This window comes from Mytilus galloprovincialis, chromosome 6 (assembly GCF_965363235.1).
Source record: "Mytilus galloprovincialis chromosome 6, xbMytGall1.hap1.1, whole genome shotgun sequence".
NCBI classification, from domain to species: Eukaryota; Metazoa; Mollusca; class Bivalvia; order Mytilida; family Mytilidae; genus Mytilus; species Mytilus galloprovincialis.
The window spans coordinates 89,944,260-90,082,513 of NC_134843.1; the positions used below are offsets into that span (position 1 = coordinate 89,944,260).

Below are 138,254 nucleotides of genomic sequence, written 5' to 3' on the forward strand. Positions count from 1 at the left end.
ATTTCAGGAACTCATTAAATCTTATGATATTTTTGTAATTTGTGAATCAAAAACTGATGATTTAGATATCTTAAATGTTACGAAAGGGTATGAATATTTTTCCAAAAACCGTACAAAATATGACAGAAAATCTGGGGAGATAGTAGTTGTGTTTAAAAATTCATTAAAATCACACTTAAGTTTCTTGTCTAGTGATTCGGAGTTTCTTGTCTAGTGATTCGGAGTAAGTTTCTTGTCTAGTGATTTGGAGTAAGTTTCTTGTCTAGTGATTCGGAGTACTACGTTCTTTGGCTGAAATTTAACATAAGACATGGACCAAATGTTCTACTTGGTTGTGTCTATATACCTCCTGAAAACTCGAGGTATTCCTCTGTAGACGCATTTGATGAAGTAGAAAATGAGCTCATTTTTTTTCAAGAGGAAAATATTCATACTATCCTTATTGTTGACTTTAATGCCAGTTGGGCTCAGGTAGAGACTTTATATTTCCTAATGATGATTTAGCACAAATTTTGAACTTTGATGGTGCAGATGTAATAGATAACTATTTTCATAGCTTCCAAAAACTGATAATGTATGATAACCCATTAGACAGATCTAGAGCTAATGAGGATACAGGTAGCTGTAGTACATTTGGATCAAAACTATTAAGTTTTTGCAAAAATAATAACATGTTCATTTGCAATGGACGAGTGGGTTAAGATTAGGTGGTTGGTCGTGTTACGAGTGGTCAGAAGAGTCTTATTGATTATTGTATTGTATCGCCAGATCTATTTCCACTTTTGTCGGAATTCTAGGTCATTGATTTTGATTTGGTGATAAGGTATTTCGATATAGCCAGCCGAATAGGCAAAACAAAGGGTTTCAACTCTGGTTTGATAACATTTGTCATCAAAAGACATCTGAATTTCACAAGGCAAAGGGAAAACATTATCTCTCTAAAACAGACGAATCTTGATCTGATTTGTAGTATCGCTCTAAGGCTCATAAGAGGCTTTTAATGACTTTCAGTTTAAGGCAGATTTGCGCAGTGCATCTGAAGGCGAACCACGAGAATTCTGGAATATTTTAAATAATTTGAATAAATCTACGTCAAAAAGAGATGAAATTGATCTCGATAACTTGTATGAGTATTTTAAGATTTTGAACATTGATAACCATCCAGATGATGATGTTGACGAATTTATTTTGCCGAACTGTAATTATGATTTTTTAAATAATATACTCAATGGTGAAGTTTCAAACGAAGAAATTTTTAATGCTGTGAAAATTTTTAAAACCAGCAAACCCTGGGTTTGATAAGGTCATTTATGAGTATATCAAATCAACCATTAATGCTTCTTTGCCTATGTACAGAGATATTTTTAAGATGATTTTGAATACTGGTGTAGTTCCTCAAATCTTGACGGTTCGAATAATTATTGCTATATATAAAAACAAGGGCGACCCGAACAAGCCAGATTCGTATTGAGGTATTACACTAGTGTCCTCACTTGGTAAACTTTTTACAGCAATACTTTATAGTAGGTTTACAAAGTATGCTGAACTGATAGAAACTATACCAAAGACACAAGCCGGATCTAGAAAAGGATATAGTACAAATGACAATATAATTATACTGCATGTTTTGATAGAATTATATTTTTATAACAATAACAAACTTTTCTGTACTTTTGTAGATTTCAAGAAGGCTTTTGATACTGTTTGGAGGGTGGGACTTTGGAAAACAGTTATAAATAGTAATATCACGGGAAAGATATTTAAAGTTATTTATAGTATGTATGGCAATATCAAGTCTTGTATCAAAAAGGGGGTGAGCTATCAGGGTTTTTTCCTTGTGAAGTTGGTGTTCGTCAAGGGGAAAATTTATCTCCTTTCTTATTTTCTGTATTTCTCTCGGACCTTGAGATTTTTTTCAGTGAAAATGATATATCTGGACTCCAAACCGTATCACAAAAAAACTCTTGAACACCTAAATACGTTTTTGTTGTTATTTATACTATTGTATGTTGATGATACAATAATTTTAGAAAAGTCAGCAGCAGCATTGCAAAAGTGTTTACATGTATTAAATCAATATTGAAAGGCGAAAGATATATTAGTTTTTTTTTTTTTTTTATCTTCGCGAAAGATATATTAGTGGTTTGAAGAGAAATCAGAGTAACTCGACATGCACAAACATGGAATATACAAAATAATGTTAATGTTTTCTGAGAGAAGGTGTTTGCGAAAATGAAATTTTTGCAAATATCCTTCAATTCTACTCAATAAGTATCTACAAATGACACATTTATGCCGTAGAACTATGTTGGCAAATTATGAATTTGATAGATTTTTCATGTTTTGTTCCGTAACAACGTGATCACATTACAACCGAATGGAGCCACGGCGATGTACATACATGCAGAACGAAAATACAACGTATGCATAATGAAACCATGTATTTCACTTTGTCAAAACACGCTAAGCTACAGAAAATTAATGATTGGATGGAAAAACATGCTCTTAAACTAAACGCTACTTTTCCGTAAATAAACTAAAGCTGAAACGATACAGAGAAGAGAAGCGTCATGGCGCATGGCGCACGCAAAGAGATATAATCCGTAAATCATTCTCTTTATATTGGACTTGACAAAATTCTGCAACTGCCTATTTACCTCTAAGAACGAACTAGAAGCAAGTCTATACTAGTCAGTTTTTTTTTAATTTTGTTTTTACGTGTGATCTTTTTCTAGATAATGCTACGTTTGATGAAGTGCGATAGAAAATTGATAGCGAGGAAAAGGGGGGACCATGCTGCATATTTCATTTTGTTTATGTTACCCACATAAAGTGGGTGTAGAGAAATTGTCTATAGACTCATTAAGTGTTCCTCTCCACGGATATCTTTAGTAAAAGGCGAAAGATATATTCGTGGTTTGAAGAGAAACCAGAGTAACTCGACATAATTATTATATTGATATTTTGGGAAGCGACTTTCCTGATATGGAACTTGCGCCCTATTTACACTTATCGTGATTGTTTTTTGGGGAAAAAAATTAAAAAAGATCTTAGTGTTTCGTGTTTTGTTTACTACACGTGAGTTCTTAAGTTGTGAGTGGTTTTTTTTCAAAGTCTTTAATGTATTGTGGTTTTACTTTTGTAAAAAAATGTTTATTTTGTCGTTCTTGCTTTTGTTTCGTTGCATTGCTAATTACATAGTTGATTGCTTTGATATATAAGGTAGTAGTAGCTAATAAATATACACAAGTGTATAAATGAATCTTAATGTCCATCGCTGAAGATAGAGATTAGATACTGCTTCCTGATAGCCCGGTGTCAATTATTTAATGAAAAATTGCCAAAAATATGTATGCGCCAGAAAAAAAGACTGTCGCATACTTCTGTCACCTACATTGGGATTAATAAAAGAAACAAAATATTCTATATGAAATTCTCACAGATACCAAGAGACCAGTTTGAGTCATGGTCCCTTTGTTCAGTGAGGATTGTTGTGGTGTGTGTATTGACCCCGACTGCCCTCACTGACCATGAGACCACCGAATAATCAATCTGGTAATCAAATTTTGAACTGTATCCCATTATTGACACCGTGACTTCGGGAACTACTAATACCATATGTTTTGGACCCAGAGATTGGCGTCCTGATGCAAATGAGGCATATTGTGTTTAACTTTGTAGTATAATGAAAGATACATATGCGACCAGCAGTATTATTTTCATTAATCTTGCTGCATTGTATTTTTTAAAATCTAAAATAAGTTTAACAAACATTTTATCCATTAACAAGTTTTCTTGGGTTTTTTTTTGTGGGGACAGATCTCAATGAGTTCTTCCTAATGTAGGTAGACCCCTTTTATTTTATGTAAAAAAATAAAATCAAGTTATTGTACAAGTATTATAAAAGTAATACTTTTAGAGTATCATTCTATTCGTGCTTTTTACGTATGTATCAATTGGTAAAAAATTATATCCAGTTAGGATATTTTTTAATTGAAAATTTTGTATTTGTAATTTTCTTAAACTGTCAAATAAAATAGATCGTTCTGCATTATATAATTTGCAGTGTAATAAGAAATGTTCTACTGTTTCTTCAACATGACACTCCTCACACAATTGAGTGTGAGATATGCCTATTTTATGCAGATGTTTGTTCAATGGTATATAACCAGTTCTTAATTTAAAAATCAGTCTTTCTTTGTATCTGGACATTTTTGGTATTTTTATGTCAAAATTAATTTTTGGACTTATTTGATACAATGCTCTATCTTTCTCTTTATCCCATTCTTCTTGCCACATATTTTTCATTAAATTTTTGCACAATGTTTTAAAATCATCTTTGAACAACGGTACAAAGATATAAATATTTTGAAAACTTAATGCCTGTTTAGCATGGAAATCAGCCAACTCATTGCCTTGTATTCCTACATGACTCGGTATCCATTCAAAAGTTATATTTGTACCTGACTGATACAATGATCTTAGTAAAAAATGAATGTCTAGTAAGAATTGGTTTCTTATCTTGTATAAAGGTATCTTCAGTGCTTGAAGCGCTGATAGAGAGTCTACAAAAATCACAACGTTAAAAGGTAAAAAGTCTTGTAACCATGATATACATAAATAAATTGCTGTCAATTCACACATAAAAATAGAAAGGTGATTGTACAACAGTCGATTTGTGCAGATTTTTGACAAAATTGCTCAGATTGTGGTAAAAGCATGAAACTTGGCATAGTAGTAGTATATGTCATTGACAACATTTTAAGCTATGGACCCAATCTGAAAATAAAAATTGGCGGAAGAGGCGGCCATTTTAAAATGGCGGCCGTTTGATCTCAATAGATTATTAATAGAAAATCATGAAAATGATATTAGAGAAGATATTGACATGAAATCTGGTTGATAGAATAACAGTGCTGAATCCAATTGTCTTGTAGAACAAAAATTTTGGAAATATTACCCATATTGAATGGCGGCCATCTTGAATATATTTTTTTAAGCCAAAATATGTAGTCATTATTCGATATAATAATAAAAAAATGCATTGTGGAAGATATATACAAATTTATTTGTTTGAGCTATATAAACAGGACAAAAAGATAGCCTTTCCCCCTCCCCCGAGTGTTTCTTCTGTTTTGTGTACAAAAGCTAGAAAACGCGGACACGAAGAGGATGATAAAATGAGCTATTACTCTGAAAGCAATATTCGTGCACCCGCTTGTTCGACATAGAACAGGAGAATTTATTTTATACGTAGAAATAAAGCAAGAAAATATTTGTATACCTGTCGTTTATAATAGTTGGCTGATTACTGGATAATTCGTTTTGTTGATATTGTTCATTTGAAACAACTTTCAAAAACCTTGATTGCAGACATAATGAATTTTATATCATACAAGTAATGTTATAAGAACATCAACTGCTCAAATGTTCTCAATTGACGTTAAAAATATCTAACAATAAGGAAATGTACATGTACGTTTTGTCAAACCACACTCTGTTTATCATATTCTATCACATTGACCTCCACATCAACATAGAGTAGAACAACTTAATACTGCCTTTACACATTTGCATTTCCTTAGTAACCGTGTTCACTTTGACTTATAAGTTAAGCGATTGCTTCAGGAAATTATTATATAGTCATATGGTATATTCATCACAATTGACAAGGACTGTCATCGGAGGACTTCATATATATTGATTTTTTGGTAGCCATCTTGAATGATGGCCATTTTGAAAACATGAATTTCCAATATATAATTATTCGCTAGTCTTATTAATTAACTGTTTGCATTCATACTTTTTTTACTAATTTATATTGGATATTCACAGGTCAGATAAGGCATGCACATGTTTACAAAATTAAGATTAGTAAAACAGAAACTACGTATATATTATATAATTTATGACCGAAAGTTTTTTTTTTTTTTTTTGGAAAAGATCAAAATTGTAGATTTCGAAAACACTGGAACTAGATATAAGAAAAACATAATGGGCAATAAGACTGGAAGGAATGTGTGAAACGGCAAGAGAGGGCATGTAAGGGTTTGCAATGCCAATCAGTTACAAACAGAACAGTCATAGACATTTGAGCTGGCAATCACTCTTTTGATGCAAGCATACGAAGATGTTCTGACAATTCGAACCAGTTGAATGAGGGCTATGGAACTGCAGAAGCACTCCAGAATCACAAGGCAAAATGGCACAAATCATGTCAAACAAATTTTCAGACCTCAAAATTTTTCATCAGCAAAAGGGAAAACATACTTCTGATGTTGAAGATAAGTTGCCAATTGAAAGGAAACAATAAGTGACCAGACACTGTAAAGTGGAACTGGATAAAAAAGAACAATGACTGCAATGTATTTTTTCTGTGGTGATGTATCTGAAGATCTCCATGATACATCGACATTTTCAAATCAACAAAAATAGGGCATGACTGTGCACTTGTACTACAAGACATACTCCCTTAGCCAAAGAAAGAGAGCTGGAGATGTCAAATCACTAGTATTATGCTTGATTATTGATGAAACTTGACAACATAGCAAATAGGCAGAATAAAAGACACATAAAGAAAGCCAGGAATCTTTTATCCTTGGAGTTGTGCTTTCCTAAATAATGAAATACATTGATGGCACACGGTCTGAAAGAAGTATTGTACCAATCTCCAAGCTTGCAGATCACGCCTGGAAGATCTTGGAGTTATCATGGAAAGAAGAATTGATACAACGCAGTTAACAAAATTGGAATGTAGCTGCCATAGGATATCTATAAGCATACAAGCAAGATAAATAGTGCTCTTGATTTTTAACAAATGTAATCGTGAAGCTCTGAAACAGACCTAATAATAAAAGGGTAAAAATGAAGGCTTCACAATAGCCATAGCAGGCAAATATATATGCTTGATACTAAGAATAACTTTACAGTGACACTCAATAACAGCTGTTGACACGAATCAGTTCAACAGACATAAGTTTCCTTAGTAAGAATGGGCAAACATCAAGACACAGTCCAGAAATATCGTTAAGTGGCAGACAAGACTTACCATTTCTCAGCTATAATAGTTCAATTGTGCAACTCGTCGTTGATGGGATACAACTGCAACTTATCAGTCCTCAGATACAGAGTAAGATGTCTTAAAGATTGTGGAATTGATTCATTTGGAAAGCCTAGATTGAATGTCCCTTAACCCTTTTTATAGTAACAAGCTTAACTCTTAAAACTATTCTAGTTACTTTGACTATGAAGAGGCCTTCATCATCACGACCAAAAGACATGGCCTGTTTCAGAACTTTCCCAACATATTCGTTGAAAATCCGGAGAAAGACGCAACCTTTCATGTGTACTTGCATATCATCTATGGCAGCTAGTATTCAATTTTTCAGAAGTGTTGTATTAATAAATCCTTCCATGACAACTCATATTTACGAAGAACGTTTACTGTACAATTTACCAATATCATCAATTTCAAATATTAAAACAATATCTGTTCCAGAGTGTGAGCTGTCACTGTTTTCTATCAATTTGGCAGCCCCATTCCATGGATAACAGACTCTTGACTTTTTTTTCTGTGTCTCGAATTCTGTCTAATTGCCCTATCGTGCAGTTTTAACAAACATTTAGCATGATATCTGCTCCTGAAATATTAATCTCCAGCACTGAGTCTTGCTAAAAGAACAATGGTTAGTAGTTCAAGTGACAGTTATATACTCTATTGTCGATCATAATTGTCGAGGCTTAATGATGATAGTCAGATACATCATCACAATGAAAGAAAAAAATCCCTGCAGTCATATTGTTCTTGTTTATTCATCACAACCATGGCTGGTTATTTTACTGGTATTTTCAATCCGTGACTCATCTTAGACTTTTTTCCTGACAAAATATGTTATGGTCTTAAGATTTGCTTTGACATGATAAGTACCTTTTGCCTTGTGATTCTGGAGTGTTTCTCCCATTACATGGCCTTTGTCAACTTGGAACAGTTGTATGCTTACAAAAATGACTGATTACCAGCTCAAATGTCTATGTCTGCTCTTTTTGTATTTGATTGGCATTGTAAATCCTCATGTGTCCTCTCTTGGCGTTACGGAATTCTTTCCAGTCTATTTATTATTTTTTCAGCTCCATTGACTTAATAAATACGTATTATTTCTTTTCAACATACAGTGGTCATAACTTATATTGTATATACGCATTTTTTGGTGGTAAAAAAGTAACTAAGCCCTACATGCTAAACTTCAATTAAAAGAATTTACGCGTATTTTTTAAATACATTTATTTGTTAACATATGCATGCCTTATTTGAGCACTTGGTGAATATATCCTATATGAATAGCAACAGTCATATAAATAAATGATAAGAAAAACTAGTTGTAAATGCATATAAAACTTAGTATTAATTCAAAAAACAATTTAGGATGGCGAATACTGATATATTTGAAATTTACGTTTCCAAAATGGCCACCATTCAAGATGGCCACCTAATACTTCAAAAGTCATCCGTTGATATTCTTTGTCATAAGATATACGAAAGTTTATCAAAATTGGTAATGTAATATATTTTTCATATTTTTAATAATAATTTTTATTAATATTTTTGACATGATTTCAAAATGGCCGCCCAGAGCCGCCATTTTGATTTTCTGAATTGGGTCCATAGCAATAAATGTTAGTTAAGACCTCAACTAACACTCTGCAAAATTTTATGCTTTTACCACAATCTGAGCAATTGTTTCACAAATCGACTGGACTATTTTAACTCTGGAATGACAAAGGCACAACTAGCATTGCTATTTGGATCTTTTGACCCGTCAGTGAATACTTTTAAATGGTGTTTATATTGAGTTTCTATCATAATATTGGCTTCACTTTTAATTAGATGTGGTAAATCCTTTTTAGAAATGTAATCTTTTAAATACATGTTTACTATAGGTAATGTAAAAATGCCATGGGGGAATTTGACTTTCTCTATATATAACTACGTTATTTTCTGAGAAATTATTTCCTTTTAAAGTCTCTTTTGCAATTAATGTAAATGGTTTACGTTTAATATCTTTACTATAAAATTCAAAAGTAGCTGTATCTTGAATTGATTTTTAGCTGGATGGTTGTTTTCGAATGTAGAAATATTTAAATATGATTTTGCGATTAACGCTTTTCTTCTGATTTCGTAAGGAGGGTCTCCCATTTCCACCTGAAGTGATTTTAACGATGCTGACTTCATGGAGCCTGTACATAAACGTAAAGATTGTGTTTGTATTTTATCTAATATTTTCTTAATAGATGCAGAGACTGTATTGTATACCTCACAACCATAGTCTATTTTTGATCTGATTAAAGCAATATAAATTTTTCTTAGAGTATAACTTGTTGCACCCCATTTCGTTCCCGTTAAAAGTTTCATACAGTTTAAAATTGTTGTACATCTTGTATTAATATACTGAACATGACTATTCCAAGTAAGATGTCTATCAAAAAAAATTCCAAGAAATTTAACTTCTTTAACAACTTCTAAAATGTGATTTTCTATTTTTAATACAATATTATTACAATTAGATTTCCTAACAAAAATAACTGTAACTGTTTTTGCAGGTGAAAGTAAAAAGCCCCAATTTGAGCACCATTTGCTTATACTATTCAAGTCTTCTTGAATTTTTTTCTGTAAAAATTTCAATGATGGTCCAGATTTCCAAATTGCCCCATCATCTGCAAATTGTGACATTTCACAATTTTTTAAACAATCTGATATGTATTAAAAAGCGTTGGACTTATACAACTTCCCTGGCGGGTACCATTTTCTAAAACAAAAATATCTGAAAAAGTGTTGTTTATCTTAAACTGTAATACTCTATCTGAGAGAAAATTATTAATATAAGCAAGCATGTTGCCTTTAAGACCCATTTTTTTCATTTGTTTTAATAAACCATGTTTCCATAGCATGTCAAAAGCTTTTTGGAAATCAATAAATATTCCAACTGTTATGTGTTTTTTAGCAAAAGATTTCTGTATTGCATTTTCTAGACGTATACATTGCTGTATCGTACTTTTATTTTTTCTATAACCGTTTTGATTCGGGTTAAATATATTATTTTTTTCCAGAAACCACGTTAATCTGTTGTTAACCATTTTTTCCATTATCTTATTAAAATTAGAAGTTAATGCAATAGGTCTATATGATAATGGATCACTGGGATCTTTACCATGTTTAAAACTAGGAATAATTGTTGAATGTTTCCATTCCTTTGGAAGCTCTTGTAACATCCAAATTTTATTAATAAATAGTAAAAATATGCTTAAGGTTTTATTAGATAAATGGCGAAACATACTATAAGTTGTTCTATCCTTTCCCGGAGAGCATTCATTAGTATCAGCTATTGCATCTTTAAATTCTTGCAATGTAAATTTTTCATTAAAACAATCTGTATTAATTTTGTAATATTCAATAAAATCATTTATCTCTTCTTTTTCTGTTTTAGTCTTAAATTCTTTGAAGTCGTTATTGTAATTTGATGTACTACTGACTTTGCAGTAATTTTCTTTTTCTTTCGTGTCTGTAACAAATCTATTAAAATATTTCAAAATAGGAATGTTTGTCCTAGTACTTATCTTCCCTAACATCTTTTTTACATTATGCCATAGATCTGAAATGTTATTATTACAATTAAGACTAGTACAGTAATTTGACCAATGGTTGTCCTGTGTATCTTTCAATACTTCTTTACAAAATCTTTCTTTATCTTTATAAATTTTAAAATCATTCCCATTTCCAGTATGTCTTGCTCTATTTCTAGCTTTGTTTCTAGCTTTTATAGCTGAAGTACATTCCTTTGTCCACCAGGGAACACAAGGTTTGTTTGTTTTATGAAATTTCTTAATAGGAATATGGGTACATGCTATATTAATCAATTCAGTGGTTAATGTATTGTTAGATTGCTGTATATCGTCTGTAATTAAATTCTCTGTAAATTTAATGTCACATTCTTTCGTGAAGCTTTTCCAATTTGCTCTCTTAAAATTCCATTTGGGGGAGAAATCACTGTTGTAATCTCCAATATATATATTAGAGTCAATGTACACACAAAAATGATCACTTCCAAAGGTGGAATGTTGATCTACCAACCAATTAATTTTTTGTCCAATATTAGGACTACAAAAAGTTAAATCTAAACATGATGTTTCTAAATTGATCGGATTCAGTCTAGTTCCTGATCCTTTGTTTTTAAGACACATATTATTATTTTGAATATACTTAAAAAGTTCTCTACCTTTAGGATCGATTTTTCCCCCCATAATGTATGGTGAGCATTAAAGTCACCACACAATATGTATTCTGTTGTAATTTGACTTAAGAAGAGTATCATAGTCTTCATATTTAGTGTCTAATTTAGGGTCATATAAATTAAGTATCAGAAATTTCTTACTGTTATGTATAATATAAATTCCAGAAGTTTCAAATGTACTCTGAAAATCAACTGTACTATAATTAATATATTGTTTAACATAAATAGCTGTTCCACCTCTGTTAACACCTCGACTTGAGAATGTTGCGAGTGTGTAACCTGGTATTTCAGGGTAATCTTTTTCGAGAATACAAAAAGTTTCTTGAAAACATAAAATATTTGGCGTATCTTTAATATTGTTTAAGTGCCATATAAATTCCGGTATATGTGACCGAATTCCTTGACAATTCCAATGTGCAAAACTAAGTTGTCAAGCCATAAATATGATAAAAGTATACATTATAATTGACATGAATGTAGACAGTATATATTTCATTATTAAATACAAGTATAAACAAAAACTTAGTTTATTAATGTAAGTTTATCTAGTATATATTCTTGGTTAACGTGTATGTTCCAGACCGTATGAGTATTTGGACCGTACGCGTACGGTCTGGACCGTATGCGTACTTTTTCAAAATACGTATACGGTCGGACCGTACGCGTACGGTCTGACTAATATTAAGAAGTTGGTCAAGTTTATTAGATACAAATGTATATAACAGATCAACATAACTTATATCTCAAATTAATATAAAAAGTTCAATAGTAATTGAAATAAAAACTTAATATTTTAACTATTTAAAAAAATCACGCTTATTAAAATCTGTTAATCTCCTGTATTTAGCATGTCAGTAATTCATTAATTGCAGCCCAGTATGCTCATTGAAATTGAAGTTATCGGAAGTAAACATAATGTGGGAGGACAATTGTTATAGAATATTTAGGAACTTTACAAAAAAATGCATATGCAAAGGAACATGCATGAACAAAACATGTTAATGTAAAAAAAAATATGACGTTCCTTGTGGTAGCAAGACTAGTGTCACCTTGGGCCAGAGTAACAAAATAGGATTCAGATATACAATTAAACAAATATTTAATGTCAATTGTGTTCGCTTATTCACTTCATCCATCTATTTGTAATAATAACAATTTGTATAACTAAAAATAAAGATTTTGATAAATGTTTGTTTAAAGTGTAACCCATATGATCTCAAAACATGTCTGGTCAGCTGGACGGTATGCGTATACTCATACGGTCCGACCGTACGCGTATGGTCGGACCGTACGAGTATACGCATACGGTCCGGACCGTACGCGTACGGTCCAAATACTCATATGGTCTGGAACATGTACACCAAGCAATTCTAAAACCATGTTAGCTACAACACTGACGTTTTGTACATTATCAGGTAATGTTGAAACAAGCCCTTTGTTAGTGAAATCTTTTCATGCTCTTTAGGAATTTTTTCCTTTTTACCCTGTAATGGATTTTGTTTTGATTCTTTAAGAACATGTGTTCTTGCTTCTTTCACTGAGCACACCCGTTTTATTATTTGTACATTTTGTATTTTCTTTGGGCAATCTTTACTCGTAACTCGACATGCACAAACATGGAATATACAGAATAATGTAAATGTTTTCTGAGAGAAGGTGTTTGCGAAAATGAACTTTTTGCAAACATCCTTAAATTCTACACAATAAGTATCTACACATGGCACATTTATGCCGTAGAACCATGTTGGCAATTATGAATTTGATAGATTTTTCATATTTTTGTTGTGTAACAACGTGATCATATCACAACCGAATGGAGCCACGGCAATGCACATACACACATTATAAGAACGAATATACAACGTATGCGTAATGAAATCATGTATTTCACTTTGTCAAAACACACTAAGCTATAGAAAACAACTTATTGGATGGAAAAACATGCTCTTAAACTAATCGCTACTTTGCCGTGAATAAACTCAAACTGAAACGCTACAGAGAAGAGTAGCGTCATGGCGCATGGCGTACGCAAAGAAATCTCCGTAAATCACTCTCTTTATATTGGGCATGACAAACTTCTGCAACTGCTTCTTTCTAATTTCTTTGCTTCCCCTCTAAGCACGAACTAGAAATAAGTCTATAATAGTCAGTGTTTTCGATTTTTTTTTACATGTGGTCTTTTTTCTAGGTAATGCTACATTTGATGGAGAGAGATAAAAAAAAAAATTAATAGCGAGGAAAAGGGGGGACCAAACTGCATATTTCGTGTTGTTTATGTTACCCACGTAAAGTGGGTGTAGAGAAATTGTCTATAGACTCATTAATTGTTCCTCTCCACGGATATCTTTAGTAAAAGGCGAAAGATATATACGTGGTTTGAAGAGAAACCAGAGTAACTCGACTTGCACAAACATTGAATATACAGAATAATGTAAATGTTTTCTGAGAGAAGGTGTTTGCGAAAATGAACTTTTTGCAAACATCCTTAAATTCTACACAATAAGTATCTACACATGGCACATTTATGCCGTAGAACCATGTTGGCAATTTATGAATTTGATAGATTTTTCATATTTTTGTTGTGTAACAACGTGATCATATTACAACCGAATGGAGCCACGGCAATGCACATACACACAGTATAAGAACGAATATACAACGTATGCGTAATGAAATCATGTATTTCACTTTGTCAAAACACGCTAAGCTATAGAAAACAACTTATTGGATGGAAAAACATGCTCTTAAACTAATCGCTACTTTGCCGTGAATAAACTCAAACTGAAACGCTACAGAGAAGAGTAGCGTCATGGCGCATGGCGCACGCAAAGAAATCTCCGTAAATCACTCTCTTTATATTGGGCATGACAAACTTCTGCAACTGCTTCTTTCTAATTTCTTTGCTTCCCCTCTAAGCACGAACTAGAAATAAGTCTATAATAGTCAGTGTTTTCGATTTTTTTTTACATGTGGTCTTTTTTCTAGGTAATGCTACATTTGATGGAGAGAGATAAAAAAAAATTAATAGCGAGGAAAAGGGGGGACCAAGCTGCATATTTCATGTTGTTTATGTTACCCACGTAAAGTGGGTGTAGAGAAATTGTCTATAGACTCATTAATTGTTCCTCTCCACGGATATCTTTAGTAAAAGGCGAAAGATATATTCGTGGTTTGAAGAGAAACCAGAGTAACTCGACTTGCACAAACATTGAATATACAGAATAATGTAAATATTTTCTGAGAGAAGGTGTTTGCGAAAATGAACTTTTTGCAAACATCCTTAAATTCTACACAATAAGTATCTACACATGGCACATTTATGCCGTAGAACCATGTTGGCAATTATGAATTTGATAGATTTTTCATATTTTTGTTGTGTAACAACGTGATCATATTACAACCGAATGGAGCCACGGCAATGCACATACACACAGTATAAGAACGAATATACAACGTATGCGTAATGAAATCATGTATTTCACTTTGTCAAAACACGCTAAGCTATAGAAAACAACTTATTGGATGGAAAAACATGCTCTTAAACTAATCGCTACTTTGCCGTGAATAAACTCAAACTGAAACGCTACAGAGAAGAGTAGCGTCATGGCGCATGGCGCACGCAAAGAAATCTCCGTAAATCACTCTCTTTATATTGGGCATGACAAACTTCTGCAACTGCTTCTTTCTAATTTCTTTGCTTCCCCTCTAAGCACGAACTAGAAATAAGTCTATAATAGTCAGTGTTTTCGATTTTTTTTTACATGTGGTCTTTTTTCTAGGTAATGCTACATTTGATGGAGAGAGATAAAAAAAAAATTAATAGCGAGGAAAAGGGGGGACCAAGCTGCATATTTCATGTTGTTTATGTTACCCACGTAAAGTGGGTGTAGAGAAATTGTCTATAGACTCATTAATTGTTCCTCTCCACGGATATCTTTAGTAAAAGGCGAAAGATATATTCGTGGTTTGAAGAGAAACCAGAGTAACTCGACTTGCACAAACATTGAATATACAGAATAATGTAAATATTTTCTGAGAGAAGGTGTTTGCGAAAATGAACTTTTTGCAAACATCCTTAAATTCTACACAATAAGTATCTACACATGGCACATTTATGCCGTAGAACCATGTTGGCAATTTATGAATTTGATAGATTTTTCATATTTTTGTTGTGTAACAACGTGATCATATTACAACCGAATGGAGCCACGGCAATGCACATACACACAGTATAAGAACGAATATACAACGTATGCGTAATGAAATCATGTATTTCACTTTGTCAAAACACGCTAAGCTATAGAAAACAACTTATTGGATGGAAAAACATGCTCTTAAACTAATCGCTACTTTGCCGTGAATAAACTCAAACTGAAACGCTACAGAGAAGAGTAGCGTCATGGCGCATGGCGCACGCAAAGAAATCTCCGTAAATCACTCTCTTTATATTGGGCATGACAAACTTCTGCAACTGCTTCTTTCTAATTTCTTTGCTTCCCCTCTAAGCACGAACTAGAAATAAGTCTATAATAGTCAGTGTTTTCGATTTTTTTTTACATGTGGTCTTTTTTCTAGGTAATGCTACATTTGATGGAGAGAGATAAAAAAAAAAAAAAATAGCGAGGAAAAGGGGGGACCAAGCTGCATATTTCATGTTGTTTATGTTACCCACGTAAAGTGGGTGTAGAGAAATTGTCTATAGACTCATTAATTGTTCCTCTCCACGGATATCTTTAGTAAAAGGCGAAAGATATATTTGTGGTTTGAAGAGAAACCAGAGTAACTCGACTTGCACAAACATTGAATATACAGAAAATGTAAATGTTTTCTGAGAGAAGGTGTTTGCGAAAATGAACTTTTTGCAAACATCCTTAAATTCTACACAATAAGTATCTACACATGGCACATTTATGCCGTAGAACCATGTTGGCAATTTATGAATTTGATAGATTTTTCATATTTTTGTTGTGTAACAACGTGATCATATTACAACCGAATGGAGCCACGGCAATGCACATACACACAGTATAAGAACGAATATACAACGTATGCGTAATGAAATCATGTATTTCACTTTGTCAAAACACGCTAAGCTATAGAAAACAACTTATTGGATGGAAAAACATGCTCTTAAACTAATCGCTACTTTGCCGTGAATAAACTCAAACTGAAACGCTACAGAGAAGAGTAGCGTCATGGCGCATGGCGCACGCAAAGAAATCTCCGTAAATCACTCTCTTTATATTGGGCATGACAAACTTCTGCAACTGCTTCTTTCTAATTTCTTTGCTTCCCCTCTAAGCACGAACTAGAAATAAGTCTATAATAGTCAGTGTTTTTTGATTTTTTTTTTACATGTGGTCTTTTTTCTAGGTAATGCTACATTTGATGGAGAGAGATAAAAAAAAAATTAATAGCGAGGAAAAGGGGGGACCAAGCTGCATATTTCATGTTGTTTATGTTACCCACGTAAAGTGGGTGTAGAGGAATTGTCTATAGACTCATTAATTGTTCCTCTCCACGGATATCTTTAGTTTTTTTTTATTTTTAATAAAAGGTAAAGGTAACAAAATATATACAAGTAAAAATACATGGGAATAAGCCCATATAACAATAACAATATATTACACATATTACATATGATGTTAAACCTTTGAATAATTGACGTTGTCAGAAAAATATAATTACTATCAAAATATTATTGCTTTTTGTCAAAAAAGAAGAAACGGACTTTAACACGTCATATCTTTGCAGGTACATCAAAGACGAAAGTACACAAAGAAATAGACTATAGATTAATTGACCGATCAACAAGGTAGACCATGTGCTCAAAGAAACTTGGGATCTCTTCCAAAATAATCAGGGTTACTGATAGTCCAAATAATTATGACGTCTTGAAAGGCTATTATAATTTTTTTCTTTGACGCCTTACTTCAAGCGTCAAAGAAAAAAATTATAATAGCCTTTCAAGACGTCATAATTATTTGGACTAGGTTACTGATAGATTTTTCAGGAAAAACAGTTGGTAAGTTGTTTCCCTGGCAATAATAATTATTTTAGAGAAAATTTATAACTTTGTAAAACTGTTATTGTACAAAAATTCACCACATGGTAAATTCAACAAAAAAAGGGGGGGGGTGTCAACCCATGAAAGATATGATGACTCGGTCACCCACAACACGACAAAACATATTGTTGCAGGTGCACCATGTCTCTACAAACTCCAATAAAGGCATACGATGAAAATCAGCAAGAATTCTGACACGAATGCGACCTAAAAACCTCATAATCAAAGACTGACCAGAAAAAGGAACATGGTCAAACTTGACCAGGTTCCTATAACACCAAATAACATATACAAAATCACTAATAAGAAATAAAGCAATCTGCAAAGATTTTCCATGTAAAGCAGGCAAATCACGAAAGCGAATATGATCCAAAGTAAACTGACTACCCTGAGTAAGTGAAACAAACCAGGTGTTCAAAATAGTTTTCAAAGGTTTAACATGTACACAATCATAAAATAAATGTTGAATAGTTTCAACATGAAAATGTTTACAAAAGGTACATTTATCGGTTTTATATATATGTCTCTTATACATATAAAAATTAACAGGAATCACATCGTGAACAATTTTAAACATGATATCTCTAGCACATTTGTCAATAAATTTGTTACATAAATTTTGAAATACATGTGTATAATTAATATGTGGATTTTTCTCACAAATCTTAACTTTATAATCTAAATCAAAACTTAAATTATAAATATCTTTTGTTTTTAGACCATCAAGTGAAATGTCTGGATTCTTGTCAGTAAAGGACCTCAAAGACTTTAGACATGACAAGTAAAATAGTGGAACTTGATCGGTATGAGGAATAGAATTTCTGGCTAACTGCGAATTCAAATGACGCAAAGAAAGACCGATCCAATAAATAGAAAAAAAGGTAAATTTAGCATCACAGTTAGCAATGATTTTTTGAATATGTCTTATCTGGAAAGACGTCATTTTTTGGCGAATATTAACAACGTTTAATCCTCCAAAAAACTTATGTAAATATAAAGTATGCCTTGAAACAGGCTCACAGTTATACGGCCAAAGAAAGGAAAATATTTTCTTCTCAAAAAGTTTCACGTAATGATCTGGCATTAGATATATTGACCCAACGTACCATAGTTTACCACATGCTACTGAATTTATAATCATACTTTTTTCTAATAATGATAAATTTCTATTTAATAACCAAGTATTTAAAACTTTACAAAATCTTATATATATAGAATGCCATATGTCATCAGCAGTAACATTATTACCAAACATTATACCAATAATTTTTATCTTTTCAGCCCAAGATATACCAAAAGGATGATCAGACCTGGACTTCCATTTACCAAGAAATAAACCTTTCGTCTTTGATTTATTTAACTTGGCACCAGAAGCCCTACCATATAATTCGCACCAGTATAAAAGTTTACCAATGGATTTATCATCAGTGCATATACCATTAGAGTCATCAGCATATAATGATATTTTAACCTGTTCCATAGATCCTGGTAATCGGACACCAGAAATATCTTCATCAGCTCTAACTTTTCTCGCAAAAGGTTCAAGAGCTAGGACGTATAACAAGGGAGATAAACTGCACCCCTGTTTTACGCCTCGAGTCAACGGAAAAGGATCCGATATATAATTATTAACAATAACGGAAGAAGAAATATCAGTGTATAAAATTTTGATCCATTTTATAATATTAGGACCAAAATTGTACTTCTCTAAAGCTTCAAAAAGAAAATCGTACTCTTCACGGTCGTAGGCCTTCTCTTGATCAAGACCAACAAAAGCACAAGGAATGTTTTTCTGTTCGACATAATCAGAGATGTTCCTAAAAAGATGAGCATTATCAAGAATAGATCTATCACGAACCGCACATGTTTGATCGGGATGTATCAAAACATGCATGACAGCCATAAATCTGTTAGTGATAATTTTGGATATAATCTTGACGTCAACGTTCAAAAGTGATATCGGTCGATACATCTTCAATAAGTGAGATTTTTCTAGATCTTTACATATAAGTGTTATATATGATAATTTCTGATCATCAGACAATGTACCTTCTTTAAATATATTATTATACATATCAAGTAAAAAATCTGACATAATATCAAAAAATGTTACATAAAATTCTTTTGAAAGGCCATCTGGACCAGGAGATTTATTATTCTCCATACCTTTGAGAGCTTTTAAAATTTCATCTTTTGTAAAAGGTTCATCAATAATATTTTTGTCTATTTCACTTAATTTTGGTAAATCATCCAAAAAATAATCACAAAGTTTATTATCAATACCTTCTGTGGTGAATAAATTTGTATAAAAATTCCGAAACTGATCTAAAATATCGCCAGAAGTAGAAAAATGTTTTGAATTTTCCTCTTTTTTCGTAATTAATTTCTTCCGTCCTCTATTAGCTTCTAACTGAAAAAAGAATTTGGACGGTTTTTCAGAATTATCTAAAACTTTAGCTCTCGAACGAATTTTTGAACCTTGAAAACTATCTTTTTGAAACTCATATATTAAATCTTTGATGGCCTTTACCTGTTCAATATATTCGCCAGGATTAGATTGCTCATGTTTTTGTAATGTATGATATTTATGTTCATATTCATGTAAAATTCTACGTTTTATTTTGTTTTTACGTTTACAATACTCAATAACAAATAACTTAATATTATCTTTACAAATTGACCAAAAATCTTGGTCACCATCCATTTCATCTATCAAATTTAACCAGAATATCTTAAAAGAATCTCTAAATGGTTTATCTTGTAAAACAGTATTATTTATTTTCCAATAACCAGAACCAGTGGATAAATCAGTGTTATTTTCAAAAGTTAAAATAACTGCATCATGATCACTACAACCAACAGGATTAACAGTAACATTATGTATATATTGTTTACAAGTACTACTTATATATATTCTATCTAAACGACATGAAACATTTTGAGCAAAAGAAAGCCAAGTTGTTGAAATTTTACTAGGAAAAAGATATCTAAATGAATCGCATAAATTATAATCAGAAACTAATGCTCTAATCTGATCAGCCCCTTTTTGCCCTGAATTTGGATTACCTCCCCTTTTATCCAACTTGGCATTCATAATACAATTAAAATCCCCGGCGAATATTATTTTCCTATTACATACAAAATAAGGATGAATATGAATTAAAAAATCTACCCTTTCTTTTTCATCATTTGGACAATATACATTAATAAATCTAAATCCGTTTCCATTGATATCACAATCAACATACATAAATCTTCCATCAAGATCAAATTTAAAATTTTCAGGAATAATAGCTTTATTGAAAATTAATATACCAACACCTCTTGATCTATTAGTTCCATATGAAAAATATGTTTTACAGTTAAATAAAATTTCTAAATTAGCTTCCAGTTTCTTATTATAAATATGTGTTTCTTGCAAAAATAAAATGTCAATTTTGTTAGAATAAATAAAATCTTTTATCTCATATTGCTTTAACTTGTCTGTTAAAAGACCATTACAATTTAATGTTGCAACTTTATATTTATTCATTTTAATGACTTATGTTATATGAAAAAACAACTTGTAAACATAAAATTGAGAAAGGAAATGGTGAATATGTCAAAGCGACAACCACCCGACCATAGAGCAAACAACAGCCGAAGGCAACCAATGGGTCTTCAATGTAGCGAGAATTCCCGCACCCGTAGGTGTCCTTCAGCTGGCCCCTAAAATATGCATAATAGTACAGTGATAATGGACGTCATACTAAACTCCGAATTATACACAAGAAACTAAAATTTAAAATCATACAAGACTAACAAAGGCCAGAGGCTCCTGACTTGGGACAGGCGCAAAATTGCGGCGGGGTTAAACATGTTTATGAGATCTCAACCCTCCCCCTATACCTCTAGCCAATGTAGAAAAGTAAAAGAATAACAATACGCACATTAAAATTCAGTTCAAGAGAAGTCCGAGTCCGATGTCAAAAGATGTAACAAAAGAAAATAAATAAAATGACAATAATACATAAATAACAACAGACTACTAGCAGTTAACTGACATGCCAGCTCCAGACCTCAATTAAACTGATTGAAAGATTATGTCTTCATCATATGAATATCAGGTACAATCCCTCCCGTTAGGGGTTTAGTATCATACTATCATAAAATATATGAGAAGAACATAACCCGTGTCATGCCAACAACTGTTTTTTATAGAAAAAATGTGTTTAGTTCAGATGCAAAGACCCTATCAGTGAATCAATGTTAAAGCCAAAATATGCAATCTTTAATGACCTGACAACAGTATCGTAACTATATCCCCTTTTAATAAGTCTATTTAAAGGTTTTGTTAGTTTCTGAGGAGAATACTGACATTTTTGTGCTTTATAAAGAATATTTCCATAAAATTTTGGATGTGAAATACTATACATGTACAAATACAATTATTAAACAACAATATGATTTATTATTATCAAAAAATATTTGTAATATGAATTCAACAATGAAACGGAGCAAAGCTCTTGGAAATATTATGCCAGTGTTCTTATATTCAAAGTCCGTATTTCGATCCATGTTCAAACTGAATTATTTATAACACATAGAAAAAATTAAAATCTAGGTAACACTGTTACTTGTACTCTCTGTGCCACTTCTGAGTTCTTCGTGTATCTCAATGCTTGGATCGAGAACTGTTGAAGCTGGTGACAATAAGGACATCAAAGAAGGCACAGTGTTATTGTCTAAAGCTTCACGTAATCTATTTGCCTCAGCTTTAAGTTTCTTTTGTTTCAGTTTTTTCTGTTTCTTTTTAATGTCACTTGACTGTGGTGTATCTGGACTGAAAGATATACCACAATCAGATAGAAAGTTAACTTCATCATGATCATACTCATCTTCTTCATCCATTGACTCCTCCACAGCACTATCTTCAGTGGATTCCCGCCCCCTCCCGCGCTTGTCTTGCGGGGGGCCCATATTTTCTTCTTCATCCTGCCCCCTCCTGCGCTTGTCTTGCAGGGGGCCCATATTCTCTTCATCATCATGACCTCTCCCCCGCTTGTCATGCTGGGGGCCAATTACTACTTCATCCTCTTTAGAAATCGGATCCGGATCTTGAACACTCTCACCTTGACTATGAGAGTGTTCTTGATCCTCGGTACCATTCTCTTGACTGACGTCAGGGGTAACATTAATATCTCCAACATTTCCACGCTGCCCACTTTTATCGTGTGGGGGACCTGCTGGACCACTGGTTTCTGGAACAGGGACATCACCCGCTGCTGCTGATCTAAGATTCTTCAGAGCATCAGAGTAGGAGCCTGGACGATTCAGGTTTCCACCTTGACAATCTGACCTGTAATGGCCATACCCTCCACACTTCAGACATAAAGGTGGTCTTCCAGGAATCGTAATCAAACACTGTCTATTATTAATAGTCGTACGATATGAAATATCGAACTGAGTACCCTCTCTGACGTCCATCTCAACGTGACGAACACCAGTACCATACCCAGCTTTCAGAGTGGTATGGCTCTGTGTCTCCTCATAGCAACTCTGAATCGTACCATACCTCTCAAAAAAAAAAACTACGTCAGGAGTAGGAGTCCACAAAGGTAGCCAGTGGACACGTACATGCAAACGTCTTCTGTTGCATGGGGTAAAAACCAGGGAGTACTCCTCTCCAACTACACCCCTCTTTACAACCAGGGAGTCGGCCTCTTCTGGAGTCTCCACAGTGGCAAACCAAACTGGTCCTGCTTCTGTCCTCCAAAGGGAACGAAGGTGGGTCTTGTTCCCAAGTAGACCAACCAGTTTCGTAATTATCATCTCTCGGGTAACCTTGCTTCTTCCAGGACCGGAAATGGTGACTTTTACTGACCTCTTTAGAATAGCAACCTCCATCTTCTACCAAGTCCAAATCCCCGAAGGGATATTCTTCTAAGCTTCTATACGTCTTCTAGGATATATTCGTGGTTTGAAGAGAAACCAGAGTAACTCGACTTGCACAAACATTGAATATACAGAATAATGTAAATGTTTTCTGAGAGAAGGTGTTTGCGAAAATGAACTTTTTGCAAACATCCTTAAATTCTACACAATAAGTATCTACACATGGCACATTTATGCCGTAGAACCATGTTGGCAATTTATGAATTTGATAGATTTTTCATATTTTTGTTGTGTAACAACGTGATCATATTACAACCGAATGGAGCCACGGCAATGCACATACACACAGTATAAGAACGAATATACAACGTATGCGTAATGAAATCATGTATTTCACTTTGTCAAAACACGCTAAGCTATAGAAAACAACTTATTGGATGGAAAAACATGCTCTTAAACTAATCGCTACTTTGCCGTGAATAAACTCAAACTGAAACGCTACAGAGAAGAGTAGCGTCATGGCGCATGGCGCACGCAAAAAAATCTCCGTAAATCACTCTCTTTATATTGGGCATGACAAACTTCTGCAACTGCTTCTTTCTAATTTCTTTGCTTCCCCTCTAAGCACGAACTAGAAATAAGTCTATAATAGTCAGTGTTTTCGATTTTTTTTTTTACATGTGGTCTTTTTTCTAGGTAATGCTACATTTGATGGAGAGAGATAAAAAAAAAATTAATAGCGAGGAAAAGGGGGGACCAAGCTGCATATTTCATGTTGTTTATGTTTATGTAGAGAAATTGTCTATAGACTCATTAATTGTTCCTCTCCACGGATATCTTTAGTAAAAGGCGAAAGATATATTCGTGGTTTGAAGAGAAACCAGAGTAACTCGACTTGCACAAACATTGAATATACAGAATAATGTAAATGTTTTCTGAGAGAAGGTGTTTGCGAAAATGAACTTTTTGCAAACATCCTTAAATTCTACACAATAAGTATCTACACATGGCACATTTATGCCGTAGAACCATGTTGGCAATTTATGAATTTGATAGATTTTTCATATTTTTGTTGTGTAACAACGTGATCATATTACAACCGAATGGAGCCACGGCAATGCACATACACACAGTATAAGAACGAATATACAACGTATGCGTAATGAAATCATGTATTTCACTTTGTCAAAACACGCTAAGCTATAGAAAACAACTTATTGGATGGAAAAACATGCTCTTAAACTAATCGCTACTTTGCCGTGAATAAACTCAAACTGAAACGCTACAGAGAAGAGTAGCGTCATGGCGCATGGCGCACGCAAAAAAATCTCCGTAAATCACTCTCTTTATATTGGGCATGACAAACTTCTGCAACTGCTTCTTTCTAATTTCTTTGCTTCCCCTCTAAGCACGAACTAGAAATAAGTCTATAATAGTCAGTGTTTTCGATTTTTTTTTTTACATGTGGTCTTTTTTCTAGGTAATGCTACATTTGATGGAGAGAGATAAAAAAAAAATTAATAGCGAGGAAAAGGGGGGACCAAGCTGCATATTTCATGTTGTTTATGTTACCCACGTAAAGTGGGTGTAGAGAAATTGTCTATAGACTCATTAATTGTTCCTCTCCACGGATATCTTTAGTAAAAGGCGAAAGATATATTCGTGGTTTGAAGAGAAACCAGAGTAACTCGACTTGCACAAACATTGAATATACAGAATAATGTAAATGTTTTCTGAGAGAAGGTGTTTGCGAAAATGAACTTTTTGCAAACATCCTTAAATTCTACACAATAAGTATCTACACATGGCACATTTATGCCGTAGAACCATGTTGGCAATTTATGAATTTGATAGATTTTTCATATTTTTGTTGTGTAACAACGTGATCATATTACAACCGAATGGAGCCACGGCAATGCACATACACACAGTATAAGAACGAATATACAACGTATGCGTAATGAAATCATGTATTTCACTTTGTCAAAACACGCTAAGCTATAGAAAACAACTTATTGGATGGAAAAACATGCTCTTAAACTAATCGCTACTTTGCCGTGAATAAACTCAAACTGAAACGCTACAGAGAAGAGTAGCGTCATGGCGCATGGCGCATGGCGCACGCAAAGAAATCTCCGTAAATCACTCTCTTTATATTGGGCATGACAAACTTCTGCAACTGCTTCTTTCTAATTTCTTTGCTTCCCCTCTAAGCACGAACTAGAAATAAGTCTATAATAGTCAGTGTTTTCGATTTTTTTTTACATGTGGTCTTTTTTCTAGGTAATGCTACATTTGATGGAGAGAGATAAAAAAAAAAATTAATGGCGAGGAAAAGGGGGGACCAAGCTGCATATTTCATGTTGTTTATGTTTATGTAGAGAAATTGTCTATAGACTCATTAATTGTTCCTCTCCACGGATATCTTTAGTAAAAGGCGAAAGATATATTCGTGGTTTGAAGAGAAACCAGAGTAACTCGACTTGCACAAACATTGAATATACAGAATAATGTAAATGTTTTCTGAGAGAAGGTGTTTGCGAAAATGAACTTTTTGCAAACATCCTTAAATTCTACACAATAAGTATCTACACATGGCACATTTATGCCGTAGAACCATGTTGGCAATTTATGAATTTGATAGATTTTTTATATTTTTGTTGTGTAACAACGTGATCATATTACAACCGAATGGAGCCACGGCAATGCACATACACACAGTATAAGAACGAATATACAACGTATGCGTAATGAAATCATGTATTTCACTTTGTCAAAACACGCTAAGCTATAGAAAACAACTTATTGGATGGAAAAACATGCTCTTAAACTAATCGCTACTTTGCCGTGAATAAACTCAAACTGAAACGCTACAGAGAAGAGTAGCGTCATGGCGCATGGCGCACGCAAAGAAATCTCCGTAAATCACTCTCTTTATATTGGGCATGACAAACTTCTGCAACTGCTTCTTTCTAATTTCTTTGCTTCCCCTCTAAGCACGAACTAGAAATAAGTCTATAATAGTCAGTGTTTTCGATTTTTTTTTACATGTGGTCTTTTTTCTAGGTAATGCTACATTTGATGGAGAGAGATAAAAAAAAAATTAATAGCGAGGAAAAGGGGGGACCAAGCTGCATATTTCATGTTGTTTATGTTACCCACGTAAAGTGGGTGTAGAGAAATTGTCTATAGACTCATTAATTGTTCCTCTCCACGGATATCTTTAGTAAAAGGCGAAAGATATATTCGTGGTTTGAAGAGAAACCAGAGTAACTCGACTTGCACAAACATTGAATATACAGAATAATGTAAATGTTTTCTGAGAGAAGGTGTTTGCGAAAATGAACTTTTTGCAAACATCCTTAAATTCTACACAATAAGTATCTACACATGGCACATTTATGCCGTAGAACCATGTTGGCAATTTATGAATTTGATAGATTTTTCATATTTTTGTTGTGTAACAACGTGATCATATTACAACCGAATGGAGCCACGGCAATGCACATACACACAGTATAAGAACGAATATACAACGTATGCGTAATGAAATCATGTATTTCACTTTGTCAAAACACGCTAAGCTATAGAAAACAACTTATTGGATGGAAAAACATGCTCTTAAACTAATCGCTACTTTGCCGTGAATAAACTCAAACTGAAACGCTACAGAGAAGAGTAGCGTCATGGCGCATGGCGCACGCAAAGAAATCTCCGTAAATCACTCTCTTTATATTGGGCATGACAAACTTCTGCAACTGCTTCTTTCTAATTTCTTTGCTTCCCCTCTAAGCACGAACTAGAAATAAGTCTATAATAGTCAGTGTTTTCGATTTTTTTTACATGTGGTCTTTTTTCTAGGTAATGCTACATTTGATGGAGAGAGATAAAAAAAAAATTAATAGCGAGGAAAAGGGGGGACCAAGCTGCATATTTCATGTTGTTTATGTTACCCACGTAAAGTGGGTGTAGAGAAATTGTCTATAGACTCATTAATTGTTCCTCTCCACGGATATCTTTAGTAAAAGGCGAAAGATATATTCGTGGTTTGAAGAGAAACCAGAGTAACTCGACTTGCACAAACATTGAATATACAGAATAATGTAAATGTTTTCTGAGAGAAGGTGTTTGCGAAAATGAACTTTTTGCAAACATCCTTAAATTCTACACAATAAGTATCTACACATGGCACATTTATGCCGTAGAACCATGTTGGCAATTTATGAATTTGATAGATTTTTCATATTTTTGTTGTGTAACAACGTGATCATATTACAACCGAATGGAGCCACGGCAATGCACATACACACAGTATAAGAACGAATATACAACGTATGCGTAATGAAATCATGTATTTCACTTTGTCAAAACACGCTAAGCTATAGAAAACAACTTATTGGATGGAAAAACATGCTCTTAAACTAATCGCTACTTTGCCGTGAATAAACTCAAACTGAAACGCTACAGAGAAGAGTAGCGTCATGGCGCATGGCGCACGCAAAGAAATCTCCGTAAATCACTCTCTTTATATTGGGCATGACAAACTTCTGCAACTGCTTCTTTCTAATTTCTTTGCTTCCCCTCTAAGCACGAACTAGAAATAAGTCTATAATAGTCAGTGTTTTCGATTTTTTTTTACATGTGGTCTTTTTTCTAGGTAATGCTACATTTGATGGAGAGAGATAAAAAAAAAATTAATAGCGAGGAAAAGGGGGGACCAAGCTGCATATTTCATGTTGTTTATGTTACCCACGTAAAGTGGGTGTAGAGAAATTGTCTATAGACTCATTAATTGTTCCTCTCCACGGATATCTTTAGTAAAAGGCGAAAGATATATTCGTGGTTTGAAGAGAAACCAGAGTAACTCGACTTGCACAAACATTGAATATACAGAATAATGTAAATGTTTTCTGAGAGAAGGTGTTTGCGAAAATGAACTTTTTGCAAACATCCTTAAATTCTACACAATAAGTATCTACACATGGCACATTTATGCCGTAGAACCATGTTGGCAATTTATGAATTTGATAGATTTTTCATATTTTTGTTGTGTAACAACGTGATCATATTACAACCGAATGGAGCCACGGCAATGCACATACACACAGTATAAGAACGAATATACAACGTATGCGTAATGAAATCATGTATTTCACTTTGTCAAAACACGCTAAGCTATAGAAAACAACTTATTGGATGGAAAAACATGCTCTTAAACTAATCGCTACTTTGCCGTGAATAAACTCAAACTGAAACGCTACAGAGAAGAGTAGCGTCATGGCGCATGGCGCACGCAAAGAAATCTCCGTAAATCACTCTCTTTATATTGGGCATGACAAACTTCTGCAACTGCTTCTTTCTAATTTCTTTGCTTCCCCTCTAAGCACGAACTAGAAATAAGTCTATAATAGTCAGTGTTTTCGATTTTTTTTTACATGTGGTCTTTTTTCTAGGTAATGCTACATTTGATGGAGAGAGATAAAAAAAAAATTAATAGCGAGGAAAAGGGGGGACCAAGCTGCATATTTCATGTTGTTTATGTTACCCACGTAAAGTGGGTGTAGAGAAATTGTCTATAGACTCATTAATTGTTCCTCTCCACGGATATCTTTAGTAAAAGGCGAAAGATATATTCGTGGTTTGAAGAGAAATCAGAGTAACTCGACTTGCACAAACATTGAATATACAGAATAATGTAAATGTTTTCTGAGAGAAGGTGTTTGCGAAAATGAACTTTTTGCAAACATCCTTAAATTCTACACAATAAGTATCTACACATGGCACATTTATGCCGTAGAACCATGTTGGCAATTTATGAATTTGATAGATTTTTCATATTTTTGTTGTGTAACAACGTGATCATATTACAACCGAATGGAGCCACGGCAATGCACATACACACAGTATAAGAACGAATATACAACGTATGCGTAATGAAATCATGTATTTCACTTTGTCAAAACACGCTAAGCTATAGAAAACAACTTATTGGATGGAAAAACATGCTCTTAAACTAATCGCTACTTTGCCGTGAATAAACTCAAACTGAAACGCTACAGAGAAGAGTAGCGTCATGGCGCATGGCGCACGCAAAGAAATCTCCGTAAATCACTCTCTTTATATTGGGCATGACAAACTTCTGCAACTGCTTCTTTCTAATTTCTTTGCTTCCCCTCTAAGCACGAACTAGAAATAAGTCTATAATAGTCAGTGTTTTCGATTTTTTTTTACATGTGGTCTTTTTTCTAGGTAATGCTACATTTGATGGAGAGAGATAAAAAAAAAATTAATAGCGAGGAAAAGGGGGGACCAAGCTGCATATTTCATGTTGTTTATGTTACCCACGTAAAGTGGGTGTAGAGAAATTGTCTATAGACTCATTAATTGTTCCTCTCCACGGATATCTTTAGTAAAAGGCGAAAGATATATTCGTGGTTTGAAGAGAAACCAGAGTAACTCGACTTGCACAAACATTGAATATACAGAATAATGTAAATGTTTTCTGAGAGAAGGTGTTTGCGAAAATGAACTTTTTGCAAACATCCTTAAATTCTACACAATAAGTATCTACACATGGCACATTTATGCCGTAGAACCATGTTGGCAATTTATGAATTTGATAGATTTTTCATATTTTTGTTGTGTAACAACGTGATCATATTACAACCGAATGGAGCCACGGCAATGCACATACACACAGTATAAGAACGAATATACAACGTATGCGTAATGAAATCATGTATTTCACTTTGTCAAAACACGCTAAGCTATAGAAAACAACTTATTGGATGGAAAAACATGCTCTTAAACTAATCGCTACTTTGCCGTGAATAAACTCAAACTGAAACGCTACAGAGAAGAGTAGCGTCATGGCGCATGGCGCACGCAAAGAAATCTCCGTAAATCACTCTCTTTATATTGGGCATGACAAACTTCTGCAACTGCTTCTTTCTAATTTCTTTGCTTCCCCTCTAAGCACGAACTAGAAATAAGTCTATAATAGTCAGTGTTTTCGATTTTTTTTTACATGTGGTCTTTTTTCTAGGTAATGCTACATTTGATGGAGAGAGATAAAAAAAAAAATTAATAGCGAGGAAAAGGGGGGACCAAGCTGCATATTTCATGTTGTTTATGTTACCCACGTAAAGTGGGTGTAGAGAAATTGTCTATAGACTCATTAATTGTTCCTCTCCACGGATATCTTTAGTAAAAGGCGAAAGATATATTCGTGGTTTGAAGAGAAACCAGAGTAACTCGACTTGCACAAACATTGAATATACAGAATAATGTAAATGTTTTCTGAGAGAAGGTGTTTGCGAAAATGAACTTTTTGCAAACATCCTTAAATTCTACACAATAAGTATCTACACATGGCACATTTATGCCGTAGAACCATGTTGGCAATTAATGAATTTGATAGATTTTTCATATTTTTGTTGTGTAACAACGTGATCATATTACAACCGAATGGAGCCACGGCAATGCACATACACACAGTATAAGAACGAATATACAACGTATGCGTAATGAAATCATGTATTTCACTTTGTCAAAACACGCTAAGCTATAGAAAACAACTTATTGGATGGAAAAACATGCTCTTAAACTAATCGCTACTTTGCCGTGAATAAACTCAAACTGAAACGCTACAGAGAAGAGTAGCGTCATGGCGCATGGCGCACGCAAAGAAATCTCCGTAAATCACTCTCTTTATATTGGGCATGACAAACTTCTGCAAGTGCTTCTTTCTAATTTCTTTGCTTCCCCTCTAAGCACGAACTAGAAATAAGTCTATAATAGTCAGTGTTTTCGATTTTTTTTTACATGTGGTCTTTTTTCTAGGTAATGCTACATTTGATGGAGAGAGATAAAAAAAAAATTAATAGCGAGGAAAAGGGGGGACCAAGCTGCATATTTCATGTTGTTTATGTTACCCACGTAAAGTGGGTGTAGAGAAATTGTCTATAGACTCATTAATTGTTCCTCTCCACGGATATCTTTAGTAAAAGGCGAAAGATATATTTTTTTTTTATCTTTATTAAGGCGAAAGATATATTCGTGGTTTGAAGAGAAACCAGAGTAACTCGACTTGCACAAACATTGAATATACAGAATAATGTAAATGTTTTCTGAGAGAAGGTGTTTGCGAAAATGAACTTTTTGCAAACATCCTTAAATTCTACACAATAAGTATCTACACATGGCACATTTATGCCGTAGAACCATGTTGGCAATTTATGAATTTGATAGATTTTTCATATTTTTGTTGTGTAACAACGTGATCATATTACAACCGAATGGAGCCACGGCAATGCACATACACACAGTATAAGAACGAATATACAACGTATGCGTAATGAAATCATGTATTTCACTTTGTCAAAACACGCTAAGCTATAGAAAACAACTTATTGGATGGAAAAACATGCTCTTAAACTAATCGCTACTTTGCCGTGAATAAACTCAAACTGAAACGCTACAGAGAAGAGTAGCGTCATGGCGCATGGCGCACGCAAAGAAATCTCCGTAAATCACTCTCTTTATATTGGGCATGACAAACTTCTGCAAGTGCTTCTTTCTAATTTCTTTGCTTCCCCTCTAAGCACGAACTAGAAATAAGTCTATAATAGTCAGTGTTTTCGATTTTTTTTTACATGTGGTCTTTTTTCTAGGTAATGCTACATTTGATGGAGAGAGATAAAAAAAAAATTAATAGCGAGGAAAAGGGGGGACCAAGCTGCATATTTCATGTTGTTTATGTTACCCACGTAAAGTGGGTGTAGAGAAATTGTCTATAGACTCATTAATTGTTCCTCTCCACGGATATCTTTAGTAAAAGGCGAAAGATATATTCGTGGTTTGAAGAGAAACCAGAGTAACTCGACTTGCACAAACATTGAATATACAGAATAATGTAAATGTTTTCTGAGAGAAGGTGTTTGCGAAACTGAACTTTTTGCAAACATCCTTAAATTCTACACAATAAGTATCTACACATGGCACATTTATGCCGTAGAACCATGTTGGCAATTTATGAATTTGATAGATTTTTCATATTTTTGTTGTGTAACAACGTGATCATATTACAACCGAATGGAGCCACGGCAATGCACATACACACAGTATAAGAACGAATATACAACGTATGCGTAATGAAATCATGTATTTCACTTTGTCAAAACACGCTAAGCTATAGAAAACAACTTATTGGATGGAAAAACATGCTCTTAAACTAATCGCTACTTTGCCGTGAATAAACTCAAACTGAAACGCTACAGAGAAGAGTAGCGTCATGGCGCATGGCGCACGCAAAGAAATCTCCGTAAATCACTCTCTTTATATTGGGCATGACAAACTTCTGCAACTGCTTCTTTCTAATTTCTTTGCTTCCCCTCTAAGCACGAACTAGAAATAAGTCTATAATAGTCAGTGTTTTCGATTTTTTTTTACATGTGGTCTTTTTTCTAGGTAATGCTACATTTGATGGAGAGAGATAAAAAAAAAATTAATAGCGAGGAAAAGGGGGGACCAAGCTGCATATTTCATGTTGTTTATGTTACCCACGTAAAGTGGGTGTAGAGAAATTGTCTATAGACTCATTAATTGTTCCTCTCCACGGATATCTTTAGTAAAAGGCGAAAGATATATTCGTGGTTTGAAGAGAAACCAGAGTAACTCGACTTGCACACACATTGAATATACAGAATAATGTAAATGTTTTCTGAGAGAAGGTGTTTGCGAAAATGAACTTTTTGCAAACATCCTTAAATTCTACACAATAAGTATCTACACATGGCACATTTATGCCGTAGAACCATGTTGGCAATTTATGAATTTGATAGATTTTTCATATTTTTGTTGTGTAACAACGTGATCATATTACAACCGAATGGAGCCACGGCAATGCACATACACACAGTATAAGAACGAATATACAACGTATGCGTAATGAAATCATGTATTTCACTTTGTCAAAACACGCTAAGCTATAGAAAACAACTTATTGGATGGAAAAACATGCTCTTAAACTAATCGCTACTTTGCCGTGAATAAACTCAAACTGAAACGCTACAGAGAAGAGTAGCGTCATGGCGCATGGCGCACGCAAAGAAATCTCCGTAAATCACTCTCTTTATATTGGGCATGACAAACTTCTGCAAGTGCTTCTTTCTAATTTCTTTGCTTCCCCTCTAAGCACGAACTAGAAATAAGTCTATAATAGTCAGTGTTTTCGATTTTTTTTTACATGTGGTCTTTTTTCTAGGTAATGCTACATTTGATGGAGAGAGATAAAAAAAAAATTAATAGCGAGGAAAAGGGGGGACCAAGCTGCATATTTCATGTTGTTTATGTTACCCACGTAAAGTGGGTGTAGAGAAATTGTCTATAGACTCATTAATTGTTCCTCTCCACGGATATCTTTAGTAAAAGGCGAAAGATATATTCGTGGTTTGAAGAGAAACCAGAGTAACTCGACTTGCACAAACATTGAATATACAGAATAATGTAAATGTTTTCTGAGAGAAGGTGTTTGCGAAAATGAACTTTTTGCAAACATCCTTAAATTCTACACAATAAGTATCTACACATGGCACATTTATGCCGTAGAACCATGTTGGCAATTTATGAATTTGATAGATTTTTCATATTTTTGTTGTGTAACAACGTGATCATATTACAACCGAATGGAGCCACGGCAATGCACATACACACAGTATAAGAACGAATATACAACGTATGCGTAATGAAATCATGTATTTCACTTTGTCAAAACACGCTAAGCTATAGAAAACAACTTATTGGATGGAAAAACATGCTCTTAAACTAATCGCTACTTTGCCGTGAATAAACTCAAACTGAAACGCTACAGAGAAGAGTAGCGTCATGGCGCATGGCGCACGCAAAGAAATCTCCGTAAATCACTCTCTTTATATTGGGCATGACAAACTTCTGCAAGTGCTTCTTTCTAATTTCTTTGCTTCCCCTCTAAGCACGAACTAGAAATAAGTCTATAATAGTCAGTGTTTTCGATTTTTTTTTACATGTGGTCTTTTTTCTAGGTAATGCTACATTTGATGGAGAGAGATAAAAAAAAAATTAATAGCGAGGAAAAGGGGGGACCAAGCTGCATATTTCATGTTGTTTATGTTACCCACGTAAAGTGGGTGTAGAGAAATTGTCTATAGACTCATTAATTGTTCCTCTCCACGGATATCTTTAGTAAAAGGCGAAAGATATATGCGTGGTTTGAAGAGAAACCAGAGTAACTCGACTTGCACAAACATTGAATATACAGAATAATGTAAATGTTTTCTGAGAGAAGGTGTTTGCGAAAATGAACTTTTTGCAAACATCCTTAAATTCTACACAATAAGTATCTACACATGGCACATTTATGCCGTAGAACCATGTTGGCAATTTATGAATTTGATAGATTTTTCATATTTTTGTTGTGTAACAACGTGATCATATTACAACCGAATGGAGCCACGGCAATGCACATACACACAGTATAAGAACGAATATACAACGTATGCGTAATGAAATCATGTATTTCACTTTGTCAAAACACGCTAAGCTATAGAAAACAACTTATTGGATGGAAAAACATGCTCTTAAACTAATCGCTACTTTGCCGTGAATAAACTCAAACTGAAACGCTACAGAGAAGAGTAGCGTCATGGCGCATGGCGCACGCAAAGAAATCTCCGTAAATCACTCTCTTTATATTGGGCATGACAAACTTCTGCAAGTGCTTCTTTCTAATTTCTTTGCTTCCCCTCTAAGCACGAACTAGAAATAAGTCTATAATAGTCAGTGTTTTCGATTTTTTTTTACATGTGGTCTTTTTTCTAGGTAATGCTACATTTGATGGAGAGAGATAAAAAAAAAATTAATAGCGAGGAAAAGGGGGGACCAAGCTGCATATTTCATGTTGTTTATGTTACCCACGTAAAGTGGGTGTAGAGAAATTGTCTATAGACTCATTAATTGTTCCTCTCCACGGATATCTTTAGTAAAAGGCGAAAGATATATTCGTGGTTTGAAGAGAAACCAGAGTAACTCGACTTGCACAAACATTGAATATACAGAATAATGTAAATGTTTTCTGAGAGAAGGTGTTTGCGAAAATGAACTTTTTGCAAACATCCTTAAATTCTACACAATAAGTATCTACACATGGCACATTTATGCCGTAGAACCATGTTGGCAATTTATGAATTTGATAGATTTTTCATATTTTTGTTGTGTAACAACGTGATCATATTACAACCGAATGGAGCCACGGCAATGCACATTAATTGTTCCTCTCCACGGATATCTTTAGTAAAAGGCGAAAGATATATTCGTGGTTTGAAGAGAAACCAGAGTAACTCGACTTGCACAAACATTGAATATACAGAATAATGTAAATGTTTTCTGAGAGAAGGTGTTTGCGAAAATGAACTTTTTGCAAACATCCTTAAATTCTACACAATAAGTATCTACACATGGCACATTTATGCCGTAGAACCATGTTGGCAATTTATGAATTTGATAGATTTTTCATATTTTTGTTGTGTAACAACGTGATCATATTACAACCGAATGGAGCCACGGCAATGCACATACACACAGTATAAGAACGAATATACAACGTATGCGTAATGAAATCATGTATTTCACTTTGTCAAAACACGCTAAGCTATAGAAAACAACTTATTGGATGGAAAAACATGCTCTTAAACTAATCGCTACTTTGCCGTGAATAAACTCAAACTGAAACGCTACAGAGAAGAGTAGCGTCATGGCGCATGGCGCACGCAAAGAAATCTCCGTAAATCACTCTCTTTATATTGGGCATGACAAACTTCTGCAAGTGCTTCTTTCTAATTTCTTTGCTTCCCCTCTAAGCACGAACTAGAAATAAGTCTATAATAGTCAGTGTTTTCGATTTTTTTTTACATGTGGTCTTTTTTCTAGGTAATGCTACATTTGATGGAGAGAGATAAAAAAAAAATTAATAGCGAGGAAAAGGGGGGACCAAGCTGCATATTTCATGTTGTTTATGTTACCCACGTAAAGTGGGTGTAGAGAAATTGTCTATAGACTCATTAATTGTTCCTCTCCACGGATATCTTTAGTAAAAGGCGAAAGATATATTCGTGGTTTGAAGAGAAACCAGAGTAACTCGACTTGCACAAACATTGAATATACAGAATAATGTAAATGTTTTCTGAGAGAAGGTGTTTGCGAAAATGAACTTTTTGCAAACATCCTTAAATTCTACACAATAAGTATCTACACATGGCACATTTATGCCGTAGAACCATGTTGGCAATTTATGAATTTGATAGATTTTTCATATTTTTGTTGTGTAACAACGTGATCATATTACAACCGAATGGAGCCACGGCAATGCACATACACACAGTATAAGAACGAATATACAACGTATGCGTAATGAAATCATGTATTTCACTTTGTCAAAACACGCTAAGCTATAGAAAACAACTTATTGGATGGAAAAACATGCTCTTAAACTAATCGCTACTTTGCCGTGAATAAACTCAAACTGAAACGCTACAGAGAAGAGTAGCGTCATGGCGCATGGCGCACGCAAAGAAATCTCCGTAAATCACTCTCTTTATATTGGGCATGACAAACTTCTGCAAGTGCTTCTTTCTAATTTCTTTGCTTCCCCTCTAAGCACGAACTAGAAATAAGTCTATAATAGTCAGTGTTTTCGATTTTTTTTTACATGTGGTCTTTTTTCTAGGTAATGCTACATTTGATGGAGAGAGATAAAAAAAAAATTAATAGCGAGGAAAAGGGGGGACCAAGCTGCATATTTCATGTTGTTTATGTTACCCACGTAAAGTGGGTGTAGAGAAATTGTCTATAGACTCATTAATTGTTCCTCTCCACGGATATCTTTAGTAAAAGGCGAAAGATATATTCGTGGTTTGAAGAGAAACCAGAGTAACTCGACTTGCACAAACATTGAATATACAGAATAATGTAAATGTTTTCTGAGAGAAGGTGTTTGCGAAAATGAACTTTTTGCAAACATCCTTAAATTCTACACAATAAGTATCTACACATGGCACATTTATGCCGTAGAACCATGTTGGCAATTTATGAATTTGATAGATTTTTCATATTTTTGTTGTGTAACAACGTGATCATATTACAACCGAATGGAGCCACGGCAATGCACATACACACAGTATAAGAACGAATATACAACGTATGCGTAATGAAATCATGTATTTCACTTTGTCAAAACACGCTAAGCTATAGAAAACAACTTATTGGATGGAAAAACATGCTCTTAAACTAATCGCTACTTTGCCGTGAATAAACTCAAACTGAAACGCTACAGAGAAGAGTAGCGTCATGGCGCATGGCGCACGCAAAGAAATCTCCGTAAATCACTCTCTTTATATTGGGCATGACAAACTTCTGCAAGTGCTTCTTTCTAATTTCTTTGCTTCCCCTCTAAGCACGAACTAGAAATAAGTCTATAATAGTCAGTGTTTTCGATTTTTTTTTACATGTGGTCTTTTTTCTAGGTAATGCTACATTTGATGGAGAGAGATAAAAAAAAAATTAATAGCGAGGAAAAGGGGGGACCAAGCTGCATATTTCATGTTGTTTATGTTACCCACGTAAAGTGGGTGTAGAGAAATTGTCTATAGACTCATTAATTGTTCCTCTCCACGGATATCTTTAGTAAAAGGCGAAAGATATATTCGTGGTTTGAAGAGAAACCAGAGTAACTCGACTTGCACAAACATTGAATATACAGAATAATGTAAATGTTTTCTGAGAGAAGGTGTTTGCGAAAATGAACTTTTTGCAAACATCCTTAAATTCTACACAATAAGTATCTACACATGGCACATTTATGCCGTAGAACCATGTTGGCAATTTATGAATTTGATAGATTTTTCATATTTTTGTTGTGTAACAACGTGATCATATTACAACCGAATGGAGCCACGGCAATGCACATACACACAGTATAAGAACGAATATACAACGTATGCGTAATGAAATCATGTATTTCACTTTGTCAAAACACGCTAAGCTATAGAAAACAACTTATTGGATGGAAAAACATGCTCTTAAACTAATCGCTACTTTGCCGTGAATAAACTCAAACTGAAACGCTACAGAGAAGAGTAGCGTCATGGCGCATGGCGCACGCAAAGAAATCTCCGTAAATCACTCTCTTTATATTGGGCATGACAAACTTCTGCAAGTGCTTCTTTCTAATTTCTTTGCTTCCCCTCTAAGCACGAACTAGAAATAAGTCTATAATAGTCAGTGTTTTCGATTTTTTTTTACATGTGGTCTTTTTTCTAGGTAATGCTACATTTGATGGAGAGAGATAAAAAAAAAATTAATAGCGAGGAAAAGGGGGGACCAAGCTGCATATTTCATGTTGTTTATGTTACCCACGTAAAGTGGGTGTAGAGAAATTGTCTATAGACTCATTAATTGTTCCTCTCCACGGATATCTTTAGTAAAAGGCGAAAGATATATTCGTGGTTTGAAGAGAAACCAGAGTAACTCGACTTGCACAAACATTGAATATACAGAATAATGTAAATGTTTTCTGAGAGAAGGTGTTTGCGAAAATGAACTTTTTGCAAACATCCTTAAATTCTACACAATAAGTATCTACACATGGCACATTTATGCCGTAGAACCATGTTGGCAATTTATGAATTTGATAGATTTTTCATATTTTTGTTGTGTAACAACGTGATCATATTACAACCGAATGGAGCCACGGCAATGCACATACACACAGTATAAGAACGAATATACAACGTATGCGTAATGAAATCATGTATTTCACTTTGTCAAAACACGCTAAGCTATAGAAAACAACTTATTGGATGGAAAAACATGCTCTTAAACTAATCGCTACTTTGCCGTGAATAAACTCAAACTGAAACGCTACAGAGAAGAGTAGCGTCATGGCGCATGGCGCACGCAAAGAAATCTCCGTAAATCACTCTCTTTATATTGGGCATGACAAACTTCTGCAAGTGCTTCTTTCTAATTTCTTTGCTTCCCCTCTAAGCACGAACTAGAAATAAGTCTATAATAGTCAGTGTTTTCGATTTTTTTTTACATGTGGTCTTTTTTCTAGGTAATGCTACATTTGATGGAGAGAGATAAAAAAAAAATTAATAGCGAGGAAAAGGGGGGACCAAGCTGCATATTTCATGTTGTTTATGTTACCCACGTAAAGTGGGTGTAGAGAAATTGTCTATAGACTCATTAATTGTTCCTCTCCACGGATATCTTTAGTAAAAGGCGAAAGATATATTCGTGGTTTGAAGAGAAACCAGAGTAACTCGACTTGCACAAACATTGAATATACAGAATAATGTAAATGTTTTCTGAGAGAAGGTGTTTGCGAAAATGAACTTTTTGCAAACATCCTTAAATTCTACACAATAAGTATCTACACATGGCACATTTATGCCGTAGAACCATGTTGGCAATTTATGAATTTGATAGATTTTTCATATTTTTGTTGTGTAACAACGTGATCATATTACAACCGAATGGAGCCACGGCAATGCACATACACACAGTATAAGAACGAATATACAACGTATGCGTAATGAAATCATGTATTTCACTTTGTCAAAACACGCTAAGCTATAGAAAACAACTTATTGGATGGAAAAACATGCTCTTAAACTAATCGCTACTTTGCCGTGAATAAACTCAAACTGAAACGCTACAGAGAAGAGTAGCGTCATGGCGCATGGCGCACGCAAAGAAATCTCCGTAAATCACTCTCTTTATATTGGGCATGACAAACTTCTGCAAGTGCTTCTTTCTAATTTCTTTGCTTCCCCTCTAAGCACGAACTAGAAATAAGTCTATAATAGTCAGTGTTTTCGATTTTTTTTTTACATGTGGTCTTTTTTCTAGGTAATGCTACATTTGATGGAGAGAGATAAAAAAAAAATTAATAGCGAGGAAAAGGGGGGACCAAGCTGCATATTTCATGTTGTTTATGTTACCCACGTAAAGTGGGTGTAGAGAAATTGTCTATAGACTCATTAATTGTTCCTCTCCACGGATATCTTTAGTAAAAGGCGAAAGATATATTCGTGGTTTGAAGAGAAACCAGAGTAACTCGACTTGCACAAACATTGAATATACAGAATAATGTAAATGTTTTCTGAGAGAAGGTGTTTGCGAAAATGAACTTTTTGCAAACATCCTTAAATTCTACACAATAAGTATCTACACATGGCACATTTATGCCGTAGAACCATGTTGGCAATTTATGAATTTGATAGATTTTTCATATTTTTGTTGTGTAACAACGTGATCATATTACAACCGAATGGAGCCACGGCAATGCACATACACACAGTATAAGAACGAATATACAACGTATGCGTAATGAAATCATGTATTTCACTTTGTCAAAACACGCTAAGCTATAGAAAACAACTTATTGGATGGAAAAACATGCTCTTAAACTAATCGCTACTTTGCCGTGAATAAACTCAAACTGAAACGCTACAGAGAAGAGTAGCGTCATGGCGCATGGCGCACGCAAAGAAATCTCCGTAAATCACTCTCTTTATATTGGGCATGACAAACTTCTGCAAGTGCTTCTTTCTAATTTCTTTGCTTCCCCTCTAAGCACGAACTAGAAATAAGTCTATAATAGTCAGTGTTTTCGATTTTTTTTTACATGTGGTCTTTTTTCTAGGTAATGCTACATTTGATGGAGAGAGATAAAAAAAAAATTAATAGCGAGGAAAAGGGGGGACCAAGCTGCATATTTCATGTTGTTTATGTTACCCACGTAAAGTGGGTGTAGAGAAATTGTCTATAGACTCATTAATTGTTCCTCTCCACGGATATCTTTAGTAAAAGGCGAAAGATATATTCGTGGTTTGAAGAGAAACCAGAGTAACTCGACTTGCACAAACATTGAATATACAGAATAATGTAAATGTTTTCTGAGAGAAGGTGTTTGCGAAAATGAACTTTTTGCAAACATCCTTAAATTCTACACAATAAGTATCTACACATGGCACATTTATGCCGTAGAACCATGTTGGCAATTTATGAATTTGATAGATTTTTCATATTTTTGTTGTGTAACAACGTGATCATATTACAACCGAATGGAGCCACGGCAATGCACATACACACAGTATAAGAACGAATATACAACGTATGCGTAATGAAATCATGTATTTCACTTTGTCAAAACACGCTAAGCTATAGAAAACAACTTATTGGATGGAAAAACATGCTCTTAAACTAATCGCTACTTTGCCGTGAATAAACTCAAACTGAAACGCTACAGAGAAGAGTAGCGTCATGGCGCATGGCGCACGCAAAGAAATCTCCGTAAATCACTCTCTTTATATTGGGCATGACAAACTTCTGCAAGTGCTTCTTTCTAATTTCTTTGCTTCCCCTCTAAGCACGAACTAGAAATAAGTCTATAATAGTCAGTGTTTTCGATTTTTTTTTACATGTGGTCTTTTTTCTAGGTAATGCTACATTTGATGGAGAGAGATAAAAAAAAAATTAATAGCGAGGAAAAGGGGGGACCAAGCTGCATATTTCATGTTGTTTATGTTACCCACGTAAAGTGGGTGTAGAGAAATTGTCTATAGACTCATTAATTGTTCCTCTCCACGGATATCTTTAGTAAAAGGCGAAAGATATATTCGTGGTTTGAAGAGAAACCAGAGTAACTCGACTTGCACAAACATTGAATATACAGAATAATGTAAATGTTTTCTGAGAGAAGGTGTTTGCGAAAATGAACTTTTTGCAAACATCCTTAAATTCTACACAATAAGTATCTACACATGGCACATTTATGCCGTAGAACCATGTTGGCAATTTATGAATTTGATAGATTTTTCATATTTTTGTTGTGTAACAACGTGATCATATTACAACCGAATGGAGCCACGGCAATGCACATACACACAGTATAAGAACGAATATACAACGTATGCGTAATGAAATCATGTATTTCACTTTGTCAAAACACGCTAAGCTATAGAAAACAACTTATTGGATGGAAAAACATGCTCTTAAACTAATCGCTACTTTGCCGTGAATAAACTCAAACTGAAACGCTACAGAGAAGAGTAGCGTCATGGCGCATGGCGCACGCAAAGAAATCTCCGTAAATCACTCTCTTTATATTGGGCATGACAAACTTCTGCAAGTGCTTCTTTCTAATTTCTTTGCTTCCCCTCTAAGCACGAACTAGAAATAAGTCTATAATAGTCAGTGTTTTCGATTTTTTTTTACATGTGGTCTTTTTTCTAGGTAATGCTACATTTGATGGAGAGAGATAAAAAAAAAATTAATAGCGAGGAAAAGGGGGGACCAAGCTGCATATTTCATGTTGTTTATGTTACCCACGTAAAGTGGGTGTAGAGAAATTGTCTATAGACTCATTAATTGTTCCTCTCCACGGATATCTTTAGTAAAAGGCGAAAGATATATTCGTGGTTTGAAGAGAAACCAGAGTAACTCGACTTGCACAAACATTGAATATACAGAATAATGTAAATGTTTTCTGAGAGAAGGTGTTTGCGAAAATGAACTTTTTGCAAACATCCTTAAATTCTACACAATAAGTATCTACACATGGCACATTTATGCCGTAGAACCATGTTGGCAATTTATGAATTTGATAGATTTTTCATATTTTTGTTGTGTAACAACGTGATCATATTACAACCGAATGGAGCCACGGCAATGCACATACACACAGTATAAGAACGAATATACAACGTATGCGTAATGAAATCATGTATTTCACTTTGTCAAAACACGCTAAGCTATAGAAAACAACTTATTGGATGGAAAAACATGCTCTTAAACTAATCGCTACTTTGCCGTGAATAAACTCAAACTGAAACGCTACAGAGAAGAGTAGCGTCATGGCGCATGGCGCACGCAAAGAAATCTCCGTAAATCACTCTCTTTATATTGGGCATGACAAACTTCTGCAAGTGCTTCTTTCTAATTTCTTTGCTTCCCCTCTAAGCACGAACTAGAAATAAGTCTATAATAGTCAGTGTTTTCGATTTTTTTTTACATGTGGTCTTTTTTCTAGGTAATGCTACATTTGATGGAGAGAGATAAAAAAAAAAATTAATAGCGAGGAAAAGGGGGGACCAAGCTGCATATTTCATGTTGTTTATGTTACCCACGTAAAGTGGGTGTAGAGAAATTGTCTATAGACTCATTAATTGTTCCTCTCCACGGATATCTTTAGTAAAAGGCGAAAGATATATTCGTGGTTTGAAGAGAAACCAGAGTAACTCGACTTGCACAAACATTGAATATACAGAATAATGTAAATGTTTTCTGAGAGAAGGTGTTTGCGAAAATGAACTTTTTGCAAACATCCTTAAATTCTACACAATAAGTATCTACACATGGCACATTTATGCCGTAGAACCATGTTGGCATTTTATGAATTTGATAGATTTTTCATATTTTTGTTGTGTAACAACGTGATCATATTACAACCGAATGGAGCCACGGCAATGCACATACACACAGTATAAGAACGAATATACAACGTATGCGTAATGAAATCATGTATTTCACTTTGTCAAAACACGCTAAGCTATAGAAAACAACTTATTGGATGGAAAAACATGCTCTTAAACTAATCGCTACTTTGCCGTGAATAAACTCAAACTGAAACGCTACAGAGAAGAGTAGCGTCATGGCGCATGGCGCACGCAAAGAAATCTCCGTAAATCACTCTCTTTATATTGGGCATGACAAACTTCTGCAAGTGCTTCTTTCTAATTTCTTTGCTTCCCCTCTAAGCACGAACTAGAAATAAGTCTATAATAGTCAGTGTTTTCGATTTTTTTTACATGTGGTCTTTTTTCTAGGTAATGCTACATTTGATGGAGAGAGATAAAAAAAAAATTAATAGCGAGGAAAAGGGGGGACCAAGCTGCATATTTCATGTTGTTTATGTTACCCACGTAAAGTGGGTGTAGAGAAATTGTCTATAGACTCATTAATTGTTCCTCTCCACGGATATCTTTAGTAAAAGGCGAAAGATATATTCGTGGTTTGAAGAGAAACCAGAGTAACTCGACTTGCACAAACATTGAATATACAGAATAATGTAAATGTTTTCTGAGAGAAGGTGTTTGCGAAAATGAACTTTTTGCAAACATCCTTAAATTCTACACAATAAGTATCTACACATGGCACATTTATGCCGTAGAACCATGTTGGCAATTTATGAATTTGATAGATTTTTCATATTTTTGTTGTGTAACAACGTGATCATATTACAACCGAATGGAGCCACGGCAATGCACATACACACAGTATAAGAACGAATATACAACGTATGCGTAATGAAATCATGTATTTCACTTTGTCAAAACACGCTAAGCTATAGAAAACAACTTATTGGATGGAAAAACATGCTCTTAAACTAATCGCTACTTTGCCGTGAATAAACTCAAACTGAAACGCTACAGAGAAGAGTAGCGTCATGGCGCATGGCGCACGCAAAGAAATCTCCGTAAATCACTCTCTTTATATTGGGCATGACAAACTTCTGCAAGTGCTTCTTTCTAATTTCTTTGCTTCCCCTCTAAGTACGAACTAGAAATAAGTCTATAATAGTCAGTGTTTTCGATTTTTTTTTACATGTGGTATTTTTTCTAGGTAATGCTACATTTGATGGAGAGAGATAAAAAAAAAAATTAATAGCGAGGAAAAGGGGGGACCAAGCTGCATATTTCATGTTGTTTATGTTACCCACGTAAAGTGGGTGTAGAGAAATTGTCTATAGACTCATTAATTGTTCCTCTCCACGGATATCTTTAGTAAAAGGCGAAAGATATATTCGTGGTTTGAAGAGAAACCAGAGTAACTCGACTTGCACAAACATTGAATATACAGAATAATGTAAATGTTTTCTGAGAGAAGGTGTTTGCGAAAATGAACTTTTTGCAAACATCCTTAAATTCTACACAATAAGTATCTACACATGGCACATTTATGCCGTAGAACCATGTTGGCAATTTATGAATTTGATAGATTTTTCATATTTTTGTTGTGTAACAACGTGATCATATTACAACCGAATGGAGCCACGGCAATGCACATACACACAGTATAAGAACGAATATACAACGTATGCGTAATGAAATCATGTATTTCACTTTGTCAAAACACGCTAAGCTATAGAAAACAACTTATTGGATGGAAAAACATGCTCTTAAACTAATCGCTACTTTGCCGTGAATAAACTCAAACTGAAACGCTACAGAGAAGAGTAGCGTCATGGCGCATGGCGCACGCAAAGAAATCTCCGTAAATCACTCTCTTTATATTGGGCATGACAAACTTCTGCAAGTGCTTCTTTCTAATTTCTTTGCTTCCCCTCTAAGCACGAACTAGAAATAAGTCTATAATAGTCAGTGTTTTCGATTTTTTTTTACATGTGGTCTTTTTTCTAGGTAATGCTACATTTGATGGAGAGAGATAAAAAAAAAATTAATAGCGAGGAAAAGGGGGGACCAAGCTGCATATTTCATGTTGTTTATGTTACCCACGTAAAGTGGGTGTAGAGAAATTGTCTATAGACTCATTAATTGTTCCTCTCCACGGATATCTTTAGTAAAAGGCGAAAGATATATTCGTGGTTTGAAGAGAAACCAGAGTAACTCGACTTGCACAAACATTGAATATACAGAATAATGTAAATGTTTTCTGAGAGAAGGTGTTTGCGAAAATGAACTTTTTGCAAACATCCTTAAATTCTACACAATAAGTATCTACACATGGCACATTTATGCCGTAGAACCATGTTGGCAATTTATGAATTTGATAGATTTTTCATATTTTTGTTGTGTAACAACGTGATCATATTACAACCGAATGGAGCCACGGCAATGCACATACACACAGTATAAGAACGAATATACAACGTATGCGTAATGAAATCATGTATTTCACTTTGTCAAAACACGCTAAGCTATAGAAAACAACTTATTGGATGGAAAAACATGCTCTTAAACTAATCGCTACTTTGCCGTGAATAAACTCAAACTGAAACGCTACAGAGAAGAGTAGCGTCATGGCGCATGGCGCACGCAAAGAAATCTCCGTAAATCACTCTCTTTATATTGGGCATGACAAACTTCTGCAAGTGCTTCTTTCTAATTTCTTTGCTTCCCCTCTAAGCACGAACTAGAAATAAGTCTATAATAGTCAGTGTTTTCGATTTTTTTTTACATGTGGTCTTTTTTCTAGGTAATGCTACATTTGATGGAGAGAGATAAAAAAAAAATTAATAGCGAGGAAAAGGGGGGACCAAGCTGCATATTTCATGTTGTTTATGTTACCCACGTAAAGTGGGTGTAGAGAAATTGTCTATAGACTCATTAATTGTTCCTCTCCACGGATATCTTTAGTAAAAGGCGAAAGATATATTCGTGGTTTGAAGAGAAACCAGAGTAACTCGACTTGCACAAACATTGAATATACAGAATAATGTAAATGTTTTCTGAGAGAAGGTGTTTGCGAAAATGAACTTTTTGCAAACATCCTTAAATTCTACACAATAAGTATCTACACATGGCACATTTATGCCGTAGAACCATGTTGGCAATTTATGAATTTGATAGATTTTTCATATTTTTGTTGTGTAACAACGTGATCATATTACAACCGAATGGAGCCACGGCAATGCACATACACACAGTATAAGAACGAATATACAACGTATGCGTAATGAAATCATGTATTTCACTTTGTCAAAACACGCTAAGCTATAGAAAACAACTTATTGGATGGAAAAACATGCTCTTAAACTAATCGCTACTTTGCCGTGAATAAACTCAAACTGAAACGCTACAGAGAAGAGTAGCGTCATGGCGCATGGCGCACGCAAAGAAATCTCCGTAAATCACTCTCTTTATATTGGGCATGACAAACTTCTGCAAGTGCTTCTTTCTAATTTCTTTGCTTCCCCTCTAAGCACGAACTAGAAATAAGTCTATAATAGTCAGTGTTTTCGATTTTTTTTACATGTGGTCTTTTTTCTAGGTAATGCTACATTTGATGGAGAGAGATAAAAAAAAAATTAATAGCGAGGAAAAGGGGGGACCAAGCTGCATATTTCATGTTGTTTATGTTACCCACGTAAAGTGGGTGTAGAGAAATTGTCTATAGACTCATTAATTGTTCCTCTCCACGGATATCTTTAGTAAAAGGCGAAAGATATATTCGTGGTTTGAAGAGAAACCAGAGTAACTCGACTTGCACAAACATTGAATATACAGAATAATGTAAATGTTTTCTGAGAGAAGGTGTTTGCGAAAATGAACTTTTTGCAAACATCCTTAAATTCTACACAATAAGTATCTACACATGGCACATTTATGCCGTAGAACCATGTTGGCAATTTATGAATTTGATAGATTTTTCATATTTTTGTTGTGTAACAACGTGATCATATTACAACCGAATGGAGCCACGGCAATGCACATACACACAGTATAAGAACGAATATACAACGTATGCGTAATGAAATCATGTATTTCACTTTGTCAAAACACGCTAAGCTATAGAAAACAACTTATTGGATGGAAAAACATGCTCTTAAACTAATCGCTACTTTGCCGTGAATAAACTCAAACTGAAACGCTACAGAGAAGAGTAGCGTCATGGCGCATGGCGCACGCAAAGAAATCTCCGTAAATCACTCTCTTTATATTGGGCATGACAAACTTCTGCAAGTGCTTCTTTCTAATTTCTTTGCTTCCCCTCTAAGCACGAACTAGAAATAAGTCTATAATAGTCAGTGTTTTCGATTTTTTTTTACATGTGGTCTTTTTTCTAGGTAATGCTACATTTGATGGAGAGAGATAAAAAAAAATTAATAGCGAGGAAAAGGGGGGACCAAGCTGCATATTTCATGTTGTTTATGTTACCCACGTAAAGTGGGTGTAGAGAAATTGTCTATAGACTCATTAATTGTTCCTCTCCACGGATATCTTTAGTAAAAGGCGAAAGATATATTCGTGGTTTGAAGAGAAACCAGAGTAACTCGACTTGCACAAACATTGAATATACAGAATAATGTAAATGTTTTCTGAGAGAAGGTGTTTGCGAATATGAACTTTTTGCAAACATCCTTAAATTCTACACAATAAGTATCTACACATGGCACATTTATGCCGTAGAACCATGTTGGCAATTTATGAATTTGATAGATTTTTCATATTTTTGTTGTGTAACAACGTGATCATATTACAACCGAATGGAGCCACGGCAATGCACATACACACAGTATAAGAACGAATATACAACGTATGCGTAATGAAATCATGTATTTCACTTTGTCAAAACACGCTAAGCTATAGAAAACAACTTATTGGATGGAAAAACATGCTCTTAAACTAATCGCTACTTTGCCGTGAATAAACTCAAACTGAAACGCTACAGAGAAGAGTAGCGTCATGGCGCATGGCGCACGCAAAGAAATCTCCGTAAATCACTCTCTTTATATTGGGCATGACAAACTTCTGCAAGTGCTTCTTTCTAATTTCTTTGCTTCCCCTCTAAGCACGAACTAGAAATAAGTCTATAATAGTCAGTGTTTTCGATTTTTTTTTACATGTGGTCTTTTTTCTAGGTAATGCTACATTTGATGGAGAGAGATAAAAAAAAAAAATTAATAGCGAGGAAAAGGGGGGACCAAGCTGCATATTTCATGTTGTTTATGTTACCCACGTAAAGTGGGTGTAGAGAAATTGTCTATAGACTCATTAATTGTTCCTCTCCACGGATATCTTTAGTAAAAGGCGAAAGATATATTCGTGGTTTGAAGAGAAACCAGAGTAACTCGACTTGCACAAACATTGAATATACAGAATAATGTAAATGTTTTCTGAGAGAAGGTGTTTGCGAAAATGAACTTTTTGCAAACATCCTTAAATTCTACACAATAAGTATCTACACATGGCACATTTATGCCGTAGAACCATGTTGGCAATTTATGAATTTGATAGATTTTTCATATTTTTGTTGTGTAACAACGTGATCATATTACAACCGAATGGAGCCACGGCAATGCACATACACACAGTATAAGAACGAATATACAACGTATGCGTAATGAAATCATGTATTTCACTTTGTCAAAACACGCTAAGCTATAGAAAACAACTTATTGGATGGAAAAACATGCTCTTAAACTAATCGCTACTTTGCCGTGAATAAACTCAAACTGAAACGCTACAGAGAAGAGTAGCGTCATGGCGCATGGCGCACGCAAAGAAATCTCCGTAAATCACTCTCTTTATATTGGGCATGACAAACTTCTGCAAGTGCTTCTTTCTAATTTCTTTGCTTCCCCTCTAAGCACGAACTAGAAATAAGTCTATAATAGTCAGTGTTTTCGATTTTTTTTTACATGTGGTCTTTTTTCCAGGTAATGCTACATTTGATGGAGAGAGATAAAAAAAAAATTAATAGCGAGGAAAAGGGGGGACCAAGCTGCATATTTCATGTTGTTTATGTTACCCACGTAAAGTGGGTGTAGAGAAATTGTCTATAGACTCATTAATTGTTCCTCTCCACGGATATCTTTAGTAAAAGGCGAAAGATATATTCGTGGTTTGAAGAGAAACCAGAGTAACTCGATTTGCACAAACATTGAATATACAGAATAATGTAAATGTTTTCTGAGAGAAGGTGTTTGCGAAAATGAACTTTTTGCAAACATCCTTAAATTCTACACAATAAGTATCTACACATGGCACATTTATGCCGTAGAACCATGTTGGCAATTTATGAATTTGATAGATTTTTCATATTTTTGTTGTGTAACAACGTGATCATATTACAACCGAATGGAGCCACGGCAATGCACATACACACAGTATAAGAACGAATATACAACGTATGCGTAATGAAATCATGTATTTCACTTTGTCAAAACACGCTAAGCTATAGAAAACAACTTATTGGATGGAAAAACATGCTCTTAAACTAATCGCTACTTTGCCGTGAATAAACTCAAACTGAAACGCTACAGAGAAGAGTAGCGTCATGGCGCATGGCGCACGCAAAGAAATCTCCGTAAATCACTCTCTTTATATTGGGCATGACAAACTTCTGCAAGTGCTTCTTTCTAATTTCTTTGCTTCCCCTCTAAGCACGAACTAGAAATAAGTCTATAATAGTCAGTGTTTTCGATTTTTTTTTACATGTGGTCTTTTTTCTAGGTAATGCTACATTTGATGGAGAGAGATAAAAACAAAATTAATAGCGAGGAAAAGGGGGGACCAAGCTGCATATTTCATGTTGTTTATGTTACCCACGTAAAGTGGGTGTAGAGAAATTGTCTATAGACTCATTAATTGTTCCTCTCCACGGATATCTTTAGTAAAAGGCGAAAGATATATTCGTGGTTTGAAGAGAAACCAGAGTAACTCGACTTGCACAAACATTGAATATACAGAATAATGTAAATGTTTTCTGAGAGAAGGTGTTTGCGAAAATGAACTTTTTGCAAACATCCTTAAATTCTACACAATAAGTATCTACACATGGCACATTTATGCCGTAGAACCATGTTGGCAATTTATGAATTTGATAGATTTTTCATATTTTTGTTGTGTAACAACGTGATCATATTACAACCGAATGGAGCCACGGCAATGCACATACACACAGTATAAGAACGAATATACAACGTATGCGTAATGAAATCATGTATTTCACTTTGTCAAAACACGCTAAGCTATAGAAAACAACTTATTGGATGGAAAAACATGCTCTTAAACTAATCGCTACTTTGCCGTGAATAAACTCAAACTGAAACGCTACAGAGAAGAGTAGCGTCATGGCGCATGGCGCACGCAAAGAAATCTCCGTAAATCACTCTCTTTATATTGGGCATGACAAACTTCTGCAAGTGCTTCTTTCTAATTTCTTTGCTTCCCCTCTAAGCACGAACTAGAAATAAGTCTATAATAGTCAGTGTTTTCGATTTTTTTTTACATGTGGTCTTTTTTCTAGGTAATGCTACATTTGATGGAGAGAGATAAAAAAAAAATTAATAGCGAGGAAAAGGGGGGACCAAGCTGCATATTTCATGTTGTTTATGTTACCCACGTAAAGTGGGTGTAGAGAAATTGTCTATAGACTCATTAATTGTTCCTCTCCACGGATATCTTTAGTAAAAGGCGAAAGATATATTCGTGGTTTGAAGAGAAACCAGAGTAACTCGACTTGCACAAACATTGAATATACAGAATAATGTAAATGTTTTCTGAGAGAAGGTGTTTGCGAAAATGAACTTTTTGCAAACATCCTTAAATTCTACACAATAAGTATCTACACATGGCACATTTATGCCGTAGAACCATGTTGGCAATTTATGAATTTGATAGATTTTTCATATTTTTGTTGTGTAACAACGTGATCATATTACAACCGAATGGAGCCACGGCAATGCACATACACACAGTATAAGAACGAATATACAACGTATGCGTAATGAAATCATGTATTTCACTTTGTCAAAACACGCTAAGCTATAGAAAACAACTTATTGGATGGAAAAACATGCTCTTAAACTAATCGCTACTTTGCCGTGAATAAACTCAAACTGAAACGCTACAGAGAAGAGTAGCGTCATGGCGCATGGCGCACGCAAAGAAATCTCCGTAAATCACTCTCTTTATATTGGGCATGACAAACTTCTGCAAGTGCTTCTTTCTAATTTCTTTGCTTCCCCTCTAAGCACGAACTAGAAATAAGTCTATAATAGTCAGTGTTTTCGATTTTTTTTTACATGTGGTCTTTTTTCTAGGTAATGCTACATTTGATGGAGAGAGATAAAAAAAAAATTAATAGCGAGGAAAAGGGGGGACCAAGCTGCATATTTCATGTTGTTTATGTTACCCACGTAAAGTGGGTGTAGAGAAATTGTCTATAGACTCATTAATTGTTCCTCTCCACGGATATCTTTAGTAAAAGGCGAAAGATATATTCGTGGTTTGAAGAGAAACCAGAGTAACTCGACTTGCACAAACATTGAATATACAGAATAATGTAAATGTTTTCTGAGAGAAGGTGTTTGCGAAAATGAACTTTTTGCAAACATCCTTAAATTCTACACAATAAGTATCTACACATGGCACATTTATGCCGTAGAACCATGTTGGCAATTTATGAATTTGATAGATTTTTCATATTTTTGTTGTGTAACAACGTGATCATATTACAACCGAATGGAGCCACGGCAATGCACATACACACAGTATAAGAACGAATATACAACGTATGCGTAATGAAATCATGTATTTCACTTTGTCAAAACACGCTAAGCTATAGAAAACAACTTATTGGATGGAAAAACATGCTCTTAAACTAATCGCTACTTTGCCGTGAATAAACTCAAACTGAAACGCTACAGAGAAGAGTAGCGTCATGGCGCATGGCGCACGCAAAGAAATCTCCGTAAATCACTCTCTTTATATTGGGCATGACAAACTTCTGCAAGTGCTTCTTTCTAATTTCTTTGCTTCCCCTCTAAGCACGAACTAGAAATAAGTCTATAATAGTCAGTGTTTTCGATTTTTTTTTACATGTGGTCTTTTTTCCAGGTAATGCTACATTTGATGGAGAGAGATAAAAAAAAAATTAATAGCGAGGAAAAGGGGGGACCAAGCTGCATATTTCATGTTGTTTATGTTACCCACGTAAAGTGGGTGTAGAGAAATTGTCTATACACTCATTAATTGTTCCTCTCCACGGATATCTTTAGTAAAAGGCGAAAGATATATTCGTGGTTTGAAGAGAAACCAGAGTAACTCGATTTGCACAAACATTGAATATACAGAATAATGTAAATGTTTTCTGAGAGAAGGTGTTTGCGAAAATGAACTTTTTGCAAACATCCTTAAATTCTACACAATAAGTATCTACACATGGCACATTTATGCCGTAGAACCATGTTGGCAATTTATGAATTTGATAGATTTTTCATATTTTTGTTGTGTAACAACGTGATCATATTACAACCGAATGGAGCCACGGCAATGCACATACACACAGTATAAGAACGAATATACAACGTATGCGTAATGAAATCATGTATTTCACTTTGTCAAAACACGCTAAGCTATAGAAAACAACTTATTGGATGGAAAAACATGCTCTTAAACTAATCGCTACTTTGCCGTGAATAAACTCAAACTGAAACGCTACAGAGAAGAGTAGCGTCATGGCGCATGGCGCACGCAAAGAAATCTCCGTAAATCACTCTCTTTATATTGGGCATGACAAACTTCTGCAAGTGCTTCTTTCTAATTTCTTTGCTTCCCCTCTAAGCACGAACTAGAAATAAGTCTATAATAGTCAGTGTTTTCGATTTTTTTTTACATGTGGTCTTTTTTCTAGGTAATGCTACATTTGATGGAGAGAGATAAAAACAAAATTAATAGCGAGGAAAAGGGGGGACCAAGCTGCATATTTCATGTTGTTTATGTTACCCACGTAAAGTGGGTGTAGAGAAATTGTCTATAGACTCATTAATTGTTCCTCTCCACGGATATCTTTAGTAAAAGGCGAAAGATATATTCGTGGTTTGAAGAGAAACCAGAGTAACTCGACTTGCACAAACATTGAATATACAGAATAATGTAAATGTTTTCTGAGAGAAGGTGTTTGCGAAAATGAACTTTTTGCAAACATCCTTAAATTCTACACAATAAGTATCTACACATGGCACATTTATGCCGTAGAACCATGTTGGCAATTTATGAATTTGATAGATTTTTCATATTTTTGTTGTGTAACAACGTGATCATATTACAACCGAATGGAGCCACGGCAATGCACATACACACAGTATAAGAACGAATATACAACGTATGCGTAATGAAATCATGTATTTCACTTTGTCAAAACACGCTAAGCTATAGAAAACAACTTATTGGATGGAAAAACATGCTCTTAAACTAATCGCTACTTTGCCGTGAATAAACTCAAACTGAAACGCTACAGAGAAGAGTAGCGTCATGGCGCATGGCGCACGCAAAGAAATCTCCGTAAATCACTCTCTTTATATTGGGCATGACAAACTTCTGCAAGTGCTTCTTTCTAATTTCTTTGCTTCCCCTCTAAGCACGAACTAGAAATAAGTCTATAATAGTCAGTGTTTTCGATTTTTTTTTACATGTGGTCTTTTTTCTAGGTAATGCTACATTTGATGGAGAGAGATAAAAAAAAAATTAATAGCGAGGAAAAGGGGGGACCAAGCTGCATATTTCATGTTGTTTATGTTACCCACGTAAAGTGGGTGTAGAGAAATTGTCTATAGACTCATTAATTGTTCCTCTCCACGGATATCTTTAGTAAAAGGCGAAAGATATATTCGTGGTTTGAAGAGAAACCAGAGTAACTCGACTTGCACAAACATTGAATATACAGAATAATGTAAATGTTTTCTGAGAGAAGGTGTTTGCGAAAATGAACTTTTTGCAAACATCCTTAAATTCTACACAATAAGTATCTACACATGGCACATTTATGCCGTAGAACCATGTTGGCAATTTATGAATTTGATAGATTTTTCATATTTTTGTTGTGTAACAACGTGATCATATTACAACCGAATGGAGCCACGGCAATGCACATACACACAGTATAAGAACGAATATACAACGTATGCGTAATGAAATCATGTATTTCACTTTGTCAAAACACGCTAAGCTATAGAAAACAACTTATTGGATGGAAAAACATGCTCTTAAACTAATCGCTACTTTGCCGTGAATAAACTCAAACTGAAACGCTACAGAGAAGAGTAGCGTCATGGCGCATGGCGCACGCAAAGAAATCTCCGTAAATCACTCTCTTTATATTGGGCATGACAAACTTCTGCAAGTGCTTCTTTCTAATTTCTTTGCTTCCCCTCTAAGCACGAACTAGAAATAAGTCTATAATAGTCAGTGTTTTCGATTTTTTTTTACATGTGGTCTTTTTTCTAGGTAATGCTACATTTGATGGAGAGAGATAAAAAAAAAATTAATAGCGAGGAAAAGGGGGGACCAAGCTGCATATTTCATGTTGTTTATGTTACCCACGTAAAGTGGGTGTAGAGAAATTGTCTATAGACTCATTAATTGTTCCTCTCCACGGATATCTTTAGTAAAAGGCGAAAGATATATTTGTGGTTTGAAGAGAAACCAGAGTAACTCGACTTGCACAAACATTGAATATACAGAATAATGTAAATGTTTTCTGAGAGAAGGTGTTTGCGAAAATGAACTTTTTGCAAACATCCTTAAATTCTACACAATAAGTATCTACACATGGCACATTTATGCCGTAGAACCATGTTGGCAATTTATGAATTTGATAGATTTTTCATATTTTTGTTGTGTAACAACGTGATCATATTACAACCGAATGGAGCCACGGCAATGCACATACACACAGTATAAGAACGAATATACAACGTATGCGTAATGAAATCATGTATTTCACTTTGTCAAAACACGCTAAGCTATAGAAAACAACTTATTGGATGGAAAAACATGCTCTTAAACTAATCGCTACTTTGCCGTGAATAAACTCAAACTGAAACGCTACAGAGAAGAGTAGCGTCATGGCGCATGGCGCACGCAAAGAAATCTCCGTAAATCACTCTCTTTATATTGGGCATGACAAACTTCTGCAAGTGCTTCTTTCTAATTTCTTTGCTTCCCCTCTAAGCACGAACTAGAAATAAGTCTATAATAGTCAGTGTTTTCGATTTTTTTTTACATGTGGTCTTTTTTCTAGGTAATGCTACATTTGATGGAGAGAGATAAAAAAAAAATTAATAGCGAGGAAAAGGGGGGACCAAGCTGCATATTTCATGTTGTTTATGTTACCCACGTAAAGTGGGTGTAGAGAAATTGTCTATAGACTCATTAATTGTTCCTCTCCACGGATATCTTTAGTAAAAGGCGAAAGATATATTCGTGGTTTGAAGAGAAACCAGAGTAACTCGACTTGCACAAACATTGAATATACAGAATAATGTAAATGTTTTCTGAGAGAAGGTGTTTGCGAAAATGAACTTTTTGCAAACATCCTTAAATTCTACACAATAAGTATCTACACATGGCACATTTATGCCGTAGAACCATGTTGGCAATTTATGAATTTGATAGATTTTTCATATTTTTGTTGTGTAACAACGTGATCATATTACAACCGAATGGAGCCACGGCAATGCACATACACACAGTATAAGAACGAATATACAACGTATGCGTAATGAAATCATGTATTTCACTTTGTCAAAACACGCTAAGCTATAGAAAACAACTTATTGGATGGAAAAACATGCTCTTAAACTAATCGCTACTTTGCCGTGAATAAACTCAAACTGAAACGCTACAGAGAAGAGTAGCGTCATGGCGCATGGCGCACGCAAAGAAATCTCCGTAAATCACTCTCTTTATATTGGGCATGACAAACTTCTGCAAGTGCTTCTTTCTAATTTCTTTGCTTCCCCTCTAAGCACGAACTAGAAATAAGTCTATAATAGTCAGTGTTTTCGATTTTTTTTTACATGTGGTCTTTTTTCTAGGTAATGCTACATTTGATGGAGAGAGATAAAAAAAAAAATTAATAGCGAGGAAAAGGGGGGACCAAGCTGCATATTTCATGTTGTTTATGTTACCCACGTAAAGTGGGTGTAGAGAAATTGTCTATAGACTCATTAATTGTTCCTCTCCACGGATATCTTTAGTAAAAGGCGAAAGATATATTCGTGGTTTGAAGAGAAACCAGAGTAACTCGTCTTGCACAAACATTGAATATACAGAATAATGTAAATGTTTTCTGAGAGAAGGTGTTTGCGAAAATGAACTTTTTGCAAACATCCTTAAATTCTACACAATAAGTATCTACACATGGCACATTTATGCCGTAGAACCATGTTGGCAATTTATGAATTTGATAGATTTTTCATATTTTTGTTGTGTAACAACGTGATCATATTACAACCGAATGGAGCCACGGCAATGCACATACACACAGTATAAGAACGAATATACAACGTATGCGTAATGAAATCATGTATTTCACTTTGTCAAAACACGCTAAGCTATAGAAAACAACTTATTGGATGGAAAAACATGCTCTTAAACTAATCGCTACTTTGCCGTGAATAAACTCAAACTGAAACGCTACAGAGAAGAGTAGCGTCATGGCGCATGGCGCACGCAAAGAAATCTCCGTAAATCACTCTCTTTATATTGGGCATGACAAACTTCTGCAAGTGCTTCTTTCTAATTTCTTTGCTTCCCCTCTAAGCACGAACTAGAAATAAGTCTATAATAGTCAGTGTTTTCGATTTTTTTTTACATGTGGTCTTTTTTCTAGGTAATGCTACATTTGATGGAGAGAGATAAAAAAAAAATTAATAGCGAGGAAAAGGGGGGACCAAGCTGCATATTTCATGTTGTTTATGTTACCCACGTAAAGTGGGTGTAGAGAAATTGTCTATAGACTCATTAATTGTTCCTCTCCACGGATATCTTTAGTAAAAGGCGAAAGATATATTCGTGGTTTGAAGAGAAACCAGAGTAACTCGACTTGCACAAACATTGAATATACAGAATAATGTAAATGTTTTCTGAGAGAAGGTGTTTGCGAAAATGAACTTTTTGCAAACATCCTTAAATTCTACACAATAAGTATCTACACATGGCACATTTATGCCGTAGAACCATGTTGGCAATTTATGAATTTGATAGATTTTTCATATTTTTGTTGTGTAACAACGTGATCATATTACAACCGAATGGAGCCACGGCAATGCACATACACACAGTATAAGAACGAATATACAACGTATGCGTAATGAAATCATGTATTTCACTTTGTCAAAACACGCTAAGCTATAGAAAACAACTTATTGGATGGAAAAACATGCTCTTAAACTAATCGCTACTTTGCCGTGAATAAACTCAAACTGAAACGCTACAGAGAAGAGTAGCGTCATGGCGCATGGCGCACGCAAAGAAATCTCCGTAAATCACTCTCTTTATATTGGGCATGACAAACTTCTGCAACTGCTTCTTTCTAATTTCTTTGCTTCCCCTCTAAGCACGAACTAGAAATAAGTCTATAATAGTCAGTGTTTTCGATTTTTTTTTACATGTGGTCTTTTTTCTAGGTAATGCTACATTTGATGGAGAGAGATAAAAAAAAAATTAATAGCGAGGAAAAGGGGGGACCAAGCTGCATATTTCATGTTGTTTATGTTACCCACGTAAAGTGGGTGTAGAGAAATTGTCTATAGACTCATTAATTGTTCCTCTCCACGGATATCTTTAGTAAAAGGCGAAAGATATATTCGTGGTTTGAAGAGAAACCAGAGTAACTCGACTTGCACAAACATTGAATATACAGAATAATGTAAATGTTTTCTGAGAGAAGGTGTTTGCGAAAATGAACTTTTTGCAAACATCCTTAAATTCTACACAATAAGTATCTACACATGGCACATTTATGCCGTAGAACCATGTTGGCAATTTATGAATTTGATAGATTTTTCATATTTTTGTTGTGTAACAACGTGATCATATTACAACCGAATGGAGCCACGGCAATGCACATACACACAGTATAAGAACGAATATACAACGTATGCGTAATGAAATCATGTATTTCACTTTGTCAAAACACGCTAAGCTATAGAAAACAACTTATTGGATGGAAAAACATGCTCTTAAACTAATCGCTACTTTGCCGTGAATAAACTCAAACTGAAACGCTACAGAGAAGAGTAGCGTCATGGCGCATGGCGCACGCAAAGAAATCTCCGTAAATCACTCTCTTTATATTGGGCATGACAAACTTCTGCAAGTGCTTCTTTCTAATTTCTTTGCTTCCCCTCTAAGCACGAACTAGAAATAAGTCTATAATAGTCAGTGTTTTCGATTTTTTTTTACATGTGGTCTTTTTTCTAGGTAATGCTACATTTGATGGAGAGAGATAAAAAAAAAATTAATAGCGAGGAAAAGGGGGGACCAAGCTGCATATTTCATGTTGTTTATGTTACCCACGTAAAGTGGGTGTAGAGAAATTGTCTATAGACTCATTAATTGTTCCTCTCCACGGATATCTTTAGTTTTTTTTTTTTATTTTTAATAAAAGGTAAAGGTAACAAAATATATACAAGTAAAAATACATGGGAATAAGCCCATATAACAATAACAATATATTACACATATTACATATGATGTTAAACCTTTGAATAATTGACGTTGTCAGAAAAATATAATTACTATCAAAATATTATTGATTTTTGTCAAAAAAGAAGAAACGGACTTTAACACGTCATATCTTTGCAGGTACATCAAAGACGAAAGTACCCAAAGAAATAGACTATAGATTAATTGACCGATCAACAAGGTAGACCATGTGCTCAAAGAAACTTGGGATCTCTTCCAAAATAATCAGGGTTACTGATAGATTTTTCAGGAAAAACAGTTGGTAAGTTGTTTCCCTGGCAATAATAATTATTTTAGAGAAAATTTATAACTTTGTAAAACTGTTATTGTACAAAAATTCACCACATGGTAAATTCAACAAAAAAGGGGGGGGGGGGGGGTGTCAACCCATGAAAGATATGATGACTCGGTCACCCACAACACGACAAAACATATTGTTGCAGGTGCACCATGTCTCTACAAACTCCAATAAAGGCATACGATGAAAATCAGCAAGAATTCTGACACGAATGCGACCTAAAAACCTCATAATCAGAGACTGACCAGAAAAAGGAACATGGTCAAACTTGACCAGGTTCCTATAACACCAAATAACATATACAAAATCACTAATAAGAAATAAAGCAATCTGCAAAGATTTTCCATGTAAAGCAGGCAAATCACGAAAGCGAATATGATCTAAAGTAAACTGACTACCCTGAGTAAGTGAAACAAACCAGGTGTTCAAAATAGTTTTCAAAGGTTTAACATGTACACAATCATAAAATAAATGTTGAATAGTTTCAACATGAAAATGTTTACAAAAGGTACATTTATCGGTTTTATATATATGTCTCTTATACATATAAAAATTAACAGGAATCACATCGTGAACAATTTTAAACATGATATCTCTAGCACATTTGTCAATAAATTTGTTACATAAATTTTGAAATACATGTGTATAATTAATATGTGGATTTTTCTCACAAATCTTAACTTTATAATCTAAATCAAAAATTAAATTATAAATATCTTTTGTTTTTAGACCATCAAGTGAAATGTCTGGATTCTTGTCAGTAAAGGACCTCAAAGACTTTAGACATGACAAGTAAAATAGTGGAACTTGATCGGTATGAGGAATAGAATTTCTGGCTAACTGCGAATTCAAATGACGCAAAGAAAGACCGATCCAATAAATAGAAAAAAAGGTAAATTTAGCATCACAGTTAGCAATGATTTTTTGAATATGTCTTATCTGGAAAGACGTCATTTTTTGGCGAATATTAACAACGTTTAATCCGCCAAAAAACTTATGTAAATATAAAGTATGCCTTGAAACAGGCTCACAGTTATACGGCCAAATAAAGGAAAATATTTTCTTCTCAAAAAGTTTCACGTAATGATCTGGCATTAGATATATTGACCCAACGTACCATAGTTTACCACATGCTACTGAATTTATAATCATACTTTTTTCTAATAATGATAAATTTCTATTTAATAACCAAGTATTTAAAACTTTACAAAATCTTATATATATAGAATGCCATATGTCATCAGCAGTAACATTATTACCAAACATTATACCAATAATTTTTATCTTTTCAGCCCAAGATATACCAAAAGGATGATCAGACCTGGACTTCCATTTACCAAGAAATAAACCTTTCGTCTTTGATTTATTTAACTTGGCACCAGAAGCCTTACCATATAATTCGCACCAGTATAAAAGTTTACCAATGGATTTATCATCAGTGCATATACCATTAGAGTCATCAGCATATAATGATATTTTAACCTGTTCCATAGATCCTGGTAATCGGACACCAGAAATATCTTCATCAGCTCTAACTTTTCTCGCAAAAGGTTCAAGAGCTAGGACGTATAACAAGGGAGATAAACTGCACCCCTGTTTTACGCCTCGAGTCAACGGAAAAGGATCCGATATATAATTATTAACAATAACGGAAGAAGAAATATCAGTGTATAAAATTTTGATCCATTTTATAATATTAGGACCAAAATTGTACTTCTCTAAAGCTTCAAAAAGAAAATCGTACTCTACACGGTCGTAGGCCTTCTCTTGATCAAGACCAACAAAAGCACAAGGAATGTTTTTCTGTTCGACATAATCAGAGATGTTCCTAAAAAGATGAGCGTTATCAAGAATAGATCTATCACGAACCGCACATGTTTGATCGGGATGTATCAAAACATGCATGACAGCCATAAATCTGTTAGTGATAATTTTGGATATAATCTTGACGTCAACGTTCAAAAGTGATATCGGTCGATACATCTTCAATAAGTGAGATTTTTCTGGATCTTTACATATAAGTGTTATATATGATAATTTCTGATCATCAGACAATGTACCTTCTTTAAATATATTATTATACATATCAAGTAAAAAATCTGACATAATATCAAAAAATGTTACATAAAATTCTTTTGAAAGGCCATCTGGACCAGGAGATTTATTATTCTCCATACCTTTGAGAGCTTTTAAAATTTCATCTTTTGTAAAAGGTTCATCAATAATATTTTTGTCTATTTCACTTAATTTTGGTAAATCATCCAAAAAATAATCACAAAGTTTATTATCAATACCTTCTGTGGTGAATAAATTTGTATAAAAATTCCGAAACTGATCTAAAATATCGCCAGAAGTAGAAAAATGTTTTGAATTTTCCTCTATTTTCGTAATTAATTTCTTCCGTCCTCTATTAGCTTCTAACTGAAAAAAGAATTTGGACGGTTTTTCAGAATTATCTAAAACTTTAGCTCTCGAACGAATTTTTGAACCTTGAAAACTATCTTTTTGAAACTCATATATTAAATCTTTGATGGCCTTTACCTGTTCAATATATTCGCCAGGATTAGATTGCTCATGTTTTTGTAATGTATGATATTTATGTTCATATTCATGTAAAATTCTACGTTTTATTTTGTTTTTACGTTTACAATACTCAATAACAAATAACTTAATATTATCTTTACAAATTGACCAAAAATCTTGGTCACCATCCATTTCATCTATCAAATTTAACCAGAATATCTTAAAAGAATCTCTAAATGGTTTATCTTGTAAAACAGTATTATTTATTTTCCAATAACCAGAACCAGTGGATAAATCAGTGTTATTTTCAAACGTTAAAATAACTGCATCATGATCACTACAACCAACAGGATTAACAGTAACATTATGTATATATTGTTTACAAGTACTACTTATATATATTCTATCTAAACGACATGAAACATTTTGAGCAAAAGAAAGCCAAGTTGTTGAAATTTTACTAGGAAAAAGATATCTAAATGAATCGCATAAATTATAATCAGAAACTAATGCTCTAATCTGATCAGCCCCTTTTTGCCCTGAATTTGGATTACCTCCCCTTTTATCCAACTTGGCATTCATAATACAATTAAAATCTCCGGCGAATATTATTTTCCTATTACATACAAAATAAGGATGAATATGAATTAAAAAATCTACCCTTTCTTTTTCATCATTTGGACAATATACATTAATAAATCTAAATCCGTTTCCATTGATATCACAATCAACATACATAAATCTTCCATCAAGATCAAATTTAAAATTTTCAGGAATAATAGCTTTATTGAAAATTAATATACCAACACCTCTTGATCTATTAGTTCCATATGAAAAATATGTTTTACAGTTAAATAAAATTTCTAAATTAGCTTCCAGTTTCTTATTATAAATATGTGTTTCTTGCAAAAATAAAATGTCAATTTTGTTAGAATAAATAAAATCTTTTATCTCATATTGCTTTAACTTGTCTGTTAAAAGACCATTACAATTTAATGTTGCAACTTTATATTTATCCATTTTAATGACTTATGTTATATGAAAAAACAACTTGTAAACATACATGTACAAATACAATTATTAAACAACAATATGATTTATTATTATCAAAAAATATTTGTAATATGAATTCAACAATGAAACGGAGCAAAGCTCTTGGAAATATTATGCCAGTGTTCTTATATTCAAAGTCCGTATTTCGATCCATGTTCAAACTGAATTATTTATAACACATAGAAAAAATTAAAATCTAGGTAACACTGTTACTTGTACTCTCTGTGCCACTTCTGAGTTCTTCGTGTATCTCAATGCTTGGATCGAGAACTGTTGAAGCTGGTGACAATAAGGACATCAAAGAAGGCACAGTGTTATTGTCTAAAGCTTCACGTAATCTATTTGCCTCAGCTTTAAGTTTCTTTTGTTTCAGTTTTTTCTGTTTCTTTTTCTGTTTCTTTTTAATGTCACTTGACTGTGGTGTATCTGGACTGAAAGATATACCACAATCAGATAGAAAGTTAACTTCATCATGATCATACTCATCTTCTTCATCCATTGACTCCTCCACAGCACTATCTTCAGTGGATTCCCGCCCCCTCCCGCGCTTGTCTTGCAGGGGGCCCATATTTTCTTCTTCATCCTGCCCCCTCCTGCGCTTGTCTTGCAGGGGGCCCATATTCTCTTCATCATCATGACCTCTCCCCCGCTTGTCATGCTGGGGGCCAATTACTACTTCATCCTCTTTAGAAATCGGATCCGGATCTTGAACACTCTCACCTTGACTATGAGAGTGTTCTTGATCCTTGGTACCATTCTCTTGACTGACGTCAGGGGTAACATTAATATCTCCAACATTTCCACGCTGCCCACTTTTATCGTGTGGGGGACCTGCTGGACCACTGGTTTCTGGAACAGGGACATCACCCGCTGCTGCTGATCTAAGATTCTTCAGAGCATCAGAGTAGGAGCCTGGACGATTCCGGTTTCCACCTTGGCAATCTGACCTGTAATGGCCATACCCTCCACACTTCAGACATAAAGGTGGTCTTCCAGGAATCGTAATCAAACACTGTCTATTATTAATAGTCGTACGATATGGAATATCGAACTGGGTACCCTCTCTGACGTCCATCTCGACGTGACGAACACCAGTACCATACCCAGCTTTCAGAGTGGTATGGCTCTGTGTCTCCTCATAGCAACTCTGAATCGTACCATACCTCTCAAAAAAAGAAACTACGTCAGGAGTAGGAGTCCACAAAGGTAGCCAGTGGACACGTACATGCAAACGTCTTCTGTTGCATGGGGTAAAAACCAGGGAGTACTCCTCTCCAATTACACCCCTCTTTACAACCAGGGAGTCGGCCTCTTCTGGAGTCTCCACAGTGGCAAACCAAACTGGTCCTGCTTCTGTCCTCCAAAGGGAACGAAGGTGGGTCTTGTTCCCAAGTAGACCAACCAGTTTCGTAATTATCATCTCTCGGGTAACCTTGCTTCTTCCAGGACCGGAAATGGTGACTTTTACTGACCTCTTTAGAATAGCAACCTCCATCTTCTACCAAGTCCAAATCCCCGAAGGGATATTCTTCTAAGCTTCTATACGTCTTCTAGGATATATTCGTGGTTTGAAGAGAAACCAGAGTAACTCGACTTGCACAAACATTGAATATACAGAATAATGTAAATGTTTTCTGAGAGAAGGTGTTTGCGAAAATGAACTTTTTGCAAACATCCTTAAATTCTACACAATAAGTATCTACACATGGCACATTTATGCCGTAGAACCATGTTGGCAATTTATGAATTTGATAGATTTTTCATATTTTTGTTGTGTAACAACGTGATCATATTACAACCGAATGGAGCCACGGCAATGCACATACACACAGTATAAGAACGAATATACAACGTATGCGTAATGAAATCATGTATTTCACTTTGTCAAAACACGCTAAGCTATAGAAAACAACTTATTGGATGGAAAAACATGCTCTTAAACTAATCGCTACTTTGCCGTGAATAAACTCAAACTGAAACGCTACAGAGAAGAGTAGCGTCATGGCGCATGGCGCACGCAAAGAAATCTCCGTAAATCACTCTCTTTATATTGGGCATGACAAACTTCTGCAAGTGCTTCTTTCTAATTTCTTTGCTTCCCCTCTAAGCACGAACTAGAAATAAGTCTATAATAGTCAGTGTTTTCGATTTTTTTTTACATGTGGTCTTTTTTCTAGGTAATGCTACATTTGATGGAGAGAGATAAAAAAAAAATTAATAGCGAGGAAAAGGGGGGACCAAGCTGCATATTTCATGTTGTTTATGTTACCCACGTAAAGTGGGTGTAGAGAAATTGTCTATAGACTCATTAATTGTTCCTCTCCACGGATATCTTTAGTAAAAGGCGAAAGATATATTCGTGGTTTGAAGAGAAACCAGAGTAACTCGACTTGCACAAACATTGAATATACAGAATAATGTAAATGTTTTCTGAGAGAAGGTGTTTGCGAAAATGAACTTTTTGCAAACATCCTTAAATTCTACACAATAAGTATCTACACATGGCACATTTATGCCGTAGAACCATGTTGGCAATTTATGAATTTGATAGATTTTTCATATTTTTGTTGTGTAACAACGTGATCATATTACAACCGAATGGAGCCACGGCAATGCACATACACACAGTATAAGAACGAATATACAACGTATGCGTAATGAAATCATGTATTTCACTTTGTCAAAACACGCTAAGCTATAGAAAACAACTTATTGGATGGAAAAACATGCTCTTAAACTAATCGCTACTTTGCCGTGAATAAACTCAAACTGAAACGCTACAGAGAAGAGTAGCGTCATGGCGCATGGCGCACGCAAAGAAATCTCCGTAAATCACTCTCTTTATATTGGGCATGACAAACTTCTGCAAGTGCTTCTTTCTAATTTCTTTGCTTCCCCTCTAAGCACGAACTAGAAATAAGTCTATAATAGTCAGTGTTTTCGATTTTTTTTTACATGTGGTCTTTTTTCTAGGTAATGCTACATTTGATGGAGAGAGATAAAAAAAAAATTAATAGCGAGGAAAAGGGGGGACCAAGCTGCATATTTCATGTTGTTTATGTTACCCACGTAAAGTGGGTGTAGAGAAATTGTCTATAGACTCATTAATTGTTCCTCTCCACGGATATCTTTAGTAAAAGGCGAAAGATATATTCGTGGTTTGAAGAGAAACCAGAGTAACTCGACTTGCACAAACATTGAATATACAGAATAATGTAAATGTTTTCTGAGAGAAGGTGTTTGCGAAAATGAACTTTTTGCAAACATCCTTAAATTCTACACAATAAGTATCTACACATGGCACATTTATGCCGTAGAACCATGTTGGCAATTTATGAATTTGATAGATTTTTCATATTTTTGTTGTGTAACAACGTGATCATATTACAACCGAATGGAGCCACGGCAATGCACATACACACAGTATAAGAACGAATATACAACGTATGCGTAATGAAATCATGTATTTCACTTTGTCAAAACACGCTAAGCTATAGAAAACAACTTATTGGATGGAAAAACATGCTCTTAAACTAATCGCTACTTTGCCGTGAATAAACTCAAACTGAAACGCTACAGAGAAGAGTAGCGTCATGGCGCATGGCGCACGCAAAGAAATCTCCGTAAATCACTCTCTTTATATTGGGCATGACAAACTTCTGCAAGTGCTTCTTTCTAATTTCTTTGCTTCCCCTCTAAGCACGAACTAGAAATAAGTCTATAATAGTCAGTGTTTTCGATTTTTTTTTACATGTGGTCTTTTTTCTAGGTAATGCTACATTTGATGGAGAGAGATAAAAAAAAAAATTAATAGCGAGGAAAAGGGGGGACCAAGCTGCATATTTCATGTTGTTTATGTTACCCACGTAAAGTGGGTGTAGAGAAATTGTCTATAGACTCATTAATTGTTCCTCTCCACGGATATCTTTAGTAAAAGGCGAAAGATATATTCGTGGTTTGAAGAGAAACCAGAGTAACTCGTCTTGCACAAACATTGAATATACAGAATAATGTAAATGTTTTCTGAGAGAAGGTGTTTGCGAAAATGAACTTTTTGCAAACATCCTTAAATTCTACACAATAAGTATCTACACATGGCACATTTATGCCGTAGAACCATGTTGGCAATTTATGAATTTGATAGATTTTTCATATTTTTGTTGTGTAACAACGTGATCATATTACAACCGAATGGAGCCACGGCAATGCACATACACACAGTATAAGAACGAATATACAACGTATGCGTAATGAAATCATGTATTTCACTTTGTCAAAACACGCTAAGCTATAGAAAACAACTTATTGGATGGAAAAACATGCTCTTAAACTAATCGCTACTTTGCCGTGAATAAACTCAAACTGAAACGCTACAGAGAAGAGTAGCGTCATGGCGCATGGCGCACGCAAAGAAATCTCCGTAAATCACTCTCTTTATATTGGGCATGACAAACTTCTGCAAGTGCTTCTTTCTAATTTCTTTGCTTCCCCTCTAAGCACGAACTAGAAATAAGTCTATAATAGTCAGTGTTTTCGATTTTTTTTTACATGTGGTCTTTTTTCTAGGTAATGCTACATTTGATGGAGAGAGATAAAAAAAAAATTAATAGCGAGGAAAAGGGGGGACCAAGCTGCATATTTCATGTTGTTTATGTTACCCACGTAAAGTGGGTGTAGAGAAATTGTCTATAGACTCATTAATTGTTCCTCTCCACGGATATCTTTAGTAAAAGGCGAAAGATATATTCGTGGTTTGAAGAGAAACCAGAGTAACTCGACTTGCACAAACATTGAATATACAGAATAATGTAAATGTTTTCTGAGAGAAGGTGTTTGCGAAAATGAACTTTTTGCAAACATCCTTAAATTCTACACAATAAGTATCTACACATGGCACATTTATGCCGTAGAACCATGTTGGCAATTTATGAATTTGATAGATTTTTCATATTTTTGTTGTGTAACAACGTGATCATATTACAACCGAATGGAGCCACGGCAATGCACATACACACAGTATAAGAACGAATATACAACGTATGCGTAATGAAATCATGTATTTCACTTTGTCAAAACACGCTAAGCTATAGAAAACAACTTATTGGATGGAAAAACATGCTCTTAAACTAATCGCTACTTTGCCGTGAATAAACTCAAACTGAAACGCTACAGAGAAGAGTAGCGTCATGGCGCATGGCGCACGCAAAGAAATCTCCGTAAATCACTCTCTTTATATTGGGCATGACAAACTTCTGCAAGTGCTTCTTTCTAATTTCTTTGCTTCCCCTCTAAGCACGAACTAGAAATAAGTCTATAATAGTCAGTGTTTTCGATTTTTTTTTACATGTGGTCTTTTTTCTAGGTAATGCTACATTTGATGGAGAGAGATAAAAAAAAAATTAATAGCGAGGAAAAGGGGGAACCAAGCTGCATATTTCATGTTGTTTATGTTACCCACGTAAAGTGGGTGTAGAGAAATTGTCTATAGACTCATTAATTGTTCCTCTCCACGGATATCTTTAGTAAAAGGCGAAAGATATATTCGTGGTTTGAAGAGAAACCAGAGTAACTCGACTTGCACAAACATTGAATATACAGAATAATGTAAATGTTTTCTGAGAGAAGGTGTTTGCGAAAATGAACTTTTTGCAAACATCCTTAAATTCTACACAATAAGTATCTACACATGGCACATTTATGCCGTAGAACCATGTTGGCAATTTATGAATTTGATAGATTTTTCATATTTTTGTTGTGTAACAACGTGATCATATTACAACCGAATGGAGCCACGGCAATGCACATACACACAGTATAAGAACGAATATACAACGTATGCGTAATGAAATCATGTATTTCACTTTGTCAAAACACGCTAAGCTATAGAAAACAACTTATTGGATGGAAAAACATGCTCTTAAACTAATCGCTACTTTGCCGTGAATAAACTCAAACTGAAACGCTACAGAGAAGAGTAGCGTCATGGCGCATGGCGCACGCAAAGAAATCTCCGTAAATCACTCTCTTTATATTGGGCATGACAAACTTCTGCAAGTGCTTCTTTCTAATTTCTTTGCTTCCCCTCTAAGCACGAACTAGAAATAAGTCTATAATAGTCAGTGTTTTCGATTTTTTTTTACATGTGGTCTTTTTTCTAGGTAATGCTACATTTGATGGAGAGAGATAAAAAAAAAAATTAATAGCGAGGAAAAGGGGGGACCAAGCTGCATATTTCATGTTGTTTATGTTACCCACGTAAAGTGGGTGTAGAGAAATTGTCTATAGACTCATTAATTGTTCCTCTCCACGGATATCTTTAGTAAAAGGCGAAAGATATATTCGTGGTTTGAAGAGAAACCAGAGTAACTCGTCTTGCACAAACATTGAATATACAGAATAATGTAAATGTTTTCTGAGAGAAGGTGTTTGCGAAAATGAACTTTTTGCAAACATCCTTAAATTCTACACAATAAGTATCTACACATGGCACATTTATGCCGTAGAACCATGTTGGCAATTTATGAATTTGATAGATTTTTCATATTTTTGTTGTGTAACAACGTGATCATATTACAACCGAATGGAGCCACGGCAATGCACATACACACAGTATAAGAACGAATATACAACGTATGCGTAATGAAATCATGTATTTCACTTTGTCAAAACACGCTAAGCTATAGAAAACAACTTATTGGATGGAAAAACATGCTCTTAAACTAATCGCTACTTTGCCGTGAATAAACTCAAACTGAAACGCTACAGAGAAGAGTAGCGTCATGGCGCATGGCGCACGCAAAGAAATCTCCGTAAATCACTCTCTTTATATTGGGCATGACAAACTTCTGCAAGTGCTTCTTTCTAATTTCTTTGCTTCCCCTCTAAGCACGAACTAGAAATAAGTCTATAATAGTCAGTGTTTTCGATTTTTTTTTACATGTGGTCTTTTTTCTAGGTAATGCTACATTTGATGGAGAGAGATAAAAAAAAAATTAATAGCGAGGAAAAGGGGGGACCAAGCTGCATATTTCATGTTGTTTATGTTACCCACGTAAAGTGGGTGTAGAGAAATTGTCTATAGACTCATTAATTGTTCCTCTCCACGGATATCTTTAGTAAAAGGCGAAAGATATATTCGTGGTTTGAAGAGAAACCAGAGTAACTCGACTTGCACAAACATTGAATATACAGAATAATGTAAATGTTTTCTGAGAGAAGGTGTTTGCGAAAATGAACTTTTTGCAAACATCCTTAAATTCTACACAATAAGTATCTACACATGGCACATTTATGCCGTAGAACCATGTTGGCAATTTATGAATTTGATAGATTTTTCATATTTTTGTTGTGTAACAACGTGATCATATTACAACCGAATGGAGCCACGGCAATGCACATACACACAGTATAAGAACGAATATACAACGTATGCGTAATGAAATCATGTATTTCACTTTGTCAAAACACGCTAAGCTATAGAAAACAACTTATTGGATGGAAAAACATGCTCTTAAACTAATCGCTACTTTGCCGTGAATAAACTCAAACTGAAACGCTACAGAGAAGAGTAGCGTCATGGCGCATGGCGCACGCAAAGAAATCTCCGTAAATCACTCTCTTTATATTGGGCATGACAAACTTCTGCAAGTGCTTCTTTCTAATTTCTTTGCTTCCCCTCTAAGCACGAACTAGAAATAAGTCTATAATAGTCAGTGTTTTCGATTTTTTTTTACATGTGGTCTTTTTTCTAGGTAATGCTACATTTGATGGAGAGAGATAAAAAAAAAATTAATAGCGAGGAAAAGGGGGGACCAAGCTGCATATTTCATGTTGTTTATGTTACCCACGTAAAGTGGGTGTAGAGAAATTGTCTATAGACTCATTAATTGTTCCTCTCCACGGATATCTTTAGTAAAAGGCGAAAGATATATTCGTGGTTTGAAGAGAAACCAGAGTAACTCGACTTGCACAAACATTGAATATACAGAATAATGTAAATGTTTTCTGAGAGAAGGTGTTTGCGAAAATGAACTTTTTGCAAACATCCTTAAATTCTACACAATAAGTATCTACACATGGCACATTTATGCCGTAGAACCATGTTGGCAATTTATGAATTTGATAGATTTTTCATATTTTTGTTGTGTAACAACGTGATCATATTACAACCGAATGGAGCCACGGCAATGCACATACACACAGTATAAGAACGAATATACAACGTATGCGTAATGAAATCATGTATTTCACTTTGTCAAAACACGCTAAGCTATAGAAAACAACTTATTGGATGGAAAAACATGCTCTTAAACTAATCGCTACTTTGCCGTGAATAAACTCAAACTGAAACGCTACAGAGAAGAGTAGCGTCATGGCGCATGGCGCACGCAAAGAAATCTCCGTAAATCACTCTCTTTATATTGGGCATGACAAACTTCTGCAAGTGCTTCTTTCTAATTTCTTTGCTTCCCCTCTAAGCACGAACTAGAAATAAGTCTATAATAGTCAGTGTTTTCGATTTTTTTTTACATGTGGTCTTTTTTCTAGGTAATGCTACATTTGATGGAGAGAGATAAAAAAAAAATTAATAGCGAGGAAAAGGGGGGACCAAGCTGCATATTTCATGTTGTTTATGTTACCCACGTAAAGTGGGTGTAGAGAAATTGTCTATAGACTCATTAATTGTTCCTCTCCACGGATATCTTTAGTAAAAGGCGAAAGATATATTCGTGGTTAGAAGAGAAACCAGAGTAACTCGACTTGCACAAACATTGAATATACAGAATAATGTAAATGTTTTCTGAGAGAAGGTGTTTGCGAAAATGAACTTTTTGCAAACATCCTTAAATTCTACACAATAAGTATCTACACATGGCACATTTATGCCGTAGAACCATGTTGGCAATTTATGAATTTGATAGATTTTTCATATTTTTGTTGTGTAACAACGTGATCATATTACAACCGAATGGAGCCACGGCAATGCACATACACACAGTATAAGAACGAATATACAACGTATGCGTAATGAAATCATGTATTTCACTTTGTCAAAACACGCTAAGCTATAGAAAACAACTTATTGGATGGAAAAACATGCTCTTAAACTAATCGCTACTTTGCCGTGAATAAACTCAAACTGAAACGCTACAGAGAAGAGTAGCGTCATGGCGCATGGCGCACGCAAAGAAATCTCCGTAAATCACTCTCTTTATATTGGGCATGACAAACTTCTGCAAGTGCTTCTTTCTAATTTCTTTGCTTCCCCTCTAAGCACGAACTAGAAATAAGTCTATAATAGTCAGTGTTTTCGATTTTTTTTTACATGTGGTCTTTTTTCTAGGTAATGCTACATTTGATGGAGAGAGATAAAAAAAAAATTAATAGCGAGGAAAAGGGGGGACCAAGCTGCATATTTCATGTTGTTTATGTTACCCACGTAAAGTGGGTGTAGAGAAATTGTCTATAGACTCATTAATTGTTCCTCTCCACGGATATCTTTAGTAAAAGGCGAAAGATATATTCGTGGTTTGAAGAGAAACCAGAGTAACTCGACTTGCACAAACATTGAATATACAGAATAATGTAAATGTTTTCTGAGAGAAGGTGTTTGCGAAAATGAACTTTTTGCAAACATCCTTAAATTCTACACAATAAGTATCTACACATGGCACATTTATGCCGTAGAACCATGTTGGCAATTTATGAATTTGATAGATTTTTCATATTTTTGTTGTGTAACAACGTGATCATATTACAACCGAATGGAGCCACGGCAATGCACATACACACAGTATAAGAACGAATATACAACGTATGCGTAATGAAATCATGTATTTCACTTTGTCAAAACACGCTAAGCTATAGAAAACAACTTATTGGATGGAAAAACATGCTCTTAAACTAATCGCTACTTTGCCGTGAATAAACTCAAACTGAAACGCTACAGAGAAGAGTAGCGTCATGGCGCATGGCGCACGCAAAGAAATCTCCGTAAATCACTCTCTTTATATTGGGCATGACAAACTTCTGCAAGTGCTTCTTTCTAATTTCTTTGCTTCCCCTCTAAGCACGAACTAGAAATAAGTCTATAATAGTCAGTGTTTTCGATTTTTTTTTACATGTGGTCTTTTTTCTAGGTAATGCTACATTTGATGGAGAGAGATAAAAAAAAAATTAATAGCGAGGAAAAGGGGGGACCAAGCTGCATATTTCATGTTGTTTATGTTACCCACGTAAAGTGGGTGTAGAGAAATTGTCTATAGACTCATTAATTGTTCCTCACCACGGATATCTTTAGTAAAAGGCGAAAGATATATTCGTGGTTTGAAGAGAAACCAGAGTAACTCGACTTGCACAAACATTGAATATACAGAATAATGTAAATGTTTTCTGAGAGAAGGTGTTTGCGAAAATGAACTTTTTGCAAACATCCTTAAATTCTACACAATAAGTATCTACACATGGCACATTTATGCCGTAGAACCATGTTGGCAATTTATGAATTTGATAGATTTTTCATATTTTTGTTGTGTAACAACGTGATCATATTACAACCGAATGGAGCCACGGCAATGCACATACACACAGTATAAGAACGAATATACAACGTATGCGTAATGAAATCATGTATTTCACTTTGTCAAAACACGCTAAGCTATAGAAAACAACTTATTGGATGGAAAAACATGCTCTTAAACTAATCGCTACTTTGCCGTGAATAAACTCAAACTGAAACGCTACAGAGAAGAGTAGCGTCATGGCGCATGGCGCACGCAAAGAAATCTCCGTAAATCACTCTCTTTATATTGGGCATGACAAACTTCTGCAAGTGCTTCTTTCTAATTTCTTTGCTTCCCCTCTAAGCACGAACTAGAAATAAGTCTATAATAGTCAGTGTTTTCGATTTTTTTTTACATGTGGTCTTTTTTCTAGGTAATGCTACATTTGATGGAGAGAGATAAAAAAAAAATTAATAGCGAGGAAAAGGGGGGACCAAGCTGCATATTTCATGTTGTTTATGTTACCCACGTAAAGTGGGTGTAGAGAAATTGTCTATAGACTCATTAATTGTTCCTCTCCACGGATATCTTTAGTAAAAGGCGAAAGATATATTCGTGGTTTGAAGAGAAACCAGAGTAACTCGTCTTGCACAAACATTGAATATACAGAATAATGTAAATGTTTTCTGAGAGAAGGTGTTTGCGAAAATGAACTTTTTGCAAACATCCTTAAATTCTACACAATAAGTATCTACACATGGCACATTTATGCCGTAGAACCATGTTGGCAATTTATGAATTTGATAGATTTTTCATATTTTTGTTGTGTAACAACGTGATCATATTACAACCGAATGGAGCCACGGCAATGCACATACACACAGTATAAGAACGAATATACAACGTATGCGTAATGAAATCATGTATTTCACTTTGTCAAAACACGCTAAGCTATAGAAAACAACTTATTGGATGGAAAAACATGCTCTTAAACTAATCGCTACTTTGCCGTGAATAAACTCAAACTGAAACGCTACAGAGAAGAGTAGCGTCATGGCGCATGGCGCACGCAAAGAAATCTCCGTAAATCACTCTCTTTATATTGGGCATGACAAACTTCTGCAAGTGCTTCTTTCTAATTTCTTTGCTTCCCCTCTAAGCACGAACTAGAAATAAGTCTATAATAGTCAGTGTTTTCGATTTTTTTTTTACATGTGGTCTTTTTTCTAGGTAATGCTACATTTGATGGAGAGAGATAAAAAAAAAATTAATAGCGAGGAAAAGGGGGGACCAAGCTGCATATTTCATGTTGTTTATGTTACCCACGTAAAGTGGGTGTAGAGAAATTGTCTATAGACTCATTAATTGTTCCTCTCCACGGATATCTTTAGTAAAAGGCGAAAGATATATTCGTGGTTTGAAGAGAAACCAGAGTAACTCGACTTGCACAAACATTGAATATACAGAATAATGTAAATGTTTTCTGAGAGAAGGTGTTTGCGAAAATGAACTTTTTGCAAACATCCTTAAATTCTACACAATAAGTATCTACACATGGCACATTTATGCCGTAGAACCATGTTGGCAATTTATGAATTTGATAGATTTTTCATATTTTTGTTGTGTAACAACGTGATCATATTACAACCGAATGGAGCCACGGCAATGCACATACACACAGTATAAGAACGAATATACAACGTATGCGTAATGAAATCATGTATTTCACTTTGTCAAAACACGCTAAGCTATAGAAAACAACTTATTGGATGGAAAAACATGCTCTTAAACTAATCGCTACTTTGCCGTGAATAAACTCAAACTGAAACGCTACAGAGAAGAGTAGCGTCATGGCGCATGGCGCACGCAAAGAAATCTCCGTAAATCACTCTCTTTATATTGGGCATGACAAACTTCTGCAAGTGCTTCTTTCTAATTTCTTTGCTTCCCCTCTAAGCACGAACTAGAAATAAGTCTATAATAGTCAGTGTTTTCGATTTTTTTTTACATGTGGTCTTTTTTCTAGGTAATGCTACATTTGATGGAGAGAGATAAAAAAAAAATTAATAGCGAGGAAAAGGGGGGACCAAGCTGCATATTTCATGTTGTTTATGTTACCCACGTAAAGTGGGTGTAGAGAAATTGTCTATAGACTCATTAATTGTTCCTCTCCACGGATATCTTTAGTAAAAGGCGAAAGATATATTCGTGGTTTGAAGAGAAACCAGAGTAACTCGACTTGCACAAACATTGAATATACAGAATAATGTAAATGTTTTCTGAGAGAAGGTGTTTGCGAAAATGAACTTTTTGCAAACATCCTTAAATTCTACACAATAAGTATCTACACATGGCACATTTATGCCGTAGAACCATGTTGGCAATTTATGAATTTGATAGATTTTTCATATTTTTGTTGTGTAACAACGTGATCATATTACAAACGAATGGAGCCACGGCAATGCACATACACACAGTATAAGAACGAATATACAACGTATGCGTAATGAAATCATGTATTTCACTTTGTCAAAACACGCTAAGCTATAGAAAACAACTTATTGGATGGAAAAACATGCTCTTAAACTAATCGCTACTTTGCCGTGAATAAACTCAAACTGAAACGCTACAGAGAAGAGTAGCGTCATGGCGCATGGCGCACGCAAAGAAATCTCCGTAAATCACTCTCTTTATATTGGGCATGACAAACTTCTGCAAGTGCTTCTTTCTAATTTCTTTGCTTCCCCTCTAAGCACGAACTAGAAATAAGTCTATAATAGTCAGTGTTTTCGATTTTTTTTTACATGTGGTCTTTTTTCTAGGTAATGCTACATTTGATGGAGAGAGATAAAAAAAAAATTAATAGCGAGGAAAAGGGGGGACCAAGCTGCATATTTCATGTTGTTTATGTTACCCACGTAAAGTGGGTGTAGAGAAATTGTCTATAGACTCATTAATTGTTCCTCTCCACGGATATCTTTAGTAAAAGGCGAAAGATATATTCGTGGTTTGAAGAGAAACCAGAGTAACTCGACTTGCACAAACATTGAATATACAGAATAATGTAAATGTTTTCTGAGAGAAGGTGTTTGCGAAAATGAACTTTTTGCAAACATCCTTAAATTCTACACAATAAGTATCTACACATGGCACATTTATGCCGTAGAACCATGTTGGCAATTTATGAATTTGATAGATTTTTCATATTTTTGTTGTGTAACAACGTGATCATATTACAACCGAATGGAGCCACGGCAATGCACATACACACAGTATAAGAACGAATATACAACGTATGCGTAATGAAATCATGTATTTCACTTTGTCAAAACACGCTAAGCTATAGAAAACAACTTATTGGATGGAAAAACATGCTCTTAAACTAATCGCTACTTTGCCGTGAATAAACTCAAACTGAAACGCTACAGAGAAGAGTAGCGTCATGGCGCATGGCGCATGGCGCACGCAAAGAAATCTCCGTAAATCACTCTCTTTATATTGGGCATGACAAACTTCTGCAAGTGCTTCTTTCTAATTTCTTTGCTTCCCCTCTAAGCACGAACTAGAAATAAGTCTATAATAGTCAGTGTTTTCGATTTTTTTTTACATGTGGTCTTTTTTCTAGGTAATGCTACATTTGATGGAGAGAGATAAAAAAAAATTAATAGCGAGGAAAAGGGGGGACCAAGCTGCATATTTCATGTTGTTTATGTTACCCACGTAAAGTGGGTGTAGAGAAATTGTCTATAGACTCATTAATTGTTCCTCTCCACGGATATCTTTAGTAAAAGGCGAAAGATATATTCGTGGTTTGAAGAGAAACCAGAGTAACTCGACTTGCACAAACATTGAATATACAGAATAATGTAAATGTTTTCTGAGAGAAGGTGTTTGCGAAAATGAACTTTTTGCAAACATCCTTAAATTCTACACAATAAGTATCTACACATGGCACATTTATGCCGTAGAACCATGTTGGCAATTTATGAATTTGATAGATTTTTCATATTTTTGTTGTGTAACAACGTGATCATATTACAACCGAATGGAGCCACGGCAATGCACATACACACAGTATAAGAACGAATATACAACGTATGCGTAATGAAATCATGTATTTCACTTTGTCAAAACACGCTAAGCTATAGAAAACAACTTATTGGATGGAAAAACATGCTCTTAAACTAATCGCTACTTTGCCGTGAATAAACTCAAACTGAAACGCTACAGAGAAGAGTAGCGTCATGGCGCATGGCGCACGCAAAGAAATCTCCGTAAATCACTCTCTTTATATTGGGCATGACAAACTTCTGCAAGTGCTTCTTTCTAATTTCTTTGCTTCCCCTCTAAGCACGAACTAGAAATAAGTCTATAATAGTCAGTGTTTTCGATTTTTTTTTACATGTGGTCTTTTTTCTAGGTAATGCTACATTTGATGGAGAGAGATAAAAAAAAAATTAATAGCGAGGAAAAGGGGGGACCAAGCTGCATATTTCATGTTGTTTATGTTACCCACGTAAAGTGGGTGTAGAGAAATTGTCTATAGACTCATTAATTGTTCCTCTCCACGGATATCTTTAGTAAAAGGCGAAAGATATATTCGTGGTTTGAAGAGAAACCAGAGTAACTCGACTTGCACAAACATTGAATATACAGAATAATGTAAATGTTTTCTGAGAGAAGGTGTTTGCGAAAATGAACTTTTTGCAAACATCCTTAAATTCTACACAATAAGTATCTACACATGGCACATTTATGCCGTAGAACCATGTTGGCAATTTATGAATTTGATAGATTTTTCATATTTTTGTTGTGTAACAACGTGATCATATTACAACCGAATGGAGCCACGGCAATGCACATACACACAGTATAAGAACGAATATACAACGTATGCGTAATGAAATCATGTATTTCACTTTGTCAAAACACGCTAAGCTATAGAAAACAACTTATTGGATGGAAAAACATGCTCTTAAACTAATCGCTACTTTGCCGTGAATAAACTCAAACTGAAACGCTACAGAGAAGAGTAGCGTCATGGCGCATGGCGCACGCAAAGAAATCTCCGTAAATCACTCTCTTTATATTGGGCATGACAAACTTCTGCAAGTGCTTCTTTCTAATTTCTTTGCTTCCCCTCTAAGCACGAACTAGAAATAAGTCTATAATAGTCAGTGTTTTCGATTTTTTTTTACATGTGGTCTTTTTTCTAGGTAATGCTACATTTGATGGAGAGAGATAAAAAAAAAATTAATAGCGAGGAAAAGGGGGGACCAAGCTGCATATTTCATGTTGTTTATGTTACCCACGTAAAGTGGGTGTAGAGAAATTGTCTATAGACTCATTAATTGTTCCTCTCCACGGATATCTTTAGTAAAAGGCGAAAGATATATTCGTGGTTTGAAGAGAAACCAGAGTAACTCGACTTGCACAAACATTGAATATACAGAATAATGTAAATGTTTTCTGAGAGAAGGTGTTTGCGAAAATGAACTTTTTGCAAACATCCTTAAATTCTACACAATAAGTATCTACACATGGCACATTTATGCCGTAGAACCATGTTGGCAATTTATGAATTTGATAGATTTTTCATATTTTTGTTGTGTAACAACGTGATCATATTACAACCGAATGGAGCCACGGCAATGCACATACACACAGTATAAGAACGAATATACAACGTATGCGTAATGAAATCATGTATTTCACTTTGTCAAAACACGCTAAGCTATAGAAAACAACTTATTGGATGGAAAAACATGCTCTTAAACTAATCGCTACTTTGCCGTGAATAAACTCAAACTGAAACGCTACAGAGAAGAGTAGCGTCATGGCGCATGGCGCACGCAAAGAAATCTCCGTAAATCACTCTCTTTATATTGGGCATGACAAACTTCTGCAAGTGCTTCTTTCTAATTTCTTTGCTTCCCCTCTAAGCACGAACTAGAAATAAGTCTATAATAGTCAGTGTTTTCGATTTTTTTTTACATGTGGTCTTTTTTCTAGGTAATGCTACATTTGATGGAGAGAGATAAAAAAAAAATTAATAGCGAGGAAAAGGGGGGACCAAGCTGCATATTTCATGTTGTTTATGTTACCCACGTAAAGTGGGTGTAGAGAAATTGTCTATAGACTCATTAATTGTTCCTCTCCACGGATATCTTTAGTAAAAGGCGAAAGATATATTCGTGGTTTGAAGAGAAACCAGAGTAACTCGACTTGCACAAACATTGAATATACAGAATAATGTAAATGTTTTCTGAGAGAAGGTGTTTGCGAAAATGAACTTTTTGCAAACATCCTTAAATTCTACACAATAAGTATCTACACATGGCACATTTATGCCGTAGAACCATGTTGGCAATTTATGAATTTGATAGATTTTTCATATTTTTGTTGTGTAACAACGTGATCATATTACAACCGAATGGAGCCACGGCAATGCACATACACACAGTATAAGAACGAATATACAACGTATGCGTAATGAAATCATGTATTTCACTTTGTCAAAACACGCTAAGCTATAGAAAACAACTTATTGGATGGAAAAACATGCTCTTAAACTAATCGCTACTTTGCCGTGAATAAACTCAAACTGAAACGCTACAGAGAAGAGTAGCGTCATGGCGCATGGCGCACGCAAAGAAATCTCCGTAAATCACTCTCTTTATATTGGGCATGACAAACTTCTGCAAGTGCTTCTTTCTAATTTCTTTGCTTCCCCTCTAAGCACGAACTAGAAATAAGTCTATAATAGTCAGTGTTTTCGATTTTTTTTTACATGTGGTCTTTTTTCTAGGTAATGCTACATTTGATGGAGAGAGATAAAAAAAAAATTAATAGCGAGGAAAAGGGGGGACCAAGCTGCATATTTCATGTTGTTTATGTTACCCACGTAAAGTGGGTGTAGAGAAATTGTCTATAGACTCATTAATTGTTCCTCTCCACGGATATCTTTAGTAAAAGGCGAAAGATATATTCGTGGTTTGAAGAGAAACCAGAGTAACTCGACTTGCACAAACATTGAATATACAGAATAATGTAAATGTTTTCTGAGAGAAGGTGTTTGCGAAAATGAACTTTTTGCAAACATCCTTAAATTCTACACAATAAGTATCTACACATGGCACATTTATGCCGTAGAACCATGTTGGCAATTTATGAATTTGATAGATTTTTCATATTTTTGTTGTGTAACAACGTGATCATATTACAACCGAATGGAGCCACGGCAATGCACATACACACAGTATAAGAACGAATATACAACGTATGCGTAATGAAATCATGTATTTCACTTTGTCAAAACACGCTAAGCTATAGAAAACAACTTATTGGATGGAAAAACATGCTCTTAAACTTATCGCTACTTTGCCGTGAATAAACTCAAACTGAAACGCTACAGAGAAGAGTAGCGTCATGGCGCATGGCGCACGCAAAGAAATCTCCGTAAATCACTCTCTTTATATTGGGCATGACAAACTTCTGCAAGTGCTTCTTTCTAATTTCTTTGCTTCCCCTCTAAGCACGAACTAGAAATAAGTCTATAATAGTCAGTGTTTTCGATTTTTTTTTACATGTGGTCTTTTTTCTAGGTAATGCTACATTTGATGGAGAGAGATAAAAAAAAAATTAATAGCGAGGAAAAGGGGGGACCAAGCTGCATATTTCATGTTGTTTATGTTACCCACGTAAAGTGGGTGTAGAGAAATTGTCTATAGACTCATTAATTGTTCCTCTCCACGGATATCTTTAGTAAAAGGCGAAAGATATATTCGTGGTTTGAAGAGAAACCAGAGTAACTCGACTTGCACAAACATTGAATATACAGAATAATGTAAATGTTTTCTGAGAGAAGGTGTTTGCGAAAATGAACTTTTTGCAAACATCCTTAAATTCTACACAATAAGTATCTACACATGGCACATTTATGCCGTAGAACCATGTTGGCAATTTATGAATTTGATAGATTTTTCATATTTTTGTTGTGTAACAACGTGATCATATTACAACCGAATGGAGCCACGGCAATGCACATACACACAGTATAAGAACGAATATACAACGTATGCGTAATGAAATCATGTATTTCACTTTGTCAAAACACGCTAAGCTATAGAAAACAACTTATTGGATGGAAAAACATGCTCTTAAACTAATCGCTACTTTGCCGTGAATAAACTCAAACTGAAACGCTACAGAGAAGAGTAGCGTCATGGCGCATGGCGCACGCAAAGAAATCTCCGTAAATCACTCTCTTTATATTGGGCATGACAAACTTCTGCAAGTGCTTCTTTCTAATTTCTTTGCTTCCCCTCTAAGCACGAACTAGAAATAAGTCTATAATAGTCAGTGTTTTCGATTTTTTTTTACATGTGGTCTTTTTTCTAGGTAATGCTACATTTGATGGAGAGAGATAAAAAAAAAATTAATAGCGAGGAAAAGGGGGGACCAAGCTGCATATTTCATGTTGTTTATGTTACCCACGTAAAGTGGGTGTAGAGAAATTGTCTATAGACTCATTAATTGTTCCTCTCCACGGATATCTTTAGTAAAAGGCGAAAGATATATTCGTGGTTTGAAGAGAAACCAGAGTAACTCGACTTGCACAAACATTGAATATACAGAATAATGTAAATGTTTTCTGAGAGAAGGTGTTTGCGAAAATGAACTTTTTGCAAACATCCTTAAATTCTACACAATAAGTATCTACACATGGCACATTTATGCCGTAGAACCATGTTGGCAATTTATGAATTTGATAGATTTTTCATATTTTTGTTGTGTAACAACGTGATCATATTACAACCGAATGGAGCCACGGCAATGCACATACACACAGTATAAGAACGAATATACAACGTATGCGTAATGAAATCATGTATTTCACTTTGTCAAAACACGCTAAGCTATAGAAAACAACTTATTGGATGGAAAAACATGCTCTTAAACTAATCGCTACTTTGCCGTGAATAAACTCAAACTGAAACGCTACAGAGAAGAGTAGCGTCATGGCGCATGGCGCACGCAAAGAAATCTCCGTAAATCACTCTCTTTATATTGGGCATGACAAACTTCTGCAAGTGCTTCTTTCTAATTTCTTTGCTTCCCCTCTAAGCACGAACTAGAAATAAGTCTATAATAGTCAGTGTTTTCGATTTTTTTTTACATGTGGTCTTTTTTCTAGGTAATGCTACATTTGATGGAGAGAGATAAAAAAAAAATTAATAGCGAGGAAAAGGGGGGACCAAGCTGCATATTTCATGTTGTTTATGTTACCCACGTAAAGTGGGTGTAGAGAAATTGTCTATAGACTCATTAATTGTTCCTCTCCACGGATATCTTTAGTAAAAGGCGAAAGATATATTCGTGGTTTGAAGAGAAACCAGAGTAACTCGACTTGCACAAACATTGAATATACAGAATAATGTAAATGTTTTCTGAGAGAAGGTGTTTGCGAAAATGAACTTTTTGCAAACATCCTTAAATTCTACACAATAAGTATCTACACATGGCACATTTATGCCGTAGAACCATGTTGGCAATTTATGAATTTGATAGATTTTTCATATTTTTGTTGTGTAACAACGTGATCATATTACAACCGAATGGAGCCACGGCAATGCACATACACACAGTATAAGAACGAATATACAACGTATGCGTAATGAAATCATGTATTTCACTTTGTCAAAACACGCTAAGCTATAGAAAACAACTTATTGGATGGAAAAACATGCTCTTAAACTAATCGCTACTTTGCCGTGAATAAACTCAAACTGAAACGCTACAGAGAAGAGTAGCGTCATGGCGCATGGCGCACGCAAAGAAATCTCCGTAAATCACTCTCTTTATATTGGGCATGACAAACTTCTGCAAGTGCTTCTTTCTAATTTCTTTGCTTCCCCTCTAAGCACGAACTAGAAATAAGTCTATAATAGTCAGTGTTTTCGATTTTTTTTTACATGTGGTCTTTTTTCTAGGTAATGCTACATTTGATGGAGAGAGATAAAAAAAAAATTAATAGCGAGGAAAAGGGGGGACCAAGCTGCATATTTCATGTTGTTTATGTTACCCACGTAAAGTGGGTGTAGAGAAATTGTCTATAGACTCATTAATTGTTCCTCTCCACGGATATCTTTAGTAAAAGGCGAAAGATATATTCGTGGTTTGAAGAGAAACCAGAGTAACTCGACTTGCACAAACATTGAATATACAGAATAATGTAAATGTTTTCTGAGAGAAGGTGTTTGCGAAAATGAACTTTTTGCAAACATCCTTAAATTCTACACAATAAGTATCTACACATGGCACATTTATGCCGTAGAACCATGTTGGCAATTTATGAATTTGATAGATTTTTCATATTTTTGTTGTGTAACAACGTGATCATATTACAACCGAATGGAGCCACGGCAATGCACATACACACAGTATAAGAACGAATATACAACGTATGCGTAATGAAATCATGTATTTCACTTTGTCAAAACACGCTAAGCTATAGAAAACAACTTATTGGATGGAAAAACATGCTCTTAAACTAATCGCTACTTTGCCGTGAATAAACTCAAACTGAAACGCTACAGAGAAGAGTAGCGTCATGGCGCATGGCGCATGGCGCACGCAAAGAAATCTCCGTAAATCACTCTCTTTATATTGGGCATGACAAACTTCTGCAAGTGCTTCTTTCTAATTTCTTTGCTTCCCCTCTAAGCACGAACTAGAAATAAGTCTATAATAGTCAGTGTTTTCGATTTTTTTTTACATGTGGTCTTTTTTCTAGGTAATGCTACATTTGATGGAGAGAGATAAAAAAAAAATTAATAGCGAGGAAAAGGGGGGACCAAGCTGCATATTTCATGTTGTTTATGTTACCCACGTAAAGTGGGTGTAGAGAAATTGTCTATAGACTCATTAATTGTTCCTCTCCACGGATATCTTTAGTAAAAGGCGAAAGATATATTCGTGGTTTGAAGAGAAACCAGAGTAACTCGACTTGCACAAACATTGAATATACAGAATAATGTAAATGTTTTCTGAGAGAAGGTGTTTGCGAAAATGAACTTTTTGCAAACATCCTTAAATTCTACACAATAAGTATCTACACATGGCACATTTATGCCGTAGAACCATGTTTGCAATTTATGAATTTGATAGATTTTTCATATTTTTGTTGTGTAACAACGTGATCATATTACAACCGAATGGAGCCACGGCAATGCACATACACACAGTATAAGAACGAATATACAACGTATGCGTAATGAAATCATGTATTTCACTTTGTCAAAACACGCTAAGCTATAGAAAACAACTTATTGGATGGAAAAACATGCTCTTAAACTAATCGCTACTTTGCCGTGAATAAACTCAAACTGAAACGCTACAGAGAAGAGTAGCGTCATGGCGCATGGCGCACGCAAAGAAATCTCCGTAAATCACTCTCTTTATATTGGGCATGACAAACTTCTGCAAGTGCTTCTTTCTAATTTCTTTGCTTCCCCTCTAAGCACGAACTAGAAATAAGTCTATAATAGTCAGTGTTTTCGATTTTTTTTTACATGTGGTCTTTTTTCTAGGTAATGCTACATTTGATGGAGAGAGATAAAAAAAAAATTAATAGCGAGGAAAAGGGGGGACCAAGCTGCATATTTCATGTTGTTTATGTTACCCACGTAAAGTGGGTGTAGAGAAATTGTCTATAGACTCATTAATTGTTCCTCTCCACGGATATCTTTAGTAAAAGGCGAAAGATATATTCGTGGTTTGAAGAGAAACCAGAGTAACTCGACTTGCACAAACATTGAATATACAGAATAATGTAAATGTTTTCTGAGAGAAGGTGTTTGCGAAAATGAACTTTTTGCAAACATCCTTAAATTCTACACAATAAGTATCTACACATGGCACATTTATGCCGTAGAACCATGTTGGCAATTTATGAATTTGATAGATTTTTCATATTTTTGTTGTGTAACAACGTGATCATATTACAACCGAATGGAGCCACGGCAATGCACATACACACAGTATAAGAACGAATATACAACGTATGCGTAATGAAATCATGTATTTCACTTTGTCAAAACACGCTAAGCTATAGAAAACAACTTATTGGATGGAAAAACATGCTCTTAAACTAATCGCTACTTTGCCGTGAATAAACTCAAACTGAAACGCTACAGAGAAGAGTAGCGTCATGGCGCATGGCGCACGCAAAGAAATCTCCGTAAATCACTCTCTTTATATTGGGCATGACAAACTTCTGCAAGTGCTTCTTTCTAATTTCTTTGCTTCCCCTCTAAGCACGAACTAGAAATAAGTCTATAATAGTCAGTGTTTTCGATTTTTTTTTACATGTGGTCTTTTTTCTAGGTAATGCTACATTTGATGGAGAGAGATAAAAAAAAAATTAATAGCGAGGAAAAGGGGGGACCAAGCTGCATATTTCATGTTGTTTATGTTACCCACGTAAAGTGGGTGTAGAGAAATTGTCTATAGACTCATTAATTGTTCCTCTCCACGGATATCTTTAGTAAAAGGCGAAAGATATATTCGTGGTTTGAAGAGAAACCAGAGTAACTCGACTTGCACAAACATTGAATATACAGAATAATGTAAATGTTTTCTGAGAGAAGGTGTTTGCGAAAATGAACTTTTTGCAAACATCCTTAAATTCTACACAATAAGTATCTACACATGGCACATTTATGCCGTAGAACCATGTTGGCAATTTATGAATTTGATAGATTTTTCATATTTTTGTTGTGTAACAACGTGATCATATTACAACCGAATGGAGCCACGGCAATGCACATACACACAGTATAAGAACGAATATACAACGTATGCGTAATGAAATAATCATGTATTTCACTTTGTCAAAACACGCTAAGCTATAGAAAACAACTTATTGGATGGAAAAACATGCTCTTAAACTAATCGCTACTTTGCCGTGAATAAACTCAAACTGAAACGCTACAGAGAAGAGTAGCGTCATGGCGCATGGCGCACGCAAAGAAATCTCCGTAAATCACTCTCTTTATATTGGGCATGACAAACTTCTGCAAGTGCTTCTTTCTAATTTCTTTGCTTCCCCTCTAAGCACGAACTAGAAATAAGTCTATAATAGTCAGTGTTTTCGATTTTTTTTTACATGTGGTCTTTTTTCTAGGTAATGCTACATTTGATGGAGAGAGATAAAAAAAAAATTAATAGCGAGGAAAAGGGGGGACCAAGCTGCATATTTCATGTTGTTTATGTTACCCACGTAAAGTGGGTGTAGAGAAATTGTCTATAGACTCATTAATTGTTCCTCTCCACGGATATCTTTAGTAAAAGGCGAAAGATATATTCGTGGTTTGAAGAGAAACCAGAGTAACTCGACTTGCACAAACATTGAATATACAGAATAATGTAAATGTTTTCTGAGAGAAGGTGTTTGCGAAAATGAACTTTTTGCAAACATCCTTAAATTCTACACAATAAGTATCTACACATGGCACATTTATGCCGTAGAACCATGTTGGCAATTTATGAATTTGATAGATTTTTCATATTTTTGTTGTGTAACAACGTGATCATATTACAACCGAATGGAGCCACGGCAATGTACATACACACAGTATAAGAACGAATATACAACGTATGCGTAATGAAATCATGTATTTCACTTTGTCAAAACACGCTAAGCTATAGAAAACAACTTATTGGATGGAAAAACATGCTCTTAAACTAATCGCTACTTTGCCGTGAATAAACTCAAACTGAAACGCTACAGAGAAGAGTAGCGTCATGGCGCATGGCGCACGCAAAGAAATCTCCGTAAATCACTCTCTTTATATTGGGCATGACAAACTTCTGCAAGTGCTTCTTTCTAATTTCTTTGCTTCCCCTCTAAGCACGAACTAGAAATAAGTCTATAATAGTCAGTGTTTTCGATTTTTTTTTACATGTGGTCTTTTTTCTAGGTAATGCTACATTTGATGGAGAGAGATAAAAAAAAAATTAATAGCGAGGAAAAGGGGGGACCAAGCTGCATATTTCATGTTGTTTATGTTACCCACGTAAAGTGGGTGTAGAGAAATTGTCTATAGACTCATTAATTGTTCCTCTCCACGGATATCTTTAGTAAAAGGCGAAAGATATATTCGTGGTTTGAAGAGAAACCAGAGTAACTCGACTTGCACAAACATTGAATATACAGAATAATGTAAATGTTTTCTGAGAGAAGGTGTTTGCGAAAATGAACTTTTTGCAAACATCCTTAAGTTCTACACAATAAGTATCTACACATGGCACATTTATGCCGTAGAACCATGTTGGCAATTTATGAATTTGATAGATTTTTCATATTTTTGTTGTGTAACAACGTGATCATATTACAACCGAATGGAGCCACGGCAATGCACATACACACAGTATAAGAACGAATATACAACGTATGCGTAATGAAATCATGTATTTCACTTTGTCAAAACACGCTAAGCTATAGAAAACAACTTATTGGATGGAAAAACATGCTCTTAAACTAATCGCTACTTTGCCGTGAATAAACTCAAACTGAAACGCTACAGAGAAGAGTAGCGTCATGGCGCATGGCGCACGCAAAGAAATCTCCGTAAATCACTCTCTTTATATTGGGCATGACAAACTTCTGCAAGTGCTTCTTTCTAATTTCTTTGCTTCCCCTCTAAGCACGAACTAGAAATAAGTCTATAATAGTCAGTGTTTTCGATTTTTTTTTACATGTGGTCTTTTTTCTAGGTAATGCTACATTTGATGGAGAGAGATAAAAAAAAAATTAATAGCGAGGAAAAGGGGGGACCAAGCTGCATATTTCATGTTGTTTATGTTACCCACGTAAAGTGGGTGTAGAGAAATTGTCTATAGACTCATTAATTGTTCCTCTCCACGGATATCTTTAGTAAAAGGCGAAAGATATATTCGTGGTTTGAAGAGAAACCAGAGTAACTCGACTTGCACAAACATTGAATATACAGAATAATGTAAATGTTTTCTGAGAGAAGGTGTTTGCGAAAATGAACTTTTTGCAAACATCCTTAAATTCTACACAATAAGTATCTACACATGGCACATTTATGCCGTAGAACCATGTTGGCAATTTATGAATTTGATAGATTTTTCATATTTTTGTTGTGTAACAACGTGATCATATTACAACCGAATGGAGCCACGGCAATGCACATACACACAGTATAAGAACGAATATACAACGTATGCGTAATGAAATCATGTATTTCACTTTGTCAAAACACGCTAAGCTATAGAAAACAACTTATTGGATGGAAAAACATGCTCTTAAACTAATCGCTACTTTGCCGTGAATAAACTCAAACTGAAACGCTACAGAGAAGAGTAGCGTCATGGCGCATGGCGCACGCAAAGAAATCTCCGTAAATCACTCTCTTTATATTGGGCATGACAAACTTCTGCAAGTGCTTCTTTCTAATTTCTTTGCTTCCCCTCTAAGCACGAACTAGAAATAAGTCTATAATAGTCAGTGTTTTCGATTTTTTTTTACATGTGGTCTTTTTTCTAGGTAATGCTACATTTGATGGAGAGAGATAAAAAAAAAATTAATAGCGAGGAAAAGGGGGGACCAAGCTGCATATTTCATGTTGTTTATGTTACCCACGTAAAGTGGGTGTAGAGAAATTGTCTATAGACTCATTAATTGTTCCTCTCCACGGATATCTTTAGTAAAAGGCGAAAGATATATTCGTGGTTTGAAGAGAAACCAGAGTAACTCGACTTGCACAAACATTGAATATACAGAATAATGTAAATGTTTTCTGAGAGAAGGTGTTTGCGAAAATGAACTTTTTGCAAACATCCTTAAATTCTACACAATAAGTATCTACACATGGCACATTTATGCCGTAGAACCATGTTGGCAATTTATGAATTTGATAGATTTTTCATATTTTTGTTGTGTAACAACGTGATCATATTACAACCGAATGGAGCCACGGCAATGCACATACACACAGTATAAGAACGAATATACAACGTATGCGTAATGAAATCATGTATTTCACTTTGTCAAAACACGCTAAGCTATAGAAAACAACTTATTGGATGGAAAAACATGCTCTTAAACTAATCGCTACTTTGCCGTGAATAAACTCAAACTGAAACGCTACAGAGAAGAGTAGCGTCATGGCGCATGGCGCACGCAAAGAAATCTCCGTAAATCACTCTCTTTATATTGGGCATGACAAACTTCTGCAAGTGCTTCTTTCTAATTTCTTTGCTTCCCCTCTAAGCACGAACTAGAAATAAGTCTATAATAGTCAGTGTTTTCGATTTTTTTTTACATGTGGTCTTTTTTCTAGGTAATGCTACATTTGATGGAGAGAGATAAAAAAAAAATTAATAGCGAGGAAAAGGGGGGACCAAGCTGCATATTTCATGTTGTTTATGTTACCCACGTAAAGTGGGTGTAGAGAAATTGTCTATAGACTCATTAATTGTTCCTCTCCACGGATATCTTTAGTAAAAGGCGAAAGATATATTCGTGGTTTGAAGAGAAACCAGAGTAACTCGACTTGCACAAACATTGAATATACAGAATAATGTAAATGTTTTCTGAGAGAAGGTGTTTGCGAAAATGAACTTTTTGCAAACATCCTTAAATTCTACACAATAAGTATCTACACATGGCACATTTATGCCGTAGAACCATGTTGGCAATTTATGAATTTGATAGATTTTTCATATTTTTGTTGTGTAACAACGTGATCATATTACAACCGAATGGAGCCACGGCAATGCACATACACACAGTATAAGAACGAATATACAACGTATGCGTAATGAAATCATGTATTTCACTTTGTCAAAACACGCTAAGCTATAGAAAACAACTTATTGGATGGAAAAACATGCTCTTAAACTAATCGCTACTTTGCCGTGAATAAACTCAAACTGAAACGCTACAGAGAAGAGTAGCGTCATGGCGCATGGCGCACGCAAAGAAATCTCCGTAAATCACTCTCTTTATATTGGGCATGACAAACTTCTGCAAGTGCTTCTTTCTAATTTCTTTGCTTCCCCTCTAAGCACGAACTAGAAATAAGTCTATAATAGTCAGTGTTTTCGATTTTTTTTTACATGTGGTCTTTTTTCTAGGTAATGCTACATTTGATGGAGAGAGATAAAAAAAAAATTAATAGCGAGGAAAAGGGGGGACCAAGCTGCATATTTCATGTTGTTTATGTTACCCACGTAAAGTGGGTGTAGAGAAATTGTCTATAGACTCATTAATTGTTCCTCTCCACGGATATCTTTAGTAAAAGGCGAAAGATATATTCGTGGTTTGAAGAGAAACCAGAGTAACTCGACTTGCACAAACATTGAATATACAGAATAATGTAAATGTTTTCTGAGAGAAGGTGTTTGCGAAAATGAACTTTTTGCAAACATCCTTAAATTCTACACAATAAGTATCTACACATGGCACATTTATGCCGTAGAACCATGTTGGCAATTTATGAATTTGATAGATTTTTCATATTTTTGTTGTGTAACAACGTGATCATATTACAACCGAATGGAGCCACGGCAATGCACATACACACAGTATAAGAACGAATATACAACGTATGCGTAATGAAATCATGTATTTCACTTTGTCAAAACACGCTAAGCTATAGAAAACAACTTATTGGATGGAAAAACATGCTCTTAAACTAATCGCTACTTTGCCGTGAATAAACTCAAACTGAAACGCTACAGAGAAGAGTAGCGTCATGGCGCATGGCGCACGCAAAGAAATCTCCGTAAATCACTCTCTTTATATTGGGCATGACAAACTTCTGCAAGTGCTTCTTTCTAATTTCTTTGCTTCCCCTCTAAGCACGAACTAGAAATAAGTCTATAATAGTCAGTGTTTTCGATTTTTTTTTACATGTGGTCTTTTTTCTAGGTAATGCTACATTTGATGGAGAGAGATAAAAAAAAAATTAATAGCGAGGAAAAGGGGGGACCAAGCTGCATATTTCATGTTGTTTATGTTACCCACGTAAAGTGGGTGTAGAGAAATTGTCTATAGACTCATTAATTGTTCCTCTCCACGGATATCTTTAGTAAAAGGCGAAAGATATATTCGTGGTTTGAAGAGAAACCAGAGTAACTCGACTTGCACAAACATTGAATATACAGAATAATGTAAATGTTTTCTGAGAGAAGGTGTTTGCGAAAATGAACTTTTTGCAAACATCCTTAAATTCTACACAATAAGTATCTACACATGGCACATTTATGCCGTAGAACCATGTTGGCAATTTATGAATTTGATAGATTTTTCATATTTTTGTTGTGTAACAACGTGATCATATTACAACCGAATGGAGCCACGGCAATGCACATACACACAGTATAAGAACGAATATACAACGTATGCGTAATGAAATCATGTATTTCACTTTGTCAAAACACGCTAAGCTATAGAAAACAACTTATTGGATGGAAAAACATGCTCTTAAACTAATCGCTACTTTGCCGTGAATAAACTCAAACTGAAACGCTACAGAGAAGAGTAGCGTCATGGCGCATGGCGCACGCAAAGAAATCTCCGTAAATCACTCTCTTTATATTGGGCATGACAAACTTCTGCAAGTGCTTCTTTCTAATTTCTTTGCTTCCCCTCTAAGCACGAACTAGAAATAAGTCTATAATAGTCAGTGTTTTCGATTTTTTTTTACATGTGGTCTTTTTTCTAGGTAATGCTACATTTGATGGAGAGAGATAAAAAAAAAATTAATAGCGAGGAAAAGGGGGGACCAAGCTGCATATTTCATGTTGTTTATGTTACCCACGTAAAGTGGGTGTAGAGAAATTGTCTATAGACTCATTAATTGTTCCTCTCCACGGATATCTTTAGTAAAAGGCGAAAGATATATTCGTGGTTTGAAGAGAAACCAGAGTAACTCGACTTGCACAAACATTGAATATACAGAATAATGTAAATGTTTTCTGAGAGAAGGTGTTTGCGAAAATGAACTTTTTGCAAACATCCTTAAATTCTACACAATAAGTATCTACACATGGCACATTTATGCCGTAGAACCATGTTGGCAATTTATGAATTTGATAGATTTTTCATATTTTTGTTGTGTAACAACGTGATCATATTACAACCGAATGGAGCCACGGCAATGCACATACACACAGTATAAGAACGAATATACAACGTATGCGTAATGAAATCATGTATTTCACTTTGTCAAAACACGCTAAGCTATAGAAAACAACTTATTGGATGGAAAAACATGCTCTTAAACTAATCGCTACTTTGCCGTGAATAAACTCAAACTGAAACGCTACAGAGAAGAGTAGCGTCATGGCGCATGGCGCACGCAAAGAAATCTCCGTAAATCACTCTCTTTATATTGGGCATGACAAACTTCTGCAAGTGCTTCTTTCTAATTTCTTTGCTTCCCCTCTAAGCACGAACTAGAAATAAGTCTATAATAGTCAGTGTTTTCGATTTTTTTTTACATGTGGTCTTTTTTCTAGGTAATGCTACATTTGATGGAGAGAGATAAAAAAAAAATTAATAGCGAGGAAAAGGGGGGACCAAGCTGCATATTTCATGTTGTTTATGTTACCCACGTAAAGTGGGTGTAGAGAAATTGTCTATAGACTCATTAATTGTTCCTCTCCACGGATATCTTTAGTAAAAGGCGAAAGATATATTCGTGGTTTGAAGAGAAACCAGAGTAACTCGACTTGCACAAACATTGAATATACAGAATAATGTAAATGTTTTCTGAGAGAAGGTGTTTGCGAAAATGAACTTTTTGCAAACATCCTTAAATTCTACACAATAAGTATCTACACATGGCACATTTATGCCGTAGAACCATGTTGGCAATTTATGAATTTGATAGATTTTTCATATTTTTGTTGTGTAACAACGTGATCATATTACAACCGAATGGAGCCACGGCAATGCACATACACACAGTATAAGAACGAATATACAACGTATGCGTAATGAAATCATGTATTTCACTTTGTCAAAACACGCTAAGCTATAGAAAACAACTTATTGGATGGAAAAACATGCTCTTAAACTAATCGCTACTTTGCCGTGAATAAACTCAAACTGAAACGCTACAGAGAAGAGTAGCGTCATGGCGCATGGCGCACGCAAAGAAATCTCCGTAAATCACTCTCTTTATATTGGGCATGACAAACTTCTGCAAGTGCTTCTTTCTAATTTCTTTGCTTCCCCTCTAAGCACGAACTAGAAATAAGTCTATAATAGTCAGTGTTTTCGATTTTTTTTTACATGTGGTCTTTTTTCTAGGTAATGCTACATTTGATGGAGAGAGATAAAAAAAAAATTAATAGCGAGGAAAAGGGGGGACCAAGCTGCATATTTCATGTTGTTTATGTTACCCACGTAAAGTGGGTGTAGAGAAATTGTCTATAGACTCATTAATTGTTCCTCTCCACGGATATCTTTAGTAAAAGGCGAAAGATATATTCGTGGTTTGAAGAGAAACCAGAGTAACTCGACTTGCACAAACATTGAATATACAGAATAATGTAAATGTTTTCTGAGAGAAGGTGTTTGCGAAAATGAACTTTTTGCAAACATCCTTAAATTCTACACAATAAGTATCTACACATGGCATTTTTGGGCATTGACATGGCCTTGTTTACAAACACTATAGATTCGCCCTTCATTCCTTTACTGACCCCATTACTTTTTAATCATGTAGTAAAAAAAGGTACATTCAGCATTCATTTTTAAGATTTTTTTTGGGTCCCTTTTTTTGACTCTTATGTTGATCAATCTATCAAAAATTATTTATTACAAAATTATCTGCCAATCAGAAGAGCACAGGACTTCAGTTCTATACAGAAAGCTCTCCCCCAAATGGGCGGTCCCAGATGACGTATATTTCTCTCCGAATTTACCCCTATACATAAATAAAGAAGGAATGAATTGGGATAGTGAATGAAAAAATAAGAAAAACAGTGTTTGAACAGGGACTTTATGTGTAGACAACGAAATCAAAGGGGGATAATTATGTTTTTGGAGTTTAGTACGCCAGGAACGTCGTGAAGATACATATACTTGTATAAAGCAAATCGAAATTATTGAAAATAAATTAATGTAACTGTTATAAGACAAAATAGAATATTAGGCAAAATCGGGTTTTTATTTGTTAATAGAATTAATTGATAAGGATTGCCTTTTCAACGGTAGATTATCGTACAGACTTCAGCAATGAGGGAAAAAACATACAGTATAGTATGTAATAAAAGACTCGAAATGTGTCACACTCAAACGAAAAAACTAAGGTGAAATTTTGAGGTTGCGTCGCATGGTTTTTCTCACTTTGCATTTAAATAAGTATAGAAACAGATCAGTGTGGATAGTATGTTTTGATGTTTGACAGTGTTTTTTGAAAATTATTTGTTTGAAGAAGAGGTCTTATTTAACAAAATATTATTTGCCCCTTCGTAAAAGCAAAACACTTGCATCTTCGTTGGTATTTTTTATAAAACAATATGAAAGTTAAACTATTTTTTTTCTATCTGTCTTTAATACGTTTAGATAGAGGAGTTCTTTGATTGTTAATACATATGATGTAGTAATCAAGCAGATCGTTTGAATTTTTAGACTACACATATGATCAACACCGCCTCCGGAGTAACTGTTTTCCTCTTGAGAACACACATTCAGTAAAAGGTCCCACGAGAACACATGATAAAAGTTACTTATTAGTTACGTTTTATTAACCGTGGAATATAGGTTAACAATTTTGAAAGAGGTTTCGTCGAGCATTTGGCAGTTCAAGCAATGATACTTTGATTTTTTTTACTATATTGGCCACAACTCGAGTATCCATTTAGGGGAAGCAACCCAACTTCTTCATATTTAGTTTGAAATCCAAAGGAACATAAAACATGATATAAATTTACTGTAACAGTTGTTTGAAATTTTTAGATTTCAATTTTCTTTAACGTCAGCTTATAAAAGACCATATACTGACATGTAAATTATAACATATTCAAGTAAAAGTAAAATAAATATCATAATAAATGTTCTTTTAAATTACTATCTATTATCCTAAGTAATGTTTGTGTTTTCCAAAATTCTTTTTTGAAAGTCCTTGTTATCGTTGTACAGTTTTTAACTTTAACTACATGTATACAGTGATACGTGTTTTATTTTAATTCATATGTTATAACCAAAATTAGTTTTCGGTAGTTTTGTAATAAGTGTCCATCTGATGAGTTAAGCCTTTTTCAACTGATTTTTATAGTTCGTTTTTATGTTGTACTAGCTGTTATACCACTGTTCCAGGTTAGGGGGAAGATTGGGATCCCGCTAACATGTTTAACCCCGCCATAATATTATTTATGTATGTACCTGTCCCAAGTCAGGAGCCTGTAATTCAGTGGTTGTCGTTTGTTTATGTGTTACATATTTGTTTTTCGTTCATTTTTTTTTATACATAAATGAGGTTAGTTTTCTCGTTTGAATTGTTTTACATTGTCTTATCGGGGCCTTTTATAGCTGACTTTAGCCGTATGGTGACCTATAGTTGTTAATGTCTGTGTCATTTTGGTCTCTTGTGGACAGTTGTCTCATTGGAAATCATACCACATCTTCTTTTTTTATATGTATAGGTTTAAATTGTCTAACAAAAAAATATGTGCCATGACCCCTTTTTTAAGGAGAGTAAATCTATCATATTAAACTTATCTTTTGAAACAGGGTACACATAGATCGATCCTCAAGTACACCACATAATTAAAAGTGTAGTATTGTCGCAAAAATAATGATTTAATCTATATCAGAGTGAATACAACATGTCTAAAATTTTATTATATAAAGATCACAATTTAAAAAAATTTGATTTAACAAAAGATTGAGCATTAAACACACGCTTAGGTTCAGTTTCATAACCGAATAACAAACAATCATTTTCAACAACTTGTTTTAACCTCATCAATGTCTGTCTTGGAACTGTTGAATATGCTTCGCTAAAAGCATCTTGTTTATTATTTTTTTTAGAAACATCAGATTTTGATGATTTGTATGCCTCTAACACGGTCTTGATGAATTTACTTTTTGTCAATTTGACAACAGTGTCTGGTTTAAATGGTATTACTATTTGACGACTAAGTATTCCCTTTATTTGTAATTGTCTCCATATTCTTAGTACTGCATCATACATAGTCATACATTTTAAAATTTTAGTTTTGAATTGAAACAGTCTATTTGCAATGTTTATTATTTCATTAATTGATGAGTTTGAAAGCATATATTCAAACTGGTTTCTAATGTTGTTGTCCATTTTAAGAGTATCTAAAATGAATTTAGAATCATTTCGGAACGTCTCCATTTTTCCGATATAATCAATTTTGTGTTCACAAGGTGCACAGTGTTCATACATTGAGAAAAAATGACGGTCTCGTCTGTCCGGTGTCTTTTCCAATGCAATTATGTAATTGATAAATTCGGCAAATGTGACGTCATGGCCACACGACCTTTTAGCTTCAGGGTAACTGAGGCGTTTTGCAGGAATACCGACAGCCTTCCAATACATAACATTTGGATTAAATAATTTATCTATATATCCAGAAAACAGTCGATTATAAGGATCTCGAACAAACAAGAATTTAAAATAATGTTTGAATTTGTCTTCTGCTACCCCAAGATTGGTAATGCTTGGTAGTCCCCTTGTTCCTGGTGTTGTCTGGTTGAATATGATCCTTTTCCAGAACGTTGAAGCTGCCTTTTGAATTTGACAGAATATTAAATTATGACGATCACTAACAAATGTGTTGAAAATGTAAGGATTCCTCTTCGACTTATGTTTGAAGGTATTTGGTTTCTGTTTACAAATTCTCGACAGCCTATCTAGTCTTTGTTTATTATTATCTAGATTGATAAGCTCCGTATTCAATACCTGTAATACAGTATACACTTTTTAATAATATGATAAAAATTCAAATAGTTTTTAACCAGTGTTTAGAACATATAAAAAAATATGAAGATAACGAAATCAGACCATAAAGCTAGTTAAAAAGCTGTCCCTGTATGACATAAGTAAAAACAACTTGTGGAGAGTTGTCTCATTGGCAATCATGTCACATCTTCTTTTTTTATATTCAAACAAGAAATTGACGGGCTAAATTAATTTCAAAACAATAAACGTAAAACAAATATGTTATGCAGGAAAAAAATTACAACCACAAATTACAAGCTCCTTGATAGGAACACACAGGATGTGGCGGGGTTAAACCTGTTTACTGGTGCCAAACCCATTCCTTAACCGTGGACAAAGAGGCACAGAAAACAATCTATATAGAAATCTGTTGAAAATTGCTTGTCTCATTATATCGAAACAAAACACACAAAAAACTACTCACAAAAGGACTTAAGGCATAGAGCACACATAGCTCAAATTCAAGTCAAGCTCTAATGATATTAGTTAATGTTCTCATCAATGATCGAAAGATCAAAAGGAGGATTAAAGTTATAACGATAACAAGAAGCAATCACACATTCCGAACAGAACATGCCGTTTTTGTTGAAGACCGTACTTTAACCTATAATGATTTACTTTTTACAAACCAATGATATGTGTTGTTTTTCAATTCCAACTATGATAACAAATAACTTTCACACGTTACTGTATAATACACAGCCACTCACGGTCGAAATAGGGACGTTAGAATCTGATGTTGCGCGTAGAGAAAGTGACACAATCTCCGACCTTGATAAACCCTAGAAAGTTTAACAATACAAAAGGGTTCCGTAGCTGGCCAGTTGTAAAACGCAATTTTGTCACTATCTAAAACACCTCCATTAAGGAACATGTGATGATTGTAAAAGACTCACCTTTGTGGCTGTGGTACTGTAGTCGTCGTTTTTGCAACTACCACATTCGGTAGTGGATGCCTGAAATACAAGAAATTTGAAACAATGCTTTTGGTACCAAAAGTATGATTTGTTTCAAGATCGACCCTGAATGTCTAGAGCTAAAATGTATAAACTCATCTATGCAAGTCATCAATTGACACTTTAAATTTGTAAATTTTGTACATTTTTCAAACCAGATTTCACGCAAATTAAAAAAAAAAACCGCATAATTTAAATCAATTTTACATTGTTATCTTTATCATTGGCTTTGTAGCCAGTGCATGCACGTGGACTCAACATGACCAATTGTACCATTGACTCTATGGCCAGTGCTCGTGAACTACAAATGACCGATTGAACAATTAAATCGGTAACAAGTGATCTCGAACTACAAATGGTCAAAGATATCCTTAGGCTGATAGCTGTAGCATTAGTCGTTAGCCCGTCAGCAATTTGTTGTGCTTTGAAATGATTTTCTATTTGACTTTATTGCTCAGCAAAGCCTGAGACTTTATTGTTTTTTGTTTCGAGCACCCCTCATGAGAAGTTATTAGCCTGCGCATGTGATACATGTACATATCGAAATATCTAGAACCAAAAAGTGGTAAACAGTTGATGTTGCTGAGTCATTAGTTTTTCATGTAGTGGTCGTCTTTTCGTCATATTTCGTTTATGACTAATATTTGTCGGTCTCTCTCACACTTATGACTAATATTTGTCGGTCTCTCTCACACTTATGACTAATATTTGTCGGTCTCTCTCACACTTATGACTAATATTTGTCGGTCTCTCTCCCACTTATGAGTTCTGGTTCTCCCTTTGATACATTTGTACATCTTTAATATGTCAATGTTTGTATCTTGTCAGTTTGTTTTAGTACGTAGTGAAAGTGTTCTCAAAGAATTCGATTGTACATGTACCAGAATATCTAAAGCATTTCAACTGATGTATGCAAATGACTAAACTGCTTTTAATTTAAACGGAAGGAGTTATTATATTAGTCAAATTTGATACACATCTAAAATGGTTATATGTTCAAAATATCAACTTGCTCAATTCCACCTCTTTTCTTAAATATCTCTTTGGGTTGTGATTTGATCATAATGTGATGCTAGGACAAATACTAGTACACATCGCGTCTTACATATGTTTGCGCCTGTCCCAAGTCAGGAGCCTCTGGCCTGTGCTAGCCTTTCGTGTTCTTTTTTTTTTTAATTTTAGTTCATTTATATGTTTTTGAGTTTAGTATAAGGTTCATTTTCACTTTATAGAGCAGGATTTTCTCGCTGTGTTGAAGAAACATTGGGGATCTTGGGCTTTTTCTGCTCTATGGTCGGGTTGTTGTCTTTTTGACAGATTCCCCATTTCTATTTTCATCTTCCTATGTTTCTTTACACCATTGAACAGGCCAGAACACCAAACACACACCAGCAATCTAGACTATTATAGGGAAATACTTGAAGTATACTTACATTTATTTTAATCATGGGTTCTGTAATAGATTTCATTTTTTTGAAATCAAGGTAAAGTCTTCTTTCTTGCGTGTGATGCCAATTGGTCAATTCTGAGTAGGAAACTGGTAATTGGATAATTATACAATTATTTTCTATGACGTATTACAGAGACATCTGCGTAGCGTTTTTGACAGTTAAAAGTAAATTACAACATGCATTGTATAGTAGCATGTTTATGTTTCACAAAAAAAAAAAAAAACTTTTGACAGGATAAAAGGTTTTCATTCATAAGAAGAGATGTGATGTTATGTAATACCGTTTTAAAAATATTTGCCGAGAGTAACACTAACATGTGGTTTTTCAAATGTAAATTAAACGAAAAATCTTGTTTTACATCCACTATTTTTCAAATAAGAACCACTTAGATTCGCGTCAAGTAAATTTTAACATTTAATATTTTTCCGGATCATAAACGCACTTTATTTCATTTTGGTTAATTCCTAGTTTAAGATAATAACATACCCTTTTCTCTGAGAAGAAGACATATGGCCATCCCTGAAAAAACTGCCATGTAAATTTTAATTCGGCAGCGACACATCTTCATCTTTTGTTGATTTACGACACTAGCAGTATATTGCATTTTATATCGCTTTGTTTACATGTGTTTGATAAATATTGAATAATGCATATGCCATATATAATATTTAAGGCCATACAGAGGAAATTATCTTTAACATACTATAGATGGTGAACAAGTCGTTACTATTAATAAGTCTGTATTTTAAAACTGACGTAGTTTTAAATGAAAAAAAAACCAAACTTATTTATTAAGTACTTTCGAAGTGCTTGTCTCTGGATTTACCTTCACAAAAACCCCCAAAATCTAGAAAGCCAAAGATGTATAAACGTTTGACTAGCAAAGAAATTACAAGTTCAAAGAAGGGACATACAAAATAGTAAAAATAATGTAACAGTTGTAATATTCTTAAAGTATTAATAACTGTTACAATATATCTTACTAAACTTTATTTATTTAGTACTTCCGAAGTGCTTGTCTCTGGATTTACCTTCACAAAGAACCCAAAAATCTAGAAAGCCAAAGATGTATTAACATTAATTTTGACTAGGAAAGAAGTTATATGTTCAAACAAGGGACATACAAAAAATAGTAAAAATAATGTAACAGTTGTAATATTCTTAATTTATGAATAACAGTCACAACATATCTTACTAAACTTTAAATTGATCCCGTTTACTTTTAATAAATCACCGATAAGTATTAAAGTCATAAGCGTTAAAACAAAATGACTCATTAAGCATCTTTTAAGGCATAGATATATATATACCATAGCCGTATTTGGCACAACTTTTTGGAATTTTGGATCCCCAATGCTCTTAAACTTTGTACTGTTTAGCCTTATAAATATTTTGATGTGAGCGTCACTGATGAGTCTTATGTAGACGAAACGAGCGTCTGACGTACTATATTATAATCCTGGTACCTTTGATAACTAATCAAATCATTTTCCTTACGTAGGATTTTTGATTGATTGTGAATTTTTGCATTTTGTAGTTTGATTTAACGTGTTCTGTTATGTTCTGAATGGCTAGTTTTATTTGATGAATGCCATCAGTGGAGCAGAACATGGTTACCCTTTCGGAGCACCTGAGTTCTCCGGGTTTTAATTTGATTCGTCTTGCATATTTTCAAGTTTCAACTGTTGTGTTTAATTGACAGCTTTTTGTGTAAATTTTCTTTTTTGTTGTCGCTTTTTCTTTCCATATTTTTTTACTGTCAACTTTCTGTCTGTTCTTTAATTTTATACGACTGTCATACAAGTGAGAGGTTTAGCTAGCTATAAAACCAGGTTTAATCCACCATTTTCTACATAAGGACATCGACCTGTCAGAAATATGACAGTTGTTGTCCATTCGTTTGATGTGTTAGATCTTTTGATTTTGCCATTTGATTGGGGACTTTCTGTGTTGAATTTTCCTCGGAGTTCAGTATTTTTGTGATTTTCCTTTTTTCTCCTTTATACTCAATTGTCATCAAAACGCAATGTTAGTCACTAGCTGATATAAAAACAATCAGGTTTTGCTTTCAGAAAAAAACATATCTTTTTATAAGTAAAAAGTTAAGCTGTTCTAGTAAGGCATTACGTATATAATTGATTGGTTGTTGATGGCTAAAGGTCCAGTGGCAAATAGTGCATTCATGTTCTGGCTGAATTTCGTATAGTAATATAGTACACACTATAGGGGGAAAAGTCACATAATGACAATTTGTGCCAAATGTTGAATTTCTGAATCTAAAACCGCCTAAGGAAACTGAAAATACAATACTTAAGGTCTAACTATTATAATCATTTGTTCGTAATCTTTATTGATTGACTTTGAAATAACACACTGCTTACGGATTGATATGCAAACATATGGTTCAGATAAATACAAAATGTCTTTTTAAAGAATATTTCCTGTACATACAACGGACATAATGCAACGAGGACGTTGACGCATGTTTTCAAAGTTATTCTACCATGAACTGATTTTTTTTTGATTTCACTATTGATTTGTGTATATGACTAAATACGACGTTGTTTTATCAACAAACATTAGAGCAATCTTATATAATAATAATGCAGCGTTTAATGATCATAAGATATCAAAACTGCTTTCAAGGTTAGACTGAATCCAAGGTGCCAAATTGTTTGAAAATGTATGCTGCTCATCGTTTTCCACTTGCAACTGTAACTCTTTATGGAGTCCCGTTTAATACCTGTTGTTTTTAAGTGTTAACACTAAATTATCTATAATTATCAACTACTTTTTGGTCACTTCTGAAATACGTCCAAATGTTATTGACTTAAATCATTATTGGATGTTAAACAAAATGAAATAGTTATTGGATGTTAAACAAAATGAAATAGTTATTGGATGTTAAACAAAATGAAATAGTTATTGGATGTTAAACGAAATCAATGTCGTTGTACAGTTGAACAGTTGAATCTGCTTAACAATTTATCCGATATATTTGCATAACCACGAATTAAAGCACTTTCATAGTATTTGTACGCAAAACCCTTTGGTAATTCGATGTAAGATAATCCGTTTACACAGTAAATATGCATTTTATAATGTAACATACTTTGAGTAGATAAACGTTGTACTTTGAAGTGAAAGACTTATATCAATATACATGTAATGTGTAACTTCTAAGGCATTTATATCAATATACATGTAATGTGTAACTTCTGAGGCATTTATATCAATATACATGTAATGTGTAACTTCTGAGGCATTTATATCAATATACATGTAATGTGTAACTTCTGAGGCATTTATATCAATATACATGTAATGTGTAACTTCTGAGGCATTTATATCAATATACATGTAATGTGTAACTTCTGAGGCATTTATATCATTAAAGGGGCATTAGCTGTCAAAGTCATGTTCCCCGATTAGAACTAAATTCTAATATAAGATTTATAACATACTAAAACGAATGCATATATTCAAATTACAAAAAGTTCCAAGGAAACATTAAAGGATGGATAGAAAATTATGATATTGAATCATTATTTCATAGATAGATATAGGAAGATGTGGTATGAGTGCCTATGAGACAATTCTCCATTCAAGTAACAATTTATAAAAGTAAACCATTATAGGTCAAGGTACGGCCTTCAACACAGAGCTTTGGCTCACACCGAACAGCAAGCTAAAAAGCTTATTTCAGACTGGACTCTATCTAGTTATTCATCGAGATGACGTACGAAGACTGCCGACAGCCATATAACCCTATATAAACATCAATATAAATATAAAAAGACGAACAGGTACGTGCAATCGTATAAGAACAATGTTTCTTGATCTGTTTGATTCATGATATAGATTTAAAAATGTGCATTAAATCATCATCGTTATACTATTTTAAAAAGATTTTTGAGGATCAGGATAAGTTAACGAAATAATTTTTCATGTCATCCCCTTTCTTACAAAATTGACATTCTATTTTTACGAATGAATTTTATGCTGAACATGCATCTCTACTGAAGGTAAAAAACAAAGTTTGCATGAATTAGGATGCAAATGAGCTCGAGGTTGAAATATTGACTTGCAAATCAAATTATACACGAGTGATTTTTTTTATGTATTATGATTTCTGGTCTTTGCGTCCGTCCGTCCGTCCGTTCGTTCGTTCGTTCGTTCTGGTCTGTCCCGCCTCAGGTTAAAGTTTTTGGTTAAAGCTTTTTATCAATGTAGTTATTCATGACGTTTAAGTCCAATCAAGTTGAAACTTAGTACACATGTTCCCTATGATATGATCTTTCTAATTCTAATGCCAATTTAGAGTTTTGATCCCCCATTTCACGGTCCACTGCACATAAAAATTAAAGTGCTGTTGGGGCATTCGTGTACTATGGACACATTCTTGTTTTTATCTCATTTTGTCGAAAAGGAACCAAACTGACTGCTGTTGCAGTGTTCCGCTTAATATTTGAAATAAAAAACTATCAGAGTATTTTTAATTTTCTGTCTAATTCATAGCTAATGTCCTATCAACGGCTTGATTCAATAAACCCTTGGTTTCACGATTTCCGTGAACAATACGTAATATTAAAATATCTTAATTATATATTTACACAATTCCACGATGATATACAATGTGTATGAAAAATAATTATAAGGTTCCAACTACATCTGGCAAAGTTCACCATAGATAAATTTAGCTATTCATTTTAGGTTCCTTTTAGTAATATAGCGCCTAATGTTTCGATGTATTTATATATCCCTTTCTTACAAATGTTCAGCTTTTCAAAGCTTTCCAGATGGTAAGGTAAATATAGAAAAGAGTTTTTAAGTAAACAAATAGTAAATGGCAAATATGTCATGCCATGTTCAGAACGAGAATAAATCAACAATAAATACAAAAGGTACAATGTAGGGATGAAGGTCGGTGAAATTTTGACTGCCACTTGAAAATGAGTGTATATTGGATAGTGATAGAAACTTGGGCTTGCAACAGGCCACCTATGGACCCCTCATTGAGTTGTTTCAATGATTCTAAAGTGCAGACAGCATGGCACTCACTCTACACGAGGCATTGGATTTATCATTCCAAATCTAATATAACCGGATGGGGCTGCGAACTTGATAAACATCATCTGAGTTTTATTTATTTCATGAGTTGATGTCAAGTGTCGTAAAAGTATAGGAACTACATAATTTGCAATTGGTATATGCACAATGTTAATATATTTATCGAAACAACTCCTACATTATATATATATATATATATATATATATATATATATATATATATATGGTGTTTATATATCTCAACTTGTACGATTCGCTCGTGTATGTAACAATGTATTAGATTTTAGCGAGAGAAATTTATGTATTACTGAAAAATTATTACACCAGGGTTTTCGATATCACAAACTGGTCAAAACATTTACTAAATTTTATCACCGGTATAAGGAAATAATTCGTAAATATAACTCAACATGCAGACATCTTATACGTTCAGGTATTTCACATCCAAAATTTTATGGAAATATTCTTTATAAAGCACAAAAATGTCAGTATTCTCCTCAGAAACTAACAAAACCTTTAAATAGACTTATTAAAAGGGGATATAGTTACGATACTGTTGTCAGGTCATTAAAGATTGCATATTTTGGCTTTAACATTGATTCACTGATAGGGTCTTTGCATCGGAACTAAACACATTTATTTCTAAAAAAACAGTTGTTGGCATGACACGGGTTATGTTCTTCTCATATATTTTATGATAGTATGATACTAAACCCCTAACGGGAGGGATTGTACCTGATATTCATATGATGAAGACATAATCTTTCAATCAGTTTAATTGAGGTCTGGAGCTGGCATGTCAGTTAACTGCTAGTAGTCTGTTGTTATTTATGTATTATTGTCATTTTATTTATTTTCTTTTGTTACATCTTTTGACATCAGACTCGGACTTCTCTTGAACTGAATTTTAATGTGCGTATTGTTATTCTTTTACTTTTCTACATTGGCTAGAGGTATAGGGGGAGGGTTGAGATCTCATAAACATGTTTAACCCCGCCGCAATTTTGCGCCTGTCCCAAGTCAGGAGCCTCTGGCCTTTGTTAGTCTTGTATGATTTTAAATTTTGGTTTCTTGTGTATAATTCGGAGTTTAGTATGACGTCCATTATCACTGTACTATTATGCATATTTTAGGGGCCAGCTGAAGGACACCTACGGGTGCGGGAATTCTCGCTACATTGAAGACCCATTGGTTGCCTTCGGCTGTTGTTTGCTCTATGGTCGGGTGGTTGTCGCTTTGACATATTCACCATTTCCTTTCTCAATTTTAATATATATATATTGTTCATGGTTTTCCGTATTACACGTGACCCACACGTGTTGTAATACCTGGGAACAGCCTCAACTTGATGTAAAACAATGACATGCTTCCTTAGACAACTCAATAATATATTTTCCTATCTTTATTGTCGTAAAGCATAAGTACAGATTTTGACAAACAAAATACAAATTACATAAAACATAAGATATAAAATACATTTTACAGCAGTTAGCTAATTCAAATTATCCTTCATATATCTATTAATAGTATATTTCACCCATATCTTGAGTTTTCCCTATCTCTTCGATAGCCCGAGTTTCTATACGAATTCTTTCTCGCTCCTCCACCGCCATCAGATTTTTTATGACTGCGATAGGTTCTTGGGTCTATCATGGATTCTTTGGTCTGAAATCGTTTCTTAATATTAGGTGCAGGTGAGTCCATGATCTTTTGAATAATCCTTTGATAATCTGGTTCCTGAACGTCTGGATATCGACGTTTGAGATAGGACTTTAAGTTTTTGAGATTCACCGGATGGTCCCTAGAATAGTTAGATGATCTATTATGCGTTCTTCGATCTGTTAAATTCCAATGAATTTTGAAAGGCTTCTTAATAACAGGTGCAGGTGAATCTAAGATCTCTTTGATAATCTTCTTTAGATCGGAGTCTGGCAATTCTGATGGTGTATATTGTTTACGTCCGTATCCACGACCATATCCATATCTCCTCGACCTTTTTACTCTTCGCTTTATCAAATCCTGCAACATAAAGTTGAATCTAACTGATATATTTTCAATTGAAGCGCATAAATAAGACCTACCATACTGAAAGAATGTTTTATGTTAATTGTCTTTTAAGTCACAGATCAATCATAATTTGTTAAGAGCATATTTTATATGAATTACCAAATAAACCTAGGTTCACACTGTCGATCAGATCAACTCGATGATCCCGATTGTCCAAATTTCCACGACCAACCTCAACCAAATTCTTGATCGGGCCTGTTTACAACTTCTACCCGACCGCCATCCGACTGTACACGACCTTAAATCAACCAATTACGACTCCTTAATGACTCCATCCCGACAACAAAATCAATTCACGATCTTTACATGATCTTTACTCGACTAGCTAGACCAAATCAACTATTCTCGATTTCACCCTGATCTTGACCAGACCAGATTGACTTGATAGTATATGGGTTGTAGGGATAATCGGGAATTGGTCGGGTATGCACATTTTTAGTATAAAACGTCCGATTTTTTTAATTCCTAACCGCTTCGGAGTGGGCATTTTAAGTGTTACCCTCGTCCGTCCATGCGCACGTACGTTGATTTAATGTTAAAGTTAGAAAGAAATGCATCGTTTGAACTAACAAACGACGAACGACAAACTGTAGACGCATTTGCAGCGTGTATAGTTTGTCAAAGTTTATTCAAACTTGCAAAAGTATGTTAGAAACAAATGATCAGAACTTGTGCTCGCTGAACATTTTGTATCGTTACTGTTAGAAAGAATTTCGCGCTAAATGAAAAAAAAAAAATATTTGTCTTTCGTCTCATTTTTGTGTGAAATTACATCAAAAAGTTCGAATGAAAAAAAAAATGACTGTTAGATGACCTATAGTTGTTATTGATAATTTCTGTGTCATTTGGTGTTCTGAGGAGAGCTGTCGCGACCACATTCGACCACTCTTCGATCTTTACTCGGCCATACACAAGACACATGACTACTACACGATTCTCTGAAAGTGTGTGCAGATCTGATTAACTCTTATAACTCTGCTTCCGCAAAAATATATTGCCAACATTATTTTTAACTGTACGAAAATTCCTCCATGTACAGTACGTGTCTTTACTTTTGCAAGGAGAGGTAACATTTTAAAAGATAGGCAAAAGACACCAAAGGAACGATCGATCTCAAAGGTCGAAAACAAACCGAAACAGCCATAGTGAAAAACTGTAACCGACGAGAAGACAAACAGCAGTCCACAAAACATAGAAAACTAGAAAATTAGCAACAGGTAACCCAACAAAACCTGGGATGGCTTCAGATGTTCCGGAAGAGAAGAAAATCTTGCAACTGTGGCACCGGCGGATTTTTCAAATTTTCAAGTAATTGTGCATTACTATTCATTGTTGGCCTGCTGATGACTAAATTATCTTTCAAAGTTGGTTTATAAGATCATCAAGATTATATTCTACCTGTTTTATGGGCTATTTTCTGTTTTGTCTGTCCGTATTTTCCGTTTGTCCACAAATGTTTGTAGCATAAAAAAAAGAAGATGTGGTACAATTGCCAATGATAGAGCTTTTCACAGAACACCAAATGACACAGAAATTGTCAATAACAACTATATATAGGTCCCCTTACAGTCAGTTATGTTTTCATTCGAAGTTTTTGGCAAAATTTCACACAAAAATGAGACGAAAGACAAATATTTTTTATTTGGTGCGAATGTCTTTCTAACAGTAACGATGCAAATAAATTGTTCAGCGAGCACACGTTGTGATCATTTGTTTCTAACATTCTTTTGCAAGTTTACATAAACTTTGACAAACTATACACGCTGAAAATGCGTCTACAGTTTGTCGTTCGTCGTTTGTTAGTTCAAACGATGCATTTCTGTCTAACTTTAACATTAAATCAATTATCTAAACGTGTACTTGCTTGTCATAACTCAAAACATTTTCTAAAATTATTCAAAATACCAATCCCCTCTAACCAAACGATGCATTTATTTCTACTTCTGTAACGTTTAACTACCTATAACAAACGGCACACAACGTTTACCAAACTTTGGTTAGAAAGAAGTGCACTCTTGATCTCTTGATAGATATATGTAAAGTTGTAAACTGTTTCAGATAAGGGATCACTCCAGGGATTGAAATTCTACTTTGGGTCAAATTTTGGGGAAATATGTGACATTTTTGCCCTCTTTTTGCAATATTTTTTGGCAAATACATAGAGGTTGTTCCAATACAGCAAAAAGAAAATAACTATCTTTAACCATTCAACTACTGGATATCAAATCTAAGAAAAATACTGATTACATACATGTGCATATATATTTGACAAACAGTATACGCTTTATTTGTAAGAAAGCAAGGAAATGGGGATTGCTATCTAACATAAGTACTAATCTAGTGTCAAATCTCATTTTGTGGTGTCATTTCCAAAAAAGAGTAATACAACTACCATTACATATCAGTGTCCACTATGAGGAAAGGTTTTTATAAGCATTGGGTTACTCTTTGTTGAATTAGTGCAAGTCTCTCATACTGTCAACACGTGCAGTGGTCGTTGTGTTAGCCACTGTCTCACCTAGATTTCGCGGCGCCCGTTGCTGTCTAAACCTTCTTGTTCGTATTCTTTGCACTCTACAAGCTCCGTCACAGCTATTTACCTGTCTCTCTGAGCTCTGACCAAATTGCCTCATCTTTGCTAGCCAAGGGTTACGATCCAATCCCCTCTGGAGAAGAGAGAAGTGTATCGTAACCCGGATAGCGAAGATGCACCTTGCCTACAAATCCAATTGCTTTATTTCTATGTAGATATTTTAAATGTATGATTTTACTCGGACCTTCTACTGAAAATAACCAAAAAAACTGAGAATGTGTCCATAAGACACTGATAATGCCCCAGCTATATATAATATTATAAAGGGTCATATTTGGACGTACATGTACATGCGTACGGATGGGCAAGGGTAACACTTGATTCCCATTCCAAAGCGGCAGGGAATACAAAATTCAGACGTTTTTATTCCAAAATGTGCATACCGACCAATTCCCGATTATCCCTGCGACTCATGTACGATCAGGTCGATCTGGTCCGATCAAGATCAGGCTGAGATCGTGAATAGTTGAGTTGGTTTAGCCAGTCGAGTAAAGATGTTGTAAAGATCGTGAATTGGTCGGAATTATGGAATAAGTATTTATTTTGTTGTCGGGATGGAATCGTGATGGAGTCATTAAAGAGTCGTGAATGATCGAATTAAGGTCGTGTACAGTCGGATTGCGGTCTGGTAGAAGTCGTAAACATGCCTGATCAAGAATTTGGTTGCGCTTGGTCGTGGAAATTTGGACTATCGGGATCATCAAGTTGATCTGATCGGCAGTGTGAACCTAGGTTAAGGCACAGAACGTTCATATTTCGTAAAATGTTTCATCTGAATTGTTTGAGTTACTACCTAATTGATTAGGCCTTAATTGTACGAAAGTTTCCCACTTGTTGCTTCGGTTGTTTTAGCAGGTGGTTTTAGGCAAGAGAGCTTGTTCCAAGGAAATTTTATTATGTACTATAGACTTTCTTCTTTTTCTTTTTTGTTTCTAATCAATTTTTCTTATAACCCAGTCTGGTTCAGGTGCTTACATGCATGCTGCCATTTTTTCTCCTCAATGTAGTTTATTGATACCATATTTGATGAAATTATTATAATACAGCACCGCTCGCCAAACACTATAAGTCGTCAATTTATACCAATAAACCAACGTTATTTGATTCTTTACTAAAACTACTTTCCAAAGCATATTCCTATTGCTTACGCTATAATACTGTTTTCCAGTTGTCCTATAGCTTGATTTTCTATAAGGTTTTCCTCTCGTTCCTGGGTAACGATTGGTTTATGGGTCTATCAAGGAGATACGGGTGTGAAATCGTTTCCTTAATATAGGAAGTGCATAGTGTTTACGCGCATATCTAAATCTCCCCGACCTTTTGACTCTTTCTTTTATCAAATCCTTCAACATAAATTTGAAGCTCGTTAATACATTTTCTATTGACGTGGATACTTTACAGTTTTTGTAGTTATGGGCATGTTTGTGTTATTGTTCCTCAATGTTATCAAAATACATCGCTTTCCTGGAAACCCCCCCCCCCCCAAAAAAAAACAAAAAAAAAACAAAAAACAAAAACAACACAATTACATACTTCCATTTATTCAAAAAGTTATTCAAAGCTGAGGCGTTTTGGTCTACCAAATTGCACATTTTACATGTTTTTGTCATCGAACGACACCGATAACCTGTATGAGACTTATACCCATAGCTTTACTTTCCACATAACTTAGGTCGTGTTAACCATGTCCTTATACATTTCTGGGTTAAATTCTCAAAGTTGTGTAAATCTATCAAAATTACGTTTCTTGTCATTTTTAGGCGTAAACAATTATATATAACATGTTTAGGGGTAATTTAAAGCTAAAGTATGTACACAAACGGCTTTGAAAATTTACATTTAAGTACGTTTACATTGAAAATGGCCTTGGTGTAAAATTAATTCAGGGGAAATTGGCACTCCTTCTTTTAAAATATCCAGAAATCTTTCCCACATTAGGATTTTTTTATTTTTTTTACACCATTTAATCCATTAACTGTTATAAGAATCCAAGCATGTTTCCATATTCTCTCAAATGAGATCTAAAACCATGATATATCTTACAAGTGAAACATTCGAGAAAGTATTGTCTTCCTTGGTGAAAGAGGTGTTGTCGTATCACGTCAATAGAACTAGTGATATGCAAATGTGATTCCTGAATACGAAGAGTTCCAAAAGCCTAAACTGAATTTTTAACTTTATTGATCGCCTTTAGATCTGGTATTTTTGCACTACTTTATATATCTATAATACTAAAATTACGAGGTCCAATTTGTCAGCCGTCATCACGTAAAAACGACGAATCAAAGAATTCAACTTTATATAATAGCTAATATAGTACAAAGGTGTAGATTAAAAATTACACCACTCCAGGCCCTTTTGTTTTCCACGTAATTAATATTGCCAATAATTAAGAAGTTCCGGGTCGAGTCCGATACCGGTACCAATAGTATATTCACCTGTACTGATTACTAATCTGTACGTTCCGCATCTGACTGGCGCACCACCAAACGGTGTATTCAGGATTAATATGCGATATAGTACTACACGGGTCATAATCACAGGGTTGACACTACTTAATTGTCAAATTGTTACCTATTGTAGTATTTTAATCAGTTAAACTTTCCAAGATAACAATACAAATACTAAAAATCTGGACTAAAGTAAGGCGTATAGGTACAGTTTTCAATTTGTTAGCGGGCATGACGTAAAACAGCGAATCAAAGAATTCAATATTTATAACTAATATACAATGCTGTTGATTAAAAAATACTCCATTCCAGGACCTTTTGTTTTCCAAATAAGTTCCAGTTCGACGGGTTCAAACAGAAAGATTTGAAAGCAGAGAAAACTGTGTATCTTATAATCAGCATGTCTTGACTTTATCAGATGACAATACTTATACTAAAATAAGGCTTGCGCATAGTTATATACTTTAATTCAGTCACGGACCCGCCATATACGGGTGTGTTCTAGTAACTATAAAAAATCTTTACTTTATGTTGGGAGAAGCTTGGTGCAGACAGTAAAAATATTAAAAGCTTTTTTAAAAAGAGCCGATATTGCAATTACAAAAGAGAATGGAACGAAAACAGTCACACGATGCATCTGAAAACACCCGTTTTTCTGTTATAAGTTCTTCCATCTTTTAACATTGTCGGTATATCTTATGCACTTCAGAATGTAAAAATAAGGAGATGTGTTATACAGCTATCCACCAAGTTTTTTTTTATTCTGTTGACCTTTTAGCTCTGAGTCCTACTGATGACGATAAAACAAGATATGTTCATTTAAATCATCAAAATCTTTTTAACTTGCTTAAATTTCTCACAGCTTGAGTGTAAATTTCTATTTAAACGCATTTGTATGCCTATAAGAATACTTTGTCAAATGCCCTTCTCGTATATTACCTAAATTGAAAACATTTCTGACGGATGTGGTTATATATTCCGGTAATTTTGTATGCTACATGACCTTTTGTCATGTTTTAAGGTTATTATTATTGCGCATCAAGTAAGGATGTAACCATGTTTGAATGTTTTCAAAATGCCTCATCGACTCTTCCCGGTTAAAAATCACAGGGGAAGGGTCAACCGATTTACATAAGTTTTAAATTAAAGAACGTGGAATGAGTGATTAGGCCAGTAAAAACTCGCATATATTATTTGACTTAGGCTGTTCTCTACATAGAAAATGGCTTGAAAGACGTCAATGGTACACGTTCAATGGTATATATGTATGCAATAATATCATAAGGATAGTGAAGGTCGTGTGTAGTTTTGTGGCGAGATAAAACAATACTTTTATAAGTTTTTTGTTTCAGTAATGCTATTTGCACGACGATACTCCTAGAAGATGTTCATCCTGTTAGGAAGATATTGTATAATGAAAAAAATCTAAGAACCATCGTTATTTCTCGTATATCTAACACGGTACAAAAAGGTGTAGTATGCATAATTATGATTGCAATGATTTTTTACATTATATCATACTTTTGTAAAAACAATTATTAAAAGTGTTTTGTATTGAACTTTTTCTTTCGAATCTTTGTTTGATTTTTAAAATGACCAGAAAGAAGTCACATGTAAATTAAAAGATTTTGTTTAAATAACACAGATTTCATTTGATTCACCATCACAACAACGTTATAAACAGGAACAAATACACTTTCAAAAAACAATACCCAAACGGCATGTTCAATCTATTCACATTGCTTGTCATTCCAGAAGACACCGGATAATTACATGTAACCAGAAAAATGTCTACAATAAGCAAATCAGTACACGGCATCAGTACCCGCCCTTTTCCTGATCCCCTCCAGCTTGTACGGAACCACATTCTTCGTATAGATGGCCGCCACTTCAGTGGCTTAAACAACGCGATCAGTCATAAAATACAATCTATCACAACAAAAGAAGACCTGGGTTGGTGTTCTCGAAGCTATCTTTGGACTAGGACGTGTCCTAAGACCATCTTATGACAAGTCTTTGTCCTTAGTCGTGTTCTCGAAGATCTCTTAACTTAGGATATATTACATTTTCGTCCTAATATTAGGACACCTAATTAGGTGTCTTAAGATCATCATATCTTCATCCTAACTTTGTGGATGCTTTTTTTTTTTTATTTTTTTTTAACGTGAAGATGAACATGAAATGAAACGCACCATCGATTATTAATTCGTATAAAGAAATTGTGCATGATTCGTGTTTTTGACACTACGAATTCAATATTCTCATTTCACAACAATTTGTTTTCCAGTTAAAATCACAATCCTTTTTGATATCATTTTATAATTACATTTGAAATCATGCATGTAATTATGAAATTTCGTAAACTATTTTATTAATTGGTTTCGTCTTTAATAAATGTTAGATATCAAACAACTACTTTAACTATTTCACACATAGGATATGTATAGGACGTCCTTAGATATCAAACAACTACTTTTACTATTTCACACATAGGATATGTATAGGACGTCCTAACACAAGATGCGTCTAAGATAGCTTCGAGACACAACTTAAGAGTGTCCTAAACTGATCATAAGTCCATCCTAAAATTGGTCTTATCTATGACTTGGAACGAATCTTATGATACTTTCGAGAACACCACCCCTGCTCTGTAAATAAGAAAAAATGGACCGAACTATCGATTAATTTGAAAGTGAAAATATTGAGAACTTGAATATTCGAATAAAAAAAAAAATAAATTGGTATTGGAAACCTTACTTCCTACTAAATTAACTGAAATTAAAAATACATGCGATTTTCATAATATAAAGATGTGTTATGTGAAGAGCAAAATTATATGTGCACAGCTTTTGACGCTGATGTGTCCCGTAGTACAGAGAGAACTTCCGGTACGTTGTTGAGGAAGCAGCACGCAAAATTTGCTCTTGAACAAAATCGCTACAAGATTGACTATAATCAGCCGAACAACTAAAATATACGATTTAAAACGGTAAGAAGATTTCGTTTGATATTAACTCTGATCTTATGTGATTTATTTGGCCATATTCTCTTAAAACCGTTTTCTACAAAAAAACTTAGGCAAAACAAGAAGGCATTTGTATCTATAGTCATAACGTCACTATACGTCGGAACAATTGAAAACAATCGGATAACCAAAGCAACGTCAAAATGGCCGCAAATATCCAACGAACCGACGATGAATTATCGGGAAACCTCTTATATGACAAAGATGCTAGAGTTATCCTTATGGAAATCCTGAAGTCGCTACGAGTTCTAACGGATAGGATCGAGAAAATACAGAAAGAAGTACAGAAAATCGATGGTATAAAGGAAGGCCTGTCAAATTTGTCTACAAGAGTACAGACAAATGAGGAAACAATTGTCGAAATTCAAGACCGAAATAGGAAAGTTGAAGAAAGTGTTGAAAAAATGGGTCAGATCGTTCATACTATAGTTGACAAATATTCAGCAAATGCTGAAGAGATATCTCAGATAAATCTCAGGATGGAGACGATAGGAGAGGATAATGGAACATTCTCAAAGCCATTAAGGAATTAAAAGCCGATATGTTAGATCTAAAATGCAGAAGCATCAGCGATAACCTAGTATTCTCCGGGTTAGCGTTTCAGCGGGAAGAATCGTGCCAATTGAAAATTCAGAACTTTTTATTAAACGAACTGGACATACCGTATAAAGTAAATCTCGGTGGCGTTCATCGATTTGGAAAACCCGGACTGAACGGAGCCCGTCCTATTGTAGCCAAATTTATCCACAGAGATGAGCTGGAAGATATACTTAAAAATACATTCAAGCTGAAAGGGAAACAATTAAGGATAAGCGAACAATTTCCCGATTGAAATTGAAAGTAAACGGAAAGAACTCTACCCTGTAATGAAGAAGGCTAAGAAGGAGGGTAAAAAAGTTAAACTGGTAAGAGATAAATTATACATCAATGGGAAACCGCATGTATCACTCGACACAACACCAAACGGCACAGAATATAGGGATGTTCTACTACGTCAAACCCAACAAAATTCGTATAGAAACAAAACTGTAAATGAACGCCCTTTTAAAAGGTCCCGACAGGAATCTGGAAACAATGACGCCATTAATGAGGAAACCATAACCACGCCGATATAGGACGGGTCGAGAGAGTCCTCAGAAAACCAGAATGATCAGTTAAATTATTTAAATCTTACTTGTATTAATTGTTGTGGAATTAAATCAAAACTCAAATATCCTGAATTTACGGAACTGCTGTATAAAACGGATATTGCTGGCATTGTAGAAACAAAACTAGACGATATTGATGATATACAATTACAGGGATATGAATTGATTTATAAAAACAGAAATAAAATTGGCAAAATAAGGTCGGGGGTTTAGCTGTAGCGTACAAAAATCATCTCAAAGATAATATTGAATATATCAAAACTGAAATTAAATTTGTTTTGTGGTGTAAAATATCGAAAGTAATAAATAGATCAGATGACATTCTTTTGGGAATTATTTACATCCCGCCTGAATATACTTCATATTCATCCATTGATGCAATAAACGAAATTGAGATGGAATTATTTGAACTATCACATAAGTTTTCAAAATGTTTACTCGTTGGTGATTTTAACGCAAGAACCGGGTCCGAGGATGATTTTACATTTGTTCCCGGTAGTGAATCTCATGTCGTAGATATCGAAAATATACAAGTAAATACTGTTTGCAATTTATACCAGTTTGACTTCTCTCGCAAAAGGAACAGTAGAGATAAAAACAAGAATAGGTTTGGAAATCAACTACTAAATTTTTGCAAGGGAAATAACTTCTTCATCATGAATGGGAGAACTCTAGGTGACATAGATGGAAAGTTCACATGCCGTAATTCAAGCATTGTTGATTATTGCCTATGCAGTGCAGAACTTATTCAAAAATTTAACGATTTTAAAGTACTTGATTTTTCAAGTCTCTATTCAGATGTTCATTCCCCAATCGAGATATCGCTGAAACAAACAGATCAAGAAGTCAGCACCAAATGTAGCGATGATACTAGAACAAATGAACAAAAAATAAACAATTGGACTAATGAAAAATCACACAAATTCTTAGAATGCTTGAACCTTACAGAAATAGAAAATATTAATTCTGAAATTGATGGCACAACAGTAGTGACGCAAGAAACAGTAGATATGATAATCAGTAAAATAGGCAAAGTGTTAATAAATTCAGCGGAAACACTTTTGGGTTTAAAGTCAGTACAGGAAAGAAGTCAGAACATAGAAAAAATAAACCATGGTTTGACCATGACTGCAAAGCCGCTAGGTCAGAATTCCGTAAGATGAAACGAAATAAAAATAAGTCACCGTTCCACAGAGCACTTGTGTCAGATGCCGAGAAGAGATATAAAAATACAATGAACAAAGCTCATAAGAAATACAGAAGCGATTTCCGAAAGAAAATGGATGATCTAAAGCAAAAGGATGCTAAGGAATTTTGGCGACTTCTTAATGAAAACAAAAGTACAGCTCAGCCTAAGATTGATTTCGACAAATTGGTCTCATATTTCAAAGAGTTAAACAGTGATCTGAGAGATGATACAGAAAAACAACTAATTGAAAGTAATATTTCCCACGAAGAAATAAACGATGAGTTAAATAGCAAAATTACAAAACATGAAATTCTTAAAGCGTTGAAAAATCTGAAAAATAACAAAGCATGCGCCGAAGACAAACTGATTAATGAATATTTAAAAACATCCGCTCATGTTCTTATAGACATATATGTGAAAATTTTCAACCTTGTTTTCGACTCCGGAAAAATCCCAAAACAATGGGTCCAAGGAATGATAAAACCTGTCTACAAGAACAAAGGTGACAAACGCAACCCCAAAAATTACAGACCAATAACTATTGTGAGCTGTTTCGGAAAAGTCTTTACAGCGGTATTAAATGAACGCCTTAAAAAATTCTCAGAACAAATATCTCTTCTTAAAGAAAATCAAAATGGTTTCCGAGAAAAATACTCAACAATTGATTGCGCGTTTCTTCTGAACTCTCTAATTGAAGTTTTACAACACTCAAAAAAGAAACTATTTAGCGCATTTGTAGACTTTGAAAAGGCCTTCGATACGGTTAATCGTAATTTCTTATGGTTTAAAATGTTGAACAACAATATAAAGGGGAAATGTTTAATACCATTTTTAGCATGTACCAGAATATTAAATCCAGCTTGAGCTATAATGGTCAAATTTGTGAACCTTTCGCTTGTGAAATCGGTGTCAGACAAGGAGAAAATCTGTCACCGTTTTTATTTTCTTTATACTTGAATGACCTAGAAGACTATCTCATCTCGGAAAATGTTTTAGGTATGAACACAATAAGTAAAGATATAGAAGAAAAACTTGGAACTTTAATGAAATCATTCATAATTCTCTACGCAGATGACACTGTAATCATGGCAGAATCACCTGACCAACTGCAACATGCACTTAACAAATTTAAAAAGTATTGCGAAACCTGGAAGATGCGAGTAAATGTTGCTAAAACTAAAATTTTAATTTTTTCAAAAGGAAGAACTACAAACCCTCCACTTTTCCGATTCAACAATCATCATATTGAAACTGTAAAACACTTTAACTACTTAGGAATTATTTTCAGCAAAACAGGCAGCTTTAAACATTGCAAACAACATATAAAGGACAAAGCAACAAGTACAATGTACGAAGTTTTAAGGAAGGGAAGAATTCACAATTTATCAATTAAATGCCATGTAGATTTGTTTGACTTACTGGTAAAACCTTTTCTGCTATATGGATGCGAAATATGTGGTTACGAAAACTTAGATTTACTAGAAAGAGTTCAAACTAAATTTTTTAAGCTACTTTTACATCTTAAGCCATCTACTCAAAACGACTTCATTTATGGAGAACTGGGTCTGTATCCCCTAGAAATAGATATAAAAACTAGAATTATATCTTATTGGACAATGTTAATTACCGGTAAAGAAAGTAAGCTCGCTGCTGTAATGTTTAGATACCTTTTCAAGTTAGCACAAGAAACAACATTTCGATCGCGATCGTTAGACAAGATGAAAAGTATTCTAGACAATTGTGGATTCTCTTACTTATGGTCATTCCAAAACACATCACCTAACATTAAATCGATAATTAAACAAAGACTAGAAGATCAGTTTACACAGTCGTGGTCAGGAAAGGTAAACGATTCGCCGAAAGCCCTGAATTATCGCCTATACAAGATATCACACAATTTCGAACACTACCTTAACGTACTTGATGATAAAGATGTAATAACAATGTATCGGTTTAGGACAATGAACCATAAACTGCCGATTGAAAATGGTAGATGGCAAAACATTCCCCGAGAACAGAGAAAGTGTCCGTTGTGCAGAGTTGCTATAGGTGACGAATACCACTATGTAATGGAATGCAGCAGTCTCTTGACAGATAGGACACTACTTATTGACAAGAAATACCTAACGAACTGTAATGTTTTAAAATTTAATGCTATTATGAACCAAAAACAGAAATCTAAACTTCGAAAATTGTGCCAATTTATTAGAATTATAAATGATAAACTGGATTCTCTCTGATGTTAACCTGTCGGCTATACTGATCACACCGTTGTTAAAAACTCATATGTAATGCTTCCTCAACAAATGTACATATATATGCAATGTAATGTAAACTAATGTGTTTTTCTGTATACCTTTGTCCTTTTGTCCCGCTCCAGGTTAAAGTTTTTGGTCGAGGTAATTTTCTAAGAAGTTGAAGTCCAATCAACTTAAAACTTAGTAAACATGTTCCCTATGATATGATCTTTCTAATTTCAATGCCAAGTTAGAGATTTAATCCCATTTTCACGGTCCACTGAACACAGAAAAGGATAATGGGGATGGGGCATCCGTGTACTTGGGACACATTCTTATTTTTTTAAATTCCCCGCAACGGGTCGCGTGGGTTACAATTTAATACATCTTATTAAGTATAAGTAACTGTTGACCGACTCAAAAACATAAATTATGGTTTATATATATATATATACTGAAAGTCAAAAGTAAAAAATTAGCACATAAACCATTAAAAAGTAATGTTAGGAAGACATATTATATATGTCAACGATTAACAAAGTACAGTTAAGGTCAGTATATAGTATTTATCTTACCGATAGGCGAACAGGTGCTTTTGGAAGAAGATCAAACGTTTTCTTCTCGATGATCGGTGGTATGTCCAGAGTTAGGGGCCCACCATTCTTTAAATGCGTCATGCTGATATGGATTCGAAGCAAATCGATTGGGTTGAGTCGGAAATTAGGGTCATTTTTTAAGATAAGATGCGTCATACACTTCATCTGTTCTAGTGTCCCCATGGTTAAGGCATTGTCATTATTTTCGTACGAATAGCAATCTTTTAAAACAATATTAATAAACTCATCCCGAAGTTGTACAGCCGCCAACAAGGGCAAAAAGGTCAGAATACAGAATTTATCCAACAGCATCTAGGAAAAAAAAAAAACAAAAATACAAAATGGAGTTAATTGGTGTATAAAGACAAAAGTTGAGTATATTTTGTATAACAGCTAGTTTTATTTTCGTACATCTAAATGCTAACATTGAATAACTATTGCAGTTAGCGCAAAATATAAATAAGTACCATGTGAAAACCAAAGTATGTCTATTAAATGTTTTTTTCTTTTACTGATGAATATTTAAAAAACATGTTTTCATGACTTGTATAAAACGTAACAAATTGAAATCAACTACATTGTATATACCGTAGAGGTGAGGTAACATATATTCGAATTCGAATGAATATATGAAAGAAGCATAACTTAAATATTGAAGATCAAAAAAATATTTGAAATATAAAAAAAATGTATTAGGAAAACATATTACCTTTTTCGTTGAAGGTTACTTTCTTATCTCACAAGAATAAAAATTGTGTCTTGTTTATATTACTGATAGCTGCAGGATGTTGGGACTATCATGGGCTACTAGAATCATTAAATAACACCACATGATGCTTTTAGCAAATGATAAATAAATGTATTATGTCACATGTAAAGACAATTTACACCAGGTAAAATGTAATTACCGACAGTGATGTCCCTTAAAGCTCAAGAAAAGGTCAAGAATATGCATTTACATAACAATCTGGTTAAATATTATGTTGTTTATTTCCTTGTCAAAGATGCATAGTTAAACCTAAATCCGTAAAAGTACATATATCCTTACTTTATGACATATTATGATTACTTTAATTGACTAACTAATATACACGGCTTACTTGCACCCAAATGTCTTAATAAATGCGAACATTAATCAGTCATACGAGATTTTCTTTACTTTGAAGTTCGTGTATCTTCTTGTAGCATAGCTTCTTTATAAAAAAATATATAACTTGTTGCTTATTCAATTATAAACCATTAGATATGCAGATATAGATTGGTTCAATTATAAACCATTAGATATGCAGATATACATTGGTTCAATTATAAACCATTAGATATGCATATATACATTGGTTCAATTATAAATCATTATATATGCAGATATGCATTGGTTCAATTTTTAACCATTAGATATGCAGATATGCATTGATTCAATTATAAACCATTATATATGCAGATATACATTGGTTCAATTATAAACCATTAGATATGCAGATATACATTGATTCAATTATAAACCATTAGGTATGCAGATATGCATTGACTCAATTATAAACCATTATATATGCAGATATGCATTGGTTCAATTTTTAACCATTAGATATGCAGATATGCATTAATTCAATTATAAACCATTATATATGCAGATATACATTGGTTCAATTATAAACCATTAAATATGCAGATATGCATTGGTTCAATTATAAACCATTAGATATGCAGATATGCATTGATTCAATTATAAACCATTAGATATGCAGATATGCATTGATTCAATTATAAACCATTAGATATGCAGATATGCATTGATACAAGTATAAATCATTAGATATGCAGATATACATTGGTTCAATCATAAACCATTAGATATGCAGATATGCATTGACTAAATTATAAACCATTAAATATGCAGATATGCATTGGTTCAATTATAAACCGTTAGATATGCAGATATACATTGATTCAATCATAAACCATTAGATATACAGATATACATTGGTTCAATTATAAACCATTAAATATGCAGATATGCATTGGTTCAATTATAAACCATTAGATATGCAGATATACATTGATTCAATTATAAACCATTAGGTATGCAGATATGCATTGACTCAATTATAAACCATTAGATATGCAGATATGCATTGATTCAATCATAAACCGTTAGATATGCAGATATACATTGATTCAATCATAAACCATTAGATATACAGATATACATTGGTTCAATTATAAACCATTAAATATGCAGATATGCATTGGTTCAATTATAAACCATTAGATATGCAGATATGCATTGATTCAATTATAAACCATTAGATATGCAGATATACATTGATTCAATCATAAACCATTAGATATGCAGATATGCATTGACTAAATTATAAACATTAAATATGCAGATATGCATTGGTTCAATTATAAACCATTAGATATGCAGATATGCATTGATTCAATCATAAACCGTTAGATATGCAGATATACATTGATTCAATCATAAACCATTAGATATACAGATATGCATTGACTAAATTATAAACCATTAAATATGCAGATATGCATTGGTTCAATTATAAACCATTAGATATGCAGATATGCATTAATTCAATTATAAACCATTATATATGCAGATATACATTGGTTCAATTATAAACCATTAAATATGCAGATATGCATTGATTCAATCATAAACCGTTAGATATGCAGATATACATTGATTCAATCATAAACCATTAGATATACAGATATGCATTGACTAAATTATAAACCATTAAATATGCAGATATGCATTGGTTCAATTATAAACCATTATATATGCAGATATACATTGGTTCAATTATAAACCATTATATATGCAGATATACATTGGTTCAATTATAAACCATTAAATATGCAGATATGCATTAATTCAATTATAAACCATTATATATGCAGAAATACATTGATACAAGTATAAACCATTAGATATGCAGATATACAGTGATTCAATCATAAACCGTTAGATATGCAGATATACATTGATTCAATCATAAACCATTATATATGCAGATATACATTGGTTCAATTATAAACCATTAAATATGCAGATATGCATTGGTTCAATTATAAACCATTAGATATGCAGATATGCATTGATTCAATTATAAACCATTAGATATGCAGATATGCATTGATACAAGTATAAATCATTAGATATGCAGATATACATTGGTTCAATCATAAACCATTAGATATGCAGATATGCATTGACTAAATTATAAACCATTAAATATGCAGATATGCATTGGTTCAATTATAAACCATTAGATATGCAGAAATACATTGATACAAGTATAAACCATTAGATATGCAGATATACAGTGATTCAATCATAAACCGTTAGATATGCAGATATACATTGATTCAATCATAAACCATTAGATATACAGATATACATTGGTTCAATTATAAACCATTTGATATGCAGATATACATTGTAACAATTATAAATCATTAGATATACAGATATACACTGATTCAATATTTTTGAACCCCCATTTGGTGTATTTGATATTTTTGTTTCAAAAGTGATTTCGACTGGTAACATTTATAACTGCATGAAGATATAATGATCCTTGATTCACCAACATCAAGTTAGGGATAGTATGGTTAAGGATTAGGTTCAGGGAACGAAGGCCGTACTTTGATCTATGTTATTGCTAACTTTTTATACATTTTGACTTGGATTGAGAGTTGTCTCATTCACACTCATACCACATCTTCTAATTTATATTATGTTTGTTATTTTATTGAATTCTAATAAATACATTCTGACATAAACTTCCATAGAGCTACGGATTTTACAATGTTTTACTTTCTAATTGATCCCATCAAAGATAAAATCTTGTGCAGTGCATCACTCGTTATATGTCTATGAACAATACATTCATGGCAATAATTACATAACTTTTGTAAGTAATCTCAATCATTTCGAATTATTATTTTTATTAATTCGTTTTTCATAATCTTTGTTTATAAGTGAATGAGTTTAAAATTGTATTCTTTTTCTTTTGCCTTTTGAAATAATCAACGAACAGCCAATTGTGACTTCCGTAAATCTGCAGATATCCGTTCGTTTTTATCAGAGGTTATAAACAATATCAAGTTACTACTAAATTTGACCGAAGTTTCCTGGATTTTCAAGGCCTGTTATAACATGTAGAAGTAAAGCGAGGACATGAATTATTATTATTTGTTTTTAACTGAAACTTGCCAGTTTTACTTTACCGTGGACCAATCATTCTTGTGTAAAATGCAGCATCATTATCGCAATTGAGGAAACATAGTTACCTTGTCGGAAAAAACATTTCATGAATTACAATTGTTTTCCATTTTCCATCTTCTTGTTTTTGAATTTAATTTATTCTGTCCAGTTTTAATTCGGGAAACCGTGGAAGGCAGTAATGCATGCTACAGGGATATAAATATCGGTGAAAACCGACCATGTTCCTGTAAATAGTAATAGTGATATATGCAATTACTAATTTGTTCCGTCTGCTCTAGTTTTTCCTTACTAATTACCAGAAGATTTGACCTTGAACTTGTATAACTAGCTTTATTTATTACTTCTTGTTTTCATATAAACAGCAATGCATCATTTAAATATATAACATTTGTATGCAATTCAACCAGTTATAACCGGTTTGTATCATAATTTGATATAACCACAAGTTTATTTATTTGTTTCTTGTAATTTCCCCGCCATAATTCATCACAACTAACTTAAGGTTTATGTGGTCGACCCTTTAGCTTAAATGGCTGCATTTTCACCACATAATTAACTTCCGAGTACAGACAAACCTGTGTATCCGGAACTTTTTCAAGGCAAACTCTGCCTTACTATCGGATAAATAAAATCCAAATATTATGTTTTAGAAAATAAAATAATTAACAGGATTTTGCAGCGCACCTTTTTTACTACAAAAGGTGCAAAACTAAATTAAGTGGTGAAAGAAGTTTGAGAACTTCCCCACAGTGAACTGTATTACATTGTAATTAACATGGACAAAAGATGGACATTAGATACTTGGTGAACTGAGTGGATCAAGTGAACCATAAATGTTTTTCTTTTCATCTTCTGCATGTACGAAAAACCAAAAAAATGCACGGCAAAATCCAGTTTAGTTTTGATTTTTCTGAAACATAAAATGCATTGAATTTTATTTATCTAGGCCGTAAAAAAATATCCAGATGTACAGGTTTATCTGTACTTACAGTACATTTTGAGGCGAAAAGGCAGTCATTTTAGTCAAAGGGCTCACATGAACCTTAAATATCGACAATGGTATAGTTAGAGGTTTTACAGTAACCAATACCTTTTCTATCCTAACAGAAGGTATTTTAAAAGACAGGTTAGAACCCAAACTACTGAAAATTCAAATCAAGCTACAAAGAGGCATCACGGAAAAAAACATCGTCATTAAATACTGCCGTTATTGTATCTGCTGCTGCAGATTTTTTCAAAGAGATCTTGGAAGAACTCATATTACTTAAATTAGATGCTCAAAAGGCTTTCAATACACTACATCACGAAATCAGGTTATTGCTAAGAAATATGTGCAGGAATGTTACTGTTAAATTCAAGTGGAATTATAGCTTTTCAGATAAATTTACACAAAAAATAGGTTTTAGAAAAGGTGCAAAGTTATCGACTGTTCTATATAAACGCCATAACAACAATATCTTAGAGGCATTAGAAAGATCAAACATAGGTGCACGAATAGGCAACATTATAATGTTGTCGCTCCAACGTGTCTAGATGACATTGCTATAATGGCCAGCAAAGAGCATGAGGTTCATGCTCTACTAGATATAGTCCATGATATGACAAACAAAGACTTTGTGTCAATCAATCCTACAAATTGTGTCGTTAACAAAAGATCAGCAACAGCTAAAGGTTTATCTAGGAAACAATAAAATTGATGAAAAGAAAGAGGTTAAATATATTGGTCTTATAAGAACTATGAAGAATAAAGTGAGTATAGAAGACTGTTTAAAAGTTGTCCGACATACCATATATGCTATACTGTATGCTTGGTCCTGGACTTAGTACCAGAAAGGGAATGTCGCCAACTGTCTCGGCAAAACTCTGGAAAACTTACGCCTTGCCAAGGAGCCTGTATGGCATTGAGGTCATAAACTACACAAAGTCGGCCATAACAAAATTTGAGAGACAACAACTACAAATATGCCGACAGATACAAGGACTGCCAGAAAGAACTATTTTTTACTTGGTATAGAACCAATACAGTCAACTGTGGACCGACTGCTACTCACTTTCTTTGGAGGCATTATTCAAGACAACACCAGCATAGAATACATAATTATAGAAAGTCAACTTATAAAGTCAAAATAAAATACTAATACATTCATTAGTAGATTAGAAACTGCTTTATTAAAAAACAGAAACTGCTATATCAAAATACAAACTACCAAAAGCTCAGGGACAGTTTATTAGTCAAGCCAACCAGGGAAAATGAAAAACAACTGTCAAGTGTGGCATTCAGCAATATTGGGCAGAGAAATGGGAGATAGAAAAATCAGAAAAATGCACAATGAAATACATTAATATTAAAACAAGGCCAAATGGAAATTCTCACCAAATATGGAAATTCACCTAAAATAATACTTTAGAAGTAAAAAAAAAAAAAAAGCAGAAATAAAAGCAAAGCTTTTAAGTAGTACTTATTCACTTCAAGCACACCGTGCCAAGTTTAGCAGAAATGTGGAGCAGGATATATTCGTATAATGTAATTCATATATAGAAGATACAGAACATTTTTTTTGCTAGATTTCAATGCACTGAAAACCGAAAGAGATAAAAACATTTAACAAAACATTGTGACATGTTTTTTTTTTATAATCAAAGAAATGTATAGTATTATTTTCTTTATGATTTATATGACGTCACACCGCTTACAATCAACCAATACAAAAAATTCAAATCACAAAAATACCGAAAAAACTCCGCGGGAAATTCAAAAAGGAAAGTTTCTAATCAAATGGCAAAATCAAAAGCTCAAACATGTCGAACCAATATATAACAACTGTCATAACCCTGACTAGACACAGACATTTTCATATGTTGGAAATAAGAGAATTAAACCTGGTTTTAAAGCAAGCTAAACCTCTCATTTGTATGACAGTCGCATCAAATTCCATTATATAGACAACGATGTGTGAACAAAACAAACAGACTTAATAGGTAAACATGTCAAAAATGGGGGTGCAGCAGTCAAACGTATATGCTATAATCATCATCACTATTAAATCAAACAAATATATATCAAAGAAGTACAAAATGGTATAAAGACTAAGCAAAAATTAAAAACAAAGAATACACTAATTTACCATTGTACAATAACACAAAAACGGGATACATAAGTACCGAGCCAAGTCATATGTGCATGAAAAAAGCACATTAGCACAAATGACAGACAATGCAAAAATGTTTTACAATAAAGGGATTTATAAGTACAGAGACACGTCATATGTATCATTGAAACACCAAAAATCATGTAGACAAAGCGCATTAGCAAAAATGTAAGACAAGAATTATTATAGAACAATAACGTAATGACGGGATCTTCAAGTACCAAGCCACGTCAAATGGATATCAATAAAAACAGACTAAACCGTACAAGAAATATTTATGAAGACACATAAAAGAAAGTATAACACGTTCATGGCGTTATTAAGATGATAAACAACGTCAGTACCCAGACTATATACTTCAAGACCATGGTACCCTCCGATAAACTTTCTTTTTTTAAGAAAAATTCCGAGACGTTTTTGGACATACCTCTGGTTCGTCAACTTTCTGTTGCACCGACTTCGCTGAGTATTTGAATGCCACGCACCAAGTAGATCTTCTTGCACCGAGCGCTAGCAGAATTGTTTTATTAAACTTGGTGTAATGAATTCACCTGGCTGTATTACTTATTGTATATAATAATTAACGTATAAATATTTTGTTTCACGAACCGCAGTATTTGATATTTTGTTTAAAAAGAAATAATACAATTTTATGAACTTCCATTATGATTTTATTATTACTTCCTTCACTGGAGGCCCACAAAAGTAACTACGGGTGTATATCCTGACAAGAGAACCCCAGAACGTTACAAGATATTAATAAAACGTAAGCAAATATATTCAAATTTTCATGTTGATAAAAGGCGGGTTGTAAACAATCAAGTATACATAGATTACCTTAGCCGTCTTTGGCACAACCTTTTGGAATTTTGAATCCTCAATGCTCTTCAACTTTTTACTTGTTTGGCTTTATAAATATTTTGATATGAGCGTCACTGATGGGTCTTATGTAGACGAAGCGCGCGTCTTGCGTACTAAATTTGAACTCTGGTACCTTTGATAACCATACCATACGAAATTCTACTGGCAGGGTGAACACATTAGCCGTGTATTATTTGGGGGGATTAACCTCGAAATTTAAACAACATTTTACACTTCTGTCACCGCACTATGACTTTATCTACAAGGTAAAATGAAGAATGGGTTTTATTCATGTTATCATCTTTTAAACCCATTTTGGCAAATGTAAAATGCAATAAATCTTTGATTGTAAGGTTACATAATAATAACTACAATAGGCAAGATGTTTTGGTTGAGTCGTCGCATTTGTCCTTTTATTAAACAAAAGTCCACCGGAAGATACCAAGTCCTATTATAACATTTACTGCTTAGTACATTTTAGGCAAATAAAGTTAATATCATTGTGGCGTGGCTGTTTTTTTTTTGTACAAAATTCCCCGCTATTGTGTCATTCTGCTATGGTAACTTTTGTTTTTAATTTTTTGATTATGAGCGTTGTTAATAGAGTATCTATATGCAATTTAGTTGTTCTTTGTTGGCAATTTTTTTTATAGCGATTCATATTATTTATCAATTACGGACTTTGACGAGGTCAATACGTTATACATGGACTTGTTCAGATTATTTTGACCAAGGACGAACTCCGAGTGTCAATATAATATAACAGGTCCATATAATACGTATTGACTGAGTGGAAGTCCTTAACTTCTATATTACATATGTAACTAATGTATAACGAAAGTGACCATCAATGTTCTGTCTTTGTATTTTTATTCATATTTTGCAAGAATTTTAACATGTTTTTAAAAATATTATTAAACTTGTTCCATTAGTATTCTTTTATTCTTATTGTCTGCATTAAACATTACATTCTTTAAATCTCATTATAAACTTGCAAATTTATTTTTCTGATGCGGCGCTTCCTCTGTGGTTTTTGTGTGTGACGTCATGACTTCATAAATCTAAGTTTAGTAACCACCAATATATGTATAAATAGAAACATAGCGTCAATATACGTATAAATAGAAACAAGGCGTCAGATAAGTTTAAAAAAACAATGAAGCACGTGATCGTCATATCCAATGAAAACAGTAGAATGCTACACCATATCTAATATAACACAATACTGACGACTGTAACCCAATTTTTGACATTTTTACCTATAATGTCTGTTTTTTTTGTAGCTCACACATTGTTGTCAATATAATGGAATGCTATGCGACTGTCATACGAGTGAAAGATTAAGAAAGCTCTAAAACCATGAAAACCAGGTTAATTCCACTTTTTTCTACTTAAGGAATTGTCTGTACAATTTTGATGCTTAATCCATTTTCGGTGATAACCTCTTAACGTGGCTGGGTGTTTATATATCTTACTATTTTGTTTTGCATTCTTGTCTATCGTTTTTTATTTATGTGCGTCGTCTATAGAGTGTCCATATGTCATATTGTGTTTTTTTTTTGTTGACAAAGTTGTTTGTCTTTTTTATAATGATTGGGAATATAACACAATATTGACGGCTGAACATAGATTTTTGACATTTTTACATATTATGTTACTATAGGTTTAGTTTTGCTAACACATTGTTGTCAATATAATGGAATTCCATACCAATAAGAGGTTTAGCTAACTATAAACATAGGTTTAATCAACCATTTTCTATATAAGGAAATGCAAGTACCAAGTCAGGAATGTAGCAATTATTTTCCATTTGTTTTGATGTGTATGTAATGAGCTTTTGAATTAGCAGTTTGATAAGGGATTTTCGTTTTGAAATTTGCTTGGAGTTCTTTCACCTTTTGCTATGTTTTTTTTAATGCATAACACATTGTCAATATGTTGTAGTTAGTGTATTATGGCATAATCTATGTCATGGCTGATAAAAAATTCATCAAAGATATCATACATACTCCTGATCATCAGTGTCAGTTAAATTATATAATCGTCAACCGAGATATGATGGTGTCCGTAAAATTTCAGCTGTCTTTAAAGTAACATCACACCATCAAGAAACCAATGCTTGAGACATTATAATAGAACATTATAACTGACTGCGGACCGAGTTCTTTTTTTCTATGTTGCTTTCTAAACGAAGCATTTTTTTTATTTTAAAATATTTGTTTTGTTATTTATATATGAGTTGCGACGGTTAAAAAAAAAGACCTATGAAATTGAATATAAATACTTATTTCTGGTTGAAAAATTTCAATGCAAACGCCATGAAGTCTTTAACATTGTTAGCACCGATTCATTATTTATTCTGTATTTGAATAATCGAAACAAACACCTAAATCTATTTTTATAAGGATAGAGCCTGCTCTACAAAATGTGATGTTCGTCGAGCAAAGCGACATAACTCAGTTTTCACTACTATGACAAACGTGCTGTTTGTTAGATGTAAAAAAAGAAATAATAAACGAAACAGTGGATGCCGTTATCATGTTCAAATGACGAAAAAGGGAAGAGAATAATACAGTTTGAAATGATATTTGGTATTTTGCAGATATCTACGCATTGACACCATCTTTATAAAACATTTGGTCATTCAGTTGAAGGGTTTAGATGTTTAGATTACACTATTTGTATAGAATACTTGCAAAGCACTTTATTCAGATACTTGTTCATTGGTATCATCGGTATCTGATGAAAGTCGTCTCGTTTACGATCACACCACATCTTCTTTGTTGTATTAACTAGTGTTGGCAACGGATAACCGATTAACTGGTTAACCGCTTGAACGACCGAATACCAAATACCAAAAACGCTAACCGGTTAACCGGATTTTTTTCCCAATTTTAATAGATTTGATATAAGTTTGTATGTAAATCATTAAATACTTATGACTTATTTAAAAAATGTCGTCGTGGTAATTAATTTGACCAATTTATTCTCCGAGATAAAACTAGCTAAGTAGTAATTTCCTCCTTACTTGTACATTTATACGATGTAAAACTTTCATCTCGGAAATTTAAGGCTAATATATGTTAGACATTACATTATTTACTGATCATTGAAATGCCATGTATGAGACTGTTACGTAGTTTGAATGTCAGGATCATTAAACTTGATACAATTAGATCAAATCTGTGAAGTAAGAACTTTGGAAATGCAGTGAAAACAATAAGCATTTTCGTTTCTTTTCTTTTTATTTGTGACAAATAATTTTCATCGCACAGTGAAACAACTATTTTTTTGTTTTAAAGATTTTACTGAAATTGATTGAAAATTCAAGATTAACTTAATTTACACAAATAAACTTTAAAAATGGTTTCATATTTGAATCAGAGTTACCATTATATGAATCAAAGTACATACGAGGATAATCAGATGTAACTTTTATCATCCCCGAACATTCCTTATACGTTGATTGTGATACCAGACAACTGGGCTGACACAATTTACCATAGGAGTCATATGCTCTAACATAGGCTTTTGTTTCTCCAGACACTGGCTTCTCAAAGCCAATACTACCAACTGATTCAGAAGTGAGTGTTCGTTCGTCTACAATAATGTATTCCATATGTCTACCACGATAGGAGAATCCATCAGTTTGAAAAGTAATATTGAATGTTCCTTTGTTTTTAAGTCGAGAATGTTCTGGGGTACCATTTCTCGCCTTTTTAGTTATTATCGCTATTGGGGAAATAGCCCAATTGTCTAAATCATTTGGAATCCAATTGGATGAACTGTAACTTTTCATCTCTTGTCTTGGGTGCAAATTTATATCAAAGACAATTTTGACATTATTGCCAACGAAACTGGAATCAATTGATCTGCGCTGACGACCCCTAGTTCTAGGATCTACGAGTCGTGCCGTAAACTTTCGCGTAATTGTTGGAGCCCTGTTAGCGGTAGATTGCTGTTTGTTTTCTTTTAAATCAAATCCGGAGGCTCCATCTGACCCGATGCCATCATTTAATGTCACCCCGGCAGAGGATTTTGCTAGAGTTTTAACACTTTCTGGTATTTTTGTCTTTGTCCCCATGTACCAGTTTCTGACACTTGTGAAACCATTTTGACGCCTAAAATCATACCTTGATCTTGCAACACATGCATTTTTCTTACTATCACAAAATAAAAATCCTTTATGCGCTCTTCCACATTTGTTTTTACAAGTTGGGGCGTCTGCATACCTGTAAATTCTACTAAATGAGTTACTATACCCATCAATATTAGTGTGTAGTCCCAAACCATCCATAGGTCTATTTGGTAAATGGTATGGGTCAGTAGTTGGAGGATAGTCAGTTTCTGAATTTATTCCAAACCTTTTTTGTCGTTGCCTAAATTTTTCCCAAAGATAATCTATAAAACAATGGTGGAGAAAGAAAACGGGGTCCATTGGACTAGTATAGACGCCACCCATATGTCCATCCGCACCTCCAACCCACACGTGAACACCATCATGGTGTGCCTCAAGATTTGCCTCGTCTGATCCAGCTGTCGGTGTTAAAATTTCTCTGTGATATTTCTTTTTAAAAACTTGTTGTAATGTTTGCGGATTGATAAGTGAACTGAAGGCTCCTGGAATGTCACGTCTTAAAAGGGATTGCGGTTTTGTAGGTGTTTTCCAGAACGCAAATGGACCAGAAAATACCACGCCTTTTGGGTTTCCCAAAAAGATTTTCGTGAATAAGATAGAATCCTCTGGTTTTTTCATCAAGAATTCTAGTGTTGAATCCCAGTATGGAAGAGTAACGCCTCTTTTCTTTTTTCGAAGAGCATCTTCGAACCTGTAAATTCAAAGTTTGATATCTAAACAATATACCTATAATGATTTACTTTAATAAATTTTTATTTGGATAGAGAGTTGTCTCATTGGCACTCATACCACATCTTCCTTTATCTAATAAATGGATGCTACTATTACTAATAATAAATTAATAGGTTATATATATTAAATTATTATAAATGCTATGTAACTTTAATTTCTTGTTCATGCTATTTTACTACAGTTGGAAATGATCTTAAAATACATAATGTATCTCCCTCATGCATAGCTTTGATTCACTGTACGGGTCAATCTTTCAGACAGATTTTTTATGTTACGATTATAACACGTTATCACAATTTCTCTTCAGGGGATTTTGATAACTGCCGATGACTACGTTAGGAGAAAGAAAGAAGACGGAAAAACAAGAAGCACTAGATCTGTCATTTCAGGCATGTTCGGTGTGAGCTGAGGCTCCGTGTTCAAGACTGTACTTTGACCTATAATGGTTTACCTTTGATGGAAAGCTGTCTCACTGGTACTCATACCACATCTTACTATATCTAATATTAACCTGCTACCTCGAACATGTAGTATCCATGATATTGACTCTATGTTGATAATTCCAAACACTTACACTTATCTTCATTTGTTTTTTATGACAGTTGTTTTTTGAGTTTGTGATTTACAATTTTCATTGTTTTTTCTTATATTGTGACATTACAATACTGTCTGAAGTAAGAAAGTCGGCATCTTTAACTACCACAGATTTTATTTGTCTATCCCACGTAAAAAGGCTGTTAGTAAGTGATTGTCGTTGGCTGCTATTTCTTATACTTGGTTAGCTCGTTTAGGTTGTTATTTGTTTTATTTATTTCATAGTATATCATTTCGAGGCCTCTATACGTTTTATGTTTCTCTCACATTATTAAAGGCGTTTACATTCAAGTAGAAGAAGGTAATAAGTTGTATAATTGTCAATTAAATAAAATCTTCAAATTGTGGTCAAATCTATGTTAATTCTATTAATATTTCTAATCAAATCGCTATGGATTAGCAAGTGAAACAATGTTTATGAAACGTACGTTATCAAACATCATATATTATAGTAGTCTTTTATCTATATGACGTATTTATGCATTTAAATCAGGTTTAGGAATTTCTGTCAGATGTTCGAACTTCTTGTTTTTCCCTACGATAAAGGGTAAAATAGTTTGACCTTTAAAACCCTTTTTTCTTTACATATCAGACTTTAATAGCTCATAAAGTTTTATTTACCAAAATTTAAGCAGATTCTTGATTTGTTTTGTTCCGAGTTGAGACCCTAATAATATTTGAAAAAAAAACATTTGTCTCAAAGATGAGCTCCATAATATTTCAATATTTTTATTATGCTCTTCTGGCTTATACTATCAATATTAAGTTCTAGATTTCACCTAAATATATCCTTAAAACAGATATTAATTTGAAACACTTCTAAATATAAAGATGCGAAGGTATCAATACAAGTTATAAATAGACGAAACAACGAATATGGGAAATGGAAAAACGACAAGAAGACATACAACAAACAATAATCACCGTACGGAAACATTTGAACAAAACAAACCCGAAAAGAAAAAAAAATAGCTTGATTGAAAGCAGGCGCTCCGAAAAAATAATCATTTACTAGCATAAATTAACAATAATATATATCTTACATTAGGCAGTAATATCGATGCCAGCTGACAAAATTTGGACCTCCATGTGCAGAATATTCTGTGTCTCCCTGATGAATCAATGCAATCACATCATATTGGTTTGGTGATACCGACTATAACATATATCGTATTATTTGGAGGTCAATTAGCAAAATTCAAGAACATGAATGTATACAGTATTTGTATTTGAAAAAAAAACAACATCACTTTTTTTCATTTTAAGCAATTAACATCAACTGTAAATATCTTAAATGGTTTTAGTTTGAAACTTTTGTTTTCTGATATTTTTCTACGTAAATAAATTGCGCACATGGATATGTAGTATAAGGAACTATGATATACAAAAGATGTAGTTTACCAATGTCTCAATTTTGTAATTTAGTATAAAAGGTGTTATCAAATTAACAGAAAAAGTATATATATATAAAATAAAATATATAAATATGTATTTATCATATAAAATAGTGCATATTTGATGCTAATATTTTAAGTATGGAAAACAAGCGTGTTAAACTTACTTTATCGTTTTTCAGTGCTCTTACTGCGTCTAAAAAATCTTCCCTTTCATTTTCACTTAATGCTCGTATTTCTTTGCGTACACGCAATCTATTGTTCCCCTTAGATTGTCGTCTCAGTCGAATGTGTAATTCCCTACCAATAGTATCTAACCAGGCAAAGGCTTCCTTCCCTAGACGTATCGTGCTACTATTTTTGTACATTTGTCCTAAAAAAAATTCTAAACAGCTAGTCTGAACGTCATAGGCAGTGACATTTTTAGCAACTTGTGCAGAGTAGCATTCCTCTAACATTGGTGGAACTATGTCCTCCATAATGAGAGCTGAAGCCGGAATAAGAAACAGCAAAAGGAAATAAGACGCCATTGTCTGAAAAAAAAAATAAACAAAATATATCAAGGCGGCAATAGGATACACATTTGAATGTTTTTCAGTTATGCCAAATTTATAGAAAAAAAATATTTTACAAACATTGTTTCACAAATTAGAAAGAAAGTTTCACGATACGAATTTACGAAGTGAATTTTTATGTGTTCATTTTAATTTCATGGTTTGTATCCTTCAAACGTCTTTTTAATTCACCACGAGATGTGAGTTCTTTATATACGGAAATACTTAATAAAACATATTGAAATTTTAGATAACGTTTTCAACTGGATTTGAATATTCACGGATGTTTTTAATTGTTTTAAAAAAATCACTTTTCAAATTTAAAAGAAAAAAAAATAAGAGCATATATGTTTTCTTATTATAATTTACCTTAATTCCAGGTTGTCTATTCACGAAAGTGCCGACTGCAACCTTTTATATAGTAAGAGCTATATAAAACGCAAGTGGTCCATGTGCTTTAAATCGTAAAAAAAAAAACATAACTTATTCTTGAAAATGTTTATTTTTTGTTGACATTTATATGATATTCGTACCAGTAAGAAACATGTAATATGGCAGGTACAAAGTAGGTTTATTAAGAATCCCGGATGCTGTCTAGGCGTAACACACTGCTCATATAGAGTTTAAATATATGATATAAGTTAAAGAAAAAAAATTAGAAAATGTTTTCCTGTTTCTTATTTAGAAAAACAAATTCAGATTTGAATTATAGAAATGGTTGATGAAAAGTTCAGGGGTTCAACTACAAACCCGAGGCAGAACTAATCGATGATTGCTAACCTTCCATGTCATTGGTCTCTTGCGTAGAGCTGCCTCATTCGTAATGAATGGTTCTCGTCTTTATATAACATCCTGGTGTGTTCTTATATCCTAAAATGTTGTATCTAAAAAAATCTTTCTTCTGCGTTTTAACTACTACTATACATGAATTATTGTGTATATAACTACTTAAAAAAAAACTTTTAAAAAGTTTATGTTGATTTTGTTGACAAAATGGGTGTTTTATTTTTTGTAAGTCTGGTTGGATATTGTGTTATATCTTAACGTATGTGGTTTGAACTAGTTTTTGTATATTCTATATGTATACTAACGTTACGATAATTAATCAGATATTTTCAGATTACAGCAACTATATGCAATAGATTTTTTTGTTATTACACAGTTTTGATTTAGAATAAAAACCGACATGGTCATGGTGTTAAGACAATAGAAATTACACTATTACAAGCACAATTCTATATCAATATTACTCAAATGGTTAGAAAATGAATAAAATAAAACAATTACAAACTCTATCCCAATTTTATACTATGTTTTTAGAAATTCACATTCGATAAAATAAATATCACACATAATACGTCACTTTTTATTGCTTTGATACATTCGTGTGACGCACAATTCATAATTCTATTGAGGTGTAATAGTGTACTGTTGTAAATTTAATGTGCGGTGTCCATTACTTTTCTGTGGTTTACATGCTGCTATGTACTAATATTCTATTTAGTGATGTATTTTTCTTGCCTGAATGTTCTCGTTTGTATTTTTACTGTATACCTGTAACGTTAGGTTGTCATTTAAGCGGTATTTTTTTATATTGCCATATAAGCGGGAGGTTTGGGTAACCATAAAACCAGGTTCAACAAATTATTCTTCCTTAAAATGTCCCGTATCAGTCAGAAATATGTCATTTGTTATCAAATAGTCCGTGTCTATGTATGTTGGCCTTTATAAAAGTGTTTCTGTTGTTCCGTTATTTTCCTCTTATAATTGATGTGTTTGTGACTCTGATTCGGATTCGCTTTATCGATTGATGTCTATTGTACAGCAGTATACTACTGTTGCCTTTATTCGGTACGTTTATTCAGTAC

General features: G+C 34.1%; 2 protein-coding genes, 2 long non-coding RNA genes, 86 other non-coding genes and 1 pseudogene across 90 annotated transcripts; 1 reads left to right on the plus strand and 90 right to left on the minus strand.

The window, feature by feature from the left end:
• Positions 1 to 2,820: 2,820 nt before the first annotated feature.
• Positions 2,821 to 2,938, minus strand: LOC143081173 (U5 spliceosomal RNA). The gene has a single exon (XR_012979906.1). It is a non-coding gene; the product is annotated as a U5 spliceosomal RNA (small nuclear RNA).
• Positions 2,939 to 13,563: 10,625 nt separating this feature from the next.
• Positions 13,564 to 13,681, minus strand: LOC143081174 (U5 spliceosomal RNA). The gene has a single exon (XR_012979907.1). It is a non-coding gene; the product is annotated as a U5 spliceosomal RNA (small nuclear RNA).
• A 677-nt stretch (positions 13,682 to 14,358) lies between these two features.
• LOC143081218 (U5 spliceosomal RNA) lies at positions 14,359 to 14,476 on the minus strand. The gene has a single exon (XR_012979946.1). It is a non-coding gene; the product is annotated as a U5 spliceosomal RNA (small nuclear RNA).
• Positions 14,477 to 15,153: 677 nt separating this feature from the next.
• Positions 15,154 to 15,271, minus strand: LOC143081219 (U5 spliceosomal RNA). The gene has a single exon (XR_012979947.1). It is a non-coding gene; the product is annotated as a U5 spliceosomal RNA (small nuclear RNA).
• Positions 15,272 to 15,950: 679 nt separating this feature from the next.
• On the minus strand, positions 15,951 to 16,068 carry LOC143081180 (U5 spliceosomal RNA). The gene has a single exon (XR_012979911.1). It is a non-coding gene; the product is annotated as a U5 spliceosomal RNA (small nuclear RNA).
• A 968-nt stretch (positions 16,069 to 17,036) lies between these two features.
• On the plus strand, positions 17,037 to 19,088 carry LOC143080660 (uncharacterized). The gene is made up of 4 exons (XR_012979762.1): positions 17,037 to 17,149; positions 17,279 to 17,310; positions 18,071 to 18,233; positions 18,634 to 19,088. It is a non-coding gene; the product is annotated as an uncharacterized LOC143080660 (long non-coding RNA).
• Positions 19,089 to 23,993: 4,905 nt separating this feature from the next.
• On the minus strand, positions 23,994 to 24,115 carry LOC143081186 (U5 spliceosomal RNA). Its single transcript, XR_012979916.1, has one exon. It is a non-coding gene; the product is annotated as a U5 spliceosomal RNA (small nuclear RNA).
• Positions 24,116 to 24,795: 680 nt separating this feature from the next.
• On the minus strand, positions 24,796 to 24,913 carry LOC143081220 (U5 spliceosomal RNA). The gene has a single exon (XR_012979948.1). It is a non-coding gene; the product is annotated as a U5 spliceosomal RNA (small nuclear RNA).
• A 668-nt stretch (positions 24,914 to 25,581) lies between these two features.
• Positions 25,582 to 25,703, minus strand: LOC143081187 (U5 spliceosomal RNA). Its single transcript, XR_012979917.1, has one exon. It is a non-coding gene; the product is annotated as a U5 spliceosomal RNA (small nuclear RNA).
• A 678-nt stretch (positions 25,704 to 26,381) lies between these two features.
• On the minus strand, positions 26,382 to 26,499 carry LOC143081221 (U5 spliceosomal RNA). The gene has a single exon (XR_012979949.1). It is a non-coding gene; the product is annotated as a U5 spliceosomal RNA (small nuclear RNA).
• A 677-nt stretch (positions 26,500 to 27,176) lies between these two features.
• Positions 27,177 to 27,294, minus strand: LOC143081222 (U5 spliceosomal RNA). The gene has a single exon (XR_012979950.1). It is a non-coding gene; the product is annotated as a U5 spliceosomal RNA (small nuclear RNA).
• A 678-nt stretch (positions 27,295 to 27,972) lies between these two features.
• On the minus strand, positions 27,973 to 28,090 carry LOC143081223 (U5 spliceosomal RNA). The gene has a single exon (XR_012979951.1). It is a non-coding gene; the product is annotated as a U5 spliceosomal RNA (small nuclear RNA).
• A 678-nt stretch (positions 28,091 to 28,768) lies between these two features.
• LOC143081183 (U5 spliceosomal RNA) lies at positions 28,769 to 28,886 on the minus strand. The gene has a single exon (XR_012979914.1). It is a non-coding gene; the product is annotated as a U5 spliceosomal RNA (small nuclear RNA).
• Positions 28,887 to 29,564: 678 nt separating this feature from the next.
• On the minus strand, positions 29,565 to 29,682 carry LOC143081224 (U5 spliceosomal RNA). Its single transcript, XR_012979952.1, has one exon. It is a non-coding gene; the product is annotated as a U5 spliceosomal RNA (small nuclear RNA).
• Positions 29,683 to 30,361: 679 nt separating this feature from the next.
• Positions 30,362 to 30,479, minus strand: LOC143081225 (U5 spliceosomal RNA). The gene has a single exon (XR_012979953.1). It is a non-coding gene; the product is annotated as a U5 spliceosomal RNA (small nuclear RNA).
• Positions 30,480 to 31,157: 678 nt separating this feature from the next.
• Positions 31,158 to 31,309, minus strand: LOC143081185 (U5 spliceosomal RNA; annotated as a pseudogene).
• A 678-nt stretch (positions 31,310 to 31,987) lies between these two features.
• Positions 31,988 to 32,105, minus strand: LOC143081226 (U5 spliceosomal RNA). The gene has a single exon (XR_012979954.1). It is a non-coding gene; the product is annotated as a U5 spliceosomal RNA (small nuclear RNA).
• A 678-nt stretch (positions 32,106 to 32,783) lies between these two features.
• LOC143081228 (U5 spliceosomal RNA) lies at positions 32,784 to 32,901 on the minus strand. The gene has a single exon (XR_012979955.1). It is a non-coding gene; the product is annotated as a U5 spliceosomal RNA (small nuclear RNA).
• A 678-nt stretch (positions 32,902 to 33,579) lies between these two features.
• LOC143081230 (U5 spliceosomal RNA) lies at positions 33,580 to 33,697 on the minus strand. The gene has a single exon (XR_012979957.1). It is a non-coding gene; the product is annotated as a U5 spliceosomal RNA (small nuclear RNA).
• Positions 33,698 to 34,375: 678 nt separating this feature from the next.
• Positions 34,376 to 34,493, minus strand: LOC143081176 (U5 spliceosomal RNA). The gene has a single exon (XR_012979909.1). It is a non-coding gene; the product is annotated as a U5 spliceosomal RNA (small nuclear RNA).
• A 678-nt stretch (positions 34,494 to 35,171) lies between these two features.
• On the minus strand, positions 35,172 to 35,289 carry LOC143081231 (U5 spliceosomal RNA). Its single transcript, XR_012979958.1, has one exon. It is a non-coding gene; the product is annotated as a U5 spliceosomal RNA (small nuclear RNA).
• Positions 35,290 to 35,475: 186 nt separating this feature from the next.
• LOC143081188 (U5 spliceosomal RNA) lies at positions 35,476 to 35,600 on the minus strand. The gene has a single exon (XR_012979918.1). It is a non-coding gene; the product is annotated as a U5 spliceosomal RNA (small nuclear RNA).
• A 678-nt stretch (positions 35,601 to 36,278) lies between these two features.
• On the minus strand, positions 36,279 to 36,396 carry LOC143081232 (U5 spliceosomal RNA). The gene has a single exon (XR_012979959.1). It is a non-coding gene; the product is annotated as a U5 spliceosomal RNA (small nuclear RNA).
• Positions 36,397 to 37,074: 678 nt separating this feature from the next.
• Positions 37,075 to 37,192, minus strand: LOC143081233 (U5 spliceosomal RNA). The gene has a single exon (XR_012979960.1). It is a non-coding gene; the product is annotated as a U5 spliceosomal RNA (small nuclear RNA).
• A 678-nt stretch (positions 37,193 to 37,870) lies between these two features.
• LOC143081234 (U5 spliceosomal RNA) lies at positions 37,871 to 37,988 on the minus strand. The gene has a single exon (XR_012979961.1). It is a non-coding gene; the product is annotated as a U5 spliceosomal RNA (small nuclear RNA).
• Positions 37,989 to 38,666: 678 nt separating this feature from the next.
• LOC143081103 (U5 spliceosomal RNA) lies at positions 38,667 to 38,784 on the minus strand. The gene has a single exon (XR_012979841.1). It is a non-coding gene; the product is annotated as a U5 spliceosomal RNA (small nuclear RNA).
• A 678-nt stretch (positions 38,785 to 39,462) lies between these two features.
• Positions 39,463 to 39,580, minus strand: LOC143081104 (U5 spliceosomal RNA). Its single transcript, XR_012979842.1, has one exon. It is a non-coding gene; the product is annotated as a U5 spliceosomal RNA (small nuclear RNA).
• A 679-nt stretch (positions 39,581 to 40,259) lies between these two features.
• Positions 40,260 to 40,377, minus strand: LOC143081105 (U5 spliceosomal RNA). Its single transcript, XR_012979843.1, has one exon. It is a non-coding gene; the product is annotated as a U5 spliceosomal RNA (small nuclear RNA).
• A 678-nt stretch (positions 40,378 to 41,055) lies between these two features.
• On the minus strand, positions 41,056 to 41,173 carry LOC143081106 (U5 spliceosomal RNA). The gene has a single exon (XR_012979844.1). It is a non-coding gene; the product is annotated as a U5 spliceosomal RNA (small nuclear RNA).
• Positions 41,174 to 41,851: 678 nt separating this feature from the next.
• LOC143081107 (U5 spliceosomal RNA) lies at positions 41,852 to 41,969 on the minus strand. The gene has a single exon (XR_012979845.1). It is a non-coding gene; the product is annotated as a U5 spliceosomal RNA (small nuclear RNA).
• A 678-nt stretch (positions 41,970 to 42,647) lies between these two features.
• On the minus strand, positions 42,648 to 42,765 carry LOC143081109 (U5 spliceosomal RNA). The gene has a single exon (XR_012979847.1). It is a non-coding gene; the product is annotated as a U5 spliceosomal RNA (small nuclear RNA).
• A 679-nt stretch (positions 42,766 to 43,444) lies between these two features.
• Positions 43,445 to 43,562, minus strand: LOC143081110 (U5 spliceosomal RNA). Its single transcript, XR_012979848.1, has one exon. It is a non-coding gene; the product is annotated as a U5 spliceosomal RNA (small nuclear RNA).
• Positions 43,563 to 44,239: 677 nt separating this feature from the next.
• LOC143081111 (U5 spliceosomal RNA) lies at positions 44,240 to 44,357 on the minus strand. The gene has a single exon (XR_012979849.1). It is a non-coding gene; the product is annotated as a U5 spliceosomal RNA (small nuclear RNA).
• Positions 44,358 to 45,036: 679 nt separating this feature from the next.
• Positions 45,037 to 45,154, minus strand: LOC143081112 (U5 spliceosomal RNA). Its single transcript, XR_012979850.1, has one exon. It is a non-coding gene; the product is annotated as a U5 spliceosomal RNA (small nuclear RNA).
• A 678-nt stretch (positions 45,155 to 45,832) lies between these two features.
• LOC143081114 (U5 spliceosomal RNA) lies at positions 45,833 to 45,950 on the minus strand. The gene has a single exon (XR_012979851.1). It is a non-coding gene; the product is annotated as a U5 spliceosomal RNA (small nuclear RNA).
• A 678-nt stretch (positions 45,951 to 46,628) lies between these two features.
• On the minus strand, positions 46,629 to 46,746 carry LOC143081115 (U5 spliceosomal RNA). The gene has a single exon (XR_012979852.1). It is a non-coding gene; the product is annotated as a U5 spliceosomal RNA (small nuclear RNA).
• Positions 46,747 to 47,423: 677 nt separating this feature from the next.
• On the minus strand, positions 47,424 to 47,541 carry LOC143081116 (U5 spliceosomal RNA). Its single transcript, XR_012979853.1, has one exon. It is a non-coding gene; the product is annotated as a U5 spliceosomal RNA (small nuclear RNA).
• A 677-nt stretch (positions 47,542 to 48,218) lies between these two features.
• LOC143081117 (U5 spliceosomal RNA) lies at positions 48,219 to 48,336 on the minus strand. Its single transcript, XR_012979854.1, has one exon. It is a non-coding gene; the product is annotated as a U5 spliceosomal RNA (small nuclear RNA).
• Positions 48,337 to 49,016: 680 nt separating this feature from the next.
• Positions 49,017 to 49,134, minus strand: LOC143081118 (U5 spliceosomal RNA). Its single transcript, XR_012979855.1, has one exon. It is a non-coding gene; the product is annotated as a U5 spliceosomal RNA (small nuclear RNA).
• Positions 49,135 to 49,812: 678 nt separating this feature from the next.
• LOC143081119 (U5 spliceosomal RNA) lies at positions 49,813 to 49,930 on the minus strand. Its single transcript, XR_012979856.1, has one exon. It is a non-coding gene; the product is annotated as a U5 spliceosomal RNA (small nuclear RNA).
• A 678-nt stretch (positions 49,931 to 50,608) lies between these two features.
• On the minus strand, positions 50,609 to 50,726 carry LOC143081121 (U5 spliceosomal RNA). Its single transcript, XR_012979858.1, has one exon. It is a non-coding gene; the product is annotated as a U5 spliceosomal RNA (small nuclear RNA).
• A 678-nt stretch (positions 50,727 to 51,404) lies between these two features.
• Positions 51,405 to 51,522, minus strand: LOC143081122 (U5 spliceosomal RNA). Its single transcript, XR_012979859.1, has one exon. It is a non-coding gene; the product is annotated as a U5 spliceosomal RNA (small nuclear RNA).
• A 678-nt stretch (positions 51,523 to 52,200) lies between these two features.
• On the minus strand, positions 52,201 to 52,318 carry LOC143081123 (U5 spliceosomal RNA). The gene has a single exon (XR_012979860.1). It is a non-coding gene; the product is annotated as a U5 spliceosomal RNA (small nuclear RNA).
• A 678-nt stretch (positions 52,319 to 52,996) lies between these two features.
• On the minus strand, positions 52,997 to 53,114 carry LOC143081175 (U5 spliceosomal RNA). Its single transcript, XR_012979908.1, has one exon. It is a non-coding gene; the product is annotated as a U5 spliceosomal RNA (small nuclear RNA).
• Positions 53,115 to 53,792: 678 nt separating this feature from the next.
• LOC143081125 (U5 spliceosomal RNA) lies at positions 53,793 to 53,910 on the minus strand. Its single transcript, XR_012979861.1, has one exon. It is a non-coding gene; the product is annotated as a U5 spliceosomal RNA (small nuclear RNA).
• A 678-nt stretch (positions 53,911 to 54,588) lies between these two features.
• LOC143081126 (U5 spliceosomal RNA) lies at positions 54,589 to 54,706 on the minus strand. The gene has a single exon (XR_012979862.1). It is a non-coding gene; the product is annotated as a U5 spliceosomal RNA (small nuclear RNA).
• A 678-nt stretch (positions 54,707 to 55,384) lies between these two features.
• LOC143081182 (U5 spliceosomal RNA) lies at positions 55,385 to 55,502 on the minus strand. The gene has a single exon (XR_012979913.1). It is a non-coding gene; the product is annotated as a U5 spliceosomal RNA (small nuclear RNA).
• Positions 55,503 to 56,180: 678 nt separating this feature from the next.
• LOC143081127 (U5 spliceosomal RNA) lies at positions 56,181 to 56,298 on the minus strand. The gene has a single exon (XR_012979863.1). It is a non-coding gene; the product is annotated as a U5 spliceosomal RNA (small nuclear RNA).
• A 679-nt stretch (positions 56,299 to 56,977) lies between these two features.
• LOC143081128 (U5 spliceosomal RNA) lies at positions 56,978 to 57,095 on the minus strand. The gene has a single exon (XR_012979864.1). It is a non-coding gene; the product is annotated as a U5 spliceosomal RNA (small nuclear RNA).
• A 678-nt stretch (positions 57,096 to 57,773) lies between these two features.
• Positions 57,774 to 57,891, minus strand: LOC143081129 (U5 spliceosomal RNA). Its single transcript, XR_012979865.1, has one exon. It is a non-coding gene; the product is annotated as a U5 spliceosomal RNA (small nuclear RNA).
• Positions 57,892 to 58,569: 678 nt separating this feature from the next.
• Positions 58,570 to 58,687, minus strand: LOC143081131 (U5 spliceosomal RNA). The gene has a single exon (XR_012979866.1). It is a non-coding gene; the product is annotated as a U5 spliceosomal RNA (small nuclear RNA).
• A 6,993-nt stretch (positions 58,688 to 65,680) lies between these two features.
• Positions 65,681 to 65,798, minus strand: LOC143081132 (U5 spliceosomal RNA). Its single transcript, XR_012979867.1, has one exon. It is a non-coding gene; the product is annotated as a U5 spliceosomal RNA (small nuclear RNA).
• Positions 65,799 to 66,476: 678 nt separating this feature from the next.
• LOC143081134 (U5 spliceosomal RNA) lies at positions 66,477 to 66,594 on the minus strand. The gene has a single exon (XR_012979869.1). It is a non-coding gene; the product is annotated as a U5 spliceosomal RNA (small nuclear RNA).
• Positions 66,595 to 67,273: 679 nt separating this feature from the next.
• Positions 67,274 to 67,391, minus strand: LOC143081135 (U5 spliceosomal RNA). Its single transcript, XR_012979870.1, has one exon. It is a non-coding gene; the product is annotated as a U5 spliceosomal RNA (small nuclear RNA).
• Positions 67,392 to 68,069: 678 nt separating this feature from the next.
• Positions 68,070 to 68,187, minus strand: LOC143081136 (U5 spliceosomal RNA). The gene has a single exon (XR_012979871.1). It is a non-coding gene; the product is annotated as a U5 spliceosomal RNA (small nuclear RNA).
• Positions 68,188 to 68,865: 678 nt separating this feature from the next.
• LOC143081137 (U5 spliceosomal RNA) lies at positions 68,866 to 68,983 on the minus strand. Its single transcript, XR_012979872.1, has one exon. It is a non-coding gene; the product is annotated as a U5 spliceosomal RNA (small nuclear RNA).
• Positions 68,984 to 69,662: 679 nt separating this feature from the next.
• On the minus strand, positions 69,663 to 69,780 carry LOC143081138 (U5 spliceosomal RNA). Its single transcript, XR_012979873.1, has one exon. It is a non-coding gene; the product is annotated as a U5 spliceosomal RNA (small nuclear RNA).
• Positions 69,781 to 70,458: 678 nt separating this feature from the next.
• On the minus strand, positions 70,459 to 70,576 carry LOC143081139 (U5 spliceosomal RNA). The gene has a single exon (XR_012979874.1). It is a non-coding gene; the product is annotated as a U5 spliceosomal RNA (small nuclear RNA).
• Positions 70,577 to 71,254: 678 nt separating this feature from the next.
• On the minus strand, positions 71,255 to 71,372 carry LOC143081140 (U5 spliceosomal RNA). Its single transcript, XR_012979875.1, has one exon. It is a non-coding gene; the product is annotated as a U5 spliceosomal RNA (small nuclear RNA).
• Positions 71,373 to 72,050: 678 nt separating this feature from the next.
• Positions 72,051 to 72,168, minus strand: LOC143081184 (U5 spliceosomal RNA). Its single transcript, XR_012979915.1, has one exon. It is a non-coding gene; the product is annotated as a U5 spliceosomal RNA (small nuclear RNA).
• Positions 72,169 to 72,846: 678 nt separating this feature from the next.
• LOC143081141 (U5 spliceosomal RNA) lies at positions 72,847 to 72,964 on the minus strand. The gene has a single exon (XR_012979876.1). It is a non-coding gene; the product is annotated as a U5 spliceosomal RNA (small nuclear RNA).
• Positions 72,965 to 73,642: 678 nt separating this feature from the next.
• LOC143081177 (U5 spliceosomal RNA) lies at positions 73,643 to 73,760 on the minus strand. The gene has a single exon (XR_012979910.1). It is a non-coding gene; the product is annotated as a U5 spliceosomal RNA (small nuclear RNA).
• Positions 73,761 to 74,438: 678 nt separating this feature from the next.
• On the minus strand, positions 74,439 to 74,556 carry LOC143081142 (U5 spliceosomal RNA). The gene has a single exon (XR_012979877.1). It is a non-coding gene; the product is annotated as a U5 spliceosomal RNA (small nuclear RNA).
• A 679-nt stretch (positions 74,557 to 75,235) lies between these two features.
• On the minus strand, positions 75,236 to 75,353 carry LOC143081143 (U5 spliceosomal RNA). The gene has a single exon (XR_012979878.1). It is a non-coding gene; the product is annotated as a U5 spliceosomal RNA (small nuclear RNA).
• A 678-nt stretch (positions 75,354 to 76,031) lies between these two features.
• Positions 76,032 to 76,149, minus strand: LOC143081145 (U5 spliceosomal RNA). Its single transcript, XR_012979880.1, has one exon. It is a non-coding gene; the product is annotated as a U5 spliceosomal RNA (small nuclear RNA).
• A 678-nt stretch (positions 76,150 to 76,827) lies between these two features.
• Positions 76,828 to 76,945, minus strand: LOC143081147 (U5 spliceosomal RNA). Its single transcript, XR_012979881.1, has one exon. It is a non-coding gene; the product is annotated as a U5 spliceosomal RNA (small nuclear RNA).
• Positions 76,946 to 77,629: 684 nt separating this feature from the next.
• Positions 77,630 to 77,747, minus strand: LOC143081148 (U5 spliceosomal RNA). Its single transcript, XR_012979882.1, has one exon. It is a non-coding gene; the product is annotated as a U5 spliceosomal RNA (small nuclear RNA).
• A 678-nt stretch (positions 77,748 to 78,425) lies between these two features.
• Positions 78,426 to 78,543, minus strand: LOC143081149 (U5 spliceosomal RNA). The gene has a single exon (XR_012979883.1). It is a non-coding gene; the product is annotated as a U5 spliceosomal RNA (small nuclear RNA).
• Positions 78,544 to 79,221: 678 nt separating this feature from the next.
• On the minus strand, positions 79,222 to 79,339 carry LOC143081150 (U5 spliceosomal RNA). Its single transcript, XR_012979884.1, has one exon. It is a non-coding gene; the product is annotated as a U5 spliceosomal RNA (small nuclear RNA).
• A 678-nt stretch (positions 79,340 to 80,017) lies between these two features.
• LOC143081151 (U5 spliceosomal RNA) lies at positions 80,018 to 80,135 on the minus strand. The gene has a single exon (XR_012979885.1). It is a non-coding gene; the product is annotated as a U5 spliceosomal RNA (small nuclear RNA).
• A 678-nt stretch (positions 80,136 to 80,813) lies between these two features.
• Positions 80,814 to 80,931, minus strand: LOC143081152 (U5 spliceosomal RNA). Its single transcript, XR_012979886.1, has one exon. It is a non-coding gene; the product is annotated as a U5 spliceosomal RNA (small nuclear RNA).
• Positions 80,932 to 81,609: 678 nt separating this feature from the next.
• LOC143081153 (U5 spliceosomal RNA) lies at positions 81,610 to 81,727 on the minus strand. Its single transcript, XR_012979887.1, has one exon. It is a non-coding gene; the product is annotated as a U5 spliceosomal RNA (small nuclear RNA).
• Positions 81,728 to 82,405: 678 nt separating this feature from the next.
• Positions 82,406 to 82,523, minus strand: LOC143081154 (U5 spliceosomal RNA). Its single transcript, XR_012979888.1, has one exon. It is a non-coding gene; the product is annotated as a U5 spliceosomal RNA (small nuclear RNA).
• A 678-nt stretch (positions 82,524 to 83,201) lies between these two features.
• On the minus strand, positions 83,202 to 83,319 carry LOC143081155 (U5 spliceosomal RNA). Its single transcript, XR_012979889.1, has one exon. It is a non-coding gene; the product is annotated as a U5 spliceosomal RNA (small nuclear RNA).
• A 678-nt stretch (positions 83,320 to 83,997) lies between these two features.
• On the minus strand, positions 83,998 to 84,115 carry LOC143081157 (U5 spliceosomal RNA). The gene has a single exon (XR_012979891.1). It is a non-coding gene; the product is annotated as a U5 spliceosomal RNA (small nuclear RNA).
• A 685-nt stretch (positions 84,116 to 84,800) lies between these two features.
• On the minus strand, positions 84,801 to 84,918 carry LOC143081158 (U5 spliceosomal RNA). Its single transcript, XR_012979892.1, has one exon. It is a non-coding gene; the product is annotated as a U5 spliceosomal RNA (small nuclear RNA).
• A 678-nt stretch (positions 84,919 to 85,596) lies between these two features.
• LOC143081159 (U5 spliceosomal RNA) lies at positions 85,597 to 85,714 on the minus strand. The gene has a single exon (XR_012979893.1). It is a non-coding gene; the product is annotated as a U5 spliceosomal RNA (small nuclear RNA).
• Positions 85,715 to 86,392: 678 nt separating this feature from the next.
• On the minus strand, positions 86,393 to 86,510 carry LOC143081160 (U5 spliceosomal RNA). The gene has a single exon (XR_012979894.1). It is a non-coding gene; the product is annotated as a U5 spliceosomal RNA (small nuclear RNA).
• A 681-nt stretch (positions 86,511 to 87,191) lies between these two features.
• Positions 87,192 to 87,309, minus strand: LOC143081161 (U5 spliceosomal RNA). The gene has a single exon (XR_012979895.1). It is a non-coding gene; the product is annotated as a U5 spliceosomal RNA (small nuclear RNA).
• Positions 87,310 to 87,987: 678 nt separating this feature from the next.
• On the minus strand, positions 87,988 to 88,105 carry LOC143081163 (U5 spliceosomal RNA). The gene has a single exon (XR_012979896.1). It is a non-coding gene; the product is annotated as a U5 spliceosomal RNA (small nuclear RNA).
• Positions 88,106 to 88,783: 678 nt separating this feature from the next.
• On the minus strand, positions 88,784 to 88,901 carry LOC143081164 (U5 spliceosomal RNA). The gene has a single exon (XR_012979897.1). It is a non-coding gene; the product is annotated as a U5 spliceosomal RNA (small nuclear RNA).
• A 678-nt stretch (positions 88,902 to 89,579) lies between these two features.
• On the minus strand, positions 89,580 to 89,697 carry LOC143081165 (U5 spliceosomal RNA). The gene has a single exon (XR_012979898.1). It is a non-coding gene; the product is annotated as a U5 spliceosomal RNA (small nuclear RNA).
• Positions 89,698 to 90,375: 678 nt separating this feature from the next.
• LOC143081166 (U5 spliceosomal RNA) lies at positions 90,376 to 90,493 on the minus strand. The gene has a single exon (XR_012979899.1). It is a non-coding gene; the product is annotated as a U5 spliceosomal RNA (small nuclear RNA).
• Positions 90,494 to 91,171: 678 nt separating this feature from the next.
• On the minus strand, positions 91,172 to 91,289 carry LOC143081167 (U5 spliceosomal RNA). Its single transcript, XR_012979900.1, has one exon. It is a non-coding gene; the product is annotated as a U5 spliceosomal RNA (small nuclear RNA).
• A 678-nt stretch (positions 91,290 to 91,967) lies between these two features.
• On the minus strand, positions 91,968 to 92,085 carry LOC143081169 (U5 spliceosomal RNA). Its single transcript, XR_012979902.1, has one exon. It is a non-coding gene; the product is annotated as a U5 spliceosomal RNA (small nuclear RNA).
• Positions 92,086 to 92,763: 678 nt separating this feature from the next.
• Positions 92,764 to 92,881, minus strand: LOC143081170 (U5 spliceosomal RNA). Its single transcript, XR_012979903.1, has one exon. It is a non-coding gene; the product is annotated as a U5 spliceosomal RNA (small nuclear RNA).
• Positions 92,882 to 93,559: 678 nt separating this feature from the next.
• Positions 93,560 to 93,677, minus strand: LOC143081171 (U5 spliceosomal RNA). The gene has a single exon (XR_012979904.1). It is a non-coding gene; the product is annotated as a U5 spliceosomal RNA (small nuclear RNA).
• Positions 93,678 to 94,355: 678 nt separating this feature from the next.
• On the minus strand, positions 94,356 to 94,473 carry LOC143081172 (U5 spliceosomal RNA). Its single transcript, XR_012979905.1, has one exon. It is a non-coding gene; the product is annotated as a U5 spliceosomal RNA (small nuclear RNA).
• A 2,333-nt stretch (positions 94,474 to 96,806) lies between these two features.
• On the minus strand, positions 96,807 to 99,162 carry LOC143081065 (uncharacterized). The gene is made up of 3 exons (XM_076257300.1): positions 99,094 to 99,162; positions 98,827 to 98,886; positions 96,807 to 97,891 (listed from the first exon to the last, which is right to left on the minus strand). The coding sequence occupies exons 1-3, from the start codon at positions 99,160 to 99,162 to the stop codon at positions 96,815 to 96,817; spliced, it is 1,206 nt and encodes a 401-aa protein (XP_076113415.1). The 3' UTR covers positions 96,807 to 96,814.
• A 7,634-nt stretch (positions 99,163 to 106,796) lies between these two features.
• LOC143080661 (uncharacterized) lies at positions 106,797 to 121,580 on the minus strand. Its single transcript, XR_012979763.1, has 3 exons — positions 121,422 to 121,580; positions 120,692 to 121,024; positions 106,797 to 107,426 (listed from the first exon to the last, which is right to left on the minus strand). It is a non-coding gene; the product is annotated as an uncharacterized LOC143080661 (long non-coding RNA).
• A 10,627-nt stretch (positions 121,581 to 132,207) lies between these two features.
• Positions 132,208 to 136,362, minus strand: LOC143080663 (tyrosinase-like protein). Its single transcript, XM_076256631.1, has 3 exons — positions 136,000 to 136,362; positions 135,482 to 135,594; positions 132,208 to 133,803 (listed from the first exon to the last, which is right to left on the minus strand). The coding sequence occupies exons 1-3, from the start codon at positions 136,360 to 136,362 to the stop codon at positions 132,312 to 132,314; spliced, it is 1,968 nt and encodes a 655-aa protein (XP_076112746.1). The 3' UTR covers positions 132,208 to 132,311.
• Positions 136,363 to 138,254: the final 1,892 nt, after the last annotated feature.

Coding starts and splice junctions, on each gene's coding strand:
- LOC143081065 (XM_076257300.1), bottom strand. CDS start 99,162: ATGGTACAATTGGTCATGTTGAGTCCACGTGCATGCACTGGCTACAAA. Junction 98,887..99,093: donor CCAATGATAAAGATAACAAT/GTAAAATTGATT, acceptor CTTGTATTTCAG/GCATCCACTACCGAATGTGG. Junction 97,892..98,826: donor ACAGTACCACAGCCACAAAG/GTGAGTCTTTTA, acceptor ACTGTATTACAG/GTATTGAATACGGAGCTTAT.
- LOC143080663 (XM_076256631.1), bottom strand. CDS start 136,362: ATGGCGTCTTATTTCCTTTTGCTGTTTCTTATTCCGGCTTCAGCTCTC. Junction 135,595..135,999: donor GAGCACTGAAAAACGATAAA/GTAAGTTTAACA, acceptor TATATGTTATAG/TCGGTATCACCAAACCAATA. Junction 133,804..135,481: donor CATCGATATTACTGCCTAAT/GTAAGATATATA, acceptor TTGAATTTACAG/GTTCGAAGATGCTCTTCGAA.